The following is a 100,984-nucleotide window of genomic DNA, read 5'->3' as shown; positions in this document are numbered from 1 at the left end:
TTTTCTTGGGCCTCTGCCTACTGGAGTCTGCGAGGCCTCTTGGGAGTTTCCAAGGCCCCGGTTGCCTCTCTTAACCATCCTTGGAATTCTCTTCTGTACGACCTGTTGTACAGCCGGGTCCCTGCCCTCCCTCCCCCAACCGTTTGCCCTGCAGCATCGGTGTCTAACACTACAACACCACTCCTTCTTCCAGATGCCATCAGGAACACCGCGGGCTTCTCCCATTCAGAACTGCAGATGTTCAGGGGTGGGAAGGGAGCAGATGCTCCATTCCGTACAGCTGGCTAGTGATATTCTTTCAGAGCCGTCTCATCCTACACTTGGAAAATCTCAAACCTGAGACAAAAGTGCCCTTTTCTGGAGGTGGAAGTTAGCGATGCAGTGAAGAACTAGAAATCCCAGGTCTTTTGTGCTCTACTGACTACTTCTGTATTTCTTACATGGCTTTCCAAAGATCTAGAACTGTTATGCAGTACACAGATGTAACACCAAAATAAAATGTTCCAGTTGGCTTCGTGATACTCTCAGCACACTGCCATGAAGCGAGTATTCAAAACTGAATATTGTACCAGATTTTTTTCTCCCCTGCTCTTATAGCAATAACGACACCAAAAGTGCTGGTGACTGTGGATGTGAAGGTTCAGCCTATCGGAGCTGAGCATCCACAGCCAACACCCTTGTGTGCAGGGTCTATGCTGGGCTTCAAGGAAAAGCCGAGAAGACAAAACCTACACCCCGTGGTTAAGGAGCTTTCAGTGGGGGAAACAAAACACATAGCCTACAAGATTGCATGGAGCTCTAACAGCACATGCAATGCCTATGGAGTAAATTGATACCCAAGGGTGGGAGGGGACACTTTCTGAGGAGACAGTGGACAGGTTTCCTCAAGCAAATGCGTTTTAGGAAAACCCTTTTGGTAAGGTGCAGCACAGTTTGGAAACTCTATGGTAGAAACAGTTTGACCTTTTCCAAAAATAAAGGGATGGGAAGTGAATGTGTAATGCAAATTAAAAATGAAGGGAAAATATTCAAATAGCTTGAACACATATGATATAATGAATCTGAAATGCTGTAAGCACAGACCTTATCATCACGAAACAGGATGAACTCAGCCACAAACACTAATTTGGGATTCCCACCTACCTAATTTCTCTTAGGCTCAAATAACTAAGGCTGGCACTTTCGAGATGATGACTGGTGGCTTCCACGCTCTGGGCTCTGGGGGCCTCCCCCGCACGGAAGAGGGGGTAGTCTATCAGCTCTGACCGCAAGCTCAATCAAGCAGCACTGGGTGGCCCGAGAAGACAGCAAAACAGCTCTTCTGTCCCCTCTGACCCCACCTCAGTTTCCCACTGGAGCCTTGAGTTTCTGCTTCATCCAAAACATGGCTTGCATTTCATTCGTGGTGATTTGCTTTGGATCTGGCTTTTACTTGTCACCGCCAGCCCTGACTACCCTCTGGCCTTCCTAGGAGTCAACATGAAGGGCTAAACCTGAGGTGCTGCCTGAGAAGAAGTCCACTAGGTGGCGCCAACACAACAGACAGGAACAACTTCCCAAAAGACCCTTTTGCAGCCCGGTGTAGAATGACTGCCCAGAAGGAACTCCGCTCTCTGGCCACCAGAGGGACTAGCAGTTTCCTCACCCGCTTCTCTCTGTTATTGCTACATTCTGACTCCATCTGGGAGAGGCTGATGCGATTGACTTCTGATTCTGCTCAGGGATTGGCAAACTGGCGGCCTGCAGAGACATACTTAATATTTAGTTGGACTCCCACCAGGATTTAAATTGCCTTGGACTTACTTGCCAATGTAAGAGGAGAGCTTTCACACAAAAGCTGGGATTTTAATTACTCTTGGAAAATCCACGTCCCGGCAACAACCAGCCTGAGGGGCAGTCGGGGCTGCAGCTGAGGATGGTCTGACCCCTTCTCTGCCCCCTAGCACCCACTGAACCTGATTCACTCCTTGATTCCACCTGCATCACCTACTGCATGTCACCTAATGCATTTGCAGCTCAGCTGCAAAAATGTGTCTGCCTCACCTGTCTGCTATGAGGTAGGATCCCTGTACGCCTCAGGTGGAGCAGAACAGGCCTGTGATTCTCGCTCCACTTTTCTGCCCCAAATAAAGACGTCTGCTCCTCATGAGACTTCATAATCCCCTTTCTCTCTTTAGGGGTTTTAGTTATCAGATACCTGGGGGCTGAGCCAGATTTTTGAAGTTCCTTCGAGACCCCAGTGCTCAGTCCACACTGAGGTCTGCAGGTGGGCCAGGGGACAAGGTTCAAGATCGGCTTTCTCTCTGTTTTTTTGTAGCCACTTTTTGTTCTTGTGCCTCGGTGACCCCAAGAGAAGATGCACCTGTAAGACTTGAGATCTGTTGAAAAAGTACAAATCCCATGGCAGTTTCAGTGATCCCGTCCATCAAAATGACACGCAGGGCTCCCGAGCGCTGTTCATTCCTCCGATAGACTGTCTAGGGCTGGTCAGATGCCAGGCATTCTGCACCAAACACCTCATTCAACAAGTGTTTCTTCAGCACCTTGATCGACGTCCCTGCCCTGCTTGATCTCAGTGGCTAATGGCAGAAACAGACAAGTTACAAGGCGCCTGCTACTGAGTGTGGTGGCAAAGAGCACAGTGCTCTCCCGGGCTGCCTGCGCTGGAATCCCCGTCAGTCTACCCGCTAGCTTTGTGGCCTTGGGCACGTCACTTCTCCCCTCAGTGAGCCAGTTCCTTCATCTGCGAAATGGGGTGGAATAATAGGAATACCTCCTGAGTTCATTCATTTGAGTACTTCCCCGTTCCTGGCACACAGCCAGAGCTGGATGAATGGTAGCAGTCCTCAGGCGAACGCTGCATGTGAGACAGGCACCTAATTCAGTCTTTTTAAAAAACTAATGTCACCGACAGGTACCAATTATTTAGCTACTCAACCTAGCCAACTTGGGCACCGAGATAAGGGATCATTAGCAGCTAAGTGCATTTTGTGGTTTTATTTATTTTTCTTAAACTTTAAATCATATTGTTTTTTTATTTTACTTTTTTATTTTATTATGTTATGTTAATCACCATACATTACATCATTAGTGTTTGATGTAGTGTTCCACGATTCATTGTTTGCATATAACACCCAGTGCTCCATTCAATACATGCCCTCTTTAATACCCATCACCAGGCTAACCCATCCCCCCACCTGCCTCCCCTCTAGAACCCTCAGTTTGTTTCTCAGAGTCCATAGTCTCTTAATGGTTCATCTCTCCCTCCGATTCCGCCCCCCTCATTTTTCCCTTCTTACTATCTTCTTCTTCTTCTTTTTTTTTTTAACATATAACGTATTATTTGTTTCAGAGGTACAGGTCTGTGATTCATCAGTCTTACACAATTCACAGCACTCACCATAGCACATACCCTCCCCATTGTCTATCACCCAGCCACCCCATCCCTCCCACCTCCCACCACTCCAGCAACCCTCAGTTTGTTTCCTGAGATTAAGAATTCCTCCTATCAGTGAGGTCATATGATACATGTGCTTCTCTGATTGACTTATTTCGCTCAGCATAATACCCTCCAGTTCCAAGCACGTCCCTGCAAATGGCAGGATTTCATTCCTTTTGATGGCTGCATAACATTCCATTGTATATATATACCACAACTTCTTTATCCATTCATCTGTCGATGGACATCTTGGCTCTTTCCATAGTTTGGCTATTGTGGACATTGTTGCTATAAACATCGGGGTGCATGTACCCCTTTGGATCACTACATTTGTATTTTTGAGGTAAATACCCAGTAGTGCAATTACTGGGTCGTAGGGCAGCTCTATTTTCAACTTTTTTTTTTTTTAATTTTATTATGTTATGTTAGTCACCATACAATACATCATTGGTTTTTGATGTGGTGATCCATGATCCATTGTTTTCATATAACACCCAGTGCTCCATGCAGTACGTGCCCTCCTTAATACCCATCACCGGGCTAACCCATCCCCCCACCCCCCTCCCCTCTAAAACCCTCAGATTGTTTCTCAGAGTCCATAGTCTCTCATGGTTCATCTCTCCCTCCACTTCCTCCCCCCCCATTTTTCCCTTCCTTTTCCTAATGTACTCCATGCTATTCCTTATGTTCCACAAATAAGTGAAACCATATGATAATTGACTTTCTCTGCTTGACTTATTTCACTTAGCATAATCTCCTCCAGTCCCATCCATGTTGATGTAAAAGTTGGGTATTCATCTTTTCTGATGGCTCAGTAATATTCCATTGTATATACAGACCACATCTTCTTTATCCATTCATCTGTTGAAGGGCATCTCGGCTCTTTCCACAGTTTGGCTATTGCGGACATTGCTGCTATGAACAATCAGGTGCATATGGCCCTTCTTTTCACTACATCTGTGTCTTTGGGGTAAATACCCAGGAGTGCAATTGCTGGGTCATAGGGTAGCTCTATTTGTAAATTTTTGAGGAACCTCCACGCTGTTTTCCAAAGTGGCTGTACCAACTTGCATTCCCACCAACAGTGTAAGAGGGTTCCCCTTTCTCCACAACCTCTCCAACATTTGTTGTTTCTTTCCCTGTCCATTTTTGCCATTCTAACTGGTGTAAGGTGGTCTCTCAGTGTGGTTTTGATTTGGATTTCCCTGATGGCTAATGATGATGAACATTTTTTCATGTGTCTGTTAGCCATTTGTATGTCTTCTTCAGAGAAGTGTCTTTTCATATCTTCTGCCCACTTTTTGACTTGATTATTTGTTTTTTGGGTGTTGAGTTTGAGAAGTTCTTTATAGATCCTGGATACCAGCCCTTTATCTGTAGTGTCATTTGCAAATATCTTCTCCCATTCTGTGGGTTGCTTCTTTGTTTTGTTGTCTGTTTCCTTTGCTGTGCAGAAGCTTTTTATCTTGATGAAGTCCCAAAAGTTCATTTTTGCTTTTGTTTCACTAGCTTTTGGAGATGTATCTTGAAAGAAGTTGCTGTGGGCAATGTCAAAGAGGTTACTGCCTATGTCCTCCTCTAGGATTTTGATGGATTCCTGTCTCATATTGAGGTCTTTTATCCACTTTGAGTTTATCTTTGTGAACGGTGTTAGAGAATGGTTGAGTTTCATTCTTCTGCATGTGGCTGTCCAATTTTCCCAGCACCATTTATTGAAGAGACTGTCTTTTTTCCATTGCATGTTTTTTCCTGCTTTGTCAAAGATTATTTGACCATAGAGTTGAGGGTCCATATCTGGGTTCTCTATTCTGTTCCATTGATCTATATGTCTGTTTTTGTGCCAGTACCATGCTGTCTTGGTGATCACAGCTTTGTAATATAGCTTGAAATCAGGCAACGTGATGCCCCCAGCTTTGTTTTTCTTTTTCAACATCTCCTTGGTGATTCAGGGTCTTTTCTGATTCCATACAAATTTTAGGTTTGTTCCAGCACTTTGAAAAATGTCATTGGAATTTTGATTGGGATGGCATTGAAGGTATAGATTGCTCTGGGTAGCATAGACATTTTAACAATGTTTATTCTTCTGATCCATGAGCATGGAATATTTTTCCATCTTTTTGTGTCTTCCTGAATTTCTTTCATGAGTGTCTTGTAGTTCCTAGAGTATAGATCCTATACCTCTTTGGTTAGGTTTATTCCGAGGTATCATACAATTTTTGGTGCTATTGTAAATGGAATCATTTCTCTAATTTCTCTTTCTACAGTTGTGTTGTTAGTGTATAAGAAAGCAACTGATTTCTGTGCATTGATTTTGTATCCTGCCAAATTACTGAATTGCTGGATGAGTTCTAGTAATTTGGGGGTGGAGTCTTTTGGGTTTTCCACATAAAGTATCATGTTGTCTACGAAAAGAGAGAGTTTGACTTCTTCTTTGCCAATTTGAATACCTTTTATTTATTTTTGTTGTCTGATTGCTGTTGCTAGGACTTCTAGTACTATGTTGAACAATAGTGGCGAGAGTGGGCATCCTTGACGTGTTCCTGATCTTAAGGGAAAGGCTCTCAGCTTTTCCCCATTGAGGATGATATTCGCTGTGGGTTTTTCACAGATGGATTTTATGAACTTGAGGAATGTTCCCTCTATCCCTATACTCTGGAGAGTTTTAATCAGGAAAGGATGTTGTATTTTGTCAAATGTTTTTTCTGCATCAATTGAGAGGACCATATGGTTCTTCTCCCTCCTCTTATTAATGTGTTCCATCACATTGATTGATTTGCAAATGTTGAACCACCCTTGCATCCCGGGGAGAAATCCCACTTGGTCGTGGTGGATGATTCTTTTAATGTACTGTTGGATCCTATTAGCTAGGATTTTGTTGAGGATTTTGGAATCCATATTCATCAGGGATATCGGTCTGAAATTCTCCTTTTTGATGGGGTCTTTGCCTGGTTTGGGGATTAAGGTAATGCTGGCCTCATAAAATGAGTCTGGAAGCTTTCCTTCTGTTTCTATTTTTTGAAAGAGCTTCAGGGGAATAGGTATTATTTCTTCTTTGAATGTTTGGTAGAATTCCCCAGGGAATCCAACAGGCCCTGGACTCTGTTTTTTGGGAGGTTTTTGATTACTGCTTCAATCTCGTTACTGGTTATTGGCCTATTCAGGTTGTCAATTTCTTCCTATTTCAGTCTTGGCAGTTTATAGGTTTCCAGGAAGGCCTCCATTTCATCCAGATTTCTCAGTTTATTGGCATATAGTTATTGATAATAATTTCTAATAATTGTTTCTATTTCCTTGGTGTTAGTCGTGATTTCTCCCCTTTCGTTCATAATTTTATTGATTTGGGTCCTTTCTCTTTTCTTTTGGATAAGTCTGGCCAGTGGTTTATCGATCTTATTAATTCTTTCAAAGAACCAGCTCCTAGTTTTGTTGATCTGATCTACTGTGTTTCTGGTTTCTAATTCATTGATTTCTGCTCTAATTTTAATTATTTCTCTTCTAATGAGTGGCTTAGGCATCGTTTGTTGCTTTTTCTCTAGTTCTTTATGGTGTAGAGTTAGTTGGTGAATTCGGGATTTTTCTATTTTTTGAGTGAGGCTTGGATGGCTATATATTTCCCCCTTAGGACCGCCTTTGCAGTATCCCATAGGTTTTGGACCAATGTGCTTTCATTCTCATTGATTTCCATGAATTGTTTAAGTTCTTCTTTCTTGGTTGACCCAAACATTCTTGAACAGAGTGGTCTTTAGCTTCCAAGTGTTTGAATTTCTTCCAAATTTTTTCTTGTGATTGAGTTCCAGTTTTAGAGCATTGTGGTCTGAGAATATGCAGGGAATAATCTCAATCTTTTGGTATTGGTTGAGACCTGATTTGTGACCCAGTATATGGTCTATTCTGGAGAAAGTTCCACATGCGCTCGAGAAGAATGAGTATTCTGTTGTTTTAGGGTGGAATGTTCTGTAAATATCTATGAGGTCCATCTGGTCCAATGTATCATTCAAAGGTCTTGTTTTCTTGTTGATTTTCTGCTTAGATGATCTGTCCATTGCTGAGAGTGGAGTATTGAGGTCTCCTACAATTAACGTATTGTTATCAATATGACTCTTTATTTTGGTTAACAGTTGGCTTATGTAGATGGCTGCTCCCATGTTGGGGGCATAGATATTTACAATTGTTAGATCTTCTTGTTGGATAGACCCTTTAAGAATGATATAGTGTCCTTCTGTGTCTCTTATTACAGACTTTAGTTTAAAATCTAATTTGTCTGATATAAGAATTGCTACCCCAGCTTTCTTTTGAGGTCCGCTGGCATGGAAGATGGATCTCCATCCCTTCACTTTCAGTCTGGATGCATCTTTAGGTTCAAAATGAGTCTCTTGTAGAGAGCATATGGATGGGTCCTGTCTTTTTATCCAATCTGCAACCCTGTGCCGTTTTATGGGAGCATTTAGGCCATTCATGTTGAGAGTCATTATTGAAAGATATGAATTAATTGTCATCATGTTGCCTGTGAAGACCTTGTTTTTATAGATTGTCCCTGTAAATTTCTGTTGTATATCACTCTTGGGGTCTTTCTCCTTTTATAGAACCCCCCCCCTTAATATTTCTTGCAGGGCTGGCTTAGTGGTCATATATTCTTTCAGTTTCTGCCAGTCGTGGAAGCTCTGCATCTCTCCATCCATTCTAAATGAAAGCCTTGCCAGATAAAGTATTCTTGGCTGCATGTTCTTCTCATTTAGTACCCTGAATATGTCTTGCCATATTCTTTCTGGCGAGCCAGGTTTCTGTGGATAGGTCTGACGTTATTCTGATGTTCCTCCCTCTGTACGTAAGGAATCTCTTCCCCCTAACTGCCCTTAGGATGGTTTCCTTGGTTCTAAGATTTGCAAGTTTTACTATTACATGCCGGGGTGTTGGCCTGTTTTCCTTGATCTTAGGAGGGGTCCTCTCTGCCTCTAGGACTCGAATGTTTGTTTCATTCCCCAGATTAGGGAAGTTCTCAGCTACGATTTGCTCAAATACATCTTCTAGTCCTCTCTCTCTCTCCACTCCCTCCGGGATTCCTATTATTCTCACATTGGAACGCTTCATGGTGTCACTTATTTCTCTGATTCTATTTTCATGGATTCTGAGTTGTTTTTCCCTGGCCTCCTCTTTTCCCTTTTTATCTATTATATTGTCTTCCAGGTCGCTTATTCACTCTTCTGCCTCAGTTACCCTAGCTGTTAGATTATCTAGACTGGATTGGATCTCATTGATAGCATTTTTAAGTTCTGCCAATTCACCTTTTATTTCTGCCCTTAGAGACTCTATGTTGCCATTAATTGATTTCTCCATTCTAGCCATTGTCTTCACAATTGCTAGCCTGAATTCCCTCTCCGACATCTTGGTTATATCTGCATCCATTTGTAAATCTGCAGCAGAAGTCATAATCTCTGAGTCTTTTCTGTTTTGGGGGCTCCTCCTCCTAGTCATTCTGTTGATGGGTGTTTGAGGGAATGTATAGAGTCCAAATTATTGACCAGAACCCAAGCAAGATGCACCTGTTTTCTTGGGACCTTAGGGTTGCTGGCCTCTTGTTTTCCCAGCCTGTCTTCTGTGGGAGGGGCCAGCTGCGCTGTTACTCAGGCAACCCTGTTTGGGCAGTGTTGCCCTGCCCCCCTGTGGCGGGGGATGGGCTCAGTGGGAATCAGTTTTTGGGGCTTTTGTTCTCTGGCGCCTTTCCCTGGTGGCTTTCCATGTCTCTTCCGCGAATCAGAGCAGAAGAGACCATTTCCAACCCTCTGCCTCAGAGCAGAGAGACCGCAGTCTGTTCTTCAGTGAGCTCTCCAGGCCACACGATCTCCGTTTCTGTCCGTACTGCTATAAACTGCAGCGTCCTGGGTTGTGTGCCCCTCTGCAGTTCTCCCAGTCCTGCCTCCAGGTCGGGGCATGTCTCTGCCCTTTGTGCTTCTAAAACCGCCAGCCATTCCCAGTTTGCGTGCGCAGGACCCCTCCGCTCCGTTTTCTGCCCCGGGGGCTGCCTTAAAGTCCTTTCCCCACCACTACCAGTCTGTGAGTCTGTGCCCGTCCGCAGCGCACAAGGCTGTCACTCGCTGGAGGTCTAGGATCCCCATGGCCAGGCACCCTCCCGCTGCCATTTATCCTCCGATATCTGCCCGCAGAATCACGGCTCCCCGATTCGTACCTCAAAACCAACTGCCTGCGATATTCTGTTTGTAGAGATCCAGATCTTCTTACATCTCAGGCTGGTTTCGTGGGTGCACAGAGTGGTCTGGTAGATATCCAGCTCAATTCCGGGGACCAGTTGAAATAGGGTCCCCTACTCCTCTGCCATCTTCCCCCCCCATTTTCAACTTTTTGAGGAACCTCCATACTATTTTCCAGAGTGGCTGCACAAGCTTGCATTCCCACCAACAGTGTAGGGGGGTTCCCCTTTCTCCGCATCCCCGCCAACATCTGTCGTTTCCTGACTTGTTAATTTTAGCCATTCTGACTGGTGTGAGGTGGTATCTCATTGAGGTTTTGATTTGGATTTCCCTGATGCCAAGCGATGTTGAGCACATTTTCATGTGTCTGTTGGCCATTTGGATGTCTTCTTTGGAAAAATGTCTGTTCATGTCTTCTGCCCATTTCTTGATTGGATCATTTGTTCTTTGGGTGTTGAGTTTGATAAGTTCTTTATAGATTTTGGATACTAGCCCTTTATCTAATATGTCATTTGCAAATATCTTCTCCCATTCTGTAGAGGTTTTTTTGGTTCTGTTGACTGTTTCTTTTGCTGTGCAAAAGCTTTTTATTTTGATGAGGTCCCAATAGTTCATTTTTGCCCTTGCTTCCCTTGCCTTTGGCGATGTTTCTAGGAAGAAGTTGCTGCAGCTGAGGTCGAAGAGGTTGCTGCCTGTGTTCTCCTTTAGGATTTTGATGGACTCCTGTCTCACATTTAGGTCTTTCAACCATTTTGAGTCTATTTGTGTGTGTGGTGTAAGGCAATGGTCCAGTTTCATTCTTCTGCATGTGGTTGTCCAATTTTCCCAACACCATTTGTTGAAGAGACTGTCTTTTTGCCATTGGACATTCTTTCCTGCTTTGTCGAAGATGAGTTGACCATAGAGTTGAGGGTCCATTTCTGGGCTCTCTATTGTGTTCCATTGATCTATGTGTCTGTTTTTGTGCCAGTACCATACTGTCTTGATGATGACAGCTTTGTAACAGAGCTTGAAGTCCGGAATTGTGATGCCACCAGCTTTCCTTTTCTTTTTCAACATTCCTCTGGCTATTCGGGGTCTTTTCTGGTTCCATACAAATTTTAGGATTATTTGTTCCATTTCTTTGAAAAAAGTGGATGGTATTTTGATAGGGATTGCATTGAAAGTGTAGATTGCTCTAGGTAGCATTGACATCTTCACAATATTTGTTCTTCCAATCCATGAGCATGGAACGTTTTTCCATTTATTTGTGTCTTCCTCAATTTCTTTCATGAGTATTTTATAGTTTTCTGAGTACAGATCCTTTGCCTCTTTGGTTAGATTTATTCCTAGGTATCTTATAGTTTTGGGTGCCATTGTAAATGGGATCAACTCCTTAATTTCTCTTTCTTCTGTCTTGTTGTTGGTGTATAGGAATGCCACTGATTTCTGTGCATTGATTTTATATCCTGCCACTTGACTGAATTCCTGTATGAGTTCTAGCAGTTTTGGGGTTGAGCCTTTTGGGTTTTCCACATAAAGTATCATACCATTTGCAAAGACTGAGAGTTTGATGTCTTCTTTGCCAATTCGGATGCCTTTTATTTCTTTGTGTTGTCTGATTGCTGTGGCTAGGACTTCTAATACTATGTTGAATAGCAGTGGTGATAGTGAACATCCCTGCCGTGTTCCTGATCTTAGGGGGAAAGCTCTCAGGTTTTCCCCATTGAGAATGATATTTGCTGTAGGTTTTTCATAGATGGCTTTTATGATATTGAGGTATGTACCCTCTATGCCTATACTCTGAAGAGTTTTGATCCAGAAAGGATGCTGTACTTTGTCAAATGCTTTTTCTGCATCTATTGAGAGGATCATATGGTTCTTGTTCTTTCTTTTATTGATGTATTGTATCACATTGATTGATTTGCGGATGTTGAACCAACCTTGCAGCCCAGGTATAAATCCCACCTGGTCATGGTGAATAATTCTTTTAATGTACTGTTGGATCCTATTGGCTAGTATTTTGGTGAGAATTTTTGCATCCATGTTCATCAAGGATATTGGTCTGTAATTCTCCTTTTTGATGGGGTCTTTGTCTGGTTTTGGGATCAAGGTAATGGTGGCCTCATAAAACAAGTTTGGAAGTTATCCTTCCATTTCTATTTTTTGGAACAGTTTCAGAAGAAGAGGTATTAATTCTTCTTGAAATGTCTGGTAGAATTCCCCTGGGAAGCCATCTGGCCCTGGGCTCTTGTTTTTTGGGAGATTTTTGATTACTGCTTTAATTTCCTTAGTGGTTATAGGTCTGTTCAGGTTTTCTATTTCTTCCTTGTTCAGTTTTGGTAGTTGATACCTCTCTAGGAATGCATCCATTTCTTCCAGATTATCTAATTTGCTGGCATAGAGTTGCTCATAATATGTTCTTATAATTGTTTGTATTTCTTTGGTGTTGGTTGTGATCTGTCCTCTTTCATTCATGATTTTATTTATTGGGGTCCTTTCTCTTTTCTTTTTGATAAGTCTGGCCAGGGGTTTATCAGTCTTCTTAATTCTTTCAAAGAACCAGCTCCTAGTTTTGTTGATCTGTTCTACTGTTCTTTTGGTTTCTATTTCATTGATTTCTGCTCTGCTCTTTATTATTTCTCTTCTCCTGCTGGGTTTAGGCTTTATTTGCTGTTCTTTCTCCAGCTCCTTTAGGTGTAGGGTTAGGTTGTGTTTGAGACCTTTCTTGTTTCTTGAGAAAGGCTTGTATTGCTATATACTTTCCTCTTAGGACTGCCTTTGCTGCATCCCAAAGATTTTGAACAGTTGTGTTTTCATTTTCATTGGTTTCCATGAATTTTTTAAATTCTTCTTTAATTTCCTGGTTGACCCATTCATTCTTTAGTAGGATGCTCTTTAGCCTCCATGTACTTGAGTTCTTTCCGACTTTCCTTTTGTGATTGTGCTGAAGTTTCAAAGCACTGTGGTCTGAAAAGATGCAGGGAATGACCCCAATCTTTTGGTACCAGTTGAGACCTGATCTGTGACCTAGGATGTGATCTATTCTGGAGAATGTTCCATGGACACTAGAGAAGAATGTGTATTCTGTTGCTTTGGGATGGAATGTTCTGAATAGGTCTGTGAAGTCCATTTGGTCCAGTGTGTCATTTAAAGTCTTTATTTCCTTGTTGATCTTTTGCTTAGATGATCTGTCCATTTCAGTGAGGGGGGGTGTTAAAGTCCCCCACTATTATTGTATTGTTGTTGATGTGTTTGCTTTTGTTATTAATTGGCTTATATAATTGGCTGCTCCCATGTTAGGGGCATAGATATTTACAATTGTTAGATCTTCTTGTTGGATAGATCCTTTAAGCAGGATATAGTGTCCTTCCTCATCTCTTATTACAGTCTTTGGTTTAAAATCTAATTTGCCTGCTATAAGGATTGCCACCCCAGCTTTCTTTTGGTGTCCATTCGCATGATAAATGGTTTTCCACCCCCTCACTTTCAATCTGGGGGTGTCTTTGGTTCTAAAATGAGTCTCTTGCAGACAGCATATCAATGGGTCTTGTTTTTTTATCCAATCTGATACCCTGGGTCTTTTGATTGGGGCATTTAGTCCATTTACATTCAGGGTAACTATTGAAAGATATGAATTTAGTGCCATTGTATTGCCTGTAAGGTGACTGTTACTGTATATTGTCTGTGTTCCTTTCTGGTCTATGTTACTTTTAGGCTCTCTCTTTGCTTAGAGTACCCCTTTCAATATTTCTTGTAGGGCTAGTTTCGTGTTTGCAAATTCCTTTAGTTTTTGTTTGTCCTGGAAGCTTTTTATCTCTCCTTCTATTTTCAATGACAGCCTAGCTGGATATAGTATTCTTGGCTGCATATTTTTCTCATTTAGTGCTCTGAATATATCATGCCAGTCCTTTCTGGCCTGCCAGGTCTCTGTGGGTAGGTCTGTTGCCAATCTAATGTTTCTACCATTGTAGGTTACAGATCTCTTCTCCCGAGCTGCTTTCAGGATTTTCTCTTTTCCTCTGAGACTCGTAAGTTTTACTATTAGATATTGGGGTGTTGACCTATTTTTATTGATTTTGAGGGGGGTTCTCTGTGCCTCCTGGATTTTCATGCCTGTTTCCTTCCCCAAATTAGGGAAGTTCTCTGCTATAATTTGCTCCAATATGCCTTCTGCCCCTCTCTCTCTTTCTTCTTCTTCTGGGATCCCAATTATTCTAATGTTGTTTTTTCTTATGGTATCGCTTATCTCTCGAATTCTGCCCTTGTGATCCCGTAGTTGTTTATCTCTCTTTTTCTCAGCTTCTTTATTTTCCATCATTTGGTCTTCTAGATCACTAATTCTCTCTCCCGTCTCATTTATCCTAGCAGTTAGTGCCCCCATTTTTGATTGCACCTCATTAATAGCCTTTTTTATTTCGACTTGGTTAGATTTTAGTTCTTTTATTTCTCCAGAAAGGGTTTCTCTAATATCTTCCATGCTTTTTTCAAGCCCAGCTAGTATCTTTAAAATTGTCATTCTCAACTCTAGTTCCAACATCTTACTAATGTCCGTATTGAGTAGTTCCCTGGCAGTCAGTACTGCCTCTTGTTCTTTTTGTTGAGGTGATTTTTTCATCTTCTCATTTTGTCCAGAGGACAATAGATGAATGAGAGAACAAAATGCTAACAGGGTAACAACAACCCCAGAAAAATATACGCTAAATAAATCAGAAGAGACCAGAAACTGGGGGAAAAGAAAGGGAAAGAAAGAAAACGAAAATGATTAAAAAAAAAAAAGAATATGATCAAATATGATCAGGCTGGTGCATAGATCAGTGCCACACACTAGATTTTGGGCATATTTTGGTCTGTTAGAAGGAAGTGCCTCCCAAAATTTTAAAGAAACAAAAACTTATATATGTACAAAAATAAGGGTAAATACGATGAAGGGATGGAATATGACTGTAAAGATGAAAATTATAAAAGATTTTATAAAAGGAATTGATAAGATAAGAAGTTGGTTGAAAAAAGAAAGAAGAAGAATTTAAAAAAAAAAAGGAGAGAATGTGATCAGGCAGGAGACTAGAACAAAGCCATACACTAGAGATTTAGGGTATATTTTGGTCTGTTAGAAGAAACTGTATCCCAAAATTTTAAAGAGAGAACAACTTATATCTATACCAAAACTAAGGTTAACTACTATAAAGGGATAGAATATGACTCTAAAAATGAAAAATAAAAACAGATTTTTAAAAAAGGGATTGATAAGATGTTGGTTGAAAAAGGGAAAAAGAAAAGTAAAAAAAAAAGAATAGGAAAAGAAAAAAAGAAAATTAAAAAAATTAACTTTGATCGGGCGTCTGGGTGGCTCAGTTGGTTAAGCGACTGCCTTCGGCTCAGGTAATGATCCTGGAGTCCCGGGATTGAGTCCCGCATCGGGCTCCCTGCTCAGCAGGGAGTCTGCTTCTCCCTCTGACCCTCCCCCCTCTCATGCTCTCTCTCTATCTCATTCTCTCTCTCAAATAAATAAAATCTTAAAAAAAAAATTAACTTTGAAAGACTGAAGAATCATGGTAAAAAAGCCATGAATTCTATGTGCAGTATTCCCCTAGTGCTGGAGTTCTGCTGTTCTCTTTGATTGGTAAACTCGGTCTTGGCTGGCTGTTCTTGCTGATCTTCTGGGGAAGGGGCCTGTTGCCGTGGTTCTCAAATGTCTTTGCCAGAGGCGGAATTGCTCCACCCTTGCTGGGGGCCAAGCTAAGGCATCTGCTCGGGTTTGCTCTTGGGAGCCTTTGTTCCCTGCAAGCTTTCCATGCAGCTTTGGAGGCTGAGAGTGAAAATGGCGGCCTCCCAATCTCCGCCCTGGAGGAGCCGAGAACTTGGGACCCCACTCCTCAGTGCACCCCCAGAGAAAAGCAGTCGGTCACTCCTGTGTCTCTGGCTGCACTCTGTGCTCACCCGGCCTGTGACCAAGCATTTCTATCTCTGTCACCCAATCCCGTGTGGAGTCTCCAAACCCAGCAGATCCCTGCGGTGCGCTCCTGCGCCTCTCCTCCCGGGGGAGGAAGGAGAGTCTCCCTGGATCTCCTGCTTGGTGGGTCCCTGCTGGAGGAGCAGTGGCCCAACTGTGCCACGGATCATGGTTTATGGCAACCCCGAGCTGAGAGCCCTTGCCTCCGCTCCATCTCTGCAGCCGGCTTCCCTGATCCCATACCTGGGAGCTCTGCCACACTCAGGCATCCCCAGTCTTTCTGTGACCCTGAGGGTCCTGAGACCACACTGTCCCAGTGAGGGTTCCACCTCCTGCTTAGCCACTGGAGCGACGTCCCTCAGTGGAGCCGACTTCTAAAAGTTCCGATTTTGTGCTCCAATGCTCTATCACTTGCCAGAAGTGGCCGATGGAGGCCCCCTCCCCCGCCATCTATCTTCCCGAATGTCGCCTCGGATTCACTTCTCCGCATGTCCTACCTTCCAGAAAGTGGTCGCCTTTCTGTTCAGAGAGTTGCTGCTATTCTTTTCTTCAATCTCCTGTTGAGCTTGCAGGTGTTCAGAATGGTTTGATCCCTATCCAGCTGAATTCCTGGGACCAGACGAAATTTAGGTCTCCTACTCCTCCACCATCTTTCTCCTCCCGCATTTTGTGGTTTTAAAAGAGCTCTTCCCACCCATTCTGTGTAATCCGCAGGTCCCGCCATGCATCAGATACTTTGTCTCTTAGCTAAGTGACTGGAGGGTCATACAGCTCATGGGAAGTTAGCAGAATAGGACTGGAACCCAGGTGTGGCGATTTTAATGTTATGCATCTCCCACCTGCTGGGCTGTTTGATGTATTTTTATTTCATTTACTGAGGATTGAGCTGAGAGAGTGACTTTCAGTCCGGGTGGGGTGGGTGGGAGGATACCACTGGTTGAAATCACCAGATGGAATGTCCCCTTCAATGAAGACAAGGTCCAAGGAGAAAGAAAGGGGCCTTGGAATCCAAGGAGAGGTTTTCGGTGGATTTGTACTCTGAAAGTGGCATGTTCTTTCCCAGCATTTGTGCCTTGCCTCTCAGCGAGAGGCGGTGGTTCTGTTCAGGTAGGCTCCTCTCAGTATATGTGGTTTATAAATGTGGAGCCACTGTGATTGTCAGCCTGGCACTCACACTTGCAGGAATGTAATTGTTTTCCCCTAAAATGAGTTTTGACCAGAAGGATTTGCCTCTTCAGGCCATTCTTAGTGTGTTCTCCCTCTTCCCAGGTTTGCATTCTCATTCTCGGTTGGGTTTGCCTAGCCCCAGCATTCAGGGCGGGGTGGAAATGTGATCCTTGGGCCTCCAGTTCAAGCCTGCAGAGCCCCTTCAGGATCAGTGACTTTGCATACTGACATAAGTGAATTCTTAGAGTCTCTTGGTTGGTATTTGTAGCCATTAAAAAATTTAAAGTGTGTGAGCATTGGCCACTCCCTTGCAACCTTGCTATCAACTTACAGTGAAAGCAGAGCTTGGACTAAATTTTGCAGCTCATGCATACAGACATTTAGCAGACACTGCAGGCCCGAAATGCTTCACACTTCTGTCCCCCCAGTGATGTAATAGCTCAGGGCTCTGTTTCTACCACTACCTTGCATGAAGCTTTCATTCTCCAGGTAAATATTCCAAAGGTAGGAATCTCTTACCTTTAGAGTTAGCAATAAGCAATCAGAAGGCCTCCTCATCCTATGTCTGAACACGGGGCTGTTTAAGATATGAGGTGTAGGCTAGTCCCCCTGTTTATTCAGAGGTGTGGAGTGTCCTGAGATGGCTTCAGTAGGCCAATACACCTATCTCAATTTCAATGAGACCCAGAACTAACTTGCATTGTTATAGTTGACAGACTGCTGTTTTCACCAATACATGCTCATTTCTGAACTTCAGGGCACTAACTAAAGTATCCGTGATCAATCGAGATACATGTAACTGAAGTTCCTGTGGACTATGGTTCTCCTGATTAGGATACCTCTGGACCAACCTTAGATTGTACATCCTCCATTGGGATGTGTTATGGACTGAATGTTTGTGTGCCTCCCTATTCATATGTTGAAACTTAATCCCCAGGGTAATGGTATTTGGAGGTGGGGACTTTGGGAGGTGATGGGGTCATGAATGGGATTAGGGGCCTTATCAGAAGAAGCCAAAGGGCAGCTAGCTCTCTCTCTTCACCTCATGAGGATACAAAGAGAAGTGGGCAGTCGGCCACCTGGAAGAGGGCTCTCACCAGCACCTGATACTGCTGGCACCCAGGCCCGGACTTGCAGCCTCCAGGCCCGTGATGAACAAACGTCAGCTCTCTAAGGAACCCCGGTGATGTTTCCTTACAGCTGCTGGAGCCAACTGAGAACGCCTGTAGCATCTGGGTTCTAGGTTACGTGAATCACCTGCAGAGGCCGCATATTCTGAAATATTTCAAGAGAACTGAAAACATTGCTACTGGGCCTTTCTCAGTTTTTGCTACTCTGGAATGTAAAAGAAATATTCTGCTGTTCCCACACCAGGCTGGGGGCTGGGAACCAAAAGACGGTCCAGGGCGCTACACAGCTGCTCCTTCTCTGGGGTCTCTTCACCTCCAGGGGAGCCCCTCCTGTGCCCCTCAACCCCAAAACTTATGGCATTTAAAAAAATCACATCACCTAGTTTGTCCCTGTTTCTCAGGGGGCCCCCTGACACTCCCTCACTTCCCCTCAGCCGGGAGAACCTTTCTAGTCCAGGGCAGGAGCCTTCTCGACATAGTCGCTTAAGACTTCATTTATGTCAAGATTACTTTCATTATCCCCCAGGGACAGAGATTCTTTTCCTAGGCTCTTCCTTGTTGCATTCCCTTCCCTGAAAAAGGGGACCCAGGATACAGGACCAAAAAATGCCGGGGAAAAATACTGGAAGAAAAACACCAAGTCCTATTTCAAAAAATATTACCCTAGCAGGAATGCAGTAGCTAGAGACCCTGCAAGGATTCATGCCATTCTGAGGTTAGGATCGCCCAACTTAGGGCTTCTGCAGCTTTCCATTCATGGCTCAGTTCCTGGAAAGTCTTGATGCCTTAGAGAGTCTAAAAGCAATCATTCAGGGAGTCTCGGTGGCTCAGTTGGTTAAGCACCTGCATTTCATTCAGGGTCCTGGGATCAAGTCCTGCACTGGGCCCTTTGCTCAGCGGGGAGTCTGCTTCTCCCTTGTGCTCTCTCTGACATAGAAATAAATAAAATCTTAAAAAACAAACAAAAAAAAATAAAAACAGTCATTCAGGGTTGCCTGGCTGGTTCAGGAAGAGCATGTGACTTTTGATCTCAGGGTCATGAGTTTAAGCCCCACATTGAGTGTAGAGGTTACAAAATTTTTTTTGAAAAAAAAAAAAAAAAAAAGCAAGAGCAATCATCTCACTTACATTTTCCATATGTCTCTGTAAAATGAAAACAAAGACATTATGGAAAATTTGCTTTGATATGGCATTTCCTACTGCCTTACTTGCTTTATACTCTAATCTTTCCAGATAGTAGGGCCAAGAGATCAAGATTTTAGGGTCCTGGGGCGCCTGGGTGGCTCAGTCGTTAAGCATCTGCCTTCGGCTCGGGTCGTGGTCCCAGCGTCCTGGGATCGAGCCCCCACATCGGGCTCCCTGCTCCGCGAGAAGCCTGCTTCTCCCTGTCCCACTCCCCCTGTTTATGTTCCTGCTCTCGCTGTGTCTCTCTCTGTCAAATAAATAAAATCTTAAAAAAAAAAAAAGATTTTGGGGTCCTAAAGGTCTTCTTTTTTCCTTAGCATTCTGTTAGGGCTGTGGCAAAAGCAAGAGCCTGGGCCTTCTCACTCGCTACCCCCCAGTGCTTGCTATCTGCCTGGAGCATTACTGACTGTACCATACATTTGTATGTTTCATATAAACCGTCACACATATCGTGACAGGGAGAGTCAGGGTGCTGTAGCAGAGAGAGTCTCACTTAAGAAGATCTGCGTTTGAATCTCAGGGCTTGCACTGATAAGCAGTAAGAGCTCTGGGTTCTTTAACAAAACGGGAAACCTCACTGGATTAAGAGGATTAAGTGAGGTGGTCTATGTCAAGTGTACTACATAGGAAGCACAAGAATCAGAGGATCTGAATACATGCAAACATGTCAATGCTGTATGAATTATTTTTTTTAAAGATTTTATTTATTTGACAGAGAGAGACACAGCAAGAGAGGGAACACAAGCAGGGGGAGTGGGAGAGGGAGAAGCAGGCTTCCCGCGGAGCAGGGAGCCCGACGTGGGGCTCGATCCCAGGACGCCGGGATCATGACCTGAGCCAAAGGCAGACGCTTAACGACTGAACCACCCAGGTGCCCCTGTATGAATTATTTTTAAAGGCATTATATATGCACATGTTAATTTCCCAAAAGGCCAGGGGTGAGAGGGGATGTTGTTTTTCTATGGATCCTGATGGAGGAGACCACTCTTGATACCATGGCTGTAAAACTAAGCATTTTTAACTTTCAGAGTAGCCTCTCCGTGCTGCTCTTCCAAACAGCAATGAACTTGGGCTTGGGGAGAGCTCTCTCTCCCAGTAAGTGACAGGCTCCAAGGCAAGGCATGAAAAGGGATTAGTGGATACATGTATTCACATAAAGGGGAGTTCCCCAGAAGCACATCAGGCTGAGAAGGCATCCTTCGACTGTCCATCAGTAGAAAAGCTATTTGACAAACAGATATGATTTTTTTGGAACAAGCAGTGATGGAGAACCCTGGATGACAGATGTCAGATGTTGGCAAGGCAGCTGCCAAAACAAATCCTCCTCCACCTTCAGACAGCAAGCTGATGGAAGACTGGGCACAGTTGGACTGGCAGCCCCTTCTCACGCGGATCATCGGTCACATTATTATTTCTCAGTCACCAGACAAAGCAGATGGTTTACCATGTATTTGTGATTTTCTGTTGGCCGAGAAATTCTGTTTTTCCATCAGGGTACAGCATGTAATCAATTATGACAGTGGGTGGGGCAAGGAAGTCCCTGCCAGTAAAAGCCCAAGACTTTCTCTTTTATTAAATTTGCATAAGCCACTATAATTTCCAACTTAAAAGTAATAGAGGGGAAAAAGCAAAGTAGTGTTGTTAGGAATAACTTGGGTAATTGCAAAACCACAATTCTTAGTTGGCCCTGGAGTCTCTCAGTTTGTACTGGTATCTGCTGTCAGTTTTGTCTGTCCATTTTTAAAATTTTCTTGTCTCTCTTCTGGTCTTAGAGAGCTTTATCTTAGAATCATAAAGTGACATAATCAGAGCCAAACTCTGTAAAAGTGAACAGAAAAAATACAGAGAATGCACATACTCATCAATTCAGATTTCTTTTTGAATATTCAGTTCTACTGTATTAAATAGTAGTAATACTGAGTTGGCCTGCCTTAGCATGTGTGAGAACAGAGAACATTATATACAGTCTCTCATCCACCCTCTGAATAGTTTTCTTTGTGAAAGGCATCTTGCATATATTTATGGAAAAAGTCCTTTAGTTAAAAAAAAAACAACACATAAGCATTTTTAGCATTATAAATATCTCCTAGAGAAATCTTTGACACAAATAACATGTTTCTTCTTGTCTTTTTTCAAATGTCTGTTATTTTTTCTTATAATATTAGGCTCACAGTGAATAGTTTTCTATCCTAGCCTTTTTTTTTTTTCCCATTTAATCACGTATCAGGGGAACGTTACCATATCATTAGATATTCTTTAGGAACATGATTTCCAACGGTGGCAAATATTGATTGAGTTCCTACGATGTGTCTGGCACTATTCCAGGCACTGAAGACATGAAAGAGAACAAGGTCATCCCTAGCCTCAAGGAATTTACATTCTAGCAGAGGCAGACAGGTGATAAACCTGTAAAAAAGGTAAATAAGTGGTAGAGTTTCAGATAAAATAGGATGATAGATGGTCACCAGGCAGGCTACTTTGCTTGAGGGAAGGCCTTTTGACAAGGTGACTTGAGTTAGGATCTGAAAGCTGAGAAGGAAATAACCACTCAAACATCTGGGGCGGGTGAGGCGGGGGGAGCTTTGTAAACAGAAGGCACAAAAAATGCAAAGACCCTGAGACAGGAATGAGCATGTCATGGTCTAGGAACAGAAAGCAGCATTACAGCTAGGGCTTGGTGAAGAAGGGGAGTGAACAGAGAAATGGGACCGGAGACCTAGAGGGAGCCCAAGTCACCCAGGCCTTGTAGGAGTTGGGTAAGCAGTGGGGACTTTATTCTAGTGGCAGTGACACTCCATTAAATAATTTACTAGCAAGGGGCTGGCATGATGTGATTATAAAGACATCCCTTTGGCTGCTGAGTAGGAGACTGTGTATAGTGTACAAGAGCACAGACTGACTCCCACAGTCATCCAGACAAGAGATGATGGAGCTTTGGTGAGGATGTAGTAAGGTCACAAAGAAGAGTGAGGGACTCAACACATAACTTGGTAATAAAGCACACAGAAACTTTTTTTTTTTTTTAGCTTTTAGATTTATTGATTGATTAAGATTTGAACAACATAAGTAAGCTCAATTCAGACATACATAGAGCTCTGTACCCAATAATGAGTGAACCCACATTGTTCCCAAGCATACATGAGGAATTTATACAAAATGACCATGGACGAGTTCACAAAATGAGTCTCCACAAGTTTCAAAGACATATATCTTTAAAGATCTTTGAAGTCCTATAAATTTAAGTCTATGACTATTTCAGTCTTAATCTCAGAATAAGAAAAAACCCTTTAGTTAAAAAATTATAAACAAGAAAAATAGAAATTTCATTGACTCCTATTAACCAGCAGGCCAGCATTTGGTTACTTAATTAATATAATTAATTTCACCCTTAATGCTATTGTTAAAAGTATCTGGAAACTGATGCCAACCCACGCTCTCCTCCCTGATCCCACATCCTGGGTAGATCAAGCATTTTCACCCTTGGCTCATTTTTAGTGAAGACTATAATTAAATCTTTATTTGAAAACATGACTAAAAGTCCAGCACTCGGTGCATTATCGAGCCTACAGAAATTTGTGATGAATTTGATGAAGAGTGTTAGGTTAAGATAAGAATCTAGGATTACATGGGCAACTGGGTAGAAGGTAGTGCCATGAGATGAGAAAGACTTGAGGAAGGGTGAGCAGTCTTAGGAGGTAAAAATCAAAGATTCCGTGTGGACAAAGTTAGCCTGAGATGCCCATTGGAGATCCAAGTGAAGATGCTGGGTAGGTAACTGGACAAATGAAGGAGGAGACTGGAAACTTGTGGACTGGAGATATAAATATCTATACATTGGATAGGATCACCTAGGAGACTGCATGGTTAGGTGAAGAAGAGAGCTAAGGACAGAATCCTAGGATAATCCAACATGCACAGTATTTATGGCATTGTCCACTCACTAAACATGTATGTGTTCTCCATGTTTCCCATTACATTTGCAGTTAAATAGGGCCATGTCAATAGCTCTGGACAATGCACAGAGGAAGCCTCTAAGAACTGGTTCAAGACCTTCAATTGTTCTCTCCTGCCCCAGGAATCATGAATCTATGTGTTTACATTGATATGTCTGTCAACCCTAATCCCTGAGTGGCTATGTGGAGCAAAGCCCTTTTGATACATGTCAGACAAGTTACACAAGAGAGAAACTTTTATGTGTTAAGCCATGGACAACTTCAGGGTTAATTTGTTACCTCAGCATAACTTGGCCCATCCTAACTAATTCAGAAGTCCATCATATGCTATACCACAACAAAGCACTATTTTTTATTTTTAAAAAAAGGGCATATGTGATGTGATAGGTTGTCAACAAAAGCCTATCGGTGGTTATTTCTAGCTTCTATCTAAACAAAGTTTAAACCAACTCCCTGTTCATTTTAGAAGCTGAAGAGCAATCCTGGAACTGTTGAGTGAATAATGCAAGATTATGTCCATTCTTTCAAAGATCCTCATTTCTCAACTGTGTTTTTTAATTCTTAAAGTTAATGAAAACACTCTTTTTATACATATTTCTTGCATAATTCTTTAATACTGGTGCTTTAAAATTTCTAAATTTCTCCTAAATTAGTACTCTCCCATTTTATCAGATAATTTTTTAGATGTTGGTTCATTCGAGAAATTGAGCGTAAGAAATATTCCTCATTCATGCATTAACAAATTTTAATTGAGTCCCTACTGTGTATTAAACATTTTGATAGGAGCCGGGGAAATAATGAAACAGAGCCAGTACTTACCTTCATAGTTATAGTTTTGATACCACCTAGAGCATACTTACCTGGGGTCAAACTCAGTTTTGAGATCTTGAGAGATGGGAAATTAGTTAGCTTCTCTGTGCCTTAATTTTTTTAACTGTAAAATAAAAATAGGGGTATCTGGGTGATTCAGTTGGTTAAGCGGCCACCTTTGGCTCAGGTCATGATCCCAGGGTCTTGGGATGGAGCCCTGCATTGGGTTCCCTGCTCAGTGGAGAGTCTGCTTCTCCCTCTCCCTCTGCCCCTCCCCATTGCTCATGCTCTCTCTGTCTCAAATCAATAAATAAAATCTTAAAAAAATAAAATTAAATTAATAATTCATACCTTGCAGAGCTATTGTTGAGTGTTAAATGAGACAAAGTGGAAGTCTGTTTTTAGTTAAGCTTTAGAAATGTACTCAGACTACCTTAAAGAGAAAGAGGTTTTATTGTAAAAAAGAACCTACAAAATATCTGGTATTATGGCAGCTGGAGGGACTAGGGACCAGGTAGTCTCTGCATTACACACTTGTGTCTGTTTCTGTGTGTTTACTGATTTCTTCCATTACCTTGCTTGTTCTTACTCCCTACTCTGTAAATCTGTTCTCAAGCTTGTCTAATTTGTGGTTTCTGTTTCTTCATAGCTTCAGTCTGCATGCTCCTCATTGCTTGATCTTACGGTTGCTCTTGATGCTTTTTCTCTTTAGCCCTCACATATAACTACCTAATTAATTTCCCTTTTCTAGTTCAAACTTCCAGGAGAATCTGTTGGGCTGATTCATTCATTCAGGTATTCAGAAGATTTATATGAACTATCTACTGTGTGTAGGCAGTGTACTCCCATGGTAATTTGGGCCTCCTTTTAGAATCCTCTGAATTATCCTTCCACCGTCATTCTGAAAGCTTGTTAGAGATGCTGAATTTGGTCCTCACTCCCGATCTACTAAATCAGAATCATTTTAACTAGATCCCCAAGTGATTTGTATGCCTGTTGAAGTTGGAGAAGCACTCCCTTAAGCTTCTAGTTCTCAAAGCTGACTGTACATTGGAAAGAGCTGGGGAGTAAAAAAAAAAAAATTACTGATGTCTGGATCCCTCCGGCAGAGGTTCAGATTTAATTTCTCTGGGCTGTGGCCTGGCATTCAAAGGGTCCTAGATGGTTCCAATGGGTGGGTTTGAGAATCACTGAACCAGTCCTGTATCACCACAGACCAGCTGTGAGCCTAGAATAATTGCTCAATTTCTCTCTAGGCCAGATTCTTCGTCTCTCTCTTTTTTTTTTTTTTAGATTTTATTTATTTATTTGCTAGAGAGAGCATAGGCGAGAGAGAGTGAGCAAGAGTACAAGCAGGGGGAGCTGCAGGCAGAGGGAGAAGCAGGCTCCCTGCTGAGCAAGGAGCCCAATGCGGGACTCGATCCCAGGACCCTGGGATCATGACCTGAGCTGAAGGCAGCCGCTTAACCGACTGAGCCACCCAGGCGTCCGAAGATCCTTCGTCTCTTAAGTGAAGATACCCTGTCTACCTTGGACTTGTTCTGAGGGCCAAATGTGATCACACATGTGAAACTGTTTTTGAAATGTGTGCCTATAAATACCATGCATCACTTGACTTCTCTAACCCATCTTTGCATATATAATCGGGGGGAAATGCATTATCAAATAGGGGAATTTAAGTAAAAATGGATGGAAAACAATGTAAAGGTTAACATTATTAAGCTGTATCATTGTAAATCTGGCAGGAGTAAGCTTTACCTGTTATCCCATTTTACTTATCATGTAACACAGAGGTTAAGTAACTCTCTCAAGGCCCTGAAAGCTGTTAAAGAAACATTATTCGTCAGATGCTCCTTAAAAAACGGCGGGCGGGGGGGAAGACTACTTAAGTCCACTGCAACTGGGGTTAAGACTATGGCAGTGTGGAGGAGAGACTGAATTCAACTCCAGATACAGCAGAGACCAATGGAGGTTTACAGCCTGGGGGCGGAGTGAGGGAGGGAATGGAAACTAAGAGGAGGTTGGTTAGATATCAAGGGAGAGGGGGAAGAGGAACTTGGAGGACAGGGAGCTCCATTAAATACCAAGGGTGGAGGAAGAGGAGCTTGATTAGATACGAAGGGTGAGGGGGTTCTCGATAAATTAGCTCCGCAGGGGTCTTCGGTGAAACCGGGCTCAGCAGGCCAAGGATGAGGCCTAGTCTAGAAACGCGCTCAAAACAAACCTGCCTCAAGTTTGCTGCAGGAGTGTGTCTGTCAAGGCGCAGGCGAGGACCGAAACCGGGTGGGTCTAAGTCCCCAGACCTTGCTGACCCTACATCCCCAGTGTTAGGGGTTAACAGTAAAACCTCATCGGACCCAATGTGTCTGGCGCTGTACACCCCTGAGGTAAGGCCACTAGCTGCATTACAGCTTCAAATGAAATCAACCCCAAACCGTGAGCTGGTTCCCTCACCTACCCGGAATCTCCCCGATCCAAACTTGCCGAGGCAAGAATCACCTCCACTGCGGACTCCAGGGCCGCCCCGCACGCACCTGCCGCGCGCCAATCACAGGCCTGCGCGCAGGGGCGCAAGCGCCACGGCCCTGGGCGGGGCCTCGACGCTCACCAGTCTCCTCCGACCTGCCGGCCTTCCGCCGCCCTGATTGGCCCTCCGGGGATGACGTAGACGGCCGCCTCGGCCTATGGCAGCGGAGCCGGCCGGCCGGCGGGGCTTGGCGGAAGTGGTGTGGGCGAGGGGTCCCGCAGTGCGGGGAAGCGGCGCGCGGGAGGGTGCGGGGCACGCGAGCTGGGCAGCTGCGGCGAGCACTTTCCCTGTCTCCGGGCGCCAGGAAGATGACGCGCTTCGCTCTGACCGTCGTCCGGCAGTGAGTATTGCAGGGTGCCCTTCTCGCCTTCTGGTCAGTGAGCTGTTGTGGAGTGGGTGAAGAGACCGTTGATCGGTATCTCCCCCGCCCTCCCCCGCTTGCTGTCCCCTCGGAGGGCTGGCTTGGACCCGGCTGTTTCGAAGGTGGTTTCGCCGGGGCCGTCTCCCTTGGCCCCCCGCCCCCCGCCCCGTCCCCCCGCCCCGCCGAGCGAGGAAGGCGGGTCCTAAGTATCCTGAGTCCCGCACTGCGGATGAGCACGCGGAGGGCTGGGGGCACTTGGCGGAGTTAAAACTGAAGACAGACAGCCTTGTCGCCGGACTTCCCCGTGCGCCGCTTTTCGCTCCCCGGCGGATTCTAAAGAATTTGCGGGATGGCTTGTCCAAGGCAGATCTTTTTGTGCCGGCTGCCTTCTGCTGTTCCCCTTCGCTTGCCGGGGCAGCCGCAGGCACGGATCTGAGATTTATTTCTTCCCTCCGGAGATTACACTGCTGGCAGAGGAAGAGGGCCTCCGCCCTCGTCTCGGCCGACCGCATCACCCCGAACACATATTTTTATCCTAACATCACACGGTGGAGCTAAAGGCAGATACGTCTTTATGTCTGTTATCTTTTTCCTTCTGAACGCTTATTGGCCGAGTGTCAGTGGAAGTGCAGTTCAGGGTGGTTAAGAGCACAGATTTTTCAAGCCAGATAGACCTGGGTTAGAATCCGGGCTCTGGCTTGGAGGAGCCTTGTAACCAGGGCTTCCGTTAAGCGACGTAATCTTTACGACCTCAGTTTCCTGATATAGTAAATGGGGTAATGATAATACCTACCTCCCTGGGCTAGTGTGAGAATTAAATGAGGCAAAGGCAAAGTGTATAGCGCAACGGAGGGGAAGAAATCCGTCTCAAGAATTAGATAACTTCTAATTCTCCGAGGACATCTCTAATAAAAATGTAGTTAATCCTCAATATTTACGTATAGTTTTACCAGACCAGCATTCTGTGCACTGCGTGCCAGTGTACTGGGTTATACAGATAAATAAGATACCATTTTTGACTTTCCGGAGCTCAGAAGGAGTACTAATAGGACTTAACCTGGTCAAGCTGACTTTAACTGCTATCTTCTTTTTGTCTTCTTCTTCCTTCATAGGACGATAATCTTGTGAATCATCAGAATTATCCCTTTAGGACTCACAGGATTTTGATGACTAAACCAGAAATCGAGTTTCTCTCTGTCTCTTCTTTCCCACCTCCCCCCCCCCCATTTTATAGAATGCTTTATGACCATTTTATGACCTACTTAAGGGCATATAGCTTACTGGTAGCAGAGAAGGAAATGGGAGCCCTCATTTTTCCAGTGTTACAGCACAGTGTCTGACATGTAATTGAAGTTGTAGGAAATCTGGATTAACCATCCCTTGAAAAGTAGGATGATGTCTATTTAGATTCTTATTGGACAATAGTTATATGAATGTGGATTTTGTCCCTTCCCTGCTTCTTAAAAAGGGCTTGATTTTAAAAATTGATTCCTTAAAGAAATCCTATGAAGAATCAATTTAGAAATAAGTCTTTATAAATTACTATGTGCCAGGCCCTGTTGTAATTAAGTCCTGACAACAGTCCAATGAGGTGAGGACTGCTCTTCAGTTAGCAGGTGAGGGAATGGATGCAGAGGGCATGTAACTTGCTTGAAGTCACGTGGCTAGATGGGGGGCTGAGATTTGAACCAAAGGAGTAAGACTCTGCAGCCCATCCTCTCAACCGCTGAGTCTTCTGCCTCCTATTTAATTGAGTTAAAACCTAGTGTTTTAGATTGCTGGAATATCACTTAGTGGCTACTTTTTATTTCTGCTAATGTAATTGTAAAGAGTGATAAGAATAGTTTGCTTTGTTCTGTTTTATTTGTGGGAAAGTGAAGTTAAAGTGTTGAAATAATTGGTAGAGTTATGGTTAACTCTGTTTAGATCATCCCTCTTTCCCCTTCTGAGTTCTCCAAGCTAAGAATTGAAGATTCTTTCAGGAAAAGAAATGATTTCAAACTTGGTTAATAATAGTCACCATAGTTAAATATGATGACTCATTGGAATTCACAAGATTGGGTCATTTAGCATAATATTGGGAATAGCACCAGCCTTTTCTGTTACCTGATTCTGTATAATTAAGATAGATGCTTTGAAACTGATGACATGATCAGTATGTTTTAGGAGATGGATAATTTTATTGAATGATGCCTCTTCAGATAATGCAAGAAAACTTTGAAATGCAATTTCTTTAAGTTCAACCAAATCCTTTATGAATCTTGCGCTGTTACTACATGTGTGTTTGTCTTCATCATATTTATGGGGTATGTATCGTTTTTGGAATACAATATCCAAGATTTCAAACTTGAAGTCTTTCAATATTATTAAACTGTAACTTCTTATGATCTTGTAGTACAGCATTGTTGAAAACCCCAATATACGTAGGTTGGCATTTCCATCACTTACACAATCCATTGAAAGGCCCCAGTTCCCTTGAAATTATTTGTGTGTTTGCAATTAGTTGCCTGCAAAGCCATCCCATTTCACTTCCATTTTTAGCTGGCTCTTAAAACTTAAAAAATTTTTTTTACAAACTAAATTAAGTTTACTTTTATTGACTCAAAGATGATAAATTAGTAAAGTCATTGATAGCAAAACTGGCTTGTTTTCCTTACGCTACCTCTATTGGCAGTTACTTTTTGTTGAATGCCAGTCTGGTCATTAATAAAACAAGCACAGTAAATATTAGATCACCTATAAACTTTTATAAACATCTATGGGATTGTTATGTTACTGTGGTGTTTGTTTTCTGAGAATACAGTTGATCAATTGGGAGACCGTTTACAACTACGACTAACTTCTTTATAAACAAAAACATATCATGAGTTGGGTGTGTTACATTTTTTTCCCCTCAACCTATCTAGTGAAAGTCTCTGTGTTACTAGCCCTTGAAATCTTCCATGTTTTTGAATGAATTAATTGGTAGAGAAGAATTAGGATAAAGCTGTATTCATGATTAAATATCAGGTGAGGCTTTGCATTTCCATGTACACTAAAGCATATGAAAACATGCCCCCAACTGTACTAATTTCCTATGATTTATCTCCGTCGTGTGGCAAACAATACTTGTTGATTGAATTTAAATTATTTAAAGGATATGATTGGGAAATTAAGCCTTATAAATGACTTCTAAGGAAATGCCATAGAATGTAAACCAGAGCTAACAAAATAAAATATCTTTTGAAGTGAAGAACAGTGTAATAACCTACAAAATGAATGATGCATATTTGTAGGGCCTATAAATGGCTGGTCATAAGACTTAACTTCTTGGCATAAGCATTTGGATTCTTGCAGAGTCAGGTGTTCTGTTTTGGAAATGGATCACACTGGAAATTTTGAAAATGAGTAGTGTTATTCCTGACTCCTTCGAAATATATCCCTCTGACCTTTCAGCTTCCTCTACCTTCTCTGTCTCTATCACAAGCCAAACTTTCATTAAGGGAAGTAGATTAATAGTAAAACTATTTTAGGGGTGCCTGGGTGGCTCAGTTGTTGAGCGTCTGCCTTCGGCTCAGGTCATGATCCCGGGGTCCTGGGATCGAGCCCCACATTGGCCTCCCTGCTCAGTGGGGAGCCTGCTTCTCCCTCTGCTGCTCCCCCTGCTTGTGTTCCCTCTCTTCGCTGTATCTCTGTCAAATAAATAAATAAAATCTTTAAAAAAAAAAATAGTAAAACTATTTTAGGCTCCTACTTTTCTTTCCCACTCCCAAAAAACCCTTTATACAGTTGCCGTAAGGATTTATGCAAACCTCTTGATAAAGCTGATAAAAGCTGTGAAAGTAAATATATATGAAAGTTTTGGGGAAAAAAATTCTATTTCTAGGTTTCCTGCTCTGTAATATTTGTAAAGTGATTTAAAGGCAAAAAATAAAAAATGCCCAGCAGAATGCCAGTGATTGTTAATAATACAGTAATTAATGTCGGCAGCAGTCTATTGACTTATAGCTAAATAAAATCCTTCATTATATCATTGCTATTTTTTTCCTCCCTTTGTCAAAAATAGTTAAATGGTGTGGCAGTACTGTTACAAAACTGTCAGAAAGTACTGAGATTCCATTTTTTTATAGTATGACATTTTGATAATAGAATCTTTTATATTATTCTGCATCTTATCAAATCAGCTACTGAGATTGAACTAAAATCGTGAGCTGTCTTTTTAGCAAGCATACAAAAAATTATCATCTGCTGAATTTGTATGATTTGTAAAAACCTGGATTGGCAAATTATTAAATTTCTCCTCATCCTTGATCTTAAATTTATAAAATGAGCAGGAGAGCTTGTGATTGGCATAAAGTAGGCAAAAGCTTTTGAAGTTCCTTTATAAAAGTAAACATGGCAGAGGGAGGGTTCTTTGAATTTTGCTGGAAATTGAATTGGCTACCAAGCTACTGTCTAAAGAGGACATTACTTATATTTAACAGCAGTTCTTTTATTCTTGACCTCACTCAGCAAAATTAGAAGGCTGAGACAGGAAGTGAATCCAATGTTTGGGAATCATTTTCTGTATTAGAAATGACAATTTCTTCATCATCGTCCTGGAAGCTTTCTCTGTCTGAATGGTAGAGATTCATATACTCTTTCACATCTGTTTTGTATGATTCTGAATAAATTTTGGAGTATAAGACATGTTTTATTAACATTAACCACAACAATGAGAATAATGACAAACCGGTGGTAAACAGTTCTGAGACATTTCATTTATTTGTCATACATTTTTTTAAACGATTTTATTTATTTACGAGAGAGAGAGATAGCAAGAGAGAGCATGAGCAGGGGCGGGAGAGAGGGAGAAGGAGGCTCCCTGCTTCGCAGTGAGCCCTATGCGGGGCTCTATCCCAGGACCCGAAGATCGAAGATCGTGACCTGAGCCCGAGGCAGACGTTGAACCGACTGAGCCACCCAGGCGCCCCGTCATACATTTTTTTTAAAGCTACATCCACATATTTAGAAATCAGAACAGTTCTCCCTCGTCTTAACCTCTTCTCCTCTCACCCCTTAGATGATCATATTTATTAGTTTCTCATGTATCCTTCCAGTGTTTTCTTTGTTTTGTTTTGTGGCAGGTCCAAATGTTTATTCTTATTTACCACCTTTCTAAAAAGGTAACATTTTTTTTTTTTTTAATATTATGCTGCACCTTGCTTTTTCTCCTTAATATATTTCGGAGATTTTTCCATATCTTTACATAAATCACTCTCTTTTTAGGGGACACAGTTACATAGTATTCCATTATGTAGCCACACCACCATTTATTTGTTAATGTAACCAGTTCCCTAGTAATGGACGATTAGGTTATTTACCATCTTTTTGCTATTAGAAATAATATTGTTACAAGTATTATTTTAAATATGGATGAATGTAAACATTCCCAGTAATAGGGTTGCGGGATCAAAGGGCAAACAGATTTGTTATTTTGATAGGTATTTTCAGACGGCCATACACTGAGGTTCTGTTATTTCCCAGGATTTTCTCCAGGTAATGAGTATGTTAGGGCGAGGCAACCTCTGGCTGTGCCTTTAAGGAGCTGGAGCCAGGGTAGACACACAACTAAAAAAGTTAATTAGCATACCGGTGGTAACTTTTAATAGTGGTGCTGGGTAAAATGGAAGTATAGCATTGGGGTGTTTAAATGGGATAGGTAGGTGGGGAAATGTGCTGGGAAGGGAAGACTCCCACAGAGAGCTCGCTCTGTGTTGGGTCTTGAAGAATGAGAACCTATTGGCCTGGTCCAGCAGTCTATGTTTTAATAAGCCCTCCAGGGGATTCTGATACACGCTCAAGTTTGAGAACCACTGCTGTAGGCAGAGTTGGCAAACAACTATTTCTGTAAACAATGGACAAGGGTTCCAGGCAGAGGCCTGGGTTTGTGATTCTGACTCTCAGGTCTGATGGAGTTCCTTTCTGGATCTGTGTAAATCAGTCCCAGGTGAGGGCTTTTGTTTTGTTTTGTTTTTTAACTAGTGCTTTATTTAAAACAGAGCAAGGGTGATGAGCCTTCACAGTAATCAGGGAAATACAAATTCAGATCAAACTGAGATAAACTGTTCTAGTGCCAAATTGGCACAAATGGGAAACTCTGACATTACTAAATGTTGGAGAGGATGTGAAATGCTGCTGGGGGATGTTTGCATACTCTGTGGCTCAGCAATTCTAGTGCTAGGCCTGTATCACTAGGTGTGGGTTAGCAAACTTAATTAAAGGGTAGGAAGTAGTTTAGGCTATACAAGCCATGCACTCTGTCTGAACTGCTCAAGTCCACTATTATAGTGTGAAAGAAGCCATAAACAACATACAAACACATGTGTGACTGTATTCCAATATAACTGTTTACAAAAAGAGTAATTTGTCAGTCCTCGAGTGGTTTTCAAACATGAATGTGCATCAGAATCACCTGGTGGGTTTATTAAAACACAGATAACTGGACACCAACCTCTGAGTTTCTGATTCAGGGGTCTGGGGTGGGGCCTGAGAATTTGCATTTCCAGAAGTCCTCAGGCAATGCCAGTGATCCTGATCCAGAGGCCACACTTTGAGGACCACTGCCCTAGAGAATTTGATGCACTCTGTACAAAGATAGTCACAGCGGCTTAGCTCTAAACTGGAAACAATGTAAATATCAACAGTAGACTATATAAATACATTGTGGTAAACTCTTAAGCATATTACACAATAATGAGTACGTAAGAAGTATGCCACCCTCAACAACATTGATGTATCTCACAAACAATGTTAAAGAACAGAAGCAACATAGAGGACTACATACTGTAAGAAGCAATTCATTATCAAGTTCAACAACAGGGGGACTAATCTGTGCTATACATGGGTGGGAAAGCTATGAAGAAAGGTGAAGCAAGTGGGCATCTAAATGTCCAGGTAGTGGATCCACTGGGGTTAGGAGGACATTGTGATCAGAAAGAGACAAGGTCTAGGAGGCTGGAGGTGATGATCTGTCAACTTGGGTGGGGTCACCTGAATGTTGGTTTTATGGTATGTTATTTGTTTATATTGTTTATTTCACAATTTTTACAAGATTTAAAATGCATTAAGTTGAATCTTTGATTTCTGTGTAGCTCTGTCCAAGAATGACCTATAAACAGAACTATTGAGTGCTTACTAAAAGCTGAGCAGTGTTTGTTTATTTTTAAAGCTGAGCAGTGTTTAAACACTTTACCTGTGATAAACAGTTTGCTTGGCCTGTATTCAGTTACCCCAAGAGTCCTGTTTAAAGATTTATTTATTTATTTTTAGAGAGAGACATAGAGTGCGCCCACAGGTGAGGAGGGCAGGGAGGGGCAGAGGGAGAGAGAGAATCTCAGACAACCCGAGTGCAAGCCCAGCATGGGCTCGATCCCACAAACCCCACCGAGATCTGAGCCGAAGAAATTAAGAGCCGGACACTTAACTGACACCACCCAGGCGCCCCAAGAGTCCTGTGTAAATAGGGCTAATATTGTCCCCATTTTACAGACAAAGAACAGAGTCACTCAAGCCTAACCAAGCTCCTAAGGATACAGCCAAAGCAGTTTTGTTCCTCAGCCTGCTACATGGCAATGAAGTTTACTTTAAAGGATTTTCACCTCTCATTGACATAGAAATCTATAAATATGTGGGCATTTGATACCAAATGAGGAAACAACTTGATCTGAAGAAACCTATTTACTATTTTTACCTATCATTTCCAATTCTGTGTCCAGTGTCCATACAGAACAAGCCAACTCCTTTCTCCCAGTCCACTCCCGGTCCTTTGTGTCTCCGTTTCCAGTGCCTGGCACTGTACTTAGCACATAAAAAGGCCTCAAAGAATTTTCCACTCAGTTCTTGATAGCTTTTCGTGTACTTGATTGCTTTTGTTGCAGGTATGTCCTGCTGTCTGGTCTGGTCCAGGTAGCACATCCCGCTTCACTCTCTTTCCCCTCCAGCCTCAGTTGATGGTTATTTTGTGATAAAGTTTCCAGTCCTTTCCCTCTTCTGGTGGCTTCAGAATTGGTTCGGTTTGGTTTTTGACTTCTTCAAAACATAGTACCGAAACCTCAGTTTTTCAGTGTGGTCTGCAAGATAGTTGTCAGCATTACAAGAAGGAACAGCTTGAGCTCTAGGAGCTGGGAGAAGCCAGGGTGTCTGAGCTCTAGGAGCTGGGAGAAGCCAGGGTGTCTGAAGGCTTGGGGCCTTCTTTCCCCCTGAATTCAGGTTCCCTTGCACTTGCTTATTCAGTCCAGCAACAGATGGACTCATGGTTTCCTCCTGCTGCTTGTAAAAAGAGTTTTAGTCAACATCATTTATTTTCACAAGATTATTTAATAAAAATTATATATGTATTTTCATAGAATTTGCTACTTACAATTTACTTACGATTGATTCATGAGTTACACATTTTAATTTGGGGCAGGATGAAATTCTTAGCTCATCAACTAAATACATTAGAGTAGACGATTGCAAATAGCAGGTTAGAACAAGTTTTATGTTTACGGGTTAGATTATGAAGTATGCTACAGTGTTCATATGCTGCCTTTGTGAATATCATTACCTTTCATTGGTGATTTTTTTCTCATTTCAAAAATAACCTGGTTTGGTAATAAAGGTTTCTCCCCCCCTCTCTATTTTAGTGGAGAAACAAGATTTAACAAGGAGAAAATAATTCAAGGTTAGTATACTTTATTTTAGCTGTCTCCTTTAGTGTTAATGTGATATGTGAGTTAATCAGATTGGGGGAGGGGGAGGGTAGACCGGGGGCAGCTCGTATTGTGAACAGCATTAGAGAAACTGTCATAGCCATAGAAATACGATTAGAGCAGATGGTCACCAAGAGGAGTAAGTCTCTTAAGTGAACTGAATGTAAAGAATAGGATTCTAAGTTGTTTATAGGTAGCTTCAAGTGGCCCCAGTCAGCTGATTGAAGAGTTATATTGTCTAGTGATCTTAAAATATAACTGCTGTGATTTAAAATGATTTCCTATTTGGAAACATGAAGTTTGCTGGCTGGTGTTAATGGTATTTTTCTGCTAAGATAGTTATATTGTTTTTAGTAGTAACAAGAGGTGTAAAAAGCGAATTCCTATTCTCACACAGGATTGTTACTTTATTCTAACAGATTCTTCCTCTGTTGTTCTGATAATTTGGGTTCAGATCTTTTAATCTCCCTATGATCCAGCAAGTCTAGCTTTTAAAGAATATCTTGGGTAATCTCTCAGCCAGACAGGCTATTTCTTTTTCTTTTTTTTTTAAAGATTTTATTTATTTATTTGACAGAGACACAGCGAGAGAGGGAACACAATCGGGGGGTGGGAGAGAGAGCAGCAGGCTTCCCGCTGAGCAGGGAGCCCGATGTGGAGCCCGATGTGGGGCTCGATGTGGGGCTCGATCCCAGGACCCTGGGACCATGACCTGAGCCGAAGGCAGACGCTTAACGACTGAGCCACCCAGGCGCCCCAGACAGGCTATTTCTGGGCTGTGATTATAAAAACATTTAGTTTTATTTTTTTGGATAGGGACATCTAGAATTTGCAGAACCTGATTTTCATACCCAGAGTGCCTCACTCCGTCTTCTGAAAACTAGTCTGATAATTAAATGAACCTTTGTTTTCCAGTGACATGTGCCCAACCCAAATTAGCTTCTGTACTTCTGTCCCTTACCACCCTGTCCTTTAGTACTGCCCACCTGTCTCATTTCATTAGACACTAACAGCGGAGCAGGAATACAAATTTTTGTGGTCACACCTGGTTTTGACACACCAGGTGTGACACACCTGGTTTTGTGTTCTTTTCCTAACTTTGTCAGTTAGATGCTTATTAGTTCTTTAAGTTAAAGCATTCAAGGCTTATATATTTCCAAATACCATTTTTGTTGCATAACTACAGTTTTGATATGTAGTCATTTCATAGGTATTCAGCACCAGGTGTCTTAAATTTCCACTATGATTTCTTCAGTGAGCCATGAATTATTTAGAACTATTTTGTAAATTTCCAGATGACTGGGCTTTTTGTTTTTGCTCGTTCTCTTTTATGATTGACTTCCAATTACATTTTGTATTCTGACAAGATGGCTTATTTGATGATACTCTTCGAAATCTGTTAACATGCTGTGTTTATAAATCTACCATTGTATGCTTGAGAAAAATCTGTGTTTTCTGATTGTTGGGTTTCGAGTTATATGTCAAATAATTAACCTCTGTTTTGTTGTTCAAATCTTCCATGCTTTGCTAATTTTGTAAATTTATTAATTTGCCTGCATGACTGAAATACCAATTTATGGGTGAGATGTAGAATTTCCCATTGTGGTGGCCAACTTATAGTTTAGTACCTGACATTCTATCAATTTGTGCTTTGTGTGTTCTGCTCTTATGTAGTTAGAGACTATTTTATGAGGCACATACATATATAGGTTTAAAAATTGTTCTGCCTTCCTAGTGAATTGGATCGTTGATTATTTATAGTATCCTCACAATCCTAAGACTTTTGTCATAAAGTCTTGCATTTGTGAGTATAATATAGCTTCTCCAGCTGTTTGGGCTTGGAATTCACCTGGTATGTTTTTCTCTTGCCTTCCTTTCAACCTTTCTGGGTGCTGATGTCTTAAGTGTTACCTTGTAAATACTACTTAGCTGATTTTGGTTCTCTTCCTCCCCTCCCCTCCTCCCTCTCCTACCCCTCCCCCCCTTCCCTACTGGCTTTGGAATGATAAACTATTTCCATTCTTTCAATTGTTACCTTTAAATTTTTACCATTCATATCTAATGAAGTATAATATCACTATCTCCTTTCCCCCAAAATACAAGGAACTTATATGACTATTGCTTAGTATCTTAGTCCTATCCTTTTTTAACCACACGACATAGGCATTATTATTTGATTTGTTATTTAGACAATGTTTGTTTAGATTTACATATATATTTACCAGTTTCTCTCCTTCTCATTTCTTTTGCATCTCAGACCTTCATTCCTGAAGTATCTTCTTTGAAAGGTCCCCTACAGCAGATTGGTTGGTGGTAAAGATAGTTTTAATTGTTTCTATTCTAGACAATTCTATTTTTATTCTATTCAGCATTTTTTTAGCCTAGATAATTTAGACTGACAGTTCTCTTAGCACTTGTTATTGTGCTGTTTTTTTGTTTTTTGTTTTTGCTTCCATTGCTCCTGTTAAGAAGAAGTCTTCTCTCAGCCAAATCATGTTCCATGGTAGGCAATCAGTCTTTCTCTGCAACTGCTTTTAAAATCTTTTGTTTGATTTTGGTATTCTATAGGTTTCCCTTAATATATCTAGAAGGGATTTTTTTTTTTTTCCTTTTTAATTTATCCTGCTTCGTGTTTTATCTGTAGATTTTCCATCATTTCTGGAAAATTCTCAGCCATTATCTCTTCATATTTTCTTTCTTCTTTCTGGAGTTCCAGTCAGATGTATGTTAGGGAATATCATTCTGTCCTTCATGTCTCTAATAGATGTGAGATGTGTTTCATCTCCTTTGTCTGTGCTGCATGTGGGGTAATACCTCAGCCCTGTCTATGAGTTCATTAAGCCTTTCTGTTACTGAATCTCCCTTTATCCACTGAAGGATTGTTTACCTCCTCAACAATTCATAATATTTTTCATTATTAAAAGATCTGTCTGGTTCTTTTAGAAAGCTGTCTGGTCGTTTTTGATGAGTTCTTGTTACTTGCTTATTTTTGTGATTCCGTCTTTATGTTTTATTCACAGTTTGTAGTATTTGCTGATTTCAATGTCTGAAGTATTAATGATTCTGAATCTCTTTTTTGTTGTTTCTGCTGACTTTCATTCACGATGAATTATTTTCTTGTATGTTAAGTTACTGACTGAACTATTATTTGCTCTAACTTAGTAGGAAACGTGTTAGCCTTTATTCAGTCAGATTTGCTCTGAAGCGAATTTGCATTTGATTTTACTATTGACCTGAGACTATACCAACTTCCTTGTAGGGTCTCTGGCTTCCAGGAATGCTGAGTTCAGTCCTACTACCTTGCTGTGCCATGCAGCAGGCTCCCTCCCCCAGCTGCCCCCTTGCTTGTGCTGATATCCTGGCAACTCCATTTTTCTAATGTTAATATTCAGGTTTCAGCTCAGGGTATTTTGGTTGCTTTGCATTTCCTCTTAGAGACTTTCCTTAGATCCTGTGAGCAGCATGCACACACACACACACACATAACACACACACACATACCCATTTAGTTCTTTCGCAATAGGAGGGCGCTTCAGAGTGTTTAATCAGCCCTTCTCCTGGAAATGAAGGTTCCAAAGTTTTTTTTTTTTTTTTTTTTTTTTTAAGGAAAAGGAAGGAATGAAGGAGGAAGGGAACAAGGGTGAGGGGAAATAATACAATATTGAACATTTGGGCAGTGGAGGTAAAGAAGGGAAACTTTTTAGGTGAGGATCCTACCTTTCAAATGCAGCGCCTGGGTTGAGAATATAAGATCAGAGCCAGCATTAAGAAAATAACAGCTAACGAAGGGATGGGCAGACACAAGAGAGGGGAGAACTGGAGACAACTGAATTCTCATCATCATCTGATTCCCATTAGGCAGACATTCTTTTGGGAAACATTTGAATACCTGAGCCTTTATAGGATTATAGCTTAATTTTACTTGCTTTTTTGGTTCTCTGAAAAGTTATATAGAAAAGTACCCAAGGAAATCTTTTAATAAAATATAGATAAATTCTATTTATATTTTCTTACATGTAATTTATTTGCATCTGTTATCTTTATATTTGAATGTTATTGTTCCTTCTCTGACTACCACAGGACAAGGAATAGATGAGCCTCTTTCAGAAACTGGATTTAAACAAGCAGCTGCCGCTGGCATGTTTCTTAATAATGTGAAGTTTACTCATGTTTTCTCCAGTGACCTCATGAGGACAAAGCAGGTAAGTTAAAGTCAAGGTTTAGACTGATGAGTAAAGAGTCTCAACAGTTATAACCTTGAAAACTGCTTCCTGAGTCTGTAGGAAATTCAGTCACATGCAGATACCATACCCATTCCTCTCCTTCCCCCACCAACAGAACTTCTTTCTTTTCATTTTACTTTTGTACTTTATTTTATTTTGGTAATTTTTAAATTAAAGTAGTTTGGGGAAAATGTCTAACAAAATATCTTTAAAAAGACAAAGAAGGTTTATGAGAGAGAGCCAGCAGAAACACCAGACGGGGGAATTTAACCCACAAAGACATCAAATATTGGAATCCAGACACAGTTAGAAAAGAAAACAACTATGTTACTCTAAAGAAATAAAAGCCATGTTTGAAATATCTTTAGGGAACAGATTACTATAAAAATGACCCCAGAGAATTAAAAAGGAACCAAATAAATGTCTAAAGACTCCATGGAGGGAATAATTCACCATGAGGGAATAACAGGGTTGGAATACAGTCTCCCTGCATAAGCAACTAGAGAAAGAGGACAAAATTTATGAAACAGCTGTTTGCAGACATTAGACTTCAGACGGTGTGGGCCTGTGATCCCCAAATGAAGTGAAACAAATGAGGTGAGCCCTTGGATTGTCCTGGTGTTCCACCTGACGTAATTTCCCGATGCTGGTAGGAGAAGCCAGATAGAGCCAGTGACTTCAGTGAATTGAGAAGACAATGCTTGGAATTTGGGGAGATTAAATAACTAAAGATTGTGGGGCAGAGTGCTGGAAGAGGGAGCTGCACAGAGAAAGAACTCTAGAAATATGGATAGGGATCCCCTGAAATTCTGGGTGGACTAGAGTCTGCATGTGCGTAGGTGAAATTGCATGAGGCCAGGTATAAAACATAACTGCTAGGGAGAGAACAGTTGCTGGGGAGCCAGAAGCCAGACAATGTCAAGAGCTCCCACAGGTTGGGAATGATTTGAGTTCCTACCACGCAGAGTGGAGAGATTTTGTTAAATACATCAAGCATACGGTGGAAACTTCAGAAAGGTCACACCTTAACAGCGAGGCTGATCTGTGCTCAGAGGAACATAATGAAGAAAGAAATAGAAGATATAAAAAGAACCAAATTCATCTTCTTGAGATCAAAAATATAATATTCTGAAATGAAAATTTCACAGGAGGGGATTACTAGCAGGTTAGACACTGTTAAAGAAGAGGTCAGTGAACATGAAGTCATAGAAACAGAACATCCCAAAATTAAGGAAGAAAGAAGACTAAAAATGGAAAAATGGGGGTGTCTGGGTGGCTCAGTTGGTTAAGTGTCCAACTCATGATTTTAGTTCAGGTCATGATCTCATGGGTCGTGGGATCGAGCCCCACGTCAGGCTCCACGCTCAACTGGGAGTCTGCTTGAGATTCTCTCCCTTTGCCCCTTCTCCCACTCGTGTATGCTCATGCTCTCTCTCTCTCTCTTTCTCTCTCTCTCCTTCAAATAAATAAATAAATCTTTAAAGGAAAAAAAAAAGGAAAAATGAAGAGTCTCAATTGAGGGACCTGAAATAGACCCATACCTATATGGTTAGGGTGTTTTTGTTGTTGTGGGTTTTTTTTTTCTTTTTCTTTTTTTTTAATATTGGTTTGGGCTTTTTTTGTCAGTTGATCTTTTTTAGTTCTCTATTATTATTTTTAAAGGAGTCTGGCTAAAGGTTTATCCGTTTTATTGATCTTTTCAAAGAATCAGCTCTTTGTTTCATTGATCTGCTTTATTCTTTTTTTAGTTTCTACTTCATTTATTTCTGCTCTTTATTATAATCTCCTTCCTTCTGCTGGTTTTAGGTTTTGTTCTTTTTCAAGCTCCTTTAGGTGTAAGTTATGTTGTTTTTTGAGATTTTTCTTGCTTTTTGAGGTAGGGCTGTATTGCTGTAAACTTCTCTCTTAGAATAGCTTTTGCTGCATCCCAAAGAAAAATCTTGGAACCTTGTGTTTTCGTTTTAATTTGTCTCCATGTATTTTTTGGTTTCCTCTTTAATTTCTTGGTTGACTCATTCATCATTTAGTAGCATGTTATTTAAACATGGTAAAGAGCATGTATTTGTGATGTTTCCAGATTTTTTCTTGTGGTTAATGTCTATTTTCATACTGTTGTGGTTAGAAAAGATACATGGTAGGACTTTGGTCTTTCTGAATTTATTGAGACTTGTTTTGTGCTCTAACATGTGATCTATTCTGGAGAGTGTTCCATGTACACTTGAAAAGGATATGTAGTCTGTTGTTTTAGGATAAAATGTTGTGAATATATCTATCTGTTAAATCCATCTGGTCCAGTGTGTCATTCAAAGCCACTGTTTCCTTGTTGATTTTCTGTTTAGATGATCTGTCTATTAATATAAGGGAGATGTTAAAGTCCCCAACTATTATTGTATTCCTATCAGTTCCTTCCTTTATGTTTGTTATTAACTCCTTTATGTATTTGGGTGCTCACATGTTGGGTGCATAAATATTTACAATAGTTATATCTTCTTGTTGGATTGTTCTGTTTATTATTATATAGTATTCTTGTCTCTCGTTACAGTCTTTGTTTCAAAGTCTATTTCGTCCAATATAAGTATTGCACTCCAGCCTTCTTTTGACATCCATTTGCATGATAAATGTTCCTCCATCCACTCACTTTCAATCATCTGCATGTGTCTTTATGCCTGAAATGAGCCTCTTGTGGGCAGCTCATAGATGGGTTTTGTTTTTTTATCCATTCTGTCATCTTATTTCTTTTGATTGGAGCATTTAGTCTATTTACATTCAAAGTCATTATTGATAGGTAATTATTGAATTTACCTTGATGAAGTCCCAGTAGTTCATTTTGTGTGTTCTTCATTTCTGATTGGTTCTTTTTTATCTCTGTGTTAAGGGTCTCACTGATGTCCTCCACTTTTTTTTCAACTCCAGTGAGTATCTATATGAGCGTTACTTTACATTCTCTATCAGGCATATTACTTATCTCCATTTCACTTAGGTCTCTTGCTGTGATTTTGTCCTGTTCTTTCATTTGGGGCATATCCCTGTCTCCTCCTTTTGTGTAACTCGCTGTGTCTGTTTCTGTGTGTCAGGAAAGTCAGCTACATCTCCTGCTGTTGCAAGTCATGGCCTGTGAAGACGTCCTGTCGTGCCCTGCAGCGCAGTGTCCCCTCTTCACCAGCACCGGACTCTTCAGGGGTGTCTCCTCTGTGCTGTGTGCACCCTGCTGTCAAGGCTAAGCCGCTTTTGCTTTCAGTCCAGTCATCTGCAATGGCTCTCTTTGCCTGTGGTGGGCAGGGTTTGGCCCTGTGTTGTTAGTGGGCCAGTCTGGTGGGGCTGTCTTGGGCTTGCGTTGAGTTGGACCAGGCATTTGCCAGAGCTGTGGTAGCACCAGACTGCAGGGTGCTTTCCCTGTGTTGTGCTCCAAGAAGCTTTCATTGGTGGCCAGGGCCTGCCATCAGACCGGCTGTCTGCCTTCAGCCCACTGCTGGGGCCACAGTGTGACTCGGGTGTGTGCTTATCTTTCCCTCTTCCCAGGGCAGGAGTCACTTTGGAGTGGTGCTGGCCACTGTCGGGGCTACTTACGCACTGCCAGACCTGTGGCACCACCCTGGTTGGGCGGGGCCAACATTGTATTGAAGGCGGTGGATCCACAAGGTGCTGGAGGGTGGGGTGGCAGTGTTAGCAAGTTAGGTAGTGAATGTCTGCCTCGCTGGGTCCTCCAGGGGCCATGTGTGTGTGCATTGGGGCTGGGGAGGGAGATGGTGCGTGTCAGCTCCTTTGTTCCTGGAGGAGTCTCCTTGGGACTGCTGCCCCTCTGGACTTGCTCTGAGATTAGTAAATAACTCTCCCTCCTGTATTTCCCAGGTGTTTTTCAAACTGCTGCTTCTGTATTCTATCTTGTTGGGCAGTTTGTTGTGCTCTCTCTCTTTTTTTTAAATATTATTTTATTATGTTATGTTAGTCGCCATACAATACATCATTAGTTTTTTGGGGTTTTTTTAAGATTTTATTTGACAGAGAGAGAGACAGCGAGAGAGCACAAGCAGGGGGAGTGGGAGAGGGAGAAGTAGGCCTTCCACAGAGCAGGGAGCCTGATGCGGGGCTGGATCCCAGGACCCAGGGATCATGACCTGAGCCGAAGGCAGACGCTTAACGACTGAGCCACCCAGGCGCCCCCATCATTAGTTTTTGACATAGTGATCCACAATTCATTGTTTTCATATAACACCCAGTGCTCCATGCAGTACGTGCCCTCCTTAATACCCATCACTGGGCTAACGCATCCCCCAACTCCCCTCCCTCCTAAAATCCTCAGATTGTTTCTCAGAGTCCATAGTCTCTCATGGTTCATCTCCCTGTCTGATTTCCCCCCATTCATTTTTCCCTTCCTTCTAATGTCCTCCATGCTCTTCCTTATGTTCCACAAATAAGTGAAACCATATGATAATTGACTTTCTTTGCTTGACTTATTTTATTTAGCATAATCTCCTCCAGTCCCATCCATGTTGATGTAAAAGTTGGGTATTCATCTTTTCTGATGGCTCAGTAATATTCCATTGTATATATAGACCACATCTTCTTTATCCATTCATCTGTCGAAGGGCATCTTGGCTCTTTCCACAGTTTGGCTATTGCGGACATTGCTGCTATGAACAATCAGGTGCATATGGCCCTTCTTTTCACTACATCTGTGTCTTTGGGGTAAATACCCAGGAGTGCAATTGCTGGGTCATAGGGTAGCTCTATTTTAATTTTTTGAGGCACTTCCACACTGGTCTGGTTTCCAAAGTGGCTGTACCAACTTGCATTCCCACCAACAGTGTAAGAGGGTTCCCCTTTCTCCACAACCTCTCCAACATTTGTTGTTTCTTTCCCTGTCCATTTTTGCCATTCTAACTGGTGTAAGGTGGTCTCTCAGTATGGTTTTGATTTGAATTTCCCTGATGGCTAATGATGATGAACATTTTTTCATGTGTCTCTTGGCCATTTGTATGTCTTCTTTGGAGAAGTGTCTGTTCATGTCTTCTGCCCATTTTTTGACTTGATTATTTGTTTTTTAGGTGTTGAGTTTGAGAAGTTCTTTATAGATCTTGGAAATCAGTGCTTTGTCTGTAGTGTCATTTGCAAATATCTTCTCCCATTCTGTGGGTTGTCTCTTTGTTTTGTTGTCTGTTTCCTTTGCTGTGCAGAAGCTTTTTATCTTGATGAAGTCCCAATAGTTCATTTTTGCTTTTGTTTTACTAACCTTTGGAGATGAATCTTGAAAGAAGTTGCTGTGGCTGATGTCAAAGAGGTTGCTGCCTATGTTCTCTAGGAATTTGATGGATTCCTGTCTCACATTGAGGTCTTTCATCCATTTTGAGTTTATCTTTGTGTATGGTGTTAGAGAATGGTCGAGTTTCATTCTTCTGCATGTGGCTGTCCAATTTTCCCAGCACCATTTATTGAAGAGACTGTCTTTTTTCCATTGCATATTTTTTCCTGCTTTGTCGAAGATTATTTGACCATAGAGTTGAGGGTCCATATCTGGGCTCTCTATTCTGTTCCATTGGTCTATATGTCTGTTTTTGTGCCAGTACCATGCTGTCTTGGTGATCACAGCTTTGTAATATAGCTTGAAATTGAGCAGCGTGATGCCCCCAGCTTTGTTTGTCTTTTTCAACATTTCCTTGGCAATTCGGGGTCTTTTCTGATTCCATACAAATTTTAGGATTGTTTGTTCCAGCACTTTGAAAAATGTCATTGGAATTTTGATCGGGGTGGCGTTGAAGGTATAGATTGCTCTGGGTAACATAGACATTTTAACAATGTTTCTTCTTCCGATCCAAGAGCATGGAGTGTTTTTCCGTCTTTTTGTGTCTTCTTCAATTTCTTTCATGAGTTCTAGGAACTCTGTAGTTCCTAGAGTATAGATCATTTACCTCTTTGGTTAGGTTTATCCCGAGGTATCTTAGGGTTTTTGGTGCTATTGTATATGGAATCGTTTCTCTAATTTCTCTTTCTACAGTTGTGTTGTTAGTGTATAAGAAAGCAAGTGATTTCTGTGCATTGATTTTGTATCCTGCCACATTACTGAATTGCTGGATGAGTTCTGGTAATTTGGGGGTGGAGTCTTTTGGGTTTTCCACATAAAGTATCATGTCGTCTGCAAAAAGAGAGAGTTTGACTTCTTCTTTGCCAATTTGAATACCTTTTATTTATTTTTGTTGTCTGATTGCTGTTGCTAGGACTTCTAGTACTATGTTGAACAATAGTGGCAAGAGTGGGCATCCTTGACGTGTTCCTGATCTTAAGGGAAAAGCTCTCAGATTTTCCCCATTGAGGATAATATTCGCTGTGGGTTTTTCACAGATGGATTTTATGATCTTGAGGAATGTTCCCTCTATCCCTATACTCTGAAGAGTTTTAATCAGTAAATGATGCTGTATTTTGTCAGATGCTTTTTCTGCACAATTGAGAGGACCATATGGTTCTTCTCTCTCCTCTTATTACTGTGTTCTATCACATTGATTGATTTGTGGATGTTGAACCACCCTTGCATCCCGGGGAGAAATCCCACTTGGTCGTGGTGGATGATCCTTTTAATGTATTGTTGGATCCTGTTAGCTAGGATTTTGTTGAGGACTTTGGAATCCATATTCATCAGGGATATCGGTCTGAAATTCTCCTTTTTGATGGGGTCTTTGCCTGGTTTGGGGATTAAGGTAATGCTGGCCTCATAGAATGAGTCTGGAAGCTTTCCTTCTGTTTCTGTTTTTTGAAAGAGCTTCAGGAGGATAGGTATTTCTTCTTTGAATGTTTGGTAGAATTCCCCAGGGAATCCAACAGGCCCTGGACTCCTGTTTTTTTGGGAGGTTTTTGATCACTGCTTCAATCTTGTTACTGGTTATTGGCCTATTCAGGTTGTCAATTTCTTCCTGTTTCAGTCTTGGCAGTTTATAGGTTTCCAGGAAGGCCTCCATTTCATCCAGATTTCTCAGTTTATTGGCATATAGTTGTTGATAATAATTTCTAATAATTGTTTCTGTTTCCTTGGTATTAGTTGTGATCTCTCCCCTTTCATAATTTTATTAATTTGGGTCCTTTCTCTTTTCTTTTGGATAAGTCTGGCCAGTGGTTTATCGATCTTATTAATTCTTTCAAAGAACCAGCTTCTAGTTTCGTTGATCTGATCTACTGTGTTTCTGGTTTCTAATTCATTGATCTCTGCTCTAATCTTAATTACTTCTCTTCTAATGCGTGGCTTAGGCATCATTTGTTGCTTTTTCTCTAGTTCTTTAATGTGTAGAGTTAGTTGGTGAATTCAGGATTTTTCTATTTTTTGAGTGAGGCTTGGATGGCTATGTATTTCCCCCTTAGGACCACCTTTGCAGTATCCCATAGGTTTCGGACTGATGTGTTTTCATTCTCATTGGTTTCCATGAATTGTTTAAGTTCTTTGATTTCCTGGTTGACCCAAACATTCTCGATCACAGTAGTCTTTAGCTTCCAAGTGTTTGAATTTCTTCCAAATTTTTTCTTGTGATTGAGTTCCAGTTTTAAAGCATTATGGTCTGAGAATATGTAGGGAATAATCTCAATCTTTTGGTATCGGTTGAGACCTGATTTGTGACCCAGTATGTGGGTCTTCTCGAGTGCACAAGTTCCATGTGCGCTCGAGAAGAATGAGTATTCTGTTGTTTTAGGGTGGAATGTTCTGTATATATCTATGAGGTCCAGTATATATATATATATATATATATATCATCTGTATATATCATCTAGTCCAGTGTGTCATTCAAAGCTTTTGTTCCTTTGTTGATTTTCTGCTTAGATGATCTGTCTATTGCTGAGAGTGGAGTATTGAGGTCTCCTACAATTAATGTATTGTTATCAGTATGACTCTTTATTTTGGTTAACAGCTGGCTTATGTAGATGGCTGCTCCCATGTTGGGGGCGTAGATATTTACAACTGTTAGATCTTCTTGTTGGATAGTCCCTTTAAGAATGATATAGTGTCCTTCTGTGTCTCTAACTACAGTCTTTAGTGTAAAATCTAATTTATCTGATGTAAGAATTGCTACCCCAGCTTTCTTTTGAGGTCCATTGGCATGGAAGATAGATCTCCATACCTTCACTTTCAGTCTGGATGTATCTCTAGGTTCAAAATGAGTCTCCTGTAGACAGCATATGTATGGTTCCTGTCATTTTATCCAGTCTGCAACCCTATGCCTTTTTATGGGAGCATTTAGGCCATTCACGTTGAGAGTCATTACTGAAGGATATGAATTAATTGTCATCATGTTGCCTGTGAAGACCTTGTTTTTATAGATTGTCCCTGTAAATTTCTGTTGTATATCACTCTTGGGGTCTTTCTCCTTTTATAGAACCCCCCCCCTTAATATTTCTTGCAGGGCCGGCTTAGTGGTCATATATTCTTTCAGTTTCTGCTGGCCTTGGAAGCTCTGCATCTCTGCATCCATTCTAAATGACAGCCTTGCTGGATGAAGTATTCTTGGCTGCATGTTCTTCTTATTTAGTACCCTGAATATGTCTTGCCATATTCTTTCTGGCAAGCCAGGTCTCTGTGGATAGGTCTGATGTTATTCTGATGTTCCGCCTTCTGTATGTAAGGAATCTCTTCCCCCTAACTGCCCTTAAGATGGTTTCCTTGGTTCTAAGATTTGCAAGTTTTACTATTACATGCCAGGGTGTTGGCCTGTTTCCTTGATCTTGGGAGGGGTCCTCTCTGCCTCTAGGACACGAATGTTTGTTTCATTCCCCAGATTAGGGAAGTTCTCAGCTACAATTTGCTCAAATATATCTTCTAGTCCTCTCTCCACCCCCTCAAGGATTCCAATAATTCTGACATTGGAACGTTTCATGGTGTCACTTATTTCTCTGATTCTATTTTCATGGATTCCAAGTTGTTTTTCCCTGGCCTCCTCGTTTCCCTTTTTGTCTATTAATTAGTCTTCTAGGTCACTAATTTGTTCTTCTGCCTCACTTGCCCCAGCTGTTAGATTATCTAGATTAGATTGGATCTCATTGCTAGCATTTTTAAATTCTGCCAATTCAGCTTTCATTTCTGCCCTTAGAGACTCTATGTTGCCATTAATTGATTTCTCCATTCTAGCCATTGTCTTCACAATTGCTAGCCTGAATTCCATCTCTGACATCTTGGTTATATCTGAATCCATTTGTAAATCTGTGGCATGAGTCATAGTCTCTGAGTCTCTTTAAGGGCTTGGACTCAGCTTCCTCTTGCCCTCGGGGCTCTCCTAGAGCCAATCCTGTTGATTTTTTAAATTCCAGGTTTTCAGTCCTGCTGGGTGTAAGAGCTCACAAAATTTGGACCATCTGGTTTTCAAAACCAAATGTTATGAGGGATTTGTCTTCCTCACAGGAGCTTCCCAATGTGAGGGTCTGTTTCTCTTCCTTCTCCAGGCCTTTGGCTCCCTCCCTCCTGTGGGTGGCCCATCACATCTCAGTGTGGCCTCTTCTCTACCTTTGGTTGTGGAATTTGTTCTTCCAGTCTTTGGGTCATTTTCTGGGTTATTTACACTGATGTGAATGTTACCTTGTTGTATCCGTGGGAGGAGGTAAACCTGGGTTTCTCCTACTATGCCATCTTCCCTGGAAGTCAGAATCTTTTTATCAGTTGGGTTTTGACAAAGGTGCCAAGGTAATTCAGCACTTGAAAGGTATTCTTTTCAATAAAATGTGCTGAAACAATGGGCTATCCATATGGAAAAACATGAACTTTTGCCTTTAGCTCCTATAACACAAAAATTAACTTGTAGCTGATCTCAGCACAAATCTAAAAGCTAAGTCTATATATCTTCTATAAGAAAACACAGAGAAAAATCTTTCTAAAGGTTTCTTAGTGCAAAGCATAAACAAGATGCAGATTGGGAGGAAATTATGAATGTGTATATTACATATCTAATGTATGTGTGTGTATATATCTGACAAATTATCTAGATTTTTTATCTAAATTTTTTTCAACTCAGTAATTAGACAAACACCCACTTTAAAATGAGCAAAAGATTTGAATTTGACCAGGCACTTCACAAAAGAAGAGAATATGGAAGGTCAGTAAGGAGATGAAAAGATGCTTATTCAGAAGTGATCTTAATGGAAATGCAAATTAAAACCACAGTAAGATGCTATTACACAAACATTTGCAAATGCAAAAAATTAAAAAGATAAAAGAATGTGGGGGCTCCTGTGTGGCTCAGTTGGTTAAATGACTGCCTTAGGCTCAGGTCATGATCCCGGAGTCTCGGGATCCCGGATCGGGATCGAGTCCCACCACAGGCTCCCTGCTGGCCCTCCCCCGTCTTGTGCCCTCTCTCTCTCAAATACATAAATAAAACATCTTTTTTAAAAAAAGATAAAAGAATGTGGAACAACTAGAACTCCTACATTGTTAGTGAGAATGTAAAATGGAGCAACTACTTTGGAAAAGAGTGGAAGTTTAACATATAGTAATCATATGATCCAGCAATTTCCATCCTAAAAATTTATCCAAGAGAAATCATGTATGTTTACAGAGAGACTTGTATATAATTTTTTAACACCTTTGTTTATAATAAGCAAAGAATCGGATCGCCTGTGTTCATCAGTAGATGAATGGATAAGTGAACTGTGATACATTCACGCGGTGGAATACAGCTCAACAGCAACGTGGAAAAGTCTCAAAAACATGTTGAACAAAAGAAGCCAGGCACAAAAGAGTACATAGTGTAGGACTCCATTTATGGGAGACTCTAGAAAAGACAGATCTAATCTTCAGTTACATAAAGCAGATCCGTGGTTGCCAGGGGCCAGGAGTGGGGGGATCAACTAGAAAAGACACAAAGGAATCTTTTAGGATGACAGAATTCTTCCATATCTTGATTTTGGTGGTATTTAGAAAGGTATATATATATTTTAAAACTCTGTGAACTGTACACTTAAGACTAGGTATATTTTTTGTTGTAAATTATACCTCAATAAAATTGGTTTAAAAATGCAGAACAAGTTAATAAACCAAAAATCAGAAACTCAGTGGATGTACTAAGTTATTAAACATGGCCAAAATAATCATTAGCTCATAGGTAAATGTAAGATAGTAACTGAAATGTAGCACAGTGTAATGAACATATTAAAAATATGAGAGTTTGAAAGAAATCAAGAATATGATGAGGTCTGGTGTCTTTCAGAAGGTTTTTAAAATGGGAAAGGGGTCAAAGAAGTCACAGTTGATAATTTTACAGAACTGTTGAAAGATAACAGATCTAGAAAGGGTGATAAATCCCAGTCAAGATAAATAAAAAGAAGCCCATATCTATGCTTACAATAACAAAATTGCAAAACTCCAAAGAAGGACAAACATCATCCACTAATGGCCAATATTAGACTATCAACAAATTTGTTAGTATCGGTAATAATTTTTTTTTAATGCTCTGAGTGATAATAAAGACTAACTTAGAGTTTTATACCCAGCAAAAACATTGTCTAGAATGTAGGTGATATGAAGACATTTCGGACAAACAGGCTATAAAGAAACTTTGAAAGGCTAATGGAAGAAGGAAAATAATGCCAGAAGGGAGGTCTAAGTTTTAGAAAAGATTGGTGAGCAAAGACACTGGTAAAGGTAAATGTAAACAAATATTGATAATACAGAGTCATAGTGATGACAATGTTTACTTTGTGGGGAGGGGATTAAAAAGGCAGGTTGTGGACTTAAATTATTTCTACAGTTTTGCAAATACAGTGTCTTGTTGATCAAAAATAACCAGGCACACCACGAGAGAAAGGAACATGAACAAAAATGAGCCCAAACAAAAGACAACAGAAACAGCTTCAGGACTTCTTCGATAACTGGTTACCAGACACGGACTTTAAAATAGCCACTGAACGCATAGATTAAAAAATGACACTGAGAATTTCAGCAGAGAACTGGAAATGATGTACAAGAACCAAGCGTGAATTCTCGAACTGAAAATGTAACTGAAATTAAGACTCAGTAGATGGGTTTAACAGCAGTTTAGGCACACCTGGATGGAGAATTAATGAACTGGAACCTTTTCTGTAAAGGGCCAAATAGTACGTATTTTAAGTTTTATGGGCTGTGTGCTCTCTGTCACAACTGTTCAACTCCTGCTGTTGTAAGTGAGAGCAGCCACAAACAGTATGTAAGGGGTTGTGTTCTAATAGATCTTCATTCACAACAACAAGCCTCGGTCTGGATTTGGGCTATAGTTTGCTGACCTCTGAACTAGAAGATAGCGCAGAAGGAAATATCCAAATTCGTGTGAAGAGGCGAAGGATGAGGAGTACAGAAGAGAGGCAACTTTCATGAAGGAAAATTATTTCTAGTTCTTTTTTTTTTTTTTTTTAAGATTTTATTTCTTTGAGAGAGAGAGTGAGGGAGAGAGCAAGCACAAGCAGGGGGAGTGGCAGAGGGAAAGGGAGAAGCAGGCTCCCCACTGAGCAAGAAGCCTGATCGGGGCTCAGATCCCAGGACCCCGGGATCATGACCTGAGCCAAAGGCAGATGCTTAACTGACTGAGCCACCCAGGCGACCCTCTAATTCTTTTTGATTTTACTGTGCTGTATTTTGACATTTTGGCCAGAATGACTGTTTTTATGAGAAAAGAAACCGTTGTCTTTCCATTTTCAGACCGTGCATGGGATTTTGGAGAAGAGCAAAGTTTGCAAAGATTTGACAGTAAAGTATGATTCAAGACTTCGAGAAAGAGTAAGTAGCTTACTTACATATTATTCTTCACCGTAAATTATCAGTAAACCACCTCAGTTGATCTGATGCATTCTTGGTAGGGGTGTGGAATCAGCTAATATATATGTTAAGAACCTGCTATGTGACCGTGGCTGTTATATACGCTCATACATAGTATCTTACTTAGTTATTAAATTTGTGTGAGGTAGGCATCCTAAATTATAAAAGCAAAGTCTGCTCGTAACAACTAGTACAGAAGAGTTGGAGGTAAAAGTGCGAAGTTCTCTTGTCAGCCTCCCCATCCTACTTCTCAATTTTAAGCTTCAATAGACTTTCTTGTGCCCATTTTATATATCAGAAATGACTCTTGCTGAAATGGCAATTTAGCTAAAGCCACACCTCACTTTCAGATCTGAGATTTGACCCTACGCCTCCTCCTAGAGCAGCAGTTTTTGCTCTTTTGTACAGGCCTTTAAGCAGGCTGATGTCCCTGGCAGCCCTGTGATTTCTTCTGTACCTGGATAGAAATGTCAAATGGCTGGGCATCTCTGAAGAATTGCTTTTCATAACTTGCGGGTGTTCTCTGTTCTCATCCAAAATATATACTACAACTTCCTCAGAGATACTACTTGGAGAGGCTCGCTCTGTGCCTGGGAACCCAGTTCCAGTGACAGACAAGCATCGTGAGTTCAGCGGAGCACTGAGCGAGGCCTGTCATCTACAGTAGGGAGAGTGTGATCATTGGCTGCGCTGTCTCTTCTCACTCTGCTCTCTTCCTTAGTGGCTTCATCCTCTCCTGTGATTTCAGTTGATGTCCATATATGTATGTTTAGCTGAGAGCTCTTGCCTAAGCTCACGTCTCAAACTACCTACTTTTTATCTCCCATGTGTGCCCCACAGCTCAGTGGAACGCACCACCTTTTCTGTCCCCGGCCCCTGCTTTACCCAGTTGTTCAAACCACGCATTTTTGACTTGGACTTGCCTCCCACGTGCACATCCTACCATCATCTTGTCAGGGCTGCTCTTGTGTAGTTCCTGAATCCACTGCTGCCATCCTACTGCCCTCAGTGTCCTCTGTCTCCTAGCTCACTGGGAACAGCGATCCTCCCGTCTCATGACTGGCGCTTGCTTTTCTCATCTCATCTCCGTGCCGCAGCCAGAGTCGTCTGGAAAACGTGGTTGCTGCGCACCTGTGTAGAACTGTTCCGTTTCTGTTTTACCTTCGGGAGGCTGTCCAAGCTCCAGCCTGGCCTGTCAGCGTGCCGTAGGATATGATCTGTTGCCTCCATCTGCCTCCGTCCTCTTCCTTGTGCTCCGTGCCTGACCTTAATAATATTAGCGAGCATTTGCATGGCACTCCCTACACTCTGGCCCTGCTCCGAGCCCTGCAGGTTTGTTAATCTTCACAACACCCCCATGTTGTGAAGACTTAAAAACCGCATTTTTACAGTTGCAGAAAGCAAGGCACACAGAGGTCAAGTCTGTGCCCAGCATCATAGAGCTAGTACGTGGCACAGCTCAGATTCAAATGGAGGCCATCTGGCCCTGGATTCCATGTTCTGGACCACTGGTGATAGGCCTCTCGCGGATCTTCTCAGAGTTGTCCAAGCATCCTATGCTCTTTCCTCACTGAACTTCTGAATCTGCCTGGGATACATGCTTTCCACACCTGGCCAACTTCTGTTCACCCCAAGGCTTTGGCCTTCTGCAGCCCTGCAAATGCAGATTAGCCATCTCTGCTGTGTGTGTCTATGTCCGGTAGTTCCTTCCATTACGGCGCTGTTCCCCTACTGTTCTAGGTTAGTACCCCACCACACTGCAGTCTCAGCAAGGGTGGGGAGCTGCATGTCCCTCCTGGTCTCTTCACTGCTCTCGCCTCATTGCCTGACATGTTTCAGTGTAGCATTTGGAGTATTTAATGAATGGATGTTTACGTTCTTGAAAAAACAAACCAAGTAATGATTTTAATGTTCTCCTTTATATTAGAGGTTGTTCCCGTTATAATTGAGGATGTAAGAATTTGAACTTGGGAATTGGAAGAGCACCTGACAACTGTGCATATGGTCTTATAAAAAAAGAACATTTAGTTGTTGGACTTCTGTCTGATGGTGGTGTTAACATTTTGGGGCATCAGCAGTGTGAAACCATAAATGGTGGTTTATCTCTAAATATTTTATTAAATATTTTATTATGCAAGTAATCTGTTACTATTGTAGGGAATTAAAAGTAAGAACAGTTTGGGGGAAAATACGGTTAAAAATTTCTACCATGCACAAATACTGTGAACATTTTGGTATGTGTGCTCTTGACTTTTTTTCGTGTTTGTCAGTCTATCTATCTGATTGTGTATGCATTTTTCTAAGTGTACCCCTGCTATATGTGGTGGGTTTTTTTTTTTTAAGATTTATTTATTTATTTTAGAGAGGGGGGTGCGAGCGCAAGTTGGGGAGAGGGAGAGAATCTCAAGCAGACTCCCCACTGAGCAGGAGCCCGACACGTGGGGCTCAGTCTCATGACCCTGAGATCACGACCTGAGCTGAAATCAAGGGTCAGACGCTCAACCGACTAAGCCACGTAGGTGCCCGTATGTGTGTTGTTTCTTAACTAGCTTTTCTCCTTGTGTATTTCAGTGCTAATGAATGCACATGGATATGATCACCTAATTAGTGACTGCATGATTCCAGTATATGGAAGTTGCATAGCTGCTACTGGTGGACGCCTAGGTTGTGACTAGATTTTCCACTGATACAAATAATGTTAAAATAAACCGCTTTGTAGTTCTTTATACACACCCCTAATACATTTCCTAGAAGTGGAATTTTTGAGGTGTACTTTTTTTTAAAGCCTTTTATACATATTGCTAAATTTCCTACTAGAAAAGCTGAGCCAGTTTATACTTCCATGAATGATGTAGGAGAAAGTTTTTCCTACATAAACACTAGCTATTGGTAGTGTCTTTGATCTTCTAATTTAATAGCTTCTGAAACGTGTCATTTTAATTTTTACATTGTAGATTTCCTGTGTTTCTTGGTCATTTGTGTTTCTTTTGTGACTTCTGTGTCCTTTGCTATGGCTCAGTCTTTATAAATCTAAAGAGCTAATGAGCTTTGAAAACATGCAGATCTGGGTTTGAATTTCAACTCCACTAATTATTGGCTGTGGGAATACAGGCCAGTTGCTTAACCTCTCTGAAACTCAGCTTTCCCATTTATAAATATGGAGCTGAAAATACCCATCTCATAGTGCTCTTGTTAGGATCAAATGAGATAGTACGTGTGGATGTGAGGTGGCTGACTTGGTGCACTTCATATATTGGTCTCTGGCCCTGGAGTCCATGCAAGTCTCTGTATTTTTCCAGGAAAGCCCCACTGTCTACTTGGTGTGTTGTTCCATACAACCCATTTGGACAGTGTACAATTCAAGGTGTCAACTGTATTTTCTAGGGTTTGCAGCCTCTACTGAGTATGTTCTCATTATCAGTTTAAAAGATATAATAAAGTGGAAGGAAACCAAGCTTCTTGCCAGAATGATTGTTCCAAGTTTGCTGCAAGCAGGTACTTAATGGATGTGTCGCAGATTCATTTGAGGCACTTTTGTCTATTGGACCATTGCAGAAATACGGGGTCGCAGAAGGCAGGGCCCTAAGTGAGCTAAGGGCAATGGCCAAAGCAGCTGGGGAAGAATGCCCTATGTTCACACCACCCGGAGGAGAGACCTTAGACCAGGTACGTAGCCCTGGGGCGAGTTCCCACGTGGATGATCTTGCCAACGTCAAAGTAGCTAAAATTGGGTTTCTTTTGTAAATGAGATGTCTCTAAATCTTAGCTAAGCAGTTTGAAAGTTGTTTGGTTTATAAAACAACTCTGCGCAGTGTGTTTGTTTTCCCTTTTTATTTTGTTATTTATTTATTTATTTAAAGACTTTATTTATTTGACAGAGAGAGACACAGCGAGAGAGGAACCCAAGCAGGGGGAGTGGGAGAGGGAGAAGCAGGCTCCCCGCGGAGCAGGGAGCCCGATGCGGGGCTCGATCCCAGGACCCTGGGATCATGACCTGAGCCGCAGGCAGACGCCTAACGACTGAGCCTCCCAGGCGCCCCTGTTTTTCCTTTTTAAGCTGTCTTCCTTATTTACTGTTACGTCGACAGTCATTGCCAGCACTGGGTGTAAAGGACGTATGTTACCGGGTGATACTTGAAGGAGAGTCTCGGAGTCTGCAGCGGTACCCACAGCAGGGGTAGTAGTAGGCAGGAGAGCTGTGCGTTGCTGTTCAAGGACAGTGGTAGGCAGAACACTCGAGGCGAAATAACTCAACACTCGCAGTCATCAAGCCTCTCCTCCTGCGTCTTTAGCTCTGTAAGTGACCCCATCACCGTGCTTGCCTTTCTTTGGAGTGTTCTGCTTTTGAATTGCATTATTGGGGATTTTTTCCCCTGTTTATTATTTTCATAATTTTCTTGGAAAGACTTTTTATTAGTTTAGTAAAGGCAAGATTTTGTGTCCTTGTTGGTGGTTGCTCTAACCTAACTGATGTGCTCTAGATGTCGTTACCTAGTTAACACTCTTACGGGCTCCTTTTTCCCTCGTAATTCGCCCTAACTAGATTGTAAGTGCTTTGAAGTAAGGAATTAGAAATTGTATCTTACTCTTCTTTGTGCCCCAGTGTGCTTCCATCATTCCAGAAGTATGGTAGGCATTTACTACTGATCGAATGAGTGGAAACAGAATTTCATCTGCTTATGTAATACTTTATGTTGACATATTAGAAAAATCCAGTCAGTTGTGTTTTATGTTTATGTTTTAAGACAATCATTAATGCCACTTTATTTTAATTTCTTTTCTTGTAGGTGAAAATGCGTGGAAAAGACTTTTTCGATATTCTTTGTCAACTGATCCTGCAAGAAGCAGGTCAGAATGAACAGTTTTCCCAAGGAGCTCCAAGCAACTGTCTGGAAACTTCTCTGGCAGAGATATTTCCTTTAGGAAAACCCTGTGCCTCTGAATCTAATGCAGACAGTGGCGCACCAGGATTAGCCGCCAGTGTCTTAGTTGTGAGTCATGGTGCTTACATGAAAAGCCTGTTTAATTATTTTCTGACTGACCTTAAGTGTTCCTTACCCTCAACTCTGAACAAATCTGAATTTATGTCAGTCAGTCCCAACACAGGGATTAGTCTCTTTATTGTAAACTTTGAGAATGGAAGAGAAGTGAAGCCAACAATTCAGTGTGTTTGTATGTACCTACAGGATCATCTGAATGGAGGGACTGAAACTCGCTAAAATTTAAATCTACATCAAAATTTTGAACTTCTGAGGGAGTGCCTTTGGCTTTATTTGTTTCCATCCTCTGCTAGCGCTGATTTGGAAACAGTTAAAAAGCTATTACAGCAGGTTATAAAGCTTGAACAGAATCGTGGCCACAGAGAACACTAATGGAAACCATTTACGATTGACTTACTTTGTCTCGAGTACAGTTGACTTTTTCCAAAGTAATTTTACCACCCTGTTCAGTTACATCTCTGGATTGTAAATGAATCAAGGAATTCAGTATTGCAAATTGAGGGATTCATGACCTTGTAACTATGTTTTTTTTTTCATTTTCTTTGTTATTTTTCTTTAACATCTGAAAAATCTAGCCTATTTTATTGGCTCTTGGGTAAGATACTGTATGTTTTTTACTGTATCGTCCAGTGCTTAAAAGAAGGAACTATTTATAATTCCCATTGCATATTTATAGTGAGAACATACTGTATTTTAAAAGTCCTTTAAATTAAAAATTCTTAACCATCCTCAGTTTTATATAAAGCAAAATGACACTAAAATTTTTAATATAGAAATCAACTGTTAGAATTTTTTACTATAGAGGGTTTGAGATGTGGATGAATGGAGATTATGGTTGCAGGTTGGTCTGGTGAGGAAGAATGGAAAGCATCATTTGACTAAGAAACATTGAAGAAGGAAACTGCGCAGAAGGACAAAAGAGCATCTCTTTCTCATCTAATAGGCTGAAGAATTTAGTTTGGAGAAGGCTCTAATGAGAGTAAATGGTTACTAGTGTACTACACAGTAACCTCAGAAGGAAGGGGGATGCTTCCTTGGAAAGAATGTTGCTCCGGTAACCCCAACTGTGGGGTTTTGTGGAAGGTGCAGTTGCCTCTTTCGTCCAGCAGATGGCACTGGAGCAAAGGGATTTTGGTTAACTGAATTTTGTACACAAGATTGGCCCCTCAAAAAATCCTCACCGAAATGGAAGTGTTTTCCATGTGGTTTGCTTTTAAGTTATCGTGCTGATGAATGCTGAGTTTCGCCTTACAAGGGTGTTAATACTAAAGTTTGTCAGTTAAGACCAAAATCACGTGTAGTCCAAATTTACCGTGGACAGCTTGTAAGTCCTACGTAATGTTCAGTGTTAGCAGTGTTCTCAGTGGGTCCATCCGTGCCCCTCTCCTGTCAGCGTTGGAAGAGAGCTCGTGGTTGACCCCTAGAGGGAGGCCTCTGCAAGAGAGAACTTGAAAAGGGAAGCGAAAAGGACGATTAATAATAAATGTAATAAATGTCCGCATTCTCACCCTCCAGAAGTAATAACTTCCCCGCTTTCTTTTTGTTTTATTTATTTTATTATTATTATTATTATTTTAACGAAATAACACACTGAGATGTGAGTGAAGTTCCTTTAACCAGTCCCTGCAGTGCCATGCCCTCTTGTACTCTGCAGAGCCACCACTGCGGTGCGTCTGTGCGTACAGATGAATATCTGTTCCTGACCGTTCACCTAGGATCCTAAGGAAACGTTATTGCTTCAGTGTTTTTTCAAATGTACATAAATATCATCAATCTGTATTCTGTATTTTCAATTACTATATCATGGGGTTCTATCTATGTTGCTATGTATGGATGTATTACTATCACTGTATTCTATTAAATAAATGTGGCACATTTTGTTCATTTGGTCTCCTGTAGTGGACATTAGGGTATATTCAGTATTTTCTTTCAGGGAACAGCCTTCTGCATCTCTCTTCGTACTGTGGCATAAAAAATGTGCATCTCCAGTTTGACAAGAGTCAAATGAGTTTTCAAAGTTGCCGGCCTGGTTTTCAGTCTTACTGGCAATTTTCGAAAGTTTCTTTTTTTACATTTCTGTCAACACTTGCTGCTGTCTGGTGAAATTCTGCGAATCCAATGAGTGAAAAGTATAATGTCATTGTTTTGATGAGTTTGTACGTGATTCCTAACGAGTCTGGGCGTTTTTCTCATGTGTATTGACAGGATCCCCTCACTGGTGAATCACTGGTCTATGCTCTTTGCCTGGTTTTCTGTTGGACTCTTTGGGTTTTTCTTAGTGAGTTGCAGAGGTAACATTGCAAATATCTTCCAGTTTACTTGCCTTTTACATGACGTTTATTAAGCATTTTTTTCATATAAGTGTTTTTCATTATTAAGTCAGATCATTGTGTCGTGTCCATTATCGTATCCTACCAGGAGGTCATATAATGGCTTCCTACTTTCTTATATTTTTAAAGGATTTTTTGAATGCTAGATCTTTAGATTATCTGGAGATTATTTTTGTATGGTATATGGTAAGAATTCAGTTTTATATATATTTTTTTCCTTGTGGTAAAAAAGTTACCCCAACATCATTATTATATTTGCTGGAGTCGGTGGGCTTAGTTCTGTTTTAGTGAGCTATGTATTCCCATAACAGTATCATACTTAGTTACTGTAGCTTTGTAACTGGATATCCTGTAGGGTACATAACTCATCTTGTTTCATTTTCTTTTTTCTTTTTTTTCTTAATTGAAGTATAATAGTGTTTTATTTGTTTCAGGTGTACAATATAATGATTCAACAGTTCTATACATTACTCAGTGTTCATCATGATAAGTGTACTCATAATCCCCTTCACCTATTTCCCCTATCCCCCCACCCACCTCCCGTCTGGTAACCATCTGTTTTCTATACTTCAGAGTCTGTTTTTTTGTTTGTCTCTTTTTTCTTTGTTCATTTGTTTTGTTTCTTAAATTTCACATATGAGTGAAGGCCTATGGTATTTGTCTTTGTCTGATTTAGTTCACTTAGCATTATACCCTCTAGGTCCATCCATGTTGTTGCAAATGGCAAGATCTCTTTTTTATGGCTGAGTAATATTCCATTGTATATATATACATCATCCTCTTTATTCATTCATCTGTTGATGGACACTTGGGTTGCTTCCATGTCTTGGCTATTGGAAGTAATACTGCAGTAAACATAGGGGTGTATTTATCTTTTTGAATTAGTGTTTTCACATTCCTTGGCTAAATACCCAATAGTGGGATTACTGGATCATATGTTAATTCTATTTTTCATTTTTTGAGGAAGCTCCATACTGTTTTCCACAGTGACTGCACCAGTTTGCATCCCCACCAACAGTTCCTCCACAGAGGTTCCTTTTTCTCTATATCCTCGCCAATACTTGTCATTTTGCTTTTTTTATTTTAGCCATTCTGACAGATGTGATACCTCATTGTGATTTCGATTTGTGTTTTCCAAATGATTAGCGATGCTGAGCATCTTTTCATGTCTGTTGGCCATTTGTCTGTCTATTCAGGTTTTCTGCCCAATTTTTAATTGGATTATTTATTTTTTTTGGTGTTGGGTTGTATTAAGTTCTTTATATATCTTGGATATTCGCCCCTTATCAGATATATCATTTGCAGATACCTTATCCCACTCAGTAGGTTGCTTTGTCGTTCTGTTGATGGTTTCTTTGCTGTGTAAAAACTTTTTATTTTGCTATCGTCCCGTAGTTTGATTTTGCTTTTGTTTCTCTTGCCTGAGGAGACATATCTAGAAAAATGTTTCTATGGCTGATGTCAAAGAAATTACTGCCTATGTTTTCTTCTAGGAGTTTTATGGCTTCAGGTCTCACTTGTGGTCTTCAATGAATTTTGGGTTTGTTTCTGTGTGTGGTGTAAGAAAGTAGTCCAGTTTCCTTCCTTTGCATGTAGCTGTGCAGTTTTCCCAACACCATTTGTTGAAGACACTATCTTTTTCCTGTGGCATGTTCTTGCCTCCTTTGTTGTAGATTAATTGACCATATATATATGTGTGTGGGTTGATTTTTGGACTCTATCCTGTTGTGTTGATCTATGTGGCTACTTTTGTGCCATTTTTGTTTCATTTTTATAGTTGTCCTAGCTAATTCTGTGCTCCTTTATTCTTCCATATACATTTTAGAATCCGTTTCCAGAAAAATTCAGTTGCAAGTTTATTTGGAATCACATGCATTTGTTAATTTATCTGGTCACTCAATACATACTTTCCAACCATGGCATCCATGTGTCAGGCTACTATTAAGAACTATTAGAGCTATTATAAGAACTGCAAATGCATAGCAGTGAACAGAAAAATAGACCAAGACTCCATCCTCGTGGAACCTGTAGTCTGTCTAGAAAGACAAATAAATAGGTAACATGTCAGAATGTGGTCAGTGGGAGAGAGAAACAGAGGAAGGTAAGGGGAATCGAGACGGGAGGGAGGATGCTGCCTTATTTAGGTAAGTACAAGAGGGCTTTCTAAGGTGTTCTCAGAAGGGGGGGGTGAGCTCTGCTGATCTCTTAGAGAAGAGCAACCCAGGCTGGGAGTAGAGAGAATGCCCTGAGGAGGGATCTTGTTTTGCATTTTTGACCTGCAATGGGAGTTGGGAGAATGGTAGCAGAGGAGGGCTAAGGGGATGGGGAGGTGGGGTGGCCCTGAGGCCTACGCTAAGGATTATGGAGAGCGTTTGCTGATTGATCATTGTCTGATGGGAACAGTCAGTGACCCAGGAAAGGTTTGTTGTCAGAAGACCTGTGTGCAAGTTCTAGGCCTGGCTCATAGTATTTTTGTGGCTCAACAGTTCTCTTTAATACGCCTGAGCTGCTGCTTGCTCACACTAAATGGAGAATAGTTCTAGTAATGTATGTATGTGTGTGTGTGTTTTGCTAACCTTTTGGTTTTGATAGGTCAAACCTACAGAAAAGTGGCAAGAATAATACAAGGGCTGCCTGTATACCCTTTACCAAGAGTCCCCACTTGCTTACTTTTTGCCAAATTTGCTTTGTCATTCACTCTGTGTGTGTGTGTGTGTGTGTGTCTGTGTGTCTGTGTGTTTTACCCCTGAATCCTGAGAGTAAGGTGGAGATGTCATGCTCTTTGTGTGTTTCCTAAGAGCAAAGATGTTCTCATATAAAGCCATAGAATAAATACCAAAATCAAGGGATTTGATATTGATATAATCTATTATCTAATCCACAGACCATATCTAAATGTTTCCAGTTATTCCACTGATGTTCCTTAAGGCTCATTTTTCCCCAGTCCAGCATCTAGCCTAGGATCACGTGCTGCATTTAACTCTCAGGTCTCTTTCTTCTCCTCTGATGTGGAATCATTTCTTAGCCTCTCTGTCTTTCTTGACCTTGTTATTTAAAAATATATGTATGTATGTATTTATTTATTGCTTTTTCCTGATACTTCTCATTATCATTAGATTCGGGTTATGCTTTTGGTCCAAATTACCCTAGAAAGGATGTGTCCTTTGTGAGTCTCATCAGGAAGTCCATGATGTATCTCCAAGTCTGTCTGCCACAAAGTTGCTATTTATGTGGTTCCTGTTGAGTTTCCGCCCTCTCTTTTAGTCTCCATTGATTATTTTCTAACTCTGTTTTTGTTTCTGTAGTTATTAGTTGGTATTTTACAGTAAGAAAGAACTTTCCCTTCTTCCCTACCTATGTATTTATAGCACTGTGAACTCAGGGGTATTCAGTGACTCAGAATCCAGTACTATTGTTATTTTGTGCTCAGATTGTCCCAAATTCGTCCTGTGGGGGCCCTTTCAAGATGCTTCTTGTGTTCTGTTGATATATTCCCATCATTCTTTAAGTACTGCTTTACTTTCTGGCAGGACAAGATGCTCCTGATGCAGATTAATCTTTTTTTTTTTTTTATAGTTTTTTTTATGTTATGTTAATCACCATACATTACATCATTAGTTTTTGATGTAGTGTTCCATGATTCATTGTTTGTGCATAACACCCAGTGCTCCATGCAGAACGTGCCCTCTTTAATACCCATCACCAGGCTAACCCATCCCCCCAAGCCCCTCCCCTGTAGAACCCTCAGTTTGTTTCTCAGATTCCATAGTCTCTCATGGTTCATCTCCCGCTCTGATTTCCCCCCCTTCATTCTTCCCTTCCTGCTATCTTCTTCTTCTTCTTCTTTTTTTTTTTTTAACATATAATGTATTATTTGTTTCAGAGGTACAGGTCTGTGATTCAACAGTCTTACACAATTCACAGCGCTCACCATAGCACATACCCTCCTCAATGTCTATCACCCAGCCACCCCATCCCTCCCACCCCCCACCACTCCAGCAACCCTCAGTTTGTTTCCTGAGATTAAGAATTCCTCATATCAGTGAGGTTATATGATAACCGACGCAGATTAATCTTTTCCAGCCCCAGTCCTGGGAATCCGATTTTTTCTCCCAAAACCCTCCTTCCTTTTAGTGGAAATGGCATTTAGACACCAAGATCTGGATGCCGGGTATGCTCATTACTAATCTCGGTCTTCCTTGTTTGTTTGTTTTAAGATTTTATTTATTTGTCAGAGAGCACAAGTGGGGGGAGCAGCAGGCAGAGGGAGAAGCAGACTCCCCGCTGAGCAGGGAGCCCGATGCGGGGCTTGATCCCAGGACCCCAGGATCATGACCTGAGGCGAAGGCAGATGCTCAACCAACTGAGCCACACGGGCATCCCTCGGTCTTCCTTGTTTATTACTGCATTAAATTCCAGTGTGTGACTATACCACAGTCTATTCTGTTTTTGAGCACATGGACCATTTCCAGCTTGGGGGCTATTATGAAAATGCTGCTAGGAATACTTTTTCTTACAAGTCTTTTGTGGACATATATTTTCATTCCTCTTGGATAACCACCTAGGAGTGCAGTTGCTGGGTAAGAGAGTAGTTATGGATGTGTGCTTAGTCAATGAAAAATTTGTCCAACCTTTCTCCAGGGTGTTCGTATCCTTTTATGCCCACCAATGAAGTATGGGAGCTCTGGGTGATTCACATTCTCACCAATTTGATATCCTCAGTCTTGTTTTAGCCATGGTGGTGGATATGTAGTAGTATCTTGCAGAGGTCGTAATTTTTCACTTTCTTGTTCACTAATGCTATGGAGCACTTTATCACATGCATATTGTCTATTTATGTAGCTTCCTTTGCAAAATGTCTTTTTTTTTATTGTGTTTGTCCTCTTATTTTTGAGTTTGAACTTTTCATGTATTATGGAGATACAAGTTCTTTGTCAGCTATCTGTGTGCATGTGTAAGCACATACACACTTTTATGTATTCATAATATTCCAGTTTTTATATTTGTCAGATAATATGACTTTTCTAAATGGTGTTTTTAATGAATAGTTGTTGATTTTCATAAGACTGATTTACCATTTTATGTGTTTTATGGTTATTTCTTCCTGTATTCTAAGAAATCTCTGCCTAACGCTGAATTATGGAGATCTTTTGTTTTTGGTTTTTTTTTAGAAGTTTTATAGTTTTACCTTTTACGTTTTGGTCTCTGTTCTATCTGGGATTAATTTTTGTGTAAGGAGTTGAGGGTCATGGTTTTTCACACAAATATCCAGTTATTCCATCAGGATTGGAGAAGACTTTCCTTTCTCCCTGAATCGCTTTGGTTCCTTTGCCAAAAATCAGTTGACCATGTAATGTGGGTCTATTTTTGGCTTTTCCTATTTTCGTTTTCTTTGGCTGTTGCAAGTTCTTTGTATTTCCATATACATTTTTAGAAAAGGTTTTAGATTTACAGAAAAGTTGAGAAGGTAGTAGCAAGAGTTTCCATATATCCTGTGCTCAGTTTCCTGTTATTGATATCATTCATTTTCATAGTGCATTTGTTACAATTAATGAATCACTATCAATGCATTATTATTAACTAAAGTACATTGTTTATCCAGGTTTCCTTAGTTTTTACCTAATATCGTTTTCTGTTCCAGAATTCTCAATCCCATTTTTTTTTTTTAAAGATTTTATTTATTTATTTGACAGAGAGAGACACAGTGAGAGAGGGAACATAAGCAGGGGGAGTGGGAGAGGGAGAAGCAGGCTTCCCGCGGAGCAGGGAGCGCGATGCGGGGCTCGATCCCAGGACCCTGGCATCATGACCTGAGCCGAAGGCAGACGCTTAACGACTGAGCCACCCAGGTGCCCCTCCCAATCCCATTTTTACCACATTACATTTAGTTGTTATGTCTCCTCAGGCCCCTCTTAGCTGTGACGGTTTATCAGACTTTGGTTTTTGATCACCTTGGTAGTTTTAAGGGACACTGGTTGGATGTTTTGCTGGATCCCTCTCTGTGGGAATTTGATGTTTTTCTCCTGAGTAGAGTTGGGTTATAATTTTTTGAGAAAAGAACACAGGCCAAGTACCATTTTTGTCACATGGCAAGAGTACATACTATGAACATGACTTATTTCATTTGATTATTGATATTGATTTTGATGTTGACCTTGATCACCTGTCTGAGCTAGTGTTTGTGAGGTTTCTCCATGGTCAAGTTACCCTTTTTTCCCCTTTTCTGTACTGTGCCCTTTGGGAGAAGGTCCGTGTGTACAGTGGGGGTTTATGTTCCCCTCCTTGAGGACAGAATATCCACATAAATTTTTTGGAATTCTGCCTGAGAGATTGGACTCTTCTCTCTCATTTATTTATTTATTCAATCACTGATTTTTTTTTCTGTAAGATTTTGGATTTTTGAGTTGAGACTGTTTATTGGCCCCATATATGATCTATCTTGATGGACATTTCATATGTACCTGGGCCTGGAAAGAGTACTGTTCTGTAGTTGTTGGGTTTAGTGTCCTAAAAATGTAATTTGTATGAAGTTCATTAATAGTGTTGCTCAGATATTTCTATCCTTACTGATTTTTTTATTTTCTTGGAGTTCTGGGGTCCAGAAGTCCAAAACCAAGATGCCAGCAGGGCCTCTCACTTTGGCCTAGAGATGGCTGACTTCTTGCTTGTCTGCACATGGTCCTCTCTCTGTGAAGAGGCATCTCTTGGTGTCTCTCAGTGTGTTCACATTTCCTCTTCATTTAAGGACTCCAGTTAGACTGGATTAGGGCCCATCCTATTGGCCTCATTTTAACTTACCTGCCTCTTTTAAAGGCCCTATCTCCAAATACACTCGCATTCTGAGTTAGTTGGGACTAGGGTTTCAACATATGAATTTGGGGAGGAGGGAAGAGGGCACGGTTCAGTCCATACAGATATATATGATAAAAAGAAGTAAGCATACGAAATACATGCTTGCTACATTAATAGCATATAAAATAGACTTCAAGTTAAGGAATACTGCCATATGTAAAAGAAGCCATTTTTACATTTTACAATGACAAAAGGGCCAATTCATAAGGAAGATATAAAAATCAAATGTTTAGGTCTCTAAAAACAGAGTAAGAAGACACACAAAGCAAAACTAACAAAACTGAAGAGGGAAACAGACAAGTACAATCATAGTTGGAAATGTGAACAGCCTCTCAGGGACTGAGTAAGCAAGGAGGCAAAGAAATCAGTAAGGATAGGGACACCTGGGTGGCTCAGTCAGTTAAGCATCTGCCCTGGGATTGAGGGGACCCTCTGACCCTCCCCCCTCTCATGTGCTCTCTCCCTCTCAAATAAATAAATAAAATCTTTAAAAAAAAAAAAAAAAAGATTGTAGTCTGAAAACAGTTGCCTCATATATACGTTTTATAGCTCTTTGGCCAGGACAGCATGTGTGGTACCAGCTACTGTCTCATGGATGGAAGTGGAAGCTACGTTAGGCATTAGGTTAGTTAAGATGTGTACAAGTTCTGAATAAACAGTAAGTATCTATACAAATATGTGTAAGGGGTGTGATGCCGTCTTTATCATGCCAGGATTTATATAATTCTATGGACAAGATAAAGATTGGGCTTCAAATACTGGGCATACTGCCTATGGTTAGACCTCTGAAGCTTCTAGCAGCCAGATTATCTAATGTATCATAAAAGTGGTATGTACACATTTTTCTTTTATTTTTCTGACAGAGACACAGCGAGAGAGGGAACATAATCAGGGGGAGTGGGAGAGGGAGAAGCAGGCTTCCCGCCGAGCAGGGAGCCTGATGCGGGGCTCAATCCCAGGACCTTGGGATCATGACCCGAGTCGAAGGCAGATGCCCAACTGACTGAGACACCCAGGTGCCCCATTTTTTTCTTCACTCACCTTCTCCCATCCTCACCCCACTAACTGTGTTGTGTCAAAAGTTTAAAATTTTCCTCTCCTTAGGGAGAACTGTCATGGACAGAAAAAAGAACTCTTCCAAGCCTGTGGAGGGGCAATGTCTATAGGACATCTTTTCTCTCCAGTGTTTAATTCTCCCTCTATAATGGAATGAAGACCTATTTACTCCAATATGGTTATTTTGGTACTGTTCCATTCCTATGGGTTATCAGATTTTAAAGTCCTTTGGGCCAGAAATAAAACAGAACCACTTATCTCTTCTGCCTTCAGAAATACTACGGAGGGATGAGCCTTGTCAAGCAGAGGCAATGTTAACAACAAAAACAGAAAAGAGAGAACTTTTAAAGCAATAATCTGCCTTTGAAAAGTCTTGTTTTATGTGATTAAAGAAATAAGACATTTGACCTCTAGTCCTGTATCTATCCTGATTCCTGTCCCTCACCCTTCTCTGTCGTACGGAGGACTTTGGTACCCAGACTCTAGGATGCAATCAAAAGACAGTCTGGGTTGTCAGAAGGTCATTGGAACACCAGCCAAAGTAGTGAACACTGTACTAAATTCTTTTACATTTGTTTGTTATGGGAAGAGGCTACTGTCAGGCAGTGAAAAACTAACTAGTCTTGAGCAGATGTAAATTTGAATACAAATGTGTATTTGTATTGTGATGGAAAGGTGTCATCAGGTGTCATAGGCATCTTTGCTTCCTGTGTTTGGGAGTTGCTCAGGTAGAGATTAAAGAAGGAATTCTGGAGGCACCAGCTTGAGAGAGAAGACCTAGGTTCATTATCTTGGGGTCCTGCTACAAAGTCTCACAGGGCAGTAACACTGTGTCTGTGTCAAGTACATCCTAAGTGGTTCACTGGGATATTGACAGGGTTACTTCTGTGGGTATTTTCCAAATACAAAATTCTCTCCTTAAAGAAAACACTTTTGAGCTGCAGTGATCGGAAGTTCAGTACTGATAAAAAATCTTCCTTGTTTTCAGTCGTTCTGTCTGGATTAATCAAAATTGCTGAGTCCATTTATGAATGGCAGACTATTTTAAAATTCTGATGCTCTTTTTCAATTCAATAATGCTGTCTCTGGATTTTCACAATTCTGCCTTCCCATAATCCCTGTCATTATCATATCTGACATGCTTTCATGTAACACAGAAAGGAAAAGCTAAGAGAAGCTGAGATAAATTTTATTTTTCTTTTAAACAGAAGGAAGAAAAAAAGTGGGGTTACACTTTTATAAATATCTATAAATACTGAGCGATAAGCAAATTTTCCAAATAAATAAATAAATATTGCCACATGCTAAGGAATGTAGGAAATTGTGGGGACTACTCTGGCTCCACCAAAGGAAGAGCCCCTAATAAATGGTATTGCGTTTATAAGATTACAACCAGTTTTCTGCCAAAGTCCTTTTGGGATTTTACATCTAGTTATCAGTACGGGAGCTTCCAAAAGCTTTTAAACAGTATAATGTCTCCAACAGGAAATGAAAACTGTGGAGATAATATTTGCCATGCACTGCTATATAGTTGTATACGTAGTTTTAGTGTTTCAGAATAGGAACCAGACCTTAAAACCATCAGGTGAAAACAGTTTTCCAATGTTTCATAAGTAAAAACGGATCGGTTTCTAAGGCTGGGGGCATGATGGCAGTGGGAAAAAACAAGGTGATGCGAAGAAGCTGTTGTTGAAATCTACTTTGCTTGCTAGCATTCTGCTCTGTGGGCGGCCATCTAAATAGAGGTAGGAACATGGGACCCCCTCATAGAAAGACTCCAAGTCAGGTGGTGAGGCTAAGTAGAGGGAGGTTGAGCATCAGGCCCACCTGGCTGGTGCTCAGCTGTTTGGTAAGTGAGGTTTGGTTTTCTTGGGACCGAAAACTGTCTTCAGTAATGCCCCCAGAATTTGCAAGTGGACAAAGACCCAGGCATGTCAGCCGGGAGTGTTTAACTCCCTCCATAGCCAGCGCTGCAGAGCAGTAAGGAGAGCCACAGCGTTGTCTTTGGGTAACTCCTACACTTTGGTCCCCTGATTACTGGACTTCTTTTCCTTTGAGTCCTTGATGCCACTTCACTTAGACAGAAGGACACAATCTGCCAGTCCACAGAAAACCGAACCCAGAGCAGTCCCATTGTCTCAAGACTCCCTCCCTGTGACAGTTATCCTGAATGCGGTACTACTCAGCCTGGAAGTAGGCTTCATCAAATGCCTCCGAGGGGAATTTGAATTTATTTCCATTTTAAAAATTTATTTCCATTTCCTAGCAGGGGAGATTTTCATGAGCCGATGCCAAAGCTCTTCCTCTGGCCAAATTCACTAAAGCCCAAGACAGGGCCCATAGACAGCGTTGTATCATGGACCGCTTGGGAACAGGCAGGGTCCTTCTTGGCCCTCCAGCTCTGGCTGCATAGAAGGGGAAAGAGCATGGCAAGGGGGGCCCACTCCGTAGGGAGGTTGAATTTTCTAGCTTGGTTTCTTGCCTCAGTTGTCTAAGCATTCCAGTTCCGTTTTGACCAGCCTACTACCAGTCTTTCTGACAGCTCTTCTCCAGAGATGCTCAAGGAAGAGCGAAGCCTTGAGATTCGGACTTTTATCAGTTTGCCCAAGTCAGCTATTAATGCCCTAGTCAAGGTTGCGGACTCAAAAATGCCACCAGGGTCAGGGCAGGTGACACAAACGTAAGGAGCCGCGGAGGCTACTGGTATTGGCTCTTCCCTTCACCTTCCAAGCGGTGAACTCGCTAAACCATTGCTTGGTTGGTAATGCCAGACTGATGAAGAAGAGAGGCACGGGAAGAGAAACTGCCCCGGGTGGTTGGGGGAAGGGTGGTGGTCGTGGTGGGAATCCCTCTCTCCTTAATGAAGGCGAAACTTCTGGTTTATCTTTCTGGGCTTCAGAGTTCGGAAAGGTGGTATAGGTGAGGTGGGGAAGGCGGTGAAAGCGCCATGACTCAGGCCTCAAAGGTACCTTCTGGGGGACCTCGTGGTGCATGGGGAGAAGCCGCTAACTGCGCACTTCTCCCCCCACCTTCCCTTTCCCTGGACTGCGGAGGGCGCACGTCCCTCCGAAAAGCTCCGAAAAGTTTCGTTTTCGGAAAGACTGCTGGGAAAGGACTCTTCTCTGGTTTCCCTAGATGAACTTGGGGAAGGGGCGGCACCTGTCCACGCCCATCCCCCCGGCGTGCGCGTTCACCCGGCCGCCTCTGAGCACCCCTAACGGGTCGCTGGCCACCACACTGTTGTCCTCGGCGCTCGGGAGCTCCTGGGAGCAGGAGGCCGGGGCGGGGGTCATGCGGGGCCTGGGCTTCAGCACGTTCAGCGGGTCACGCTCCGTGTCCTCGGCGCTGCGCGTGTGCCGCCGCGGCCTGGGGGTGTTGAAGTGGATGAGGGGGATCTCGTTCCTCCGGGACAGGAACTGGGAGTAGGGCGGCGGGTTGGTGCCCGGCAGGAAGGCCCTCTTGGCCTGGCCCAGGCTGACGAGGAAGCGGTGCTGCGGGGAGTGGTACACGTCGTAGCCGTTTTCCAGCGTCCGCTGTCGGAACCTGCAGCTCTCCGGGCTGAAGAGGTGCTGAAAGGGAGAGCGGTGGGGTGAGCGCCGGGCGGCCCCCGGCCCCCGTGCCCCGCCCCCCGCCCGCCCCTCCGAGGTGGGGGTGGGGGTACTGGGGCTGGCTTCGTCCTCCGGGGCTCTATCAGGGGGCGTCCTTAACATCTCGCCGCTCCCTTCTGCAGGGAGTGATCTCTGACCAGTGCTCTCCAAGTCGCCCAAGCAAGGAGCACGGTTGGGACTTGACCCCACAGCCCCCGCGCCCGCCGGGAGCCCCCCGCCGGCCCTGCACGGGGCTGGCTCGGCTCGGCTGGCCACGGCAGGCAGCACTTGTGTGCAGTTTCTGGAGGGACGGCTAACGTCAGGGGAACCCGGTCCTTCCCGCCTCTGCCTTTGGCTGGAAGTTGGCTTGGGTCTGTGTCCTTGCCTGGAGAAAGGAGGGGGGATGGGGTTTGTAGGGTCAGACATAACTGAGGGTACTCGCACGCAGAGATAATATCGTTTGGGATTTAGGGCCGGGAGCTCTGGCAACAGATGGCTAGGTTTGAGCCCTCACTCTGCCACTAACTAGTACTGGGTTTTATTGAACACCTGCTAGGACCTTCACATGTTGTTTCAGTTAATCCTCAGACTCCACGGAGTGTTTTTACAGATGAGGACTATCTATATGCCTAAATGTGGTCAATAGAGATTTTAATTTAATGCCTATGTTTGTTCCATGGAGAGTTGTCTGCTTGTGGCCAGGTACTGTTGTAGGTGCTGGGACAGGGCAGCAAGCTAAGCAGAAAGTCATTGCTGTCATGGTAGTTCTGGTGGGTCTGTCTGGGGGTAAGAGGCTCCTGAGATGAACAGTCCTACTACTGTACGATCTCAAAATCCTTTGGAATATGCCTGCAACCTGTGGTTTGGGAAATCCTTTGCTTACCAATCTGAATGACGGGTGACCACAGTTGGGGCAGAGATCATTCATGAGAGCTTTATTTTTTTTAGCTTTTTTATAAGATTTTATTTATTTGTTTGTTGGAGAGAGAGAGGGAATGAGCACAAGCAGGGGGAGCAGCAGGCAGAGGGAGAGGGAGAAGGAGACTCCCTGCTGAGCAAGGAGCCTGATGTGGGGCTCCATCCCAGGACTCTGGGATCATGACCTGAGCCAAAGGCAGGCGCCCAACTGACTGAGACACCCAGGAGTCCCCATGAGAGATCTTTAACTGGAGGAAGATCCTGACTTTTTCCAGGTGAGGAAACTGAAGTGGAGAGAAATGAGGGGACCAGCCCAAGGTCAAGAAGGTCTAGTAAAAGAATCAGGAAGACACTAATGGCTTTTATTAGAGGACCTACATACAAGATGTTGTGTAGGTGTTGTGTAGATGGGTGCCCATAGGTGGTCAGACTAGAGGCTAAGAGCCCAGTCCCCCAGAACAAGACTACCTGGGTTCAAACTCCAGCTGTATAAACCTGAGCATCTACTACTTAGATTGACTAAATCACTCCATGAAAACATCACCAAGCACTGCCAATGGAATCTTTATAAAATTTTATGCTCTGGGGAAGAAATGAATTATCTTTATTTTTTAAATTTTTTTATTGTTATGTTAATCACCATACATTACATCATTCGTTTTTGATGTAGTGTTCCATGATTCATTGTTTGTGCATAACACCCAGTGCTCCATGCAGAACGTGCCCTCTTTAATACCCATCACCAGGCTAACCCATCCTCCCACCCCCCTCCCCTCTAGAACCCTCAGTTTGTTTTTCAGAGTCCATCGTCTCTCATGGTTTGTCTCCCCCTCCGATTTCCCCCCCTTCAAGAAATGAATTATCTTTAAATGGTGACCAGCTCAAAAAAGAAACTCACGGATCCAAAGATGTTGCCTCTGAAGTCCATACAGAGGTACCTCCTGCTCATCACACCTGTTATCACCACAAAGCCGGCATCCTCTGATCTGATCATCAGGGCACCTATGGAAAAAATCATCCAGGTCAAAAACTGGCTGCACATCCAATTCCTATGTTTGAGCGCTTCCTGAAAACCCACCCCCATGAAACCTCCCTTGATTGATTTTAAGGGCGCTGATGACTTCACTTCACCCTCCCTTGTACTTACTTCTTCAGCTTCATTTCTTCTGATTCTCGCCTCCAAACAACCCCCCCATCCCATCCCCCATTTGCCTCCTACTTCCTCCTCTTGTCTGTATGGAGCACTCTGAACTCCCAGCATTTTTTCTCCTGTGCTGGACACATGTTTCCCTCTCAGCCTGCACTGTCTTTACTTCCCTGGTTGCCTGGCTAATACCTCGTAATACTTGTGGTGGTCATCATGTTCTCGAAAGCCTTCTGGGCTTATGCAATTCTTGAATCTACACCGAGATGTCCTTCAAGAATCCAGCTTGTGTATAGAGCCTGATGCTCCACCCAGGTATCTGTATGGTAGTTAGTGATCCATCACCCAACACCCATTATGTATCAAGAACACTTTTAGAATTATCTTCTCCTCCCTTCTCTGCTTATCAAAGTCTCTCATCCTTCAAGGCCAGGCTCAGATGTGACTTTCTATGAGGACTTTCCTAATCTCCCTAATCAGAACAAATGCCCTCACCTTTATTACAGAGTGTGTTTCACTCCCCTGGCCTAAACTAAGTTTACATTATATAGTGCCTCCCCTAGAGTGAGCTTCTTGGGAGCAGAGGGTTTATTTTTCTGTGTCAAAGAGATACCACGGATGCACAGAATTGCTTCTTGGATCTTCATGGCTGCTCTTTGTCCCTTTCTCGCTTGGTGGTGTCCCCTCCAGTGCAGTCCCTCATGGTCTTTCTGTGTCCCCACTCAACAACCAATCTCCAACAAGGGCCTAAACCCCACACATACTACTTACACTTTGAATAACTGATAACTGCCTGCCCTTGTGGGGACTTGCAATTTTACCAACTGCAGTGCATTGCTCCAAGGACTAAAGTCTAAAGCTTTCTGTTTTGTGGCAAGAGTATCATTCAGCAAGAGTTCCAGCCCAAATGCTGTTTAATTATATGACATTTTCTGCTAAAAATCATTTCTTTAAGTCTTTGGAGTCACTTGCATTTGCTTACCACAGAATTTTCATGTGCATCTCCTTTGGCCTCACAACCCCCTGGCAGGTGTTTGAATTTCTGTTCTAGAAATGTAGTATGGAGAGGTTGAAAATGCCCAGTATTTGTGCCCAGGAAGTGGGGGAGCCTCACGGGATGACTTACATCTAGGTCTCCCCTCTTTACCCTGTGTAGAGACCTCTGAGGAGAGTAGCAGACAATACCTAGACTCTAGCAGAGCTTCATATGGACTGAAGTTGGAATGATGTGGGACAGAAGGAATGAGGGTAGGAGCAAGTCCAGAAAGAAGGGAAAACAAGAAGGCCAAGGAGAAACATTAATTTGTTTCCAAGTTTAGCTAAGAGTTAGCCTTGAGGGAAGCTTCTGGAAGTGGGGTGGGGTATAGGAGGTGCAGAGGATATTTAAATTGCCCCATAATGAGGTCTGTCTATGGGTCTCAAATATATGGCTAAGTCTATGACAAGCCCTGAAAGAAACAAAGGAATGTGTAAAAAATAAGTTTTTATCCTGATGAATTTTCAGTCTAACTAGAAAAAAATTACACATAGTCCCTGTTTTTGAGTGGTTGTGCTTTAGGTACTTTACAGATTTTAAATTCTCAAACAACTGTGATCTGGCTAATCTTATTAGTATATATTTTTAAAGATTTTATTTATTTATTTGAGACAGAGAGAATGAGAGAGAGAGAGCACATGAGAGGGGGGGAGGGTCAGAGGGAGAAGCAGGCTCCCTGCCGAGCAGGGAGCCTGATGCGGGACTCGATCCAGGGACTCCAGGATCATGACCTGAGCCGAAGGCAGTCGCTTAACCAACTGAGCCACCCAGGCGCCCTAATCTTATTAGTATTAACATGGGTAGTAGCAGCATCCCAATTTATGTGCAAAGGGAACTAATGCAGGATTCAAACGCAGGACAGCGACTCTAACATCCTCTTCCTCCAACCCAGAAATTAACCTCCAATAAAAGTCATCACCCGCCTGAGGAGACAAAATCAAGTGCCAAGATATATGTCGCAACCGGTGAGAACCCCAAGTCACGCTGCCCCTGAGCAGATCAGGGAAGGGGCACTGAACCAGGAACCAGGGCACTTGGATTCTGGTCCCAGTTATGCGACTTCCTAACTCTGTAGCCTTGGCAAGTCATTGTTCTAGCCTCAGGTTCCTCAGCTGCGTATAGAGAATGACAGTGGCTGGCCTGCCGACTTTACAGGGTTCCGATCAGAATCGAAAGCAATCATGGTTGGAAAAGTTACTTTTTTCAAAAAGCGTTGAGCAAATGGAAGGCATTAGGTAGCATGCGCTGGCCTGCCATTTATGACAAGCCCAGACTTTGGCAGCCACGTGGGCCTCATGCTTGGGGTCAATGTGGGCAGTGTGCTGCTGGGCCCCGGGGCCCATCCCAGGAGGAAACAGCCTGGAGGGGAAGAGCGAGCAGTTGCTACAAATGACGCACAGCCTTGAGTCAAACCAACGGGAGCCAACAAGAAAGTGCAGAAAATGGAAGAGACAGATTGCCTTCCCTTTGCCTGTGCGGAAGGTGTGTTTTCACAGGCAGGCAGGTTCTAGGGCAGAATCTGGCAGAAGGAAGGCACAACACTGGTTTCTGGAGCGACAACCTGTTGCAGCCTGGTGGGCTTAATGGACTGGCCTGTGATCCCAGAAGAAGCATGGGGTTGGGGTCAAGGTGTCCTGTAGGTTACCTCGAGCCAGTGTAGTCCTTTAACCTTTGTTTTTCATAGGTAGTGGAATCATTTACCTCGTTTGGTCCTCTTGAAGATGTAATGAGATAATATTTTTATCCATAATAAAAGCACTTTCTAAATGCTAGTAATTTTACTATTGCCACTTGCCTCCACTCTGCTATAAAAGTGGAAAATTATCGGGGCACCCAGGTGCCTCAGTTGGTTGAGCATCCAACTCTTGATTTCGGCTGAGGTCATGATCTCAGGATCCTGGGATTCATGCTCAGAGGGGACTTTGCTTGAGGATTCTCGCCCTCTCCCTCTTCTTCCACCCCTCCCCCCATGCTCTCTCTGTTTCTCTCTCTCTCAAATAAATAAATAAATCTTAAAAAAAAAAGTAGAAAATTATTGGCTCTGTTCTAGTCTCATGCTGGTAAATGATAAATGAGATGGTAGATGTAAAGTGTTTCAAGCTCCCCAAAAGAAAGATAATATTTTGCAAGATTAAAGAGCCCCAGGATAATTCAGCTTCAAGTAAAGAAAGCGCCAGTGGGGAAAATGGAAGGAAAAATATCAGGATCTTGGACGTGGTATTAACCACGGGTAATAAGCATCTCTTCTGCTGTTTCTATGAAGTAGGGATGGTGGGGAGTGGGAGGGTGGCCTCCTTCATAGTAGGATTGGAGACTGACGTCGGAGAGACTCTCTGGAAGTGGGGTGAGGTATAGGAGGTGCAGAGGATATCAGTGATGTAAGCCCCAAGGGAGGTTATAGAATCTTACAGGCAGGTAATGTCACAACCGACAACCCAAAGAAGGGTTGGGCACTCAACTATTAATCAAGAACTGACTAAAGCACAATGATCAAATGAATCATATTTCACCAAGAAATGTATAATTAATTAGGAGGGAAAAAACACCACACACCTTCCATCAAGTGTAAGCAAATCTTTCACCAGTCTGTGAATTACTTATGCTACTTATCCACATGCCTCGGTGTTTCCTCTTACCTTTTTTACTGAGTTTTGACCTTTGTGTATACATTTATTTGGATAATACACACAATGACTTATTTTAATAGTATAAAGGGTTATATAAAGTAGGACAAGTAAGTCTCTCCCCACAACATGACCCCCCCGCACCGTTGCCCTCTGCTGGTTTGTGTTAATTTCTAGAGACACAATGCTTAGCTACTGTCTACATCTGACAAAACAAAATCATTTCAAAAAAAAATCGGAAGTCATTTCCCTTCATTTTGCTTCTTCTCAGTCGTTTTAATTCACTTCCAGCTGGTATGAATGCCTTCTCTGAGCCTGATGCTGATAGATATTTGAGGGAAAAGTTCTACAGCTCAGGCTGCCTGCTTGTAGGCAGAACATCGCACACTGTACCACACGCAGCTCACCACAGCTGGCTCACACTGTCTCTGTCATGCTCCAGGGGACCTGTCCTTGAGGGTTCCTTTCAGTGAAAGTTTCTGTTAAATATCCCTTGAATAAAATGAGCAACACTTTGGACACATCCAGTATATCCAGATTTAGTTCAGATTTTTGCCATTAGACTCTAACCTGGTTTCCAAAATGTCAACTCCTGAATCCTACTAGATCCCTTTTGAGTTCTGGAACCTGCCTGGTACTTGCAGAGAACTTTGGTCCCTCCTCTCATCTCCTGTCACATCCATTGAGCACTTGGAGAGGCATGCACGGCTGGCTCTGCATGTGCATGTATCTTGCTACAGTTTTTTTTTTTTTTTTAAAGATTTTACTTATTTATTTGACAGAGAGAGACAGCGAAAGAGGGAACACAAGCAGGGGGAGTGGGAGAGGGAGAAGCAGGCTCCCCGCAGAGCAGGGAGCCCGATGTGGGACTCGATCCCAGGACCCCGGGATCATGACCTGAGCCGAAGGCAGACGCTTACCGACTAAGCCATCCAGGCACCCCATCTTGCTACAGTTTTAGGGACTTTTGATTTCACACAGCAGGACCACAGAAAATTATCGATTAATTCAGTACAGCAAGGAGGGCAAACCATTATTCCCATAAGAGGTTTCCTTTAATTAAACAGAGACTGTGATTACTCTGTCATTCCTTTCATTTGATCTAGATTGAATCTGCTTGCATGCTTCTGTATCCTCAGTGTAACTGTGATACGTTCTTCTAAAGTCGAAGACCTTGTCTTTTTCAATACTCATCCCCCCTCTCTCCACAGAATCCCCTATGTAGGTGCACATGAAGGGGCCCTCATTTGAATCACAGCTAATTGATCAACTGTGGATTGTGATCCATCTTGTCACAAACCTAATCTTTAAAATCATTCCAGTGGCCTCATGTTGCCAAGGAGTTCCCAACTAGCTCGATCTGCTACTGAGTGGAAATTTCAGCTCCACAGAGAGGAATCACCAACTGATACCAAACTGGTACCTCTGAAGCCCCCAGTAAACATGTTGGATGGATGGATGCATGCGTGCATGGATGCATGGATGGTTCATGCACTTGGTCAGACCCATCAAGACAACATACCTGGACAGTTTGTCTTTAGTACATTTTTCTTGTTCTTTTTTTTTTTTTTAAAGATTTTATTTATTTATTTGAGAGAGAGAGAATGAGAGACAGAGAGCATGAGAGGGAGGAGGGTCAGAAGGAGAAGCAGACTCCCCGCCGAGCAGGGAGCCCGATGCGGGACTCGATCCCGGGACTCCAGGATCATGACCTGAGCCGAAGGCAGTCGCTTAACCAACTGAGCCACCCAGGCGCCCTGTCTTTAGTACATTTTTCCTGAGAAGTTTTATAAGACCAGAATATTAGAAGCTCAGAGTTGTAAAGAGCCCCTGAGTTCATCTATTCCAATCCTTGGTCTGAAGCAGGAATCTTCTTTATAACCTCCATTGTTAGCCCTGTCCAACGTTTATGAGCCGAACTCAGTATCAATGACCTAACTTTTCTCCTCTCCACTTCCTTGCCTTTTGGTTTCTGTACATTTTTGGATTCTTTGGCTAGAACAAAGTGAGAGTGGCTGCTATTGTGGGAAGAGGGATTGTAGTTAAGACAAATTATTCGTGTTGGGAGAAACAAGTAAATGCTAATTAAGGGAGTGGAAGAATCTTCTCCCCGGGTTTAAACACACACAGGCGCGTGCGTGCACACACACACATACACACACTCACAGACAAATAAGTGGATTCTGGGCAAGAAGTTAGGACACTGGATTGGCACTCTGGTCTAGCCCAAGGCCTCCCCAGGTCCCTTGGGGGCAGGTGGACAGAGGAGCTCCCCATCCTTCCCAGCCTGAATGAAGCCCCTACTCACTGTAGATGGTCTGATGGGGTGTGCCATCCACATGGCCGTCCTTGTGGATCTGCAGGTGGTAGCTGTTCCTGCCGGTGGCCGTGTACAGGTGGGTCAGGCCACCCCAGCTGGAGCCGAGCAGCGGGGAGGTGTTGGGATAGGCTCTGACTACCCAGCACAGGACAGACACCAGGAGCCCAAGGCGGGTCCCCAACATCGCAGCGCTCTGAATGGCTAGCTGGGTTTGAAACCTGACACTGCCTCCCTGAGCCCCCTGCCTGTGCCTCGCAGGCCTTTTTCTTTTCTTTGTGGGTATCTGGCGTGAGGATCCTAGGCTGGATTCCCTCCTTTTTTCCCTCGGACTTTTAAAGGGTAGCCCTGTGACATCAAACAGGAAAAACTCCGCTGTCCACATCCTCTGTGTTGTAACCAGCCCATTGGAAGAGAACGCAGAGCCCTCTGAGATGCACGGAAGGCACGTCGTTCCAGACACACACACACCCCTCAATTTCAGGCCAGCGCTCCAAAAAGTGAGTGATGTGTGGGCAAAAGTTATCTACGACTCTGGGTTGTCTGATGACCTGTCCCACTTCCACCAGGAAATGTGAAGGCAGCCAGCAGTTCCGAAAAAAAAAAAAAAAGTCCAGCTCCAGTCATGCAGTCGACAGACTCCTGTGCAATTAATCTTCCATTGAGTCTACTCATTTTGGTTTTCTCTGTCCTTTTAATTCCAATCAGCAACTGTGCATCTGGTGCTTTCTCTGTGCACAGCACCAGGTGGGTGTCTTGAAGGTACAGAAATAATACAGGACACCATCGGGCAGAGGGCACCCTCTGAGATCCCTCTTCATGAAGACATAGGAGCTGGAAATAGAGGTCCAAAAGCCAAAGTTGCCATCTTGGGAAAATTTCAAAATAGGAAGAAAGGAAGCCAGGCCTTGAGGTCACTGCTGCTTTATGAAATTCTGAGGTTTGATTTCTCAGTTTTCCTAGTTTGGACTGCCTAAGGGCAACTAAACCGGTATTATGGTCTCTCCAGCAGTATGGAGACTAACTCAGAGACGTCATGAAGATGTGGAGGCTGGTGGCTGAGCAGGGGGGATCAGAACCCGGGAAGGTCCCAGGGGCAGAGGGACAGGCCAGGGTGTCCCCACAGTTAGTGTCTCCTGGGCGCCTGGCTCCTGGGACTGGACACTTCCTTGCAGAACCTGCTCACAGGTATGCCCTCTGGGAAGCTACACTTGATGTGGCGTGAAAGTGCCAGTACCTGCAGTCCAATGGGGAGCAAGCTACTGCAATGCATACCAGAAAAATATACACACAAGGACACTGCCCCTCTTCCAATTTTCCGCTTACTGAGTGCATGCGGGCATCAGGCTAGACATTGTGGTTGATAGAAGAGAGAGCTGGGTGTGATCTCTGCTTCAAGGAGGTCACAAGCTAAAGGAGGAGGCACAAAGCATAATGGGATGTACAATCATACAGGTGCAGGCAAAAGATGCCATTTGTTATCCGACATTTGTGCAAGTTTTTATAGCTCAGAAAGCATTTTATAATGCTAATTTTTACATCTCTTAGCTCATTTGAATCTCACTGCAACCCTGTGAGATAGTCACACCGGGCATTGTCAATATTTTGATTTTATATATGAAGAAATGGCAATCATGGGTTCATATGTCCAAAGTCATAAAAGCAGTTAAGTGGGAGAGCTAGGACAAGTTCTCCTGGTTCCCCAGGCTGCTTCTCCACTAGTAATCACAGTGACAACTAACACTTATTGAGAGCTTTACTTGTAGTAACTCATTTCATCGTCATAATAACCATTTGAGGAGATGCAACTACCTCCTTTACACAGATGTGGGAACCGATGCACATGGTTTAAGTAACATGCCCCAAGATGTGCAGCCAATACGTGGATTGACGGTGGATTTGAATCTGGGCAGTCCGGCCCTTAGACCGCCTACGGACTTCGCTAGATGTACAAACCCACACAACATGTTAGGGCAGAAGAGATGGGAGCCAGGAACTCGGTAAGAGAGTGCAAGTAGCAACAAGACATAGTAGTCTCCAGTGTTTCTCTACAAACACAGGCCTTTACCCAGGATGTGCCTCTAAGATATGGGGTGCTGTCTTCCCAGGTTAGGTGGATGATCTAGGACATATGAGACAGTCTTCTTTAATAATGGTCACAGAATGACCCATAAATATAGTACCACATCTTAGCATTCAGAATTGAAATACAAATCATCCAGGAACATTTGCCAGTTGATAACCCCACATTTTCTTTTCCGGTTGCAAAAGGTAGAGATGGAAAGTACCTGTGAAACAATCAGCAGGTATCAAGAAACTTCTCTGTGCAAGAGAGAAGGGAGGCAGGAGTTCCAGGAATGAAAAGCAGAACAAACATCCTTGAAGGGCTTATACTATAACTGAGCAGAAGAAATCCTTGTTCAATACAAAGCATTGTGTGAGAAGAGCTAAATTCCTGGGATGTGCAAGAAATGCTAACAGTGGGGCGCCTGGGTGGCTCAGTCGGTTAAGCATCTGCCTTCAGCTCAGGTCATGATCTCAGGGGCCTGAGATCGAGTCCCACATTGGGCTCCCTGCTCAGTGGGGAGCCTGCTTCTCCCTGTCCCTCTGCCCCTCCCCCATGCTCCTTCTATCTCTCTCTCTCTCTCAAATATATAAATAAAATCTTTTTAAAAAAGAAATGGTAATGGCATTCAGAAGAGGATGAGAGCACAGTGGGTGGACGCTGTGGTCGAGGAGGGCTTTGAGGGAAGTGAGACTAGAGGGGGCCTTATAGGATGGACGGGGAAGGGCACTCCCTAGCACCTGCCAGAGCACAGTGGGAAGGCAGTGCAGGTGTCTTAGGAAGAGTACCTGGTTATTCACTCGTTCCTATGGTGATTGGAGGGGGAACCTCCCTGGCTGCTTCAGCTTATGGTATTAGGAAAGAGAATTGATAGGCCAGCTTAATCCACTTCCAGACTTCCCTCCAAGAAGAAGCCCTGAACACCTAGCAACTGGATCTGAAGGCAGAGGACAGTCCAGGACAGTAGGTTTACTTCGGAGGGGAATGGGGACAGGGCAGGGAGAAGAAGCATTACCCACCTGGCGAAAGCAAAGGAGAGTATAGAATCTCAGAATAATTCTTTCCACTGAGATATGGAAAAGTTGAGAGTGGAGGAGAGGATTTACCCATTAGCAGGCACAGATGGCAGAACTTCCAGCTAGCTAAATTCCCTACCAGTGGATTCCAAACCTGGCTTCCATTAGAATTAGATTAGAATCACCAGAACTACCCAGTACTAACCTTAAACTTACTGAATGTGCAGCCTAACTATTTGCACTTTCCTCCAAAGCCACCTGGGAGATCCCACCGCCCACCTTGATATTGATGACACTGAACGACTTTTCAAGAAACAAGAGGCTGTAAAGAAGATACCTGTATCAGACCAAGGATTAGAATAGATGAACTCAGGGGCTCTTTCCAACTCTGAGCTTCTAATATTCTGGTCTTATAAAACTTCTCAGGAAAAATGTACTAAAGACAAACTGTCCAGGTATGTTATCTTGATGGGTCTGACCAAGTGCATGAACCATCCATGCATCCATGCACCCATGCATCTCTCCAACCAACATGTTTACTGGGGGCTTCAGAGGTACCCAGTTTGGTATCAGTTGGTGATTCCTCTCTGTGGAGCTGAAATTTCCACTCAGTAGTAGATGGGAGCTAGTTGGAAACTCCTTGGCAACACGAGGATACTGGATTAATTTTATTATTTATTTATTTATTTATTTATTTATTTATTTATTTATTTATTTATTTATTTATTTATTTTAAAAAAGATTGTACTTATTTATTTGAGAGAGAGAGTGCACATGTACAAGCAGGGGTGTGGGGCAGAGGGAGAAGGAGAGGGAGAAGTGGACTCCCCACTGAGCAGGGATCCCAATGCAGGGCTTGATCCCAGGATCCCAAGATCATGACCTGAGCCAAAGGCAGACGCTCAACTGTTTGAGACACCCAGGTGCCCCAGGAATGATTTTAAAGATTAGGTTTGTGACAAGATGGATCACAATCCACAGTTGATCAATTAGCTACGATTCAAATGAGGGCCCCTTTGCGTGTACCTACATAGGGGATGCTGGGGTGAGGGGGGATGAATATTGAAAAAGACAAGGTCTTCTACTTTAGAAGAATGTGTCACAGTTACACTGAGGATACAGAAGCATGCAAGCTGATTCAATTTAGATCAAATGAAAGGAATGACAGAGTAATCACAGTCTTTGTTTAATTAAAGGAAACTTCTTATGGGAATAATGGTTTGCCCTCCTTGTTGTACTGAAGTAATTGATAATTTTCTGTGGCCCTGCTGTGTTGAATCCAAGGTCCCTAAAACTGTAGCAAGATACATGCACATGCAGAGCCAGCCATGCATACCTCTTCAAGTGCTCAATGGATGTGACAGGAGATGAGAGGAGGGACCAAAGTTCTCTGCAAGTACCAGGCAAGTTCCAGAACTCAGAGGGATGTAGTAGGATTCAGGAGTCAACATTCTGGAAACCAGGTTGGAGTCTAATGGCAAAAACCTGAACTAAATCTGGATACACTTGATGCATCCAAAGCGTTGCTTTGAGTCCCAACAATGCACTGGAATTAGTATACAGAGAACAAGCCCTGCTTCAGTGACCTGCTCAATTTTCCATTTCCTTTCAGGATTTCCAACCTAATTGTGCAGTCTAAGATGTAAATGGGTCTCTCTAGGGGATTTAGTAATGAACACTAAATCAGTACACTGTGCCCTGAGTAGCCTTTTCCTAGAGCCTGGTGTGTGTGGCATCTCCTTAGAAGCTTCAGAGGGTGAGGGGAGAGTCCAGGGTAAGTTGGTTCCTGCTCTTTGCACCTAGATGGGATCAAGGTGAAGGGAAAAACAGGAGTTGGGTCTCAGGGTGGCTCACTTTTTCTTTTTCTTTCTTTCTTTTTTTTTTGACACTCTGTCTAAAAGCTCCATCTACAGATGGTTGGATCACAGACCCCTGCTCCCTCACTATTCCTGCCTCTTCATGAGTTTGTCTCCATCATTGTGGTAATGGTTTCACCATCTTCTCTCCCTGGGCTCAGGCAGATGGATTTCTAAGTCATCCTGGACAAATAGTGGTTTCTTTTCTTCTCAAAATTGTCTGGGGGAGGTGCTGCAGCCTTCCTGAAAATGCCATTCCCGGATCTTGTTTTCCTGACAGTTAAAACGTGCTTCCCTAGAAGCTTGAGAGGGCGAGGGGAGAGCCTCGGGTAAGTCAGTTCCTGTTCTTTGCACCTAGAGGGTGCAGATTCTCTCTTGTTCTAATGTGTCCATTCAGTCAATACATAACTATTTACAGAAAGTCAATTTTATGGCTAGTACTTTGTAGAAAATCTTTAGGGAAGCCTAATGGAAAAAGTACAGTCCTGATCTTCAAGGAGCCTACAACACATTGAGCAGAATATGGTTTGCATTTGTCCAGCACTTCACAACGTATAATCTGCACATTCATATCTAGTACCTCATTTGATGCTCAAAACAGTCCTGTGAGTTGGGCCAGTAGGTCACCACAGAACTGGTATGTCCCATGGGGTCAGTCTTCTCTCTTTCCCTCCAGATATGTTGTGTCAGTTTTCCCTCTCCCAAACAAAATTTCCAGGCTTTTTTTTTTTTATCATGGTAGCCTTTCCCAAATAAAGGCACCTGGGAAGACGTTTTCTTCAGGACAGGCCCTTTTCCAAGGAAGACTAGGACTGAAGCTTTGAACTTAAGAGTGAAACATCAAAGCTTGGAAATGAGTTCAAATCCGTATGAAATGTTAAGGTTCTTCTCTAGAAGGTTCAGCTGGCAATGGCTTCCACTCCTGCCACTCCTGCCAATGAAACCCCCAAGCTTCCCATGGTCTTGTAAATTTACAAATATTGACACTGATGGTTCGGTAATCACTGTTGATGAGAAGGGTAGGCACCTGAGTGCTAGATACTTAACCCTTTGGAAAAGGGTTCAATTTTCAAATGCATAACATTAAATTTCACCATCTATTTTGAACTTATTACACAGCATAAAGTGTTTTGTAAGAATAGCCAATGTCTGAGAGTATTTAATTAAAACATAAGCATATAACTAATTTAAAATATGCTTCCATTAAGCATATCTGAGTACTCATTTACTGAGAGGTTTGAAGTTTTTCGAGAGTATAAGACAGCTATACTGAGTATAACAGTTCTGAAGACAGAAGAATTGGAAGAGAGACCTCATAGACAGTGACAGAAGATACACTGGGGATGAGAAGAAGCAAGAAAGCCTCAGGATTATTACTGCCAGGCGCATCCCTCAAAAGCAAAGGCTTTCTATGGTGAGCGGGGACCCTGTAGGCTGTGAAGGCCCAGAGCTGACTACCTACAACTGGGGCCCTCTGTGCTGTTGTTGTGGGTAGGAGTCACATGGTACCCTATGGTACCCTATGTGAGCCACTGCACAGTGAGGGGAGCTGGGCACCAGGAGGGCACACAAAGCCAAGAACTGGAGCACAGGGGATCTTTAGGGGAGTGAAACTACTCTGTATGATACTGTAATGGTGGGTACATGACATGATGCATTTGCCAAAACCCACGGAATGCACAACATAAAGAGTGCGAACCTTAATGTAAATAAACGATGGACTTTGGTTTATAATCATGTGTCAATTTTGGTTCAGCAATCATAACAAATATACCACCCTAATGCCAGATGCTGATGATAGGGGAAATTGTGTGCAGGAAGGGGGAGAGGAGAGGAACGTATATGGGAACTCTCTGTACTTTCTGCTTCATTTTTTTCTTAACTTATGACTGCTCTAAAAAATACAGTATATTTTATTTTTTAAGATTTATCTATTTGAGAAAGAGAGAGTAGAGGAGCTTAGGGAGATGGAGAGAATATCAAGCAGACTCCCTGCTGAGCATGCAGCCTGACGTGGGGCTCAACTCCATGACCCTGAAATCATGACCTGAGCCCAAATCAAGAGTCGGTCACTCAACCGACTGAGCCAACCAGGCACCCCAAAAATAAAGTATATTTTTAAAAATGACCAGCTATAGTGTTTGCCTCAACCGGTGTTAAAATCTAATCACTACCTGGAATGATTCATTTCTGGATCAGATCAATGAAATGCGCTAAAACAGCAAGTATTCCACTGCATATGGCTAATTAGTTACCTTCCATTCCTTTAAATAAAACACAAGCAAATCTCTCAGCCGTCCCAGTCACATGTAGCAGCTTCCCTATCAGAAATTGAACTCATTTCTTTTTAAATCTGTACGTGCAACCTTAGGGACATCCCTTCCTCTCTCTGCACCTAAGTTTCTCCAGCTGTAAACTGGGGAAGTGGGAGTGGGATGTCTGGGAGTTTCTCCGGGGAAGGTCACTGTCTTGCCTTCCAGCCGCTACCCCTTTCCAAGCTATTTGCTTTGTCACCTGCTACACTTCATCCTCTACCTGTGAATGGGGATGGGAAGGGCTCAGATTCTCTGGTGGTGGACTCGTTTCACTCCCCCTGCCTTGCTTATCATGTCCACACTGGATTAAGGATAAACTCAAGGGAGGAAAGTGCCTTTAATCTAATATTTCATATCACATTGATGATAATATATATTTTATAATTGGGTAGTATAGATCACTATAACAGCAGCCTCAGCCTGACAGACATACTCAAGTGTAAATCTAAATATGTAAATAGAATCCTCATTATACATTCCAAAACAAAATACAGATGCTTCTGTAGGATTACCGAATCTGTGCCATGCTGCCTTGCCCTTGGTGCCATAACAAGAAGCTTAGGTAGCAGGACAAAGGGGGTGAAAGTGCCTTCACTAGGGAGCCCCAGTGCCCTGGAGGTCGGAGTGCAGCTGGGGACCTGAGGACAGAGGACAAGTGCAACTCTAGCAGCTTCCAGCCCCTTTTCCTTCCCTCCCCACTCCTCACCCCTCCTCCCTTCCGCTACCGCCCTTCTTCTTACTGGAAACCCTCTCCTGGCCTCCACCTCTACTGTGGGAGATAAGACAACACGTGTCCCGGGCAGGGAGTGGCCCAGCCTGTGTAAATGATTTCAAAAAAGGTTCACTTTGGGTGATAAGAACAGGGTTATGTTTGTTCCACTGAGAGCAAAGCCAAAGACTTAGGTCAGATGGGGTAGCTGGGGTAGCCAGGGAGCGTGGGAGACGCAGCTTCTGAATGAAGGATTCTCAGCAAAAAGTCTGTCAATTTGTAACTCCCTCCCCAAATCCTGCAAGTATTCACACTTCCAGGGGGCTCCTTGACTCTCTTTCTCTTTATCACTCCTTGCCCTCCAAGAAAAATCTTTTTTTTTTTTTTTTTTACTTCATGTTTGAATAGATCTTTAAAAGTTTTCAAAAATACTTTCATGGGGCGCCTGGGTAGCTCAGTCGTTAAGCGTCTGCCTTTGGCTCAGGTCATGATCCCAGGGTCCTGGGATCGAGCCCCACATTGGGCTCCCTACTCCGTGGGAAGCCTGCTTCTCCCTCTCCCACTCCCCCTGCTTGTGTTCCCTCGCTGTCTCTCTCTGTCAAATAAATAAATAAAATCTTAAAAAAAAAAACCCCAAAACAAAAATACTTTCATAATGTCCTCCACAGAAATGGTCTACTTTGTCTATTGCTACAAGTCCGTAGGAGAGCAAGTCTCCCTTCAGCTGGCCAGCTATCATGGAGTGAAGTTCTTGCCCGAGTGACCGAGCTCCCCAGCTTTCTTCTCTCAGCGCACCCACCATGGTTCCTCTTTGTGCCTTTCCCAGTCAGAAGCCCACCTGAAGTTTTCTGAGCTTGAGAGTTTTGTGAATTCTGAACCTATTCTTTTTCCACATGATTTTCTTCCCCTTTCTCCCTTACAAATTGCCCCCACTTTCTTCTTTATGTGGATCACAGAAACAGAACCTCATAATGGGTGTTGGGAGCCTTGGAGATCCTCACCATAGCCTGTTTCTACAATGAGGAAAACTGAGGCCTGGAGGTGACTTGCCCAAGGTCACACGGCCATGTTAGTGGCAGAGCTCAATGTTGGATCAGGCTTCTGACCCTCAGCAAGATTCCTTTCCACCACAGCACACCTACATTTCTTCATTGGAGTAAGCTCATTGGAAGGGGATCAGCATTCTAAGGCTGCCTTATGAGTAATGAGGTGGTTCTTTGCATCTCCTTTGCACAGGTATCTCATGCTTCGTCCATGTCATATGCCATATAGGGTGCTGTGTAGAAGGGTGGTAGCTGTGTGTGCCCTTGGAGAGGGGGTGCTATGGAGAGAGAGGAAATTGCATTTGGGCATTGGATGAGCTCTTTGCAAATGGATCCATCCTTGCTTCCATAGTGCTGGCACTGGCTCAGGGATGGGAGAGTTTGGTTTCCATAGTTTCACTTTCCCCCACCTCAGGGACATTAATTCCTTTTAGTATTAACAGTGAAAGTTTTGGAATCATTCATTGACAATTATTTTGTCTCCAGCCCTGTCTTACCCTTACTGACTCATGTTATGTGGTGGGAAGAGCAGACCTTGGAGGCAGGAGTCGGGGAAGCTGCCTTTGGCAAGCTCATCTTCACCTTATGGACCTCATTTCTGTTCTTTGTTGAATAAAGGGATTCAAGTAGAAAATATTTGTTTTTTCCTAGGTGAGGGAAGAAGGAGCAATGTCTATAGCCCTTGGTTATTCTGCCTGCAGGGTTTTGCTAGGTAGCTGTCTTCTGTTACCCTAGTCTGGACCTTTGATCAAAACCAGACGGAAGACAGTGATGCTTCTAAAGTGGACTGCAGAGGAGCTGTGTGTGTGTGTGTGTGCACAAACATGCTCACAGGCGTGTGCACATACACAGACACAGAGTCTGCCTGATCTGATTGGTGCTCAAAGGCTGCCCAGAGGAACCCAGCCCACCCTCTCAGGATGCCTGGGGCTTGTCACGCAGCCCACGTCGGGGAGCAGACATCCTGGTTCCCACTCACCTCTTTCGAGCCTATGACCCAGGCCAGCCCACCATGTTTGGGACTCTGCACATCCGGACCCGTGTTATCTCAGGATCCTGGGACTCCTTGGCTCCCCTGCCCTGCCTCCTCCCCTCCCTGTGGACACGTAGCCACCACACACTTCTCAGAGGGCTATTTCTAGCTGAGGGGCTGTAATTCAGCCCCAGCCTGCCAGGTCAGGCAGTCTGTGTGCTGCAGCTGGGACGAGTGGCCTGACACGTTGTGGGTTCAGCAGAATGCAGGATGTTGGGGCTTCCGGAGGCAGGCATCCCCTCAGCCTGCTGGAGGTCATGGTTGCTGAGACGTGGGGGTGGGGGGCAGACAGGATGCTCCTGCTGCCTGATGGGGAGGAGTTGGGTGTGTACGGGAGAGTGAGCGGCAGCTAGCCTCACACCTCCAGTCCTTGTCTGGACTCTGGCCCGCCACAGCCCTTCCCCTGGCATGAATCACTGTCTTCAGCTTAGCTCAGGGTTAATGCAGTCAAACTACTTAGACAGTGGGGTCAGAAATCCAGCCTATGCCCCGTACCAGGGCTGCCATTTTTGTTCAGTTATTGCACCTCATGGGGCCTCCTTTTCCTCATATGGAAAGAGGAGATAATTGTACCTGCCTCATCAGATTGTTGACAGGATTTAATAACGTGGCACATATAATAATCTCACATAGAGTGGTCACGTAGCTCTCCCTGGTATATGGGAAATGTTTATTGCTGCCACTGTTTCTCTTCTAAACCCCAACCTCCTGCCACAGCTTCGGGTACTTCCCACGTGGCTCTCACTGCTGTCAGAATTCCTCACAGGGCACTTTTGGAGTTACCATTACTTCAGAGTTCTTTCTGACGTCTGGCATGTTTTAAGTGCTTGCTTAATAAGTTTTTACCGAATGAAGGAATGAATTCCTCCCTAGCACGATAGGATGGAAGAATACTGAATATGGAATGAAAACAGAAATGAGACCAAAAAACGCGGTTCAAATCCCAGCTATACCCCATGGCTAGTGTTGTGACCTGAGCACGTAAGCTGGGACACTCATTCTCAACATCCTCCAGTCTCCTGTCAGGTAGGGATAAGGGCTCCTGCCCAAGGCTGTGGGGACGGATGAGCAAGGGTGTGACATTGCCTCAGAAGTGGCAAGAGGCTCTGCCGTTCCAGGCAAATTATTCTTTTTTTTTTTTTTTTTTTTTTTTTTTTTTTTAAAGATTTTATTTATTTATTTGAGAGAGAGAGAATGAGAGAGAGCACATGAGAGGGGGAGGGCCAGAGGGAGAAGCAGACTCCCTGCCGAGCAGGGAGCCCGATGCGGGACTCGATCCAGGGACTCCAGGATCATGACCTGAGCCGAAGGCAGTCGCTTAACCAACTGAGCCACCCAGGCGCCCCAGGCAAATTATTCTTGATCTCCAGTTAATTCAGGTTCCCCACTCCAGGGAGACACATCTGTTCTATTTGGCCCTTTTTACAGTACCATGTTCCCGGAGCTGAGGTTTGCCTTGGCTGCGCCATAGTCTCTCCCTTCCTTCTCTCCCTCAAAACATGGGGCTCCCTTCCTTCAGAGCTGGGGCGACTCACCACATAGGGGAAGCCATCCCCATCAGCCTTGTCCAAACCCAAGGGCTTTGTTCAACCCATCACTGCACCATTCCTTGTAGAGAGGCATTGGTTAGTACATAGCCTTTGCCTTTGGGCTTGTTCTCATATTCTTGAGGAAATCATTCATTCATTATGATTTTATGGCAACCATCTAGGCACCTCTCACCCCCTTGTTGTCCTTCAAACAAGGCCACATGGCCTTACTTGGACTTCATCTCAGCTCTCAGCTCTGTGAGGGCAGAGAACTGTGTTATTACCACCATTTTATAGATGAGAACATTGGGAGCTAAAAAAGGTTATTGGCCGACTCAAGGTCTCATTAGCCAGCCAATGAGTTGTACCCAGTTCTTTAGTTTTCTCTGCATTACAGCTGGGGAATCCCAAAGGCAAGGTGGTATTACCAGAGTTCTTTTGATGGACCATATGGCACGGGGGCTCTGACTTTATGTCTTATAGATATGAGGTTTCCAATCTTTGTCTGCCAACTGGCTGTCATCTTGGACAAATTACTTGAACTCTCTGAGCTTAGGAAACATGTCTGTAAAATTGGGATACACTCTCTACCTCGATACACTACCTACCTCATATACAAAGTACTTGACCCACAGTAGGTACTCAACATTCCCTTTCATTCCTTGTGTTTTCTCAAAGTACCCAACAGCCTCTAATAATTGTATGCACATTTCTTTTCCTACTCCATAAAGATATTTCAAGGTGAGATGAACTGAATATTTATCCACTTATTCAATGAATATATATTAAGTGGCTAACATACACGAGACATTGTGCTAGATTCAGAGATAAATGGGTGAAAAGACGTTATCCTTGCCTTTAAGAAGCCCACAGCAGTGAGGAAAGGCACTTGCTAAACAGAAAATTACTTAGTGTGATTTGTACCATGAAGGAGTTGTGTTCAAAGGGCTCTGGGAGGCAGCAAAAAGAGCCTCAAACCTGGCCAGGGAAAGTCAAGTTAGGTTTCACAGAAGGGTCGACAGTTGAGCAGAGTTTTGAAGGAGTAAGAATTAGCCCATGGGTAAGATGTGATAGAAGGTGTGATTTAAAAGGGGAGATCACATGTAGAAGGGCAGAGTCATGAAAGAACACATCTTTGGAGAGCTATAAGAATTGCAATATGACCACAACATAAAAGGAGGTGTGAAGTGTTGGGAAATAAGGGGGAGAAGGGGGACATAGTTGGATTAAAAATGGACTTTTGTGATATATTAAGGCATTTTGAGTGTAACCTCAGCCTATGGGGACACCCTGGCAATTCTGAGCCGGGAATCAGCATGGTCAAATCTGGGTTTCAGTATGATCACTCTGGTAGAAGTGTGATGAGTAAATTTGAGGGAAACAAGTCTATATGTAGGGAGACTGGTTAGAAGAATTTCAAAATATTCTGGATGAGAGATAGTAATAGGCCAAACTAAAGCAGGGGCCATTTGGGGCTAGAAAAAAATAGGGTGATGAGAAATATTTAGAAAGAAGAACTCAAAGAAATAAATGATTTTACTAACTAGGGGTCAGAGAGAGAGAGGAGTCAAAGATCATGTGTTTCTGAGTTGAGTGCTTCCAGGGGCTGATGGCACCATCACCAGGCTAGAGAACACCACAAAGCAATAGGTTTGGTAGGAGAGATGAGTTTGGTCTTGTTTAGTTTGAGTGCATCAGGAGATATGTGGCTCTTGGGAGAGAGATCAGGTTTGGTGGTAGAGAAATGAGAGTTGTTTTCATACAGGTGATAGTTTAAACAATGTTAGGGATGTATCATCCCCATGGACTAACAAAGAAAGGCCCTGGGTACCTGAGGAATATTGACACCTAAGAAGAGAGTGGAGGAAGAGGAGCCCACAAAGGAGATCAAGAAATATTACTCATAGAGTTTTGGTTGGGAAGTCTGAGTACTTGATTTTTGGATTAACTAGCTTTGGTTGCAATGGATTCCCAAAAGAAGATGTACAGAAGATACCACAGGCAAATGCACTGTCTTCATTCCGAGCCAGAACTTCCATGCTGGTGAGCTGTGCCAGGTAGTATGTGAGTCTTGAGGGCATCACTAACTTTAACTTGAGATCTTGACCACAGACAGACAAAGGCAGCTTCTTCTTGGCCTCTTTCCTCTAAGCCTCCATTGTGTTCTTGTTCCTTGGGGTCTTACCTCTCTAGTTCCCAAAGAAGGAAATGAATAAAGACATGTAAATAAAAGGAAGAATCGATGGCTTTTTTCTGGAGGGCTGGAGTAGAGCTGATCTAGTCTCTTCTCCCTCCAGCCCTACCCTGAAGCCCACTAGGTTTCTAAGGAGGCCAAGAGAGAGGGAAGGAATAAAAGGGACCTTTGTGGTTGAGAAGAGGGCATGGTTTGGTTTACCCCCAGCTGCTTTCATGCACAGTATACTTATTCCTCCTACTAAAAATTTCCAGCTGCTACTATCAGGACCCCAGTGTATACCCCTCAAAGGAAGGAGTCCATTTTTGGGGTATATATGTATGTATGTATGTATGTATGTATGTATTTGCAGTATAATTAACACGCAATGTTTTACTAGTGTCAGGTGTACAGTATATTGATTCAATAATTCTATACATTACTCAGTGTTCACCATGATAAGTGTAGTCACCATGTGTTACCCAACAACGTTATTACAATATTATGGACTATATTCCTTATGCTGTACTTTTCATCTCTGTGATAATTTATTTTATAACTGGAAGTTTCTATCTCTTAATCCCTTTTATCTATTTCACGCATGCCCCTACCCACCTCCCCTCTGGCAACCACCACCTTGTTCTCTGTATTTAAGAGTTGTTTTTGTATGTTAGTTTTGTTTTTTAGATTCCACATATAAATGAAATCACATGATTATGTTTTTCTCTGTCTGGTGTATTTCACTTAGCAGAGTACCCTCAAGGTCCATCCATGTTGTTGCAAATAGCAAGATATCATTCTTTTTTTATGGCTGAGTAATATTCCATTGTATATACCATTAATACCATATTTCTTTATTCATTCATCATGAATGGACACTTGAGTTGCTTCCATATCTTGGCTATTATAAATAATATTGCAATAAATATATGGGTGCATATATCTTTTCAAATTAGTGTTTTCATTTTGGGGGGGTATATACTCAGTAGTAGAATTACTGGATCATGTCATTATTTCTATTTTTAATTTTTTGAGGAGCCTCCATACTGTTTTCTACAGTGGCAGCACCAGTGGACATCCCACCAACAGTGCATGAGGGTTCCTTTTCCTCCACATCCTCGCCAACATTGTTATTTCTTGTCTTTTTTATTTTAGCCATTCTGATAGGTGTAAGGTAGTATTTCAAGGAAGCCCATTTTGTTATTGACTTATATCCAAGATTCCATTCCCAGGGGTGAAGTGAAGAGGAAGCCTTAAGCTCCCTGTTGAGATCAGAGTGTGTTCTTAATTATCAAGAATAGGGGGAAAATGGGAGAGTGGGGTCTCAGGGAAGCCAGAGGAAGCAAGATTTCCAGGAAGAGGACATGATTAACCATGTCAAATGCTGCAGAGAGGAGACACAAGCTAAGGGACCAGAATTTGCAATTTTTCATTCATGATTTTGCAAAAAGCTGTTACAAAGGAGTAGGACTGGAGACCAAATTGGGTGGAATGAGGACAGAATGAGACCAGATTGGGTGGAATGAGGACAGTATGAGGACAGTAATGCAAATAGAGACTGTGGACACTTTTAAAGTACAGAGAGACAATAATAAGAAGGGATTTAGGGTGGTGTTTTGAGCTAATCAGTTAAGAGACTATGGACTCTGAGAAACAAACTGAGGGTTCTAGAAGGGAGGGGGGTGGGGGCTGGGATAGCCTGGTGATGGGTATTAAGGAGGGCATGTATTGCATGGAGCACTGGGTGGTATATGCAAACAATGAATCATGGAACACTACATCAAAAACTAATGATGTACTGTATGGTGACTAACATAACATAATAAAAAAAAATAAAAATTAAAAAAAAAGAAACTCAAAAGGAAAATGATGTGTTTATCAGATCACAAAGAGAAAAATTTTAGAGGAATACCACTGTCAATCCTCATTTGTCTCATTTGCTCCAATCATAGGGCTTTCAGCTGTGGGAAGACTTTAGGGCTAATGTGTAACTGTCTTCTCCAATCAGGGAAAATGGGAAATCAGGGACTACATTTTCAATTTAAAAATTATTGCCTGGGGGTGCCTGGGTGGCTCAGTTGGTTAAGTGTCTGACTCTTGATTTTGGCTCAGGTCGTGACAGTGTTGTGAGATAGAGCCTGGTGTTGGGCTCTGTGCTGGATGTGGAGCCTACTGAAGACTCTCTCTCTCCCTCTGCTACTCCCCCCTCCATCTCTCTCTCTCACTCTCTCTAAAAAAAAAAAAAAAAAAAAAAGATTGCCTGAAGCAACTTAAATGTCCATCAATAGCAGATAAGGGAGATGTGGTATGTATATATGTATATGCATGCATATATACAATGGAATATTACATGGCTTTAAAAGAGATAAGATTATGCCATTTGTGACAGTGTGATGGGCCTAAAGTGTATTATGCTAAGTGAAATAAGTCAGATTGAGAAAGACAAATATCATATGATTTCACTCATATGTGGATTCTGAAATGAATAAACAAACAAACAGAAAGCAAAATAAGACCTATAAATACAGAGAACAAACCAATGGTTGCCAAGGGGGAGGGGGCTGGGGGGCTAGGAAAAATGGATGAAGGAGAGTGGGAGATACAGGCTTCCAGGTATGGAATGAATAAATCATGGAAATAAAAGGGGAATATAGTTAGGGACACTGTCATGGTGTTTTATGGTGACAGATGGTAGCTATGCTTGTGATGAGCAGAGCATAATGTATAGAGAAGTCGAATCATTATGTTGTACACCTGAAACAAATGTAATATTGTGTGTCACCTATACTCAAATAAAAAAAATCTTTAAAAATTATTTCCTCTACAAAACTATCGAACTCCTGGACGATAGCATAGGAGAAAACCTAGATGACCTTGGGTATGTGATGACTTTTTAAGTACAAAACCAGAGGCATGATCCCTAAAAGAAATAATTGAAATTCATTAAAATGATAACTTCTGCTCTGAGAAAGACAAAGACAAGTCACAAACTAGGAGAAAATATTTGCAAAAGACACATCTGATATTTAAGAAACAAAACAGATGAGCATAGGGGAAGGAAAGGAAAAATAAAATAAGATGAAATCAGAGAGGGAGACAAACCATAAGAGACTCTTAACTCTAGGAAACAAAAAGTGTTGCTGGAGGGGAAGTGGCTGGGGGGATGGGGTAACTGGGTGATGGGCATTAAGGAGGACACTTGATGGAATGAGCCCTGGGTGTTATATGCAACTGATGAATCACTAAACTCTACCTCTGAAACTATTAATACACTATATGTTCATTAATTGATTTTAAACGTAAAAAAAGAGAAAAAAGACACCCACTACACACCTATTAGAATGAACAAAATTCAGAATGCTGACAACACCCGTCCTGGTGAGGATGTGATGCAACAGGAATTCTCATTTTATGCAACATGGTGCAGCCACTTTGGAAGACAGTTTGGCAGTTTCTTACACAACTAAACATACTCCTACCATATGATCCAGCAATCACGCTCCTTGGTATTTATCCAAAAGAGTTGAAAGCTTATGTTCACACAAAAACCTGCACATGGATGTCTATAGCAACTTTATTCATAATTGCCAAAATGTGGAAGCAACCAAGATGTCTCTATAAGTGAATGGATAAATAAACTGTGGTATATCTAGACAATGAGCTATTAGCCAATTCTAAAAATAAATGTGCTATCAAGGCATGAAAAGACATGGAGGAACTTTTAAATACATATTACTAAGTGAAAGAAGGCAACCTGAAAAGGCTACATACTGTATGATTTCAACTCTATGACATTCTGGAAAGGCAAAACTGTGGAGACAGTAATTGTCAGGGATTGGAGTGGAGGGTGGGGAAAGGGATAAACAGGCAGAGCACAAAGGATTTGTAGGGCAGTGAAAATACTCCGTATGATACTATAATGATGAATATAGGTTATTTGATATGTTTGTCTAAACCTATGGAATCTACAACAACACCAAAAGTGAACCCTAATGTAAACTCTGGACTTTGGGTGATTATGGTGTATCAATGTAGATTCATCAATTGTAACAAATGTACCACTCTGGTGGGGGAAGTTGGTCATGGACAATCTATGGACAATCTCTGTACCTTCCTTTCAATTTTGATGTAAACCTAAAACTGCTCTAAAGAAGATAAAGTCTTTAAAAAAATGATTTCCTCATAAAATGTCCACGTACTTTAGAGCTTGATAAGTTTGGCAAAAGCAAAGGAGTCAATTTAGAATATAAAAAGCAGTTGCTGCGTGCTGCTGTAGTATTTGCTCTATGATACAACTTCAGTGTGTGAATTTATGTAATAAATATTTATTGAGTGGAGCTGCTATGTGATACTTTAGCAGTAAAAAAATGACACACATGGCCTCTGTTCTCAAATGGCTAGTGTTAGCAGAGAAGAAAGACAATTTTACTAGCACCCTTAAAGTGGGATAAATGTTGCAATGGGCATAGAACACAGACCCATGAGAAGGTGTGGCAATGGGTCTCATCCAGGCATAGGGGTCAGTGAATAACCAGGAGGAAGTGATGATGGCAACTGAACTGAAAGATGAGCAACTTTGGAAACTATAGAAAAGGACAGAGCTTAAAAATATCCATAACCTCTCTGAATGTAAGTAATTATTTGGTAACAACTTGATGTATTTTCTTCTGATTCTCCTTTCTTGATTTTTGTTTTGTTTTATGAAAATAAGTTACTCATAAATATTTAAGAAAATAAAGTAAAAAGAAAAAAGGAAAAAAAACCCCCAAAAAACCAAACCCCACTACCAATTAATATCCATCCTTCAATGAGCTCTATTCCAGGCATATCTATAAGAATCTTTATGGATAGAAGAGTAGGTGGAAATGTTAGCAGAAGTACTTTTAGCATGCCATATATTCCATTTTTTAAAGGATTTTATTTATTTATTAGAGAGAGAGAGTGTGTGTGCACTGAGGGGAGGGGAAGTGGGAGAGGGAGACGCAGACTCCCTGCTGAGTGGAGAGCCTGATACAGGACTCAATCCCAGGACTCCAGGATCATGACCTGAGCTGAAGCCAGATGCTTAACCAATTGAACCACCCAGGCGCCCCACATATTCTATTTTTTAAGCAAAAATGTTTTAATTAGATATTCCTTGGATTTAACAGAAGAAAAAGAAGAAATGGAAATGAAACTGGTGAAGACATTGGTAAACTTCAGTTAAATGTGTCATTTGCACAAAGATTTTGTTTTGATAAAATCCTTCAACATTTAAGAAGATAGATTATGAGAATATTATGAAAAACATTAAGAGGTTGGAATCATTGCTTATGTGTTTTTGGGGTATGGATTTATTTTTTCTTTTTCTTTTATTTTTTAACTTTTTAAAATAATTTTTTATTATTATGTTCAATTAGCCGGCATATAGTACATCATTAGTTTTTGATGTAATGTTCAATGATTCATTAGTTGCATATAACACCCAATACTCAGACGTAGTGAAAAGAAAGGGCACATGCACCCCAATCTTCATAGCAGCAATGTCCACAATAGCCAAACTGTGGAAGAAGCCAAGATGCACTTCAACAGATGAATGGATAAAGAAAATGTAGTTCATATATACAATGGAATATTACTCAGCCATCAGAAAGGATGAATACCCAACTTTTACATCAACATGGATGGAACTGGGAGCAAGATGGTGGAGGAGTAGGAGACCTGGATTTCGTCTCCTCTCAGGAATTCAGCTGGATAGGGATCAAACCATTCTGAACACCTACAAACTCAACAGGAGATGGAAGAAAAGAAGAGCAACAACTCTCTCATCAGAAAAGCGACCACTTTCTGGAAGGTAGGACGTGCGGAGAAGTGAATCCGAGGCGATATTCGGGAGGATAGACGGCGGGGGAGGGGCCTCCGTCGGCCGCTTCTGGCAAGTGATAGAGCCGCGGAGCACAAAATCGGAACTTTTAAAAGTCTGCTCCGCCGAGGGACGTCACTCTGGTGGCTAAGCGGGGGGTGGAACCCTCCGGGACAGTGTGGTCTCAGGACCCTCGGGGTCACAGAAAGACCGGGGGTGCCTGAGGGCGGCAGAGCTCCCAGGTAACGGAGCAGGGAAGCCGGCTGCAGAGGCGGAGCCCAGGCGCGGGCTCTCAGCTCGGGGTTGACACAAACCGTGATCCACGGCACAGTCGGGCCCCTGCTCCTCCAGCAGGGACCCAACAAGCGGCAGATCCGGGGAGACTCCCCTTCCTCCCCCGGGAGGAACCGCGTGGGAGTGCGCCGCAGGGATCTGCTGGGTTTGGAGACTCCACCCAGGATCGGGTGCCAGAGATAGAAACGCGCGGTCACAGGCCGGGTGAGCACGGAGTGCAGCCGGAGACCGGGGAGCCGGGAGTGACTGACGGCTTTTCTCTGGGGGCTCACTGAGGAGCAGGGCCCCGAGTTCTCGGCTCCTCCGGGGCAGAGATTGGGAGGCTGCCATTTTCACTCTCTGCCTCCAAAGCTGTACGGAAAGCTTGCAGGGAACAAAAGCCCTGGAGAGCAAACCCGAGCAGATTACTCAGCCGGGAGGGGGCAAGGGCGCGGCAATTCCGCCTCCGGCAGAGACATTTGGAAACCACGGCAACAGGCCCCTCCCCAGAAGATCAGCGAGAACAGCCAGCCAAGACCAAGTTTACCGATCAATGAGAACGGCAGAACTCCAGCGCTAGGGGACTACTGCACATAGAATTCACGGCTTTTTTACCATGATTCTTTAGTCTTTTAAAGTTAATTTTTTTTAACTGTCTTTTTGTCTTTTTATTTCTTTTTGAATTTTTCTTTTTCCCTTTTTCAACCAACATCTTATCAATCCCTTTTTTTTAAAAAAAAAATTTTTTATTTTTCATTTTTAGAGTCATATTCTATCCCTTCATAGTAGTTACCCGTATTTTTGGCTTAAATATATAAGTTGTTCTCTCTTTAAAATTTTGAGATAGTTTCTTCTAACAGATTAAAATATACCCTAAATCTCTAGTATATGGTGTTTTCTATTCCCCTGCCTGATCACATCCTCTCCCTTTTTTTTTCTTTTTCTTTTTTCTTTTTTTAAATCCTCTTCTTTCTTTTTTCAAACAACTTCTTATCAATTCCTTTTATAAAATTTTTTATAATTTCCATTTTTACAGTCATATTCCATCCCTTCATCATATCAACCCTTATTTTTGTACATATATAAGTTTTTCTTTCTTTAAAATTTTGGGAGGCACTTTCTTCTAAAAGACCAAAATACACCCCAAATCTAGTGTGTGGCACTGATCTATATACCATATAGATCATATTTGATCACATTCTGGTTTTTCTTTTGTTGTTCTTGTTTTGTTTTGTTTGTTTTTGTTTTTATCTTTATCTTTTTCTTTTTTCTTTTTTTTTTTTTTTTCTCTCTTTCCCTTTCTTATCCCACTGCTTCAGGTCTAAACAAACTGATTTGTTTAGAGTATATTTTCTGGGGACGTGGTTACTCTGCTAGCATTTTGTTCTCTCATTAATCTATTCTCCTCTGCACAAAATGACAAGATGGAAAAAAATCACCTCAACAAAAAGAACAAGAGGTAGTACCGACTGCCAGGGACCTACTCAATACGGACATTAGTACAATGTCAGATCTAGAGTTCAGAATCATCACTTTAAAGATACTAGCTGGGCTTGAAAAAAATATGGACGTTATTAGAGAAACCCTTTCTGGAGAAGTAAAAGAGCTAAAATCCAACCAAGTAGAAATCAAAAAGGCTATTAATGAGGTGCAATAAAAAATGGGGGCGCTAAGTGCTAGAATAAATGAGGCAGAAGAGAGAATCAGTAATATAGAAGATGAAATGATGGAAAATAAAGAAGCTGAGAAAAAGAGAGATAAACAACTACGGGATCACGAGGGCAGAATTCAAGAGATAAGCGATACCATAAGACGAAACAACATTAGAATAATTGGGATCCCAGAAGAAGAAGAAAGAGAGAGAGAGCCAG

At 42.3% G+C, this 100,984-nt stretch overlaps 2 protein-coding genes across 4 annotated transcripts; one reads left to right on the top strand and one right to left on the bottom strand.

Annotated features, from left to right (window-relative positions):
* Positions 1-26,530: 26,530 nt before the first annotated feature.
* TIGAR (TP53 induced glycolysis regulatory phosphatase) lies at positions 26,531-59,279 on the top strand. 3 transcript variants are annotated; one of them, XM_035028437.1, is made up of 6 exons: positions 26,531-26,689; positions 35,356-35,393; positions 39,502-39,623; positions 52,279-52,356; positions 55,951-56,061; positions 57,183-59,279. In XM_035028437.1, the coding sequence occupies exons 1-6, from the start codon at positions 26,658-26,660 to the stop codon at positions 57,612-57,614; spliced, it is 813 nt and encodes a 270-aa protein (XP_034884328.1). In that variant the 5' UTR covers positions 26,531-26,657; the 3' UTR covers positions 57,615-59,279. The 3 variants fall into 3 exon arrangements, with proteins under 3 accessions (XP_034884328.1, XP_034884329.1, XP_034884330.1); XM_035028438.1 differs by lacking the exon at positions 55,951-56,061; XM_035028439.1 differs by lacking the exon at positions 35,356-35,393 and having other exon boundaries at positions 26,587-26,689.
* A 10,528-nt stretch (positions 59,280-69,807) lies between these two features.
* FGF23 (fibroblast growth factor 23) lies at positions 69,808-79,553 on the bottom strand. Its single transcript, XM_035027898.1, has 3 exons — positions 79,251-79,553; positions 73,037-73,140; positions 69,808-71,202 (listed from the first exon to the last, which is right to left on the bottom strand). The coding sequence occupies exons 1-3, from the start codon at positions 79,444-79,446 to the stop codon at positions 70,765-70,767; spliced, it is 738 nt and encodes a 245-aa protein (XP_034883789.1). The 5' UTR covers positions 79,447-79,553; the 3' UTR covers positions 69,808-70,764.
* Positions 79,554-100,984: the final 21,431 nt, after the last annotated feature.

Source organism: Mirounga leonina, unplaced genomic scaffold (genome assembly GCF_011800145.1).
Source record: "Mirounga leonina isolate KUSES-001 unplaced genomic scaffold, KU_Mleo_1.0 Mir_201, whole genome shotgun sequence".
Classification (NCBI taxonomy): domain Eukaryota; kingdom Metazoa; phylum Chordata; class Mammalia; order Carnivora; family Phocidae; genus Mirounga; species Mirounga leonina.
The sequence above is the reverse complement of the archived record's forward strand: the minus strand, read 5'-3'. Positions and strand labels throughout refer to the sequence as shown.

Bases quoted from the DNA above. Each gene is read 5' to 3' on its own strand.
- TIGAR (XM_035028437.1), top strand. From the start codon at position 26,658: ATGACGCGCTTCGCTCTGACCGTCGTCCGGCA. The intron at 26,690-35,355 runs GTGAGTATTGCA...TCTCTATTTTAG, and splicing joins GCTCTGACCGTCGTCCGGCA to TGGAGAAACAAGATTTAACA. The intron at 52,357-55,950 runs GTAAGTAGCTTA...GGACCATTGCAG, and splicing joins ATTCAAGACTTCGAGAAAGA to AAATACGGGGTCGCAGAAGG.
- FGF23 (XM_035027898.1), bottom strand. From the start codon at position 79,446: ATGTTGGGGACCCGCCTTGGGCTCCTGGTGTCTGTCCTGTGCTGGGTA. The intron at 73,141-79,250 runs GTGAGTAGGGGC...TTTTTTCCATAG, and splicing joins ACCCCATCAGACCATCTACA to GTGCCCTGATGATCAGATCA. The intron at 71,203-73,036 runs GTGAGTTTCTTT...TCTCCCTTTCAG, and splicing joins GAGGCAACATCTTTGGATCC to CACCTCTTCAGCCCGGAGAG.